The sequence below is a fragment of the Equus caballus genome, chromosome 14 (genome assembly GCF_041296265.1).
Source record: "Equus caballus isolate H_3958 breed thoroughbred chromosome 14, TB-T2T, whole genome shotgun sequence".
NCBI lineage: Eukaryota > Metazoa > Chordata > Mammalia > Perissodactyla > Equidae > Equus > Equus caballus.
The window spans coordinates 56,249,632-56,393,810 of NC_091697.1; the positions used below are offsets into that span (position 1 = coordinate 56,249,632).

Genomic DNA, 144,179 nt, shown 5'->3' on the forward strand with positions numbered 1-144,179 from the left:
CACTGAGCCTACACTTAAAATTTGTATACTTTTCCGTACGCATGTTACATGCAATAATAAATTTCCTTAAAATAAATTATTGGGTCCATGGCAACACTGTGTGCACAAATAAATAAATATAAAACAGTCATGTTAGGTGTAGAAAACGTGGGGAGAGAGTTTTAAAGTAGAAAATTCAAAACAGGTCACTTCCGACCAGCCAGAGTGAATTCCTCTGATGTTTTAGTATTTTTCCTTCCCACCTTTTCCCATGGATGATGTGTGCTTATTTTATGCATTTAGTGTTATTCTTGTATGTAAAATTATATGTACAACTTTTTTTCTTAATATTATGTTGTAAGGGTTTTCAAACGCATCCTTAATGACTCCTGAAGACTATCTCATGACTCTGTAACATGCCACCACATGGCAGGTCATCCTCTAACCTGGTGGTTCCCAACCGGGGTTGATTTTGCCCCTCCGTCGGGAGCACTTTGCAATGTCTGGAGACATCTTTGGTTGTCACAATTTGGGGGTGATGGTGGTGCTGACTGGCATCTAGTGGATAGAGGCCGGAGATGCTGCTAAACATCCTGCAATGCCCAGGACAGCCCCCGCAGCAAGGAATTATCTACCTCAAATGTCAACAGTGCTGAGGCTGAGAATCCCCAGATAATTATATCCTTATGGTCACACACACAGGCTACTTTCAGCTTTTCCTGTTATTAATAAATCAACAACAAACCTCCTAGATAAATTGTTCTGTGCCTCTCTGACTATCTCCTTAGCATCAGTTTCTGTGGGCAAACTCAATGTTATGGCCACTTTAAAAGCTTGATTCACACCGTTAGACTGTCTTCCAGAAAGTGGTCTTGGTTTACCCTTCCCGACCCCTGGCCCTTTCACCCTCTTCTCTGGTGAAAAGCTCTGGCCCCTCAGCATTTTAGGGACTTGTGGACCGCCCATCCCTAAAGACGCCCTTCTTTGCCTGGCCTCCCTCTCTCACTATGGCCCATCCTCTCATGCTTTCTCAGAGGAACTTCCTGAAAGAGCTGTCCACAACCCTCTCCCCGGACCCTCCTCCCTGTTCACCATTCAGGCTACAGCAGAAGGACTGCCCCCCACACCCTCCACTGAGACTGCCCCCAGAGCTACTATAAACCCCCCTTGAACAAAATGTCAAGGTTCTTCTTCAATGCTCAGTCCACCTGACCCCCAGCCACATCTGCCGTAGACAAGCACCCCCATTTCTCTCAAAAGGTTGCCACAGACTTCCATGCCCGCCACCCCTCAGGGCTGGTCTTCCCCAAGGCTTGAACCCCACTCTCTTCTCACCCAGGAACCAGAGATGATTCCAGCCCAGCCTGCCCTCCTGAACTCCAGACCCGTGTTTCCAACTGAGACAATGCAACATGGCCTCTCTCCCAAGCCAGGAGAGAGGAGTCTTCCATAGTTCACCTTCTCTGTGTGATCTTTCTACAGCAAAAGTCATAAATGCAATATGTGGACTTGATTTGAATCCTGATTCATACAGGTCAACCTTGAAACAACAACATCTTGGGGACAATCTGAGAAATTTGAATATGAACTTGGTATTAGATATTGAGAAACTTCTATTAATTATGTGAGATGTGGTAATGGTGGTGTAGTTGTGTAAAAACATGCTTGTTTGTAAAGGATTCACACTGCAGTTTTTAGAGGGGAATGGTTAGGACGTCTAGAGTTGTGTTAAAATATTTTAGCAAAGAAGAAATACAGTAATCAAATTTGGAAAAACATTAATAATTGTTCAGTTTAAGTATGGATTCATGGAGGCTTATTATACTCTTTTCTCACTTTTTATGAAATTTTTCATACATTCAAAAGACCCTGCAAATCTGACCACATTGCTCTCCTGCTCAGAATATTCTGGTATTCCCTACTGTCTAGAGGATCCAGTCCAGACCTGTAAATGCATTCATACCAGCCCAAGGGGCTAGGTCACTCTCCATTCTCCCGCCTCATCTCCCCCTACATCCATCGACAATCCTCTTCACTCTGCTTGGAAAGCATGGAGCCTAACCCTGTCCTTGCTGCCTACAAAAATGTGTTCATCTTTCAAGAGTCTTTTCAAAGTGTTCCCTCATTTCTGAACTCTTCCCTGAGTCCTCTCATCTCTGACCCCTCAAGCCAAGCCACTGGCCCTCCCTCTACACCCCTGCCCCACCTGCTGATCAACTATTTTATAGTTGGCAGTTTTCCTTTGTTCTCCACCTCCATCCCCCCATCCACCAAGGACAGAGCTCCCTGTGGCCACCAGCTGTGTCTCATTCACTCCCACTTCCCAAGGGACTGGTGCAGACCCAGCACCTGGTTGGGATTCAATAAAAATCAGTGGGATGAAAGAGTGACCCTCCTTCCTTCCTCCTCTTTCCCTTCTGAAGGTGAGCAATACTTACATTTGTGTTTCTAGGCTGAGCTTTTTCTATGCTTTTCTCTGGATGGGACATTATTAGAATAGTTTCTGAAAATGAGTCTTAGGGACTCAGAGTGGAAGTGTGAACCAATCTCAAGAATACCTGAGTGGCCAGGCAACAAAAGAACACAAACACGAGTTCTCAAACGTCTGCCCTGAGATGTTTTGTAATTGCTCAGGGTCATTCTCCATACTAGTAATTTGCTTACTACATGCAAGGAGAGACTTAATCAATAAGTAGAGTAAATTGTGTCGATCACTGGGAGGAGATATCAGACGTGGGATCCTGTACCACTGATAAAAGAAGCATCACCCACCCCTGGCACTGGGAATATTAGGCAGAAAGAAGACAGCATGACCAACTTCAAGAAGTGGTCAGAACCCAAAGTCACCTCCTGCCCCTGGCCTTTGCTGGACCCAGCAGAAGAACTTGGCTGTGGAAGTGCAGGCTGGAGAAGGAGGAAAGACAGGGCTCTGAATGCTGACATAGAGATGGATAGACGCCATGCAAGGCCCTGGATCTCAGGGCCACAGAGTTGGATGTCATATCCCTGCTAGTCCTCTGATCCCAAGACTGTCACATTTGGATGCAGCCTGGGTAGACCAGTGTGCCCATCTGACTCAGCCAACGCACAGAGGGACCTCCCTCCCTCTGTCCCAACATGCAGAGCATGAATGTCCTGCCTTCAGGACAAGCTCTGAAGAGCAGCAAGAACTTCTCATCTGTTTTCTTGTGTTTCACAAGAAAGAAAGTTGGCATAGCCTACATATGTCTGCGTTTCTAAAATGGGCCCTGGATTACCCACATCAGAGACACCTGGGAAGCCTGTTGAAAAGGCACATCAGCCCCAGCCTGGACTTACTGACTCAACAAATCTGGGAGCAGGTTCCAGGAATCTGCATTTCAGCAAGCTTTCTGGTAATTCTTTTTGTTTTTTAAATCACAGTAATATATATGGCATAAAATATGCCATTTTAACCATTCTTAAATGTACATTTCAGTGGCGGGCATTAATCACATTAGCACTGTTATACAATCCCCACCACTGTCTCCAGAACTTTTCCATCACCCCAAACAGGAGCCCTGTACCCATTAAGCAACAGTAACCCATTTCCTCCAGCTTCTGGTAGCCTCTAATCCACCTTCTGTCTCTACGAATTTACCTATTCTAGATGAGTGGAATCATACAGTGTGTGTCCTTCTGTTTCTGGCATATTTCACTTAGCATAAACTTTTTCAAGCTTCATCCACATGGTAGCACGCATCAGAGCTTCATTCCTTCTTATGGCTGAGTAATATTCCATTGTATGGATACACCACATTTTCTTACCCATTCTTCGGTTGTTAGACACTTGGATTTCTACCTTTCGGCTATTGTGAATAATTCTGCTGTGAACATTGGTGTACCAGTATCAGCTCAAGTCCCTGTTTTCAGTTTTTTGGTGTATACACCTAGGAGTGGGATGACTGGGTCATAGGATAACTCTATGTTTAACTTTTCGGGGAATGCCAAACTATTTTCCACAGTAGCCACACCATTTTGCCTTCCCACCAGCAATGAATGCACGAAGGTTTCATCCCCATCCTCACTAACGCTTGTCATTTTCCATGTTTTTTATTATAACCATCCTAAGTAGGTGTGAAGTGCTTTCTCATTGTGGTTTTCTCCAGGTAAAGTTGGAGAACTCTGCCATGCATAAAGGAGACAGAACACTCAACAGAGAGAGACAGGAACTCAGGGCAAAGGGAAGGGGGTTTGTGTTATTTTTTAAAGAATGAATTTTCTTCTTTTTGGTGACCAAACATTGGTTCTTAGTGCTAAGTTCAGTGGCCCATCAAGAGCATCTCTAGTCCTGAAGCACACTTGAAGAGTCTGGGAGTTGAAGGGCCAGCTGAGGTCTGAGCAGACTGGGCAGGTGAGCATGACTGAGCCGGTGGCAGAGGCACAGGGGTGGTGACGGTGGAGCCGGGAAGCCTACAGACAGGGGTCCTCTCTCATTAGGCTTTCGTCAGTGGAAGGGATTGAGTCTGAACCTCTCTCCAGGGGCCAAGGATTTTATGGGTTGGCTTTGTAGGACCACTTGGCCTTTTAGGAAGAGCCATAATGAGAACGCACAGTGGGAAAAGTGCCATGCAGCTTTTAGTGAAAAACCATGTGAGTCGAGGGTGGGGAGACTGACTTCTCTGCATTCTCACCAACGGTGTCTACAGGGCAACACTTGGTGGGCAAGCTATCAGGCTTCAGGGCCATCTTGACAGATGTCCAAGCAGAGGGGTTTCTTGTGTTCCAGGACTTGAGTGTGGGATGAGTGGAAATCTCTCTGGAGGCAGGCGATGCCCCTCAGGCCCCACCATCACCCTGATCAAGAAGCTGTGGGGCTTCTGACAGTGTGAGAAGGGTTGGGTGGGACCCAGAGTTGACCTGTAAAGGCTGCCCTCTCCCAAATGCCAAATCCTGCCAGAAGAAACACTCACTGCTTCAGGGGGAATTTTGCCTCTTCGGCTACACCAGGCCAATTAGCATAGCAGAGCTCTGTGGGTAAGCACACTCTCAATGGGACTTGTAAGAGCCACAGTCAAGAGATCAAATAACCCCCTTGCTCTCTGTGCAACAGGCCTGGACTCCATCAGAAGGACACACCCAGCCAGCCAAGACGTAACTTTGGTGCAGACAGCAGGGCAATGAGGCAAGCAATAAAAAGGCCTAATCTCTTAAGGCAACATGAATTGTTGGCGAGAACATAAGTGGAAAGCAACATTAGCCAAGGATCATTTTCCTCTTGTTATAGATGCCTGCTGACTGCTTGGAAAAACCAAAGTGGGAAAATAATCCTTCTAACACTGGTGGGCGGCAAGATGCAATTTACAAAACTGGTTTGCCCAAAATTTTAACAGCTAAACAGTTAGTCTTATTGCAATCATTAGTGACTACCATTGACTGAGTGCTTCTTCTTATATTAAATATTAAATATAGCTTGCCTAATCCTTGAAAAATTAGCAGTCTCATCATCCTGTGTCAATTGAGTTCAGTGCAAGAAACAGAAGTAATTCTAGATATTTGAGCAAAAGAGGATTTTTGTATTAGAAATCAAACGCTTACAAGATTATGGTAAGGGCCGGAGGAGCATGTGCAAGGGTGTGACAATGAGCTGTTGAATACAAGGACCCATCACAAGGCTGGGACATCAGGAAGCTGTTATAGCTGCCACCATAGCCACTGTCACAACTGCCTCTCCCACCCTGAAGCTAGTCACCATCTTTCTTGGCTGCCTAAAAACTCACCACAACCAAGCTTGCCAGCAACCTCAACAGGAGGAAGAAGGCCTTCCTCAGCTCCACCTTCCAAACCTCCCATAAGAACCATCAACTAGTGAAACTTCCTTGTCAAACAGGACTCCACTGCAAGGGAATCTGGGGAGTCTTCCATGCTCCCCTAGGGAACAGGGTGCAGTTAAGAACAAGCATGGCTCTTGTCCCCATTTTTTAGTTGCATCCAGAAAGGTTAAGACACTTGTACAGGGTCACACAGCTGGTGGGTAGTGGAGCCATTACTTGAGCCCAAGTTTGCAGGACTCTGAAGCCTGTTCTTACTCACTGCTTTCTAGGGAATTCAGGAGAAAAAGCACTTTACATATTCTAAGCATTTCTATTAATTATAATTACACTGGTGTCTATTATTAGACCTCAGATTAAATTGCCAAGAGATTACTCTGAACTTTACGGAGATAATGACTCTGGCAATTGTGAGAAATGAACTGTTCCAGTATCAGCAGAGAGAGGGTAAAGAAGGGAGTTGTGAAAGAAAATAAATGTGACCAGTCTGGACTTAACCGCAGAGCAAACCTGTTTCCTCCTAGATCCCCGTTCCAGGCTACAGGTTCTTGACTCCCTGCCTGGAGAGTTTTTGCGGCACCATTGTTGAAGGGGTAGCATGGAAGAGCAATACTCACAACTAACACTGGCACTTAGATGCCAGGCATCAAGCTAAGCGGATTACAAGGTTTAGCTCATTTCGTCTGCACAAGAACTTATAAGGTAGGTGACTTTCCTTTGAATTTCATGCATAAGGAGATTGAGTCCCAGAGAGTTTAAATGACTCACCCAAGTTCATACAACCAGCCTGTTAGGAAGTCAGAGTTGGCACCCAAGTCTGCCCAAGTCCGTATTCTGAAATTCTTAGCCCCTGGCTGTGCACATACCTCCCTGACCCTACAAGGTCTGGCAGCCCCTCACAGCACACCCAGAGCTGGATTAAGCCAAATAGACTGAATACTGAATAGACTGTGAATAGGCCAGCATAGCACTGGTGACCAACTCCCAGGACCCCAGGCTGGAGAACTCAGTGGAGATGGCTCCAGCAGGCCTGAGGACAACCTGGGGCTAGGGCATCTCCCTACACCAGGGATTCCTTCCAGGTCCATAATGCATGCCCCCCCACCACACCCCATCCTAAGGGATTTGATGCAAGTCCTAAAACCATGTTGTTCCAGCTTGAGAAACCTTAGTGGCTTGCTTATCCAAGCCTCCCATTGTACATATGGAGAAATAGAGATTCTAAGAGAGGAAGTAACCAGCCAAAGGTCGTTGAGATGGCTAAACCAAGGGGAGGCTGCCTCATCCTCTCTTCAACTTTGGAGCTAACATTTAATGGAGGAGGCATCATAGCCCAAATGAGGTACCAGCAACTCCGGGCCCCTAAAATACCCTCCCTCATTACCAAGAACTCCTCAACCCACACTTACCAGCTGGTATTTGAGATGGTGGTAATGTTCTATTTCTTGATCTGGGTGATAGTCACATGGCTATGTTGACCTTGTGAAAATTCATTGAGCTGATTACTTATGGGCTTTTGCGGGTGGGGGTTTGGGTACATTTTTCTTTATTATGTCAAGCTTCAATAAAAAGCTTACTTAAAAATAATGTCGGCTGATTGGACCTCCCCCAGGACCAGGAAAATATTCCATGTTTTAGTTAAAAAGTATCTTCCTTCTAGTCTTAAGAGGCCGAAAAAACTGTATCCAGTGCTACTCTCAACCCAGGGTTTGAGTAAACTGAGGAGATGAAAGAGCCAAGAAGGTTTGGGGGCTCTTTTGCAAAAGTCAAGACATTCCTTTTACTTTCCCTTCAGAAGGCAGACACACACACACACACACACACACACACACACACACGTAAATGAGACCTGTGGCAGAGACTTGATAGCTATTCACAACCTATTTACCTATCCCTCCTAGAATAGGTAAATAGGCTCCACTTCCCAGCCTCCCTTGCAGGTAGTTACAGCCATTTGACTGGATAATGGCCAATGGAATGCCCAAAGTAGACAGAAGTGATGGATACAAATTCCAAGTCTGGCCCATAACTCACCCCGCCTCCCCTGCCCCGCCCCATGTACAACCCTTGGTTACCTTTTCCTATCTGCTGGCCAATTGGAGAGTTCTCTGAGGCCATAGTAGAGAGCGGAGCCATAAAACCAACAGAGCCTGGTGTCCCTGTGACATCATGTGGAGGAGAACCATGTAGGAGAGTCATCTGACCAGGAAAACCTATGCTGGGACATTGCACAAGCAAGAAATAAACTTTACTGTGTAAAGTATTGACACACATAGCTTATTTGTTACAGCAGTTAGCCTACCCTGAATAGAACAAGAGCCATTTTGAAATTAGGCAAATCCTATCCTCCCAATCACCCCTACCTTCTCAACCTGGAGTCAGATCCAAAGGATTTTTAAAAATCTGAGAAGCCAAAGTGTCCTCTTGCCTGTTGCTTATTGACTCAATTCAGAAACAGTTGCAACAGGTACGCTTTGCCAGTCCCAGGTGAGTTAGGGCAAGAGATCAAAGGGGAAAGACTCATTGTTATAAGATGTGAGAGTTGGCTGTCATTTTCTAAAAAATTGTTCTGTCTTCTCCTGTGTTGGCAGAATTCAGAACAGCAACATTCTGGACCCATTCAATACACGGGCTAACAGTTCTGTACCACCAGAGGGCAATACTATATAATAGTTGATGCACATAATGATAACTTCAAATCACCATGAAACGGAGAAATGGGGCAACATTTATGGAAAGAGGCAGGAGGTAGACACCAGGATTGTGGCAAGGTCGCTAGGTGATGGGATGGGGGACAGTAAGGAAAGTGTCTTTAAGATGCATGCCCCCCACCTCCATTTCCCTTGCAATTGTTCGAAGGACTGACTCTGCCTGTATATTTTCTGCATGTGGAAAAATTCTCGAGCTGAAAGATTCAGCTTCTTGAGGCAAGGAAAAATTGTGCTAAAGCTACCTTCTATCGAAACATCCAAATGTATAGAGCTGTTAGAAAACAAAGATATTTAGAAAAAAAATTAAAAAGAGGTACACATCGGGAGAGAACGTCATTTTGTTTCCTGATGGGCCTGGGGCATGCAAGAGTCTGTAAGGAAACAGCAGTTTCTCTAGCAGATCCCTGTGGTTTCCTATTAAAACCCAGGGTTGTGAGTTCTGCTTCCTGGAATGGGGAGCTAGCTTTTTACCAGACCAAGCTTCTAGACAAAAATAGCTAGAAAAGAGGACAGAAATTTACCTTTTAAATTGTTTGCTGGCATTAAAAAGTAGCCAAGAATTTCTAGAAGCAAGACCTCAGAGAGAAGGGGAACCCAGGATTCTGAGCCCAATATTTGGCATCCCTTTTCTCCTTGATATATTTGCCAATATGAACTTTTTAGTTGAAAAGCTAATCAGAAAGTGGCAGCTGAGAAGCTGAGTAGACTTTTGACAGTCTCTTATCAGGTTGCAGGAACAAAAATTGGAGTTTGAGAACTGCCAGTCAAGAGAGGATGTGTGCACTTCCATGTATGTACATTTTACCTTAAAATAAAAGTGCTGTTAAAAATCATTATTATCAAGTTGGGGAGTTGTGGGGAGTATAGATGATGCAAGAATGGCAGGATTTGATCATTGTTGTAGCCAGGTGACAAATACTGTGGGAGTTAACTATACTCTCCTCTTTACTTGGTAAGTGTTTGAATTTCTCCATAACAGAATTTCTTGTTAGTGAAATACAGAAGTTTTTGAGACTTCTTTAAAGAATTAAAAAACAGAGAATTAATTGCCAGCAAGTCTGTATTAAAAGAAGCATTGTGGTAGTTTTTTCAGGAAAAATAAAAATGCTCCACATGGACACATAAATATGCAAGGGAGAATGAAGAGCTCCAGAAAGGGTAAATATGTGGGTAAGCACGGATTAATATAGCTGTACAGAATCATCCTAGTGACATTGTGGAGTTTAAAATATAAATAGAAGATTCATGACAATAATGAGAAGTTGAGGGAGGTAAAATATTCTAAGTTCTTAAAAGTATTGGGAAGACATGAAAAATGATTTCTTGGTAAAATGTCAAGGATACGTCTTGGAATATCTGTGGTAATTTGTTACAATAGTAACAGGAAACTAGTATAGTATCACTGATCGTTTTTGCTGAAACTGATCTTTGCTATGATGGTTGTGAAATGCTGCTTTTCCAACCCCACCACTCCCTCTACATTTGCTGGTTGCCATTCACCATTCTACCACAGCAAGAGAACTTCTTCCACCCACCTTTATAGACAAATATATTTTATATATATTATATATGAGTGTGTATATATATATATTTATATAAATGTCTTTATTCTCAGTATGGACTCAAGAATCCCTCAGATTTGACCGAAAGGAGCCTCTTCAAACTGTCTGCTTTATTCTTGTGACACACCCCTATCATTGTGTGTGTGTGTGTGTGTGTGTGTGTGTGTACTTCCCGACTTCCCGGCGTGACAAGATATCCCAGGCTCATCTTGCATTCTTCCTGCTCCAGCCCTAGAATCAGCCATTTCTCCAAGGAGCCTTGGTTCATTTTAGTGGGAAATGGTATTAGAAACCAAGATCTGGGTGCCAGATATGTTTATTGCTACAGGGGTGTCTTCTCGACCCTTTCACAGATAGAGCTAGCAAATATATGTATGTATACATACATAAACATACACACATGCATATATACATGTGTGTACACATATATAGGTATATATACATACACATTTGTGTATACCTATTTTATTTTATTATTGTTATTATTATTATTTTTTTTGCTGAGGAAGATTCTCCCTGAGCTAACATCTGTTGCCAGTCTTCCTCTATTTTGTATGTGGGTCACCGCTGCAGCACGGCCACTGGCAAGTGGTGCAGGTCCACGCCCGGGAACCGAACCCAGGCCACTGGAGCGGAGCATGCCAAACTTAAACACTAGGCCACTGGGCCAGCCCCTGCATATACCTATTTTAGAAATGAGTTCACACTAATGGCTCCAGTCCCAGTTAATCCCCACAGGGTTCTTTCTTGCCTTCCTGCATTCCATATTTATATGTCCCTTCTTCCTATAGCGAGAACTTTGGCTCCCAATAACATCAACACATTTACTCGTTTGCTAAAACCTATAATAGATGCAAAATTGTTTTAGAATTGACTTTCCCCTACACTACAGAATGCAAACTCCACAAAAATGGTTCAGGATTCCTTTGCAATTCTTCCCTGAATCCCTTTCTCATCACAAACAGAGAGTATCAAATCCTGTGTTCATAAATAAAGTGGATTACTTCTTTTCCCTCCTTCAGTAGGATTATGGTCTTCATTTGAAATATAATTGGATTCAGTGGTTTTAGTCTGATTTCAGCTTTAGGAATTTTCTCCCTGTCTATTCTTAGAGATGCAATTTTCGGTTTTGAATATATAGAATATTAGCATGCTTCCGTAAAGCCACATGTATGCAAAAAATATACTCAGAGAAATGTCACTGTCTCCCTTTCTTCCTGCCCCTCACACCTTATAGGTAACTATCTTCATTGTCTTCTGGTTTATCCCTTCTGTGTTTCTATTTGTAGAGATATATGTACGTTTTCTTATTCTCCCTTCTTTCTTACACAAAATGTAGCATACGATATATACCCATTTTCACTTTACTTTTTTCACTTAACAATATCTCCTGGAGATCATAATCAGTTCATGGAGATTTTTACCATTCATTTTTACAGCATATAGTGCTTACTGTGTGTTTGTATCATAGTCGATTCAACCAATCTCCTATGCTTAGATATTTAAGTATTTGCCAATATTTTGCAATTACAAATAATGAAGCAACAAATAATCTTGTGGGTAGGCATTTTCATATCATTGGGTACATTTTCAGGGTAAATTCTAAAATAAAAATTGCTTGGTTAAGGGTGAAGGCAGAGATAGCTGTGTTACATATTGTGAAATTCCCCTCCCAAGAGCCGTCACAGTTGGTCTTCCGACCAGTGATGTATGAGAGCCTGCTTCTACAGCTTTGCCAGCAGCCTGTAGTTTCAAGCTTTGGAGCTTTTGCCAGTCTGCTAAGTGAGAAAGGATAGCTAGGTGTCATTTTGTTTGCACTTGCCTTATGAGTGAAGTTGAACATCTTCATATTTTAAGCACCATTTTTATATCTTTTTGTTAATTGTTCCTATCTTTTGAGCATTTTTTCAATAGGACTTTAAATTTTTCCTATGGACTGAATTGTGTCCCCTCAAAGTTCATATTGAAGCCCTAACCTCCAAGGTGACTGTATTTGGAGATGGGGCCTTTAGGAGGTAATTAAGATTAAATGAGGTCCTAGGGATGGGGCCCTAATCCAACAGGATTGGTGTCCTTATAAGAAGAAACATGAAAATGCTCTCTCTCTCTTTCTCTCTCTTGTCCGTACGCATGCACGGAGGAAATGTCATGCGAGGACAAGTGGCCGTGTGCACTGGAAGACAGCTTTCACCAGAAACTGAACTGTGCCAGAACCTTGATCTCGGACTTCCCAGCCTGCAGAACTGTGAGAAAATTCTGTAATTCAAGCCACCCGGTCTATGGTATTCTGTTATGGCAGCCCAAGCAGATTAAGACAGGGACAAGGGCTTTTATCTGTGTCTATTTTGCCAATATTTTCTTCCACTTTGTCATTTGTCTTTTGACTTTCTTGTGGTGTTGTTTTTTTTTTTGCCCATGCAAAAGTTTTGTTTTGTTTTTAACGTAGTCAAAGGTGGGGTATCACAATAACCTTCTCAGATAATTGTGGCTATTGTTCTCTGATTCTACACCAAAACTTGACAAATGGTAATTTCTTAAGGGTTAGTAGTGATGGAGAATATTAAAATATATCACTGAACTTTTTATACTCTGTGAAATTAAATTCATTGCTTTATCTTGCACTTTGAATGGATTTTTTTAAAACCTACGCATGATGTTGTAGCATCATACATTAGTCATTTGGAAAATATTGGTCCACTAAGACATACTATCTTATATATCCCGGAAATATATAAGAGCTTGCCAAATGTTAACAGATTTTATTGTACAACTTCAAAGAATCATATCAGTTAATACCATCACCAATCTCATCAGAAAAGTTTTAAGTCTTGGGAAGCTGTCAAGCTCATGCAGGCAGAGACAAGCTTTCAAAAATTTTTAAATCTGCTTCATTAAAGACACTTTTAATTCTTAAGTGAAACTAGCTCTGTGTGTGTGTGTGTGTGTGTGTGGTGAAGAATCCCTTGACTATTAGCAGTTTGGGGCCACTTTTATGCTAAGGCACAAAGCTTTACCCCGCCAGGGCTTTTGTATTATCAGTTAACATGCAAATGTCAACGGAGTGAAAAAGGCATATGAGGCCTTACAATTATTATGAAAGTTGTTTTGACCCACGGACTCCATTAAAGGGTCTGGGGACCCACGGGAGTCCGTGGACCACACTTTGAGTACTGCCACTCTACAGGTAGCATAAATCCTTCAGATGTGTTTTCCATACAGCTCTAACCTCAGGGGAAAAAAATATTTAAATCTAGAGATCTCTCTAGGCCTAAGAAGAGGTAATACAGACCTCCCTCCCTCAGACATACACCCTAGCCTGGTTTTCCTTGGCTCCCTGTTATTCCTCATTAAGGGAAAATATTCACCTGTATTTCTCTTAGAGAAGGGCATTAACTACTTAACAAAGTCAGGAGGGGGTGGGGTTGTTGAAAACAAGGGAAAGTGTCAGATGTCTCCGCCAATTGCAGATCAAAGAGAGAGAAGTTATCTCTGAAGTAATCAAATAAGGAAGAAAGGCTGACGAATGCATCTGTTCCGTGGAAAAGAGCACATCTGTATGTGGGGGCAGAGGATGGTGGAGGAGAGGTTTGCCAGAGGCTTTCTTTCCTGGGATTCCCCTAGTCCCTCCAGCACACACACATTCCCCTTGGCTTGATGTGCGTTGATCAAAAGTCTAGGGACTAACTGGACACCCACTGCTTGCCCTTCCACAAACAAGGTCAAACTAAACCGAGGGAAACGGTGACACCCACTGTTGACCCTCAGATCATCAAAGGTCTTGGAGGACACTCAGGGTGGGGCAAAGAGGGGCTGGGGAAATGCAGGAATGCTCAGTCCTGCCCACTGGCTGGGTGGTACACTGTCCCAGCTTTTCTGGAGGGCCATCTGGCTACTTGTGTTAAAGCTTTTAAACTGTGGATCTTTGATCCAGCACTTCCACTTCTAAGAACTTATCCTCAACAGTCGGATATGCACAAAGAGGTATTTCTAAGGATATTCATCAGATCTTTATAATAGAGTTGGAAACAGCCTGAAAGAAAAACAACAACAATAAGGAACTGGTTAAACAAACAATGGTACAGCCCCGGGAATGTCTGGAATAGTGGTTCCCAAAGTGGGGTCTGCAGATGCCCTGAAGGTTTCTGAGACCCTTTCTGGGGGTCTACAAGGCCCAAACTTTCCAGAATAATGCTAAGATATTATTTAGCTTTCTCACTGTCTCGATCTTTGCACCAATGGTGCAAAAACAATAGTGGTAAAACTGCTAGTGACTTAGCACAGATCAGCGATGGCAACAAACTGTAGTAATAATCATTTTATTCGTTATTGCCAAGCACTTGCAGAAAAACCCCAACAATTTCACCTAAGAATGTCCTTGATGAAGCAGTAAAAAGTACTAATTTTATTGACTTTCGATGCTTCAGGACGATTTTTAACTGTTGTGTGTGACTGTGTAGGAAGTCTCTATGAAGTGTGTCTGCTGTCTGAAGCACTAGTGTGGCTGCCTTGAGGAAATGCACTTGTGTGTTTCAGTTGTGCACCGAGCTAGGTGTTTTTTACATGGAGCACCCTTTTGCCTTGAAACAATGACTGACGGCAGGGCTATCATAATCCTTCTGTGGGCCCTAGGCACTTTCGCCTTTGTGGGCCCCTTCCTCTATAAAAAGATATAAAAATTATATTTTATGACTGCATTGGTATAAAGACAAATATTGTTGTATATTAAAATATTTTATTTGACCTAAAAGAATTAACCTTCATTTTCTTCTTCTGATTTTAAAAGAAATTAAAACATTTTCACAGGCCCATAAAGTCGGGTGGGCCTCAGCACTGTTCCTCATGGAGAATTTGGGCCTGATTGACAGACAAGCTATGGTTGTTCAGACTTGGGTGTGTGCAGGGCTGAATTCTCTATAAGGTACAGTTTTAATATACCATGTTAGTATATTTACCTTTACACTAATGCAGTTGTTTTTTTTTAAGTGGAGGAAGGGGCCCATGAAGGCAAAAATGCCTAAGGTCCAGGAAGGTCATAATGCAGCCCTATGCACATAGTAGACATTTTCTTGAAAATGAATGAAATGAACCTGTCATTTCAAGGAAAATAACTGTGACATTATGTTGCCAATGATAAATTTGAATTTTCAAGCAAAAATTACAGCACTGGGAAACTTGTATCTGCCCCATGAGCTTGACAATTTCCTGATACTTAATAATCTTCTGATGATATCAGTGGTGATATTAAGAAACGTGATTTTCTGATGTTGTACAATGAAGGAGTGTTCACATTTGGAAGACTGGAAGATCTATACAACTCAGTGAACCACTATTTTCCAAACGACCAATGTGTGATTTTACCAAATCACGCATGCCTGACAGATCCATTCAGGATATAAGATAGATTAATGGATTTTTATGTTACCAAGTTCAAAAGTTTATTGATTGGTTTCAGATTCTACATTGTAATTAACCTTTAAGAAACTACTACTTCTTGAATTTTGATGTAGTATCAAAGAAGAACATCAAAATTATCTGAAAAGACTATTAAAATCCTCTATTTTTTGCCAAATACATATCTGTGTAAGGCTGGATTTTTTCATATACTTCAAACAAAACAACACATAGCAATTGATCGAATACAGGAGACATGACAAGTTAGCTATCTTCTATGAAACGAGACCTTAAAGAAATGTGCAAAATTGCAAAGCAATGCCACTCTTCTCACTAAATTTTTTTTTGTTCAGAGAATATAATTATTTTCCTACAAATACATTATTTATGTTAACACATAACAACGTCTTTAAAATGTAAAATTTATGAACAAAAATGTATACATTAGTAAATACTTAACATTTATCTGTTCTAATTTATAATGGAGCAAATATTGATAGCTATAACCCACACAAACAAAAACTCTTTGCACACCTCAATAATTTAAGAGGATAAAGGAGTTTTGAACCCAAATAGTCTGGGAACTGCTGCTGTAGCATAACTACCTGGTTAAATGTTCATAAAAGACCATTAAGTTTAAAAAACAGGTGACAAGCACTAAATGCAGTAGGAACCCCAATACGTTTAACATTAAGTAGATACGGTCGCAAAGGCTGGAAGGGGAGCACTGGTTCTCTTTTAGTGGTGTACTTAGGGTGATTTTTATTTTTTGCGTGTTTTTGTTTTCCAAGTTTTATGTAGTGAGCATGCATTTATTTTGCAATTGGAAAAAAAAGATATCTGATGAAGCCCCCTGAGCAAGATTGGGAAAGGGGGCAGGTGACCAGGAAGAAGAACAGGGCGCGCAAATTGCAGGAGAGAGAGAGGGTGGAGCCTTCTGAGAGAGGTGGAGACAGGGCCTCAGCGATGAAAAGCTCCAGGGGACCACATTCCTAGTGAGTTCTGTGAGAAGGGTACGGAGGGGGGTGGGGGGTGGAGTTGGACCAAGATCAGCTTATGGAGCAGCACAGACTAACCCAAGGACAGGGGTTCATGACTGAGTGGGGACAAAAAGACCCACTCTGAACTAGGGGGCATGGGGAAGATGGGTGCCAGGCGCAGAGGAAATCAAGCCCCCAGAAGGGCTCTCTTCAGGCCTAAACATGAGCGCTCAGGTCCCAGATGAACCTGGGTTTGAACCCCAGTGCCAGCCTACTTTCTATGAGATCTCAGGCAGATTTCCTGGCTTCCTTAATCTATGGTGTCCTCATCTGTAAAACGGGGATAGAAATGTCCCAGAAATAGCCTGCCTGCTGGGGCTGTTGTGAGGGTGAAATGATGGGATACATGTGATCCGGCACATGGCAAGTGTGCAATAAGATGGAGAGTAAAAGACGACCTTTTAAGCATTACCCACGTCGAAGTCACCAGGAAAATCAACTGAGTCAGAAACCAACGCTGGGATGGAGGTAAGTGAGTTAATTCTTGGCTTCCTAGGGCTGCAGACTGGGACCTATTAGACAATCATCCTCTGCACTTGGCCTTGGCCATCACTGAGGACCTGGGAAGAAGCCTCAGGTCTGTCCACCACCAGGGCACTGGCAGGCTGCAGGCACCTCCCCCTCTCCACACAGGCCTGGCCTTCCCCCCAGCCCACTGCTTCTCTCTTGTTAAAGTTTCCAGGTGTACTGCTTACGTTTTGGACCAGGGCCTGGACAGTCTGGCAACACACCGAGGTATCTCTCCCTGGGAAGGAGCCCGGCACTGGCCTGGCACACAGCAGGTGCACAGCAAGAGTTTGTTGAGTGAATAAATGAAGTCTGGCATCCTTCCGACTTGCTGTGGCCCACAGAAACTTCACCTGATGGCTGGCCCCTGCAGATGTGACAGACCTCCCCAAGGACCCAGGGAAGGACAGACCAATGAGGTGGGGTAGTCTCTGCACCCTCCCTGACACCCCTCTGCAGCTTCCCTGGGGGATCCGTATACATCACAATACTTTATTTTGGGACCCAAAGCATCATCATTTCTCCGGTTTCACCTCCTGTAAGTCTCTGCCCTTCATTCGTTCCACTCCATCCTCAGACTCACTATTCCTCTTTTTTTTATTGTGATGTTATTGACGTATAACACTGTGTAAGCTTAAGAGATGCAACATGTTGATTTGATACATTTATATATTGCAGTATGATTACCACCTTAGTGTTACTTAACACCTCTATCATATCACAGTTATCTTTTTTAAAATTTAATTTAATTTCTTATGAGGTAACATTGGTTTATAACACGGTATAAATTTTAGGTGTCCATCATTATATTTTGCCTTCTGTATTGACTACATAGTGCTCCCCACCAAAAGTCTAGTTGTCATCTGTCACCATACAAATGTGCCCCTATACACCTTTAGTGCCCACCAGCAGATGAATGGATAAAGATGTGGTACATATACTATATACACACAATGGAATACTACTCAGCTATAAAGAAAAATGAAGGACAAATATCATTTCCTTTTTGTGGTAAGAACACACTCATTATTTCTTGACAATTTTGGAGACACTTCTGCCTCAAGGCCTTTGCACTTGCTGTTCCTCATACTTAGAACGGTTCTCCCCCAGATATCCACGTGGTTTGCTCCCTCAATTCCTTCACGTCTTTGGTTAAATGTTACCTTCTCAGGGAGGCCTTCTCTAAAATTTGGAACCCCAGCCCATCTCACCTTCCCTATCCCCCTGTCCTGCCTTATTTTTCTCCACAGCATTTACACCATCGGACACACCTCTTTTGTCTATTGTCTGTCTTTCCCTACTTGACTGCAAAGCCCAGGAGATCAGGGATTTTTACCTGTTCTGTTCACGGCTTCATCTTGATCACCCAAATTGGTGCATGGCACAAAGTATAACCTCATTACTTAACTGAAATGAATGCATGAATGGCATGTACTGGGTACTGCTTTGCAAACTTTTAAAGTTTGGTGGGCGTAAAGCAGCATCTTGAGGGGAGGAGGTTACCACTGTTGCTATACGGGCAGCCTGAGGACGGAGGAGTCTTTGATGTCTTGCGTAATCTCCCCCCATCCCCTCCTGCAGCGGTACATTAAGCCTCACATCAACTCTGCCCTATGTGTATTGTTATCTAAATGTGCTCCACAGCTGGGTGGTGAGGTGGCTTCCCCTTTCACACTGGAGAGGAGGGAAGTAGAGGGGAGGTTCCTATTTACGTACCCAGAATGGACCACTAAGGCCTTCGGGCGAGAAACCAATTTAGGAATACGTAGACCGGCTTTGAGGCGGCCCTTCCTCTTTCTGCTTGTCTGCAGTTTTAAAAAATGTGCGTGATGATGAAGAATCACTGTTTATGTTAATAAATCCCCACTTGGGTCCAGTAGGGGACTTTTGCTGAATCCAAGTAGCTAACGGCTTCCATGCGCAAAGCACAGCCAGCCTTCTGAGGGTCACTATGAAGAGCCCCAGGGCAGCCGGATGTGCAGCAGTTGGTCGGGGGGCCATGTGGGATGGGGTTTGTATTTAGAGACAGCGGGAGGTTCTGAGGAACGCGGAGGTTTGCATCGGTTGGGGAAGGGAAAGTGCTTACTGGAAAGAGCAATTGTGCATCCCTCCTTGGATTAAAGGGAAGACCTCTAGGGATCAGGCAGCGAAAGTCCCGTGCTGAGGGCGAGGCACACAGTAGGCGCTTACTAAGTGTCACTGGAGACACAGGCTGGGACACGCGCTGGAGAAGCACCTCTGCCGGGGGCCCGACCCTTTCCAAGGACTTGGCTCAGGTCGCGCCCAGGGCTGGGGGTGGACCCTGCGTCCAGCGTCCGGGCGGGCTGCCAGACGCCCGGGCCTCGGGGAGACACGCCGACCGACGTGCGGGCGGCGGAGCGCGGAGGGCCCCGCGCGCGCGCGCAGCCGCGGGCTGGGGTCAAGGCCGGGGCGCCCCGGTGGCGCGGGAGGGGCGGCCGGACGCGCGGGGACGGGATGGGATGTGACGAGCGGCGCGCGGTGCATTGTGGGAATCCCGGGCCGCGGCGACTGGTTCCAGTTCACTCGGCAGCGGAGCCGGGCGGCGGGGGCGAGCGCGCGGCGCGCGGGCGGGAAGCGAGGAGGCGGGCGGGCGGGGAAGCGAGGAGGCGGGCGGGCGGGCCAGCGAGGAGCGCGGAGAGAAAAGGCGCGAGCGGCCAAGAGGGCACGGGCCGGACACCTTGCTGCTGCCGCTGCCGCCGAGCCGCCCCGTAAGTCCGCGCGGGCCCCTCGCCGCGCGCTCCGTCCCCGCCGCCCGGGGCCGGCCGCCGTGCTCTTCCGGCCGCGGGTGCCTGGGAGCGGCCGGGCCTGGCGCGCACCGGGCGGCGCGCGGCCGGGCTCGAGCTGCAGTGCTCGGTGCGGCCCGCGCCGGGGCCCCGCACACACGGCGCCCTCCCGAGGCCCTGCCCGGCCGCGCAGGATCCCTTTGGTTTTGTTCAAAAAGCAAACCCGGAAGCCAACTTCTCTTAGAACCGTGTCCTGCTGCCCGCTCCTGGGCGCTTTTGTGGGAAGGAGACAGTTCGGGCCCCTCCCCGGCGGCCCTTCCCGGGCGGCCGGGCCGGGCCGGGCCAGAGGCAGGGGGAGGCCTCGCGGCGCTGGCTGGCCAGCCTGGGCCTGGGCTCCCAGGAGCTGCTGAGCCCGGAGTTGCACTTGGTGAGGCGCCCGCCGGCCCGGCACAATACGTGGGGCCCGAGCCCCCGGTGGCAGGCGTGTAGGCGCCCGGCTTGGTATCTGCCGGGAGGGCAGTGGGGGGTTGGGGGTTACTCGCGGGACTGGAGCCAGGCAGGGGCGGGGAGGGGGCTGTCCAGGGCCTGGCTGGAGAAAGGCCACGGGAACCCCCGCTGCGCTCGCTCGCCTCCCGATCGGCCTTTTGTTTGCTTTGTGGTTGGGAGTTTTTTTAAGGTGACTCCGGAAGGCTGTAGGCTCCCTGGGTGGAGGAGGCCAGGAGGGAAGAGACTCGCTGGGGGTGGGGTGGAGTGGGGAGGCCGAGTGTGCAGGATGCTGCAGGCCCTGTCACCTGACAACAGGTGTGCCGGCTGGCGCGCCCTACCTCCGCTCCTGCAGAGGCCACAAATCACTCAAGGATCTTGTCAGTAGATTGCTTGGAAAGTTCTTTTAGACAAGGTGTTACGGAAAATATTGTTAAGTTTGAAAGTGAACGATTTCTGTGCAAACAGCTGAGACAAACCTTGAATTCAACAATTAACAATTACCAGAAAGCCCTTGTAAGATTTTAATGATCCAATAAACAGCATATAAGAATGGACAGTTAGAGGGGCACTCCTGCAAGTAGCTTCTCTTTTTCTTGCACCTTTGTGGTTTGAGGTTTTACCGTTAAAAAGGAGGGAAAGTGCTTTTGTTCCAAGGCGCCCAACTCCAGTGAACCCCCCCGGGGAATTTTGAACAGCTGTAGGTTTGAGTGGGAGACTTCAGTTGTAGGTTAGGGGGAATGCACCTACTGCAGGCCACCGTTAGGGTACTGGTCTGTTCTCAGGAGTTATTAGCTCTGAAATGGACACCTCATGCCCGCACTGGAATTAATACCCCTTGTACACAGCTAACTAAAGTTGGGCCACGGCATCTCAGTCTGGCACAAGACGCTCTCCAATGAGGATAAATATGTTTTAGAACCTTTTTTTTTCCTAAACCTTAAGACTTTAAATTCTTCCGCACTCTAGTTTTAAGAGGAAATTAGGAAATCTCTCCAGTCTCTTATTTTGTTTTAGTCTGTTACCATTGTTAATACTAATCCCTAGATAAAGGCAGTAAGGAGGAGGGAAGGGGTTAAAGTAAGTGAAAATTGTTTAGAATGAGGAAGGGATGGCTCACGTTTGGTTAAACTTTAAGAGTTATCTGGAACACCACACGTGACGCTGTAATACACAACCGCAAGTCACTGGGCTGGTCTGTACCAAATGTGCCAGGATCGGGGAGTGGTGCATCTCAGTCTGCCATTTCTTCTGGCCCTGCAGACAGCAGAACTCAGGGAGAGCCCTCATCCCTTCCCCATGCTGAGGCCGGGAGTACGTGTGTTCTGGGACCTGCCTCTAATACCTGCAGAGCTAATGCTGCCCCAAGTCATTTGAAGGAGACTTAGTTAAACAAACAAAAGCGCAAACTGAAACCCCAAGCTGACAAAACCCAACAAGAATCTATATGTGCTGTTCATCAAGATTGCAGCAGCGTCTCGTTCTCATTTGAGGGTGCCTTTGGATTTGTGTTGAGTTTTTCCCAGCCCCATTCTTGGCACATAGGGTGGGAAGGGGCAGGGGTGAGTGGGGCCCATACTTGTCCTATGGGTCCTCCCCAGGTTCTGTAGGTTTAGGAGGACATTGGGCCCCACCTCAGCTCTTAAGAGTGAGCCCAAGTGGGTCAGCTCTTCGTTCCAGAGTTGTATAGCTTGTTTGCTTGGATCAACCTGCCAAATTGGTGACTTGCAGTCTTTCGATAAATATTTCCTGAGAATCAACTCTGGGTCAGGCACTGGCAACAGAACCATGGTCAAGAAATGCCCAGTCCTTGTCCATGGGAAGCTGACGTGAGAAGGAGAAAACGGGCAAGTGGCCATCGTGAGGTCAGTGTAGGAGGTCAGAGTAGCTCCCATAGTGGCCCCCGGGATAGTATCCCAGCCAGGAGCAAGTCTTTACCTGGTAGGGAAAGGCCAAGTAGGAGTTGGCTGGGCAAAGGAGGGCAGGTGGGGACAAGTGTTTGAGGCCTGGGGAATCACATGTGCTGAGTCTTAGAACAATGAGAATAGAGGTCATAATGGGGGAACTGCCAGAGGCTCAGGATGGCTGCATCCTAGAGGTATCAGGTGAAGCTAGAGGGTCAAACAGGCCAGATCTCAGGGGATCCTGCTCAGAAACACACTGAGGGATTTACACTGCATCCTGAGAGCAGTAAGAGGCCTTTGAAGGCTCTGAGCAGGAGAATGATGTGGTCAGATATTCTTTAGTCTTTTGGGAACACTTCACCTATTCAATGACTATTGAATGGCTTCTAGATGCCAAGCCTGACCAGGCTCCTACCCCTTCTGAGGCTCCCATTTTGCCTTTTCCTTTGATGGTCTTCTGTTGGAGTGATTATGTTAGAGTTTGGTACAACCTTACACAGAGGAGGTGTGAAGGAACGTTTCCTTGTGAAACAGGCAGATGGTGCCTTGCTGTTGACTTATAGTGCTGGTTCCTTTAGTGCAGTTCAGGAAGCACTCCACGGAGTGGGTTTGCAGAGGTGAAATTTTAATCCCGGACCAGCTTCCTGCAAACTGTTTCCTGCTTGTGGTGAATAACACTGGTGTTTGGGTTTTGCTTTTTCCCACCACTGAAAACCTAACACATGAGGAAGATATGTCTGCTGGAACAAAATGTGCGGTTTAGGATTTATTTACTATCTCAATTTATCCTTCTCTCCGTTTGCAAGCCCTTGGTTCGCTGAGGGTGGACTGTAAGTTCCATAATCATCTGGCTCACTTTCTGGTGTAGTGTTTTATGAATGGAGAGAGATGTTTTTCCTGATTGGCTAGAGTATCAGAGCCAGCCTCTGTTCTGAGCCAATCAGAGTGCAGCTAGTGCAGCTCGGAGAGTGATAATTGTGTAGTATATCCACATGCCTCTGGGACATGACAGCAGTGACACCATTAATCATTTGGTATGATCGGAGTAAACAGAAGAGAATGCTGTAAACAGGATTAGTGTCCTATGCTTTAGAATTAAGTGTCTCAGGTTGGCCTTTAGGATTGGAGTTGATGGGAAGGTGACAAATGCATGTGGACACGTGGGTATTTATCCAGCTGCAGGGAGTGGATGGGGCAGCCCTCCCTCGGCAACAGCGACTTGAGCGCTGATAGCTCAGATTCCTCCACCCTTGAGTGCTGGAGACAGGGCTGTCTGACCAGCAGCTCCCTGGCAGCTCTGATCAATATTTCTTTCAGGATCGATATGCACACATTCATTGCTTTGTTAATAAAAAACTTCACACTTGACCATTCCACTGGTATTGTGAGTGTCCTACAGAGGTCAGTCTCTTACAGATGTGAGGAAGGTAAGTATTTTCCTCTGGTCTGAGTTACTGAGCTGACCTTGTGGCAAGCAGAGAAGTTGCTAGAGCTATAGAATTGTCAGGGAGTCAGAGGCCTCTGCATGGCTACCACCTCAGCTATCAGGTCAATTGCAGTGCTCCCTTCTTAGGAATTCCCAAGTCAGCTCCACAAGCTCTCTGAATTTTTAGGGTCTGGGCTCCCACAGTGATTGACCAGATATGTGTACATGAATGGTGCCAGAGAAGGTTCCTGACTGGTGTCTCACTTGCCCTATCTCTGAGTCCTGTGGCCTTTGGAAATGCTGCCCTCATCTTTGTCAGGAGAACTCATCCACTGTAAATGCCAACTAATCAGTCACCAGCCAGCCAGCATCTGAGAGCCCACCAGGTACCAGGCAGGGTGGTGGTTCATGGAGATACAGTGGTGAGCAGAGCCGACTGGTCCATCCCGTCAGGACAGACAAAGAAATACACAGTGATGATGAGTGCCCAGCGTGAGGAAGTTGGCTTTAGAAGGTTCATATAAATTGGATCTAGAGAGGCAGTCAGGTTGGAATTAAGGGCTGGAGCACTTTACATAAGATTGAGAAAAGCAATTGAACATATTAAAGAATGGTGGCAGGCTGGGGGACATTATAAGAAATCTTTAGCTTGGCTCAGGGGCCACAGCAGGAATGTTCACTGAGGAAACGGGGCAATTCAGCCTGGTGGAGCCCTGGTTGCAGTAAATAGGGAGAGATGGGCTGGAGGTCAGTGGGGCCTTGTGTGCAAAGCTAGAGTCTGGGCAAGGGGCTGCTTCAAACTGGACTGTGACTGGGCACCACAAGGCACAGTCACACACAGCAGAAATGCAGAGGAGGGAACTCTTTGATAGATCTTCATCACCAGAGAAGGTGTTGGAACCACTAGGTAGGATTGTCCCAGACAGAGGGCTGGAGAGAGTGTTCCAGACTGAGCAAGTGGCGTGTGCCAAAGGGAGGAGGTAAGAATGAAGGCGGTTTGCAAAGCAGTGAGGAGCCTGTTAGGGTGCCCTGTTGGGGAGGAGAAGAATGATGTGGTAGGTCAGTAGGATGGCCCTTTGCCCTCCTCACCTCTTTTGCCCCTCCTAGTAGTAGAGGGCTTATTGTTTTCATGTGCATTTTTATTCACAGGATCCTCACAGCCGGGCTTCTCATTAGTCCTGTGCTATGAGGACAGATCCCATTGTCCCAGTCACATCTCAGTTGTTGAGGGGGCTGTGGTCAGAGACGTGCTTCTTACTCAAGCCTGGCTCCTCTCTCTGTATAGCCCCTCTCCAACAGTGTGTCTCTGGGTAAGCTTTGGGTTTCTGCAAACAAGGTTCGTGTCTATTGTGACTGATTTATAGTTGGAGGAGTTGCAAAGATGAAAACCACACAGATCCCTTCTGGATCAACCACAGAATCTTCATTTCCTGGCCTGATAACAGTCAAAAAGGCAGCCAAGCTAATGTACAATGATGAACAGATGCCAAGGTTGCCTGAAGACCCATCACTGTCTTCAAAGCATGTGGGGCCCTCTACAGGGGAGAGGGCTTCTGGGTTTACTGAATGGGGTGCCCTCCTGGACAATGATTCTAAGAAGGAAGGACACAACTTTGTCAGTTTGACAGGATAGTATGGTAGTTCCCTCTTAGTGGACCCCCAGTGGGTGCCTGAAACTGTGGATAGTACTGAACCCTATATATGCTGTGTTTTTTCCTATACATACGTACCTATGATAAAGTTTAATTTATAAATTAGGCACAGTAAGAGATTAACAACAATAACTTCTCTTTGGCATATCCAAGTTGCCAGCATCACTAGTCTTATGCTTTGGGGCCATTATTAAGTAAACTAAGGGTTGTTTGAACACAAGCGCTGCAATACTGCGGTAGTAGATCTGATAACCCAGGTGGCTACTAAGTGACTAACGGGTGGGTAGCGTATACAGCGTGGATACTGTGGACAAAGGGATGATTCACATTCCAGGCGGGATGGTGCAAGATTTCATCATGCTACTCAGAATGGCGCACAATTTGAAACTTATGAATTGTTTATTTCTGGAATTTTCCATTTAATGTTTTTGGACCATGGTCCACCTCGGGTAACTGAAACCACAGAAAGCAAAGCCATGGATAAGGAGGAACTACTGTATAGCTGTTTCTCCTGTGAGCAATGTCAGTGCCCAGAAGAGAAGCTGATTGTGTAAGAAGCCACTTTTTCTATGATGTAGGACTGTGCATCTCTCCTAAGAGGCTGGATGCAGGGCATGGGTCAAACAGGGCAGCAGGCTTTGGCTGATCACTCAGACCCTGGCTTTAGGGTCAACTTTCAAGTTGGCTTGTCACGTGACAGAGACTGTTTCCTCTTTTCTTCTAAGCAAATGGCTAGAGGACGTTTCTCAACCTGTCTTGTAATTAGGTGTGGCCATGTGACCAAGTTCTAGTCGATGGATCATGGTCAGAAGTGATGTGCCCCACTTCCAGGCCTGGCCCCTGAAAACCTCCATGTGTTATCCTCCATGGCCTTTTCTCCTCTGTGGTAACCCTGGGAACTGTGCATTGAAGGGTGAGAGGAGTCTGGATCCATGAATCATCCTGCGGAGAAGCACCAGCCAATTATGGAAACCCTCTTTGGACTTTTCATGAATGAGAAATAACCTATAGGGGCTTATTTGTTACAGCAGTGAGTGCTACCCTCACCAATACAAATATCCCATATCAGTTCTTCTTCAAGAAGGTAGCCTTTTTTCATCTTATACTCATTGTTGTCATTTTTATTAATGTTACTGAGCCATCACTCAATGCGTGAGTGTCAGGGCCCTTACATACATGCTTTTATTTACATCTCCCACCAACTCTTTGAGGTCCATTCTGTCATCCTTGCCACTTGACAGATGAGAAAATAGGCTCGGGGGGTGAGATCATGTGTCCAAGGACACCTAGGCAGTAAGTGGCAGAGTCGTGACTTGAATCAGGTCAGTCTGACTTTAGAATTCAAGTTATTAACCACAATGTTCAATAGCCACTTCCATCACAGCCACTCTCTCTCCCCACATTGGTACCTTCCTGTAGCTGCCTCTATTTCCATAGACCTCTGAAGAGCTGGCTGGACCTGGCACATTCATGGGTTTATTTGGAGACTGCACAGTACAAGGTGATTTTCCAAATTATGTTTTTAAGATCACCACACATTACTGGATGTCATGAGGCTGCATGGCTTAGTCCGAATTCTTTCATAGTTGTGGCTTAGGGATCTATAGTTAGAAGTGCAGAGAAAACATGGAGAGGGGCAAGGAATAGAGGAGCCTGACTCAAAATGAGATGTGAGGATGTTCTTCTATCAGTAGAGTGGCAGTTGAGGATCCATGATGTTTAAGATCTTTCCTGGGACCTAAGGACCCCAGGAAGGATTTGTCTACAGTACCTCGCATCAAGTAGCTTGCAGTTCATTTGAGCTGGGGAGGCAGGCACACAGATGTGTGCTGGGATGTATGCTATGGGAACACAGAGCAGTGAGCAATTCTAGTCTGTGGTCAGGTCAGAGAAGAGGGGTAGTATGAGCATCAGTTCAGCAGTTTGGAAAGAGGACAGGCAGGAGAACCAGCGTGTGTAACGACATTCTGGACACAGCATTACACGTCAGGAAGTCAGGGGTGTCCTGGGACATCTGAGCCTGGGTAGGGGTGGCAGGAAGCAGTGCTGCGGAAGTCGTTGAAGGATGCTGTTTGTGGCTGGCTCGGTGCTGGGGAACCAGCAAAGTGGGCAACGATCCTCTGGTGTCCATGGAGAGAGACTGATGCTGGGGAGAATAGATGAGAAGTAGAGAGAGCTGAACCGAGGTAGGGAGGGTGAAGGAAGAGGCTTGAGAAGTCATGGGGGTGAGTTCAACTGAGCTTGGCTAATGATTGGGTGTCGTGGAGGTGGGCAGAGAAGTAGGGGCCAGGTTGACTCTTCTTGGTAGCTTGATGCATGATGTTACCACTGATGGCGCTGAGAAACCCAGAGGAGTTCAAGGTGCCCATGGGACTTACAAGTGGTCTCTTGCCACAGTCAGTCAGAACAGAGCTCTGGGGCTCAGCAGCCAGAGCTGCACTGGGTTAGAGACCTTGAAGTCACCAGCATGTTGAGGTAAAGACTCTTGGCTAGAGTTGGAGGGAAAGCACCAGGAGCATCACTTTTAAGGAATAAGCGTGTCTAGGACCCATCAGGTTCCTGCGTGCTAACGGCTCCTCTCTGGGGCAGAAATTCCCACAGTTGCAGCCCAAAAGATACATATCCAGACAGATCCACCCAGAGACAGAGCTGAAGTCTGTGCTCCAGGAAGAGTGCGGCTGAGCTGCATTAATCATCATGGGACTCTCCTGCTGAAAGAAGGGAAACATTCAGATCTAAAAGCTCTTAGTCCAAAGGCATTGGGTTGGTCTGTGAAACACATGTTATTGTGAAGCAAAAGACTGCTTGGAAACCCAGTGACAGCTTTCCCTGCAAACATATGTGCACACACATATACACGTACCATTCCCTGCTCAGAGTGAGCATGGGCACCTGTTTGCAGCTCATTACAGCAAGAAATGGAGCCAACTAATTGTTTCAGAAAAACTCAGAACCAGAGCTTGAGCCATTGCCTGTCAGCATGGCTGCCCCAGAGTGTCCAGGAATTCTGCTCTCTGCTGTTTTGGCCATTTCTCTGTCAGGCAGATGATTTGAGATGATCTTGGGGGTTGCACTGATGTTAGGTGTGGACCATGACATGTCCTGAATATGGGATTGGGCATGAGAGTAACAGACTGTTGGAGCGGGAGGGGCCCACACACCATGGAGCCTGACCTCAGTTTACCAGTAAATGGGAGACCTACCCATTTGGTTCAGAAGTCTGAGCGTGAATGTCCTCTGGGGAAGGCTTGCCTGGTGCCCCAGAACAAGCTGAGGCCTCTTCACAGCCCCTCTCCCACCACCCTGCACTAGCCTTTCATCATTGTCGTTTAAGTCACTGGAGGGTTATTTATTGTCTGTCGTCCCCATCAGCTCCAGAACAGAGACCACGTGTGTCTTGTGTACTGCTGTCTCCATTCCCCACCCTACTTCCTGAAGTGAGTGCGTGAATGACTTGAATGCTTCTAGCAAACATTTGAGACCTCACTGTGTCATGCCACACTAGGAATACAGTCAAGAGCAGCCCTCCGAGAGCTTGCTTGCAGTATGGTGGGAGACATGGAGTACGTGCACATCATTGCTGTGGTATGAAGCACATGGGAGCCCAGAGGATGGAGCAGCCAGATCTTAGCACCTGGGGAAGGGTTGGCAGAGGGCAGAAAGCAAGGTGAGGGATAAAGGAGGTCTTGGCAAAGGGGCACAGCCACCACAGAGGAGGGCATTTGTGGGGAACCACCGTGACTCCCTGTATCTGAGTTTACACCACAAGTGGCACAAGAATGGGTGTACCAGGCCTAGATTTCTAGGGCATTGTGTGACAGGCCAAGGGTCCTAACTTTATGTGGGAGTTGTGGCAGCTAGGGAAAACTTTAAGGCCAGGGCCATGGCGTATTCAGATTTGTGTGTACAAAGATAGCCATGCCTGTGGAGGGCAGGTGGATTAGAGGAGAGTGGGGCCAGAGGTGGGGGGACCTTTACAGGAGATGTTTGTGATTATTTTCTTAGGATAGTGATGACCTGGATCCAGTCACAGTCGGGGTTGAGAGGAGATGACCCCACAGGAGGTGTTGAAGAGGGGGCCTCCTCTGGACTGAGTGGCGTTTTGGACGGGGATTGGGAGAGCAACAGGGAAGGGAAACACTCCTCCCTGTTGTCTAGGGACAGGCCCGTGTAGCAGACTGTAAGTGTTCAGAGGGCCTCCTTTTCCAGCCTGGCTATCCGCTGAACTCCTCTGAGCTGCTTTTGCCTCTCACAGATAAAGGAGCGTAAGATAGAGATGCTCCTTTCATCAAAGAACCTAGGTGTCAGGTGTCGATACGTCTTCATTCTAGGGGCAGGTGACATAGTTTTCTTTTCTTTTATGAAGGCTTCAGCAGATTTATCAGCCTTGGTCTCAAGTGTATGAAAATGCAATTATTAAACAAGCATATAGAACGTAGCCAAGAAATCCCATTTTCTTTTACATCATGTGGCATAAAGGCAAGGCACTTAAAAGCAGTCATTGTCAGAGTAACATTTAAATGGAAGTGGTTGATAAAATTGATGTCATGCTATAAAATGTGAAAAGCTAGGCCATTCTCTTTTCCAGGGCCAAAGCGCTCCAGCGGAGTGCAAAAATGGGCTCAAAGGGCTCAGTGGCTGCAGGCAGTGGCATCTGCTGTCAGGACCTGTTTCTTCCAGGGGCCAGAATGTATGGGGAGAGGGAGGATACACTGTCCCCAGTGATCCTAACGGCTGTGCCTCTTGCCTCCACAGTGTGCTTACTGACTCACCTCCAGGGCCACCGCCATGTCGAGCCGGGGTGGGAAGAAGAAGTCCACCAAAACCTCCCGGTCTGCGAAGGCAGGAGTCATCTTCCCCGTGGGGCGGATGCTGCGGTACATCAAGAAGGGCCACCCCAAGTACAGGATTGGAGTGGGGGCGCCTGTGTACATGGCCGCCGTCCTGGAGTACCTGACGGGTGAGTGGACCTGAGTCACCGCGGACACCCCCACGGACACCACTGGCTCAGACTATGGCAATTCTGACAGCTTTCCAAGGACTTTTAGGGCCTTTTTGGTTTCCTTTACTTTGGAAACTTTTCAAACCTACAGAGAAGTTACAAGAATAGTACAATGAGCATTTTCACCTAGATTCACCAGTTGTTAACATTTTGCTCCATTTGCTGTATCTTCCCCCACCTTGTGTGTGTGTGTGTGTGTGTCTGTGTGCACGTGCATGTGTACATTTATTTTTGTCTATTACATATTATACAGTCCATTTTGAAATTTCCTCCATTGTCCCAATAATGTCCTTTATAATTTTGTTTGGTTTTCTTTCTTGATCCAGGATCCATTTCAGAAGCATACATTGCATTTGGCTGTCAGGGTTCTTTAGCCTTATTTAATCTAAAACAATTCCCCTGGCTTTGTTTTTTCTTTTTTTAATTTTTCATGACGTGCACATTTTTGAAGAGTCCAGGCCAGTTGTTTTGCAGAATGTCCTTCAGTCTAGTTTGGTCTTGTGCTTGGATTCAGGTTACACGTTTTTTGTAGGAGAATTGAATACGTGATGCATCATGTCCGGGGGCACCTGATGTGTGTTTGTCCTGTCTTTGGTGATAGTTTGATCACTGGATTAAGGTTGTGTCTGCAGATTTCTGCACATCCCAAGTCACAATCTTTCACCCAGTGGCTTTAGCATCCCTCGATCTTACCTGACTTTGTTATTACTACAGTGGTTATAAAATAGTGATTTTTCCATTTCTGTCATTCTTCTACATTTGTTAGTTGGCATTCTTCTGTAAAGAAGAGCTTTCCTTCTGATTTTCCCTTTTTATTTTTGGTACTATCAATGTTGGTTCACAGATTTCTTAATTTAGTGGGTTATGCATTATCATGGCATTACTCATTATAATGCTTAAATTCTCTCAAGTTTGACCTTTAAGCTGGTCCTTATGACCTTTTGCCATGTCTCCATCAATTTCTGTGCATTTCCTTGCTTTCTGACGTAGTGAGATAGTCTAATCTCACCCTGAATTTTCCCTGCTCCAGGCTTGCAATCAGGCATCTCTCTGGGAGGTCCTTGGTCCTTTGTACAGATATAATCTGATTGATCTTATTGGTGGCTCCACAGCAATTGTGGGAGGCCAGCTGGGTGGGGATGCCACCCCCATTTTTAGTGATGAGAAAACCAGCCTCAAAGCATAAAAGGATTTGCCTGGGGTCACATATAACCAGTAGGGACTTGAGAAGGGACCTACATCCTGCTGTCCCGTTGTAATGCTTTTACCACTTGCTGCTCCATATACGAGCAGGGTAGGTGGCAGGATGGGTACCCTTGATTCATGCAGCCACCTCTCCTAGAGCCAGAAAGGGGAGACTCTGCAAGACAGGGTACCTCTTCACAGTGATAGAATCAGGCAGCAGAAGAGCTGGGTCACTTCTTGTTCTCCCAAGTCTCTCAGTAAGGCAGGACCAAGGGTTCCCCATAAAGAACACAGTCAGGAGGGGTATAAAGTTTTTGTGTTCTGTCAAAAACATCTAGGCACAAAAAGTAATTGATATGTTAGAATTGCAAGACTTTTGTCCATATACTGGGGCTTTTGACCCTCTGCTTGTTAGAGACTCTTATAGATGGCACGCCTGGTAGCGTGAGCTAGGCATGATTCTTCTCACTTCATAGATGAGGAAACTGAGGCTCAGAATTTATGTGACACACCCAGCAAAGCCATGTATAGCATTGGCAGTCAGCCAGGGAAACCAGGGAAGAAGTCACTAGATAGGAATCAGAGGACATTTTCTAGGTCTGGCCTGGCAGTTTACATGCTGTGTGATCTAGAGTGAGTCATTTAACCTCCCTGGATCCTAATTTACTTACAACTAAAATGGAGACAACAGTTCCTGCTCCACCAACTCCAGGCTGCTGTGAGAGCCAAAGGGGCTTTCTTTGAGCATAATGGGAAAGCTGACATGATGTGCAAACTCAGGCAGTCCATGTTTCTTGGTTCCCAGATGCCATGATGCCCCTGTCATTGGGGTGTCCACAGACAGTCATTAGGTCAAGTACACTATCAATATCACTTCTTCCATCAAGCTTCCTCTTTTCAGTTTACAGGGTATGGGGTAGGAGTACCATTGCTCTATCGTGTCTGAGGCAGCTGCTCTCTGTGCCACGTGGAACATCTATATGTTTTTCTTGTCTGTGCCTGGCTGGCTCTGAAACTGAGCACAGTGCTCATGAGGTCGAGGTCAGCGGCCTGTTCTCATGGGAGCCAGAGACCTTGACTCTCTTTGCACCCACACCCATCATGCCTGTCCCCGGGTGTCATGGTGTGTGTGGCAGTGGTCACAAAGGGTGTGGGAATGATCAGGGCAGCCCATCACTAGAGCTGGAAAAGTAGCTCAAGGCAAGTCCTTACTCTGGCGTTGGCCACATTGACCCCTGTATATTAAAGAATAATATCTATTTTTAAGTTTTAACAAGTCCTTCCAGCAGAGCTATAGTTAGCTGAAACTGAGCCATTTCCTCTGGCCACATGCAGCGCTGAGTCTTCGGCATGACCATTGCCCAGTGCCTGCCCCCAGCATGGTGCCTGGCCTGCATGATGGGCACCTCGGGCGACCTTCTGAGCCATTGGTGCTATACTCAGTCACTGCTGTGGTCATTTGTGTCCTGTTGCCTGCTGGGATAGGAGCTGAGCTCTGAAGCATGTCCAGTGAAAACACTGTTCTGTTCCACTCCTCAGAGCAGTGCCACATATCCACACCGACTGCCCTCGGAGGGGGACCTGCCCCAAGCCCCTTGGGCTGGGATGTGGGAGCATGTGGATGTTTGAAGACCTAGGCATCTGCCCACTCAGAACTTTGGTTTTAGTCCCTGAGCTAGAAGAAAAGGTGAACAAGCTCTCTTTCTGCTCTGCTCTTGCTTTTGTTTCACTGAAGACCCTTTCCCGTTCATTCCACAAACTTGTTGAGCACCTGCTGTGTGCAAGGCACCATGCTAGGCTCTGTGTGAGAGCATAGGAATGATTAGGGCAGAAATGGTCTCTGCTCCGTGGAGCTCACGGTCTAGTATTAGAGAAAGAACCAGCCATGGTTACTGGCTATGATAAGTGCTGTGGAGGACATAGACAGACCAAAGGTGGCCTGGGCCACCAGGGGCCTGGAGATGAACTGGCTTGGGAAGACTTCTTTGAGGGGTGACATCAGCTGAGACCTGGAGAAGGAGAGCAGGGCAATCAGCCCTGTGAGAGCTGGAAGAGGGGCTCTGTCATCCACTCACTTGTGCTCGATGCACCTACTGGGTGCCACCCTCTTCCCAGAGCTTGGGGAAGATATGGAAAGAGGGAGAAGCCCAGGTACCAGCCCTCAAGCATCTTAGGGCCTAGTCAAAGATGTGGCCCAGACATCATGCTCTAACCCAAGTCTTCTGAGAATGAGATCACCCATTCAGCAGGTCCTCACTGAGAGCTACAGTGTCCCTGGCACTGGGATACAAGCCAGAACAAGACCTATGCCCACCCCAAAGAGCTTTATGTCCAAAGTCAGATACAGGCAAGAAAAAGGCAGTGGGTGATGCAGGACCACATGTACTGCAAGGTATCAGAAAACATTTTCTAGAGGATACTTGTTAACCAGTTAACCAGAGCTGCCCTGCTCGTCTAGTTGTCACTTGAAGGGCCCTGTGGGAGGATTGTTTTCCTCTCTGTGAGGCCCAGCCTCTTACAGGTGGCATACACAATTGCGGGCTTGGTGATGGGGGTGTGCCACATGATGTCCTTTTCAGATGGCTGGGCCAGACCTCCTGCCTTCAGAAGGCCCCAGTGGAGAGAGGAGGAGGTGTCTGGATGCTCAGGGGTTGCTAATGGGACTCCTGAGCTGTGGGCCCACCTGGGACTGGGTGGCTCTGGAGCAGGGAGCTGATATCTCCTTAGTGGCCAGCCCTGGGGACTACTTGGGATGCCGTGATATTCAGTGGAAATCAGGTAGGGGTAGTAGAGCTGGGTGGTTAAGAGTGTGGACCTTGGTGTCAGAGCTGCCATTTCTTAATTGTGGCCTTAGGCAAGTCACTTACATCTCCCAGCTGCAGCTTGATTATCTGTAAAATGGCGATAATAATAGCTGTCTCATAGGGTTATTACAAGGCTGAAATGAGAGGATGCGTGTGAAGTGCTTTTCCATGCCTGCGCAGTGTAAGTGCCCAAATGCTGTTAACATTAGGGGTAAGGCAAAGAGAGGACAGAGTCCCCACTCATCCTGCTCTGGCTGCTGAGGAGAGGAGGGGTTGCCCACTTCCCTTAGGGATGGTGATGGGAGCTGTCACTGTCCACTTATGTGTGTTGTCCTTCCAATTGGTTAAAACCCACTGGGCCTCACCAGGCACCTGCAGAATGTCTTGACAGCTTCAGGCCTACTCCCTCTGGTTTGTTTCAAACTGCTGCTTGACTCCTCCTCCTTAAGCCTGTATCACCCTCAATACTAGGATGCTCTGTTACCAAACTCTTCTGTGTGGTGTTGAAGGCCACTTCTGTCCTGAAGTGACCTTCAACTCATTGAAACCTTGAAGGATTCTCCAGTTAGCCACGAGCTGAGCATGCCCAGCCCTGGGTCTGTGTGAGGGCCCAGCCGAGGCCAGGCCAGCATAAGAGTGTCTGAACAGGCAGCAGCCCTGCAGGCCAGGGCCCATCAGAGCCCAGTTACGCATTCCCCTGTGAAGAGCATGCTTTCATGGGTGAGGGACCATGCAAGTAGTCCTCCTTAGGGTGGATGTGGGGAGGAGGTAGTGACCTTGCGTCTTGCTCTGAAATGTGAAGCTGGCATCTGTTTCTCCTCTTGGGTGCAGAGCCTAATCATCTGCTGAACTTAAAAGGAAAAGGAAACATCTGGAATAAGCTTGAGTCTGGCGACCAGACAGCTCCTTCCCCAAATCTCTGTGCGCCTGGCTCCACAGCCCTGCCCCACTCTTCTCAGAGCTCTTCCTGAGGAATGTGATGTTGTCTGTGTGTCTTCTCCGTGCCCCAGGACTGTCTGGGCCTTTCTCCATTCTCTACTTTGCCTTTGACCTTCCAGCCTAGGGGATTATAGCAGCCCTGCCTCTTGGGGTGCTTGAGGATTGGTGCTGCATCTCACGAAAGTCACCAGCTTTCACACAAAACTCTCAATAAGAGATAGATAAAAGTAAGTATCATTATGGGAAACTGGGGCTGTTCCTTTGAAGCATCATCTTTGCCCCCATAGCACTGTGGTTCTTTTTTCTTAAATTATATTGAAAGGGAACTTGACTTTAGTTCACCTCAGAAGGCCTCTGTGGAGTCTCTCCCCTGTGCCTACACAGCACTATGCAGGGCTGGAAGGGGTAGGAGATGTGAACTGAGGAACACGTGACAGGGCTTTTACCCCAGTGGAATTTCCATTGATGCTGGGGACACATAAGCCCACAGACCAGTAAGGGAATAGGGCAGATCTAAGGGGTAAGTTAGAAGGATCTGAGTCCCGCAGTGCGGGGAGAATGAGAAGTGTGTGGAAGAGCAAAGAGCAAGCACACTTGTGATTTGATGGTCCTAAGCCGTGGATCCAGGGCACTCTGGGTCAGCATTGCTCAAACGTGGTCAGCAGAACCGAGGTGTTTGGCAAAATTTAAGAGGTAATCCACCCCAAAAATAGGGCTCTATGGCTGACATTAGGAAATGACTAGATTCACATTCCCTTTTTTGAGATGGATATATGAATAACTTTGATGAGTTCCTCAGTAAAGGAACTTGTTCTAGTTTGGGAACCACTGAGAAACAGCTTTCTTTACTGGAGGACTTTTCAGAGCCTTTAACATACTGATGTCACTGTGGATCCCCAAGGGAAGGAACTGTACTATGTAGTGGTTCCCAAACTTTTATCACAAAAGCCTTTCAAGGGACCCCTAGAAACACCTTGCAGAATACAGTGTTGGGGACACTGTTGTGGGTTAAGCCTGTAAGAAATGGCACTATGAGGAGTGGTAAGTGAAGAAACAAAATCAAAAGCCACCATAAAGAATGAACTTCGGTTGGCTGATTGTGGCGTTGAGGCACAAAGCTTGACTAATCGGGAGGCCTAGGTCTTCCTCCCCATACGGGGCCCAAAACTTGGGAGGTGCTTCAGTATTTGCTAAGTGCCGTGGGAGTCTGGGAAGCCGTGCACTTACTCTGCCAAGCTCAGTTGCTCAGGCACTGGCTCGCGGGAGGCCCTCTACTCTCCAGGCCTGTGCTAGACACTGAGATACAAGACAGAAGTCCCTGCCCAAGGAACTTACTCTGACAGGAAGTGCCTTTGGCGCCATTTTACCCAACCCCTGACGGCACAGGCCTGGTTTCTGTTCATCAAACCCGAAAAGGCATGTGACGACATCGTTTTCTTTTTTTTTGGTTCAGAAAGCCTGTGACATAGCCAGATCACACACCTTATTGTACCAGCTAACCTCCTAAGACTTAAACCTGTTTGTAAAAATCAAATCCACGCTCAGAGGATTCCTGGACAGTAAGGAGGATGGAAAGCCCTGGCTGCCAGCTCTCAAGACTGAATGTTGACACCTTGTAATAAGTATAGACCCTCCCAAGGAGACCACTGTGGGATTTGGGTACCTAAGCTCGGGTCTCTTTAACAACCTAGTGTCACAGTATTGCATTTCCACCTCTCACAGGATAAGGCTGTGGTTAGAATTTTTTTCTGTCTTCTTTGGATCTAATCTAAAAATGATGAAGACATCATATGCAAATATGGATTTGCATATTCTTAGTCTCCAATCCTTCTCCATTTTCCCAAGCCCTGCCCCTCCCCATCCGCCATGTTTCGGACCTTGGTCTTCCCTCTCCTATCTCTTGGCAGTGACAGACCGCCACTCTCTGCTAATAGACCTGGCGTCCTCTCCTAGCAAGCGCTTCAGTCTGAAGCTGCCTGCAGCACTTCGCTAACCGTGGTGAAGTTACAGGGCCAGCTTCTGACTGGGGAATAAGCAGGGTCCCCTGGGTGACCTTATGGCCACTTTACAGCCTTGATGAGGCCCAGGCCTTGTGTCTGACTGTATCCTGTAATAAAACCTCAAGGAAAAGGGATAGTTGTTAAAAATACATTTTGCTGCCTGGTTTTGCCTAATAAAGTGATTGTCCTCATCCCAAGTTTCAGCTTGTTTGATTTCTGATCTGTAGCTCGGGTCAGATGTTGCATATCCCTGTGGTGTTAGACATTGGGCTGCACTCCATCCCCACCCCCATCTCCTGTAAGTGCAGTAGGGAGAGCCCTCTCCTGTCAGCAGCACATTCTGTTACACCGATACTCATTTCAGCAAACGTCCATCACACTTGGCGTTTCTGGCCTGGGAAAGAAAGGATTTGACCAGATTGGAAGACTAGGGTAGGCAGAGCCTACAGTTGGCTTTGTCACTTACCTGGCCTCTTTATCACTTTCCTATCCGGGACACCCAAGTGTGTCCTGAGCTCACACAGCTAAAAATAGGGCAGAAAGAAGAGGACAGTCAGCCTGGCTCCTTGATTCTCCGAGGCCCTCTGAATTCCTACGTCTCTTGCTTGTTTACGTGACCACCCCTACTTTAGACTGACTAACACTTCAGGCCAGGACCCAGCTAACTCTTGCTAGCACCTTCTTGGGCATTCATGCTGCCTTGGGGCTCTCGGCACCCCACCATGCTCATTGGTCTGTGAAGACCTTCACCAGCTTTATTTTCCTTTTAAAAAAAGCCAAAACCACACAAGAAAGGAAGGGCTAAGGATTTTAATGACCCAGAGGGTTACAACTAGGAAAAAGTTGGGAACACTGAAGTTGAAGCTCTAGTGTGCTGCATATTGAGTGTGTCCAGACGTGTTTTAAATGCATATTCCATTTTCTGGTTGTGTGAGTAATTTGTATTTGAAAATTTAAGAAGATAAAACTCACTCATAATCCTACTGCCCAGAGATAGCAGCTGGTACTGAATGCCTTTTGTGTGTATGTGTACATGCATAAGAGAGAGCTATATTTTAGTCTAATTATTTGCTTTGATTAATATCTGCTATTAAGGGTCTTCCTTGGTAGCCAATCACAGAAAATCATCACTATACATAATCTCACAAAGCAAATATTGGAGTAATTAGAGAAGTGCTCCCCACATATGCTACATCCTCTGCCCTCCTTCACTCTCCCAGGGGAGACAGATGATTCCATGGTGGATGAGCATTCAAGGAGTACTTGAAAAAGCACCAGTTTAGCACTAGGGGCCTTTGACATTTCCCTGAAGATGTGGCGTCAGATGGCCGGCCAGTTAGCAGCCCAGGTGGGTCAGACCTCAGGGCTTGAGGCTAGAACGTGGAAACCACCAATGGGTGGACTTCCCCAGTTCTTCCCTACCCCACCCAAGATGCGGAGGTGGCAGCACAGCTTGAGGACGCTCTTCTCCCAGGGGCACATGAATCTGCTGTTGAGCTCAAACACTGAGTTTTTAATCTATTCTTCATCTAGTCCTTCTAGAGACTCCATGAGGTTGTCCCGAAAGTGTAAATGTGACCTGGGCCCACTTCATGAAATGACGGCCAAATATCCCTGTCTCCCAGGGCCGGGGGTTGGACTACATCACTTAGAAACAGAGAAATGAAAGGCATCATTGCTTTCTTTTGCAAGTGTTTTCTCCCAGTCTGTGACTTGTCTTCATAGTCTCTTAACAGTGTCTTTCACAGAGCAGTTTTTAATTTTAATGAAGTCCAACTTATCAATTCTTTCATGTATTATGCCTTTGGTGCTGTATTTAAAAAGTCATCATAAACCCCAAGGTCATCTAGATTTTCTCCTATGTTATCTTCTAGGAGTTTTATAGTTTTGCGTTTTACATTTAGGTCTGTGGTCCATTTTGAGTTAATTTTTGTGAAGGCTGTAAGGTCTGTGTCTAGGTTCACATTTCTCCGTGTGAATGTCCAATTCTTCCAGCGCCATTTGTTGAAAACTTCTCTGCTTTCTTGAAGGTAAACTGTGTTGCCTAGGAATCCTCAATGGTCAAGGAGTCTCACTGTGGTTTGGTGATTTCCCTTTGAAGGGTAACATGCAACATTCATTTCTGCCATTGGGATCTAAAATACATGGACAAGATCCATATCAAGGGTTCTGTTTTGTCTTGGGCCACTGGAAAAGCACACAGCAGTACAAAACCTGTTTCTGGATTCAGGCAAGGAAAAAGGTGTGAGCAAAAATAAGTGTGGCTCTTTCATGTCATACCTTCCTTCTGGGATCACTTTACTTCTGATTGAAGTATATCCTTTAGAATTTCATATAGTGAGGTCTTTTGGTGGTAAACTTTCCCAGGCTCTGTTTCTGAACGTGTCTTTATCTCATCCATAAGGTTTTTAGCTGTTATTTCCTCACTGTCTCTATTCTAGTCTCTTTCTCGTTACAGGACACAAATTAAACATATGTCAGTGTTTCACTCTGTCTTCTATATCTGTTCATCTCATTCATATTTTCCATTTCTATCTCTCTCGACTAATTTCTGGATAATTACTTCTGATCTATTGTCTAGAACTATCTCCCAGTTTACTAATTCTCTCTTCAGCTGTATCTTACCTGCTATTTAATTCAGTCACTGAATTTTTAATTTCAGATTTGATACTTTTTATTTCTAGAAATTCTCTTTGGTTCTTTTTTGAATATGTCTGGTTGTTCTTTATACTCTTGTTTTCTCCATTTTCAAAGTTTTCTTTAAATATATTACACATAGTTATTATAAGTTTATCTCGGTAATTCTTTTTTCCCTTTACTAAAGAATAATTGACAAAAATAATTGTATATATTTAAAGTGTACAATGTGATGATTTGGTATACATTTAGGTTGTGAAATGATTACCAAGTTTATCTGAATAATCCTAATAGCTGAAGTCTTTATGAGTTACAAAGGAATTCACTCGTGCTTTTCTTAGTATTTTTATGGTTTAATTTTTTTACATTTTTATTTTGATCCATTTGGAATTTATCCTAATATATAGTGTGAGATAGGGATCAACTTAATTTTGTTCCAGACAGTTACCCAGTTACCTCAGCACAATTAATTGAATATTCTATCTTTTCCGTGGTGATTGGAGATCCTACCTTTACTATACATGAAATTTCTAGATATAATTAGGGTTATTTCTGGACTTTCTTTTCTGTTTCATTGGTCTGTCTGTCTAGTGATGTACTTTATAATATGTTTCTCATATCTGGTAGGTCTTTGTCTTGCTACTTTTGTGGAAAGTAATTATTTTCTGTGGTAAAATTCACATGTTCCCGAAGGACATACAGTGAGACATGCATTCCCTCCCTGCTCTTTTGCACACCTGGTTTTCCTCCTAGGAGACAGTCAATATTATTAGTTTCTTATATATGTTACATATCTTTTTAAAGATATTCTTCTTCTCCCTTTTTATTTCAAAATAAATCCAGAGAATGAAATGGCAAAAAATAGTAAAATCAGGATAATGGGCACATGTGATATGCAGAAACTGACATTTCTGTTTGAGCTAAAGTCTTGGTTGGGAGACTCTGAGCATCCTTGATTGGCCCCTGCACTCCCCCCATCATGCCCGGTCCCCTCAGCCAACTTTGAGTCCTGACGAGACTGTGAGGGGAGGTCTGCCTGGACCCTGGGCCATCATGGGCCTGCCCTACCCTGAGGTGACAGCTTTGTAGTTCGCACTGCCTGCCATGGATCCTGAGTGTTTGTTCTAATACATGAAACCAGGCCAGTGCCTTGGAGAATGTCCCTGCCCTTCCATCCTTCATCACTGCCTGAATGCTGCCGTGCTTGGTTCACTTGTTTAGCAATTCGTCTGTAATGACCTATTTGTGAATGAGTTACCAATCTCTGACCAGACGCCAGGTGCCGAGCTGGGTGCTGGGGATTGAAAGAATCATTGCTGATTTCAGCAGATTTGTATGGAGTGTCTCGGATGGCCAGGCCTATCAGAGGCCATATTAGTCCCCCCAGGGCTGGGACTGCATATTTGCCACCCCTGCCTCGTCATTATGTACTGAGGTCCCAGCACAAGGGCTGACATTCTGCATCTGCTCAGTAAATAATTTTTTATTGAAGGATAAGAAGACTCGTTGGAGGAATGATGAGTTTCAGGAGGAGGGAATCTTGGTAATGTCAGACGCTACCAGGAAATCGATGAGGATGAGAGCTGAACTAGAACCCTGGATTTTTAATGAAGCATAATTAGGATTAACATCAAGGCATAGTGGGCCAGACTACCTGAGGAGAGGCAAGAGGCAGGGCAACTGCTAGTGGCAAACAGGAGGTGTAGGCAGTGTTTCAGGGCTGATCTCTCACTTCTGCCACAAAAGCCACTGAGGATGTCTCAGCTATGCCTGGAAAAGCAGAGGAAGCCAGGAGCTGCCGATTGACTAAAATAACGGCATCCCAGGAGGGGTGCTAGATGTACCCCACAGTCCTCCTGTGGAGGACCATCAGGAATGGCTTCAAAGAATTGCTTACTTACTGTGAGGAGAAGGAAGTGGGTAAGAATTCTACAACTGTCTTCTCTCCCAATATCTTCCTGTTAAAATATCAGCAACTAATAAAACATATTTATAGTCCTCTTGCTCTCTTTCCCTGCCTGAGGGCCTCTATGTCTAGTCAACCCAGAGTAAAATATCATGAAAACAAAATGCCGCTCCTCAGAGCTATAAATAAGTTCTAGCAAGAAGACAAGCCCAAAGGGTATTAACCATGGTCAGCCTCCCTCCATCTCCCTGTCTGCCTCTTCCTGCCACCCCCTCCAGTTCTGGTTGCCAAGAAGATGACACAAACTCTCCTGGATGTGCCAGCTGCTCAGCCAGCCGGCAGCTCTCACCCTGGCTCCCACCTTCCCTCCCTCCCTCTCTTTCTTCATTTCCCACCCTGCCTTCTTCCTTTTTAGGCAAGTGCCTTCCATCTAATGGCTAGAAAATGTGTGTTCCCTGGTACTTCAGAGGTCTCAATGGCGCCTGCTGCTGAGCATCAATCTTGCGGGATTGATGTCACCCCCATAGGGCTATAGGAGACATTTGTAGAATGGCCTGTATAGGAGACATTTATAAATATTCTGCTTATAGAAGGAGGCTCATTCTTGCCAGAGCTCACTTTTCTTGCCTGCAGAACTTTGGAGACCATGCAGAAATCCAGGGCCTCTGGAAAAGGCTCATCTATCGGCTTCCCTTGCTGTCGATATCCTGATTGATGCTGCTTGTGGTCATTGGTGACTGAGGTCATCTTTGGTTAACATTTATCTGTTGCCTCTGTAAATCTGGATATTGACTGCTGAGAGTCAACATCAGTTGTCCATTCAGAAAATGAGCGTACTTAATTTGAGCAGCATTGCTTTTTTTCCCTCCCACCTCCACCCCAGGCCCGGGCAGTCTCTATTCCAGATTCAGACTGTGGTTTGTTGTAATGTTAGTTTGGGGGTATGGTGGGCAGTGCTGTGAGTGCTGGGTGGAGCAGTTTCAGTAATAAAACATTGGCCATATATTGAGCTCTTACTATGGGCCAGGCACTGGCTGAGAACTTTACGTTTGGTAACTCACTGAATCCTCAGACTACCTCTTTTGCTTAGGAGGAATTGAGGCTCAGAGAGTTTAAACTTCTCCAAGGTCACTCAGCACAGTAAACATCTCTAGCAGAGCATTTTCTGCAGGCTGTCACCTGGAGCTGAAAGCTTAACAGTTAAAAGAGAGAACTGGGACTTAGGATCACTCAGTCCACTTTGCATCTCCTTTGTCTGTGGTGGAAGACATCTCAGGAGGATGATATATGCTAAGTCCTCCAAGGCTGGCTCCTGTCCTTGATGGAGCTGCAGCCTGGCTGAGGAGGCAGACTTGGACTCCTGAGAGGGTCAGGCCCTGAGCAGTCACAGGTGATTGCCAAAGGGCACATGGTGTGGGTCTGCAAAGGCTGGAGACAGTCCTGTCCTGGCTTGGCCAAAGAGGACACGGCTCCTGCAAGGATGGGCCTCGAAGGACAAGTAGTCACTGAGACAGAGGAGGAAAGTCGAGGGCTTGCAGAAAGGAGATGGGTGTGAGCATGAGGGGAGTGATGCCTGTTGGAGTGATGTGTGCTGGGCTATAGGGAAGGGGCAGTCGGGTCAGTGTTGGGGGTGCTGGTTCTAGCAGCAGCAGGACAAATGAGGTCCTGGGGGAGAAGCTCTCAGATGGCCAGAGGTGGCTTGAGGGCTGCCGTGAGCAGCCAGAGTCCTCAGAGAGGGACGGCCATGCCTGGTTGGGTGTGGGGAGGTTGTATCACTCAGCGGCACTGAGGGTGGACTGGAGGGCCTGATGCTTTTTGCTTGATGTCCCCTCATTGTCCCCTTAGTGAAGGGGAGGTAGAATCCTGGGTGACAGAACTTAGGCAAATCCTTAGACAGGTGGCCCTCAGCATCAGGAACCCCCTTGGGCAGACAAAGCCAGGGCCAGGCTGCGAAAGGTGACCCCAGGCTTGGCAGTGTCTCTTGGGGGCCTGCGCTGTGACACACTCCTTGCTCTAAAAACCCTCAGTCACGAAAAGGACCTGAAAAGTCTTCATATGCTCAGAACTTTTGTGCGAGAAGCAGGATCAGCAGGCTGGAACAGATGTCAGGGCAGGAGGGTGCTTGTGACACGTTCTTGCGATGGCCAGTGGGGTGGCATAGAGCATAGTTGCCTCTTTTATGCTGGATTTTCATTTTTTTACATTTTGAAAAGATAAATTGTGCACAAGATAAATTCAGACAGCACAAAAGAGGGTAGAGCAAAATGTCTCCCTCTGATCCAGTCCCTGATTCCACTCCCAGGAGGCAGAGCCATGCCACATCTCTGTGAATACGTGTGTCAGTGCGGGTGACAGGCGTGGCATCCGCTCCCCACACAATGGCAGCCCACCAGGCACACTGCTCCGCTCCTCGTTCTCCCCTTGAGGAGTCCATCTGGGAAATGGCACCATGCCAGGCTCTTTAAATTAGTTTCCTCTTTACTCTCTTCAAATACTTTCATTTCAGTGGACGTCTCTGGTTGTTCACCCCTTCCCGAGATGAATTAAGAACAAACGGCTGTGGTTTTCCATATCAAAACAAAATACATATTAACCATTTCCTTGTAAATTAATTGAGTCCTTGGAAGAGAGTGACTGGGGGGATGGGGGCAGAGGGCCCTGCTTAGCTGTCAGCTGGGCCCTGGGTCAGAGCAGGTTTCTCTGGGCCTTCCCCAGGCACCTCGTGCTTCTGCCTTCCTTCCTGGGGCCTCAACTTGTGCAGCCTCAGCAGATGGCTTTGGTCCTGCCTCTGCCGGGGCAAACTCTGCTGAGGTCAGAAAAAGCCCCAGACCCCTTCCCAAGGTAGAGACCGCCTGTGGGGCCGCCCTGGGTGCTGCGTTCTCTCAAGGCAAGTCTGGCAGCACCGAGGTTAATCAGGTTCAAGTGCATTTTTCAAACATATGTAAACTGTTAAGTGTAACAGCAAAGAGTAAACTATCGGGGGAGGAAACACCAGGTTTTCTATATTGCTTTTCTCCTCCTCTTGGCGCTCACGCACATCCAGCTATCCAGCCAGCCAGTTATTTCGATGGAGGAAACTGAGGAAAAGAAACTATCGTTTTCTTCCCCTAGAAAACAAGCCTGCCATACTTTTTAAAAGATAACATGTGTAGTTGTAGCCTCGATAATAGTAGCTTACGTTTACCAAGTGTTCTAAGCATGTAACTTGGTAACTCATTAATCCTCACAAATGTAGAGATGACCTTGATTATCATCCCCCTTTGTAGAATGGGAAACCGAGGCTCAGGTCTGTGTTGACCTGCTACGTGCAGGAGCTGGGGTTCTCACCCAGGCTGTCTGACAACAGACCCCCAGCTCTACTGTCAGGGCCGTTCGTGGCTGCTGCCCTCCACTGAAGACAGACCGAGGAGGTGAGCTTTCACAGAGGTGCTGGAGACTTGGGGAAGGAAGCCGAAGGCTTTCCTGAAAGGGACGGCCTTCACACACTGGGCTGTGTTGGCTGATTAGATGAAGATGATGTTTGCCAAGAATCATATCATCTCCTTTTTGCTAATGTGTATAATGCAAAATTACTTATTTTTTATTTTGAAATATGCAAAACAATTAGCTTACTTTAGAAACTTGCAAATTAAGCCTTGTTTCTATCTTATTGGGAGACTTGGACCACATGCCACCTCCTGGACCCCTGGCTCATGGGCCCTTAGGAGGGGTCTGTAATGTGGGCTTAGCAGCAATGGTCGAGTTTGTGTCAGACTTGGAACATCTGCAGAAAAGCAACAGAATGGCTCATTCTTACAAAATGCCTTGTATTCTACACAGAAAATACTACCTTCAATTACTGCTGTAGGTTTATTTCTCTGTGGTGTCCCTGGCTCCTTTGAGACCCTGGGACAGGCAGGCTGAAGAGCTTTGCTGTGGCCCACGAGGGAGGCCCGGAGCTCCAGGATGATGGCTCAGCAGGCTGCAGACCCTGCCACTCATCTCCTGAAGAGGTGGGATGTGGGCCGATGGATTCTGGGCCGCTGAGGGAATTGGAGGAAACTGTGGTGCAGTCAGGATGCAGGAAACTCTTAGCAATCACTCTCCGATTGGGGTTGATTGGGTTAAGGCCTTCCGGAATGGTGTAAAACAGTTCTGAACTCAATGAACTGCTCATGGAAGCCTGATGAATTGAAAGAAATACAATAAACAGATTCCTTGTCATGTTGTTGGCTTTGTAGCAAATATGTTTTCTCCTTGGGATTACGTGAACGTTTGCTTTTCTTTGATTTCTGGTTGTTATTTTCAATATTTCTTTTGTTCGAGGAGATGCTTCAAACAGCTCTAGAGAAGCCCCGGACTTTTTCCTTTGCAAGGTTGTGTTTAGAGTTTGGCGCAGCCTCCACACATCACCTGTTAGCTGTTAGGAGGCTAATTCTGCAAACCATGACTTCATCTCCCTAAAGGAAGATAGACAGAATGCTTCAATACAACAGATATGGTTCAGTTCAAGACATTTGGGGGGAAAAAAAAGACTCTAAGCCTTTGGTCTCTGGGTGAACTTGGAAAGTAGACCTGTCAAAGGTATTCACATTCAGACAGCTGGTGTATAGCTGAAAAGGCTGCCAAATAATGTCGTTATTCAAGGCTGTGGGAATTTTGTCAAGTGGCCTTAAAACAATCACCTTCAATGAGGCTGGGAAACGTTGGGCCCAGGGGTGCCTCTGCAGCTCTTGCTGCTCTGAGGAGAGAATAAGGTCACATAGCTGGTCCAGGCCACTACAGACAGATGATGGAGCCAGCGGCTCACTACTTGCCAGAGACGCTTGGGTGTTTTGCAAATTAGATCTTAAAACAAACAAACAAAAAGATCTTAGAAAAAAAGGAAAAAGTTCATGAGCTGCCCAATGTTGCTCATCATTCATCTTGTCCGCTTTGCCAAGTTTATAGTTAGGGAACCTTCTCTCTGGCAATGACCCCAAGTGCTTTGGGCCCCAAACCAGTCCAGTGCTGGTCATTGGTAACAGAACTAGCCTGTGACTGGTCAGGAAGACTTGGCTTGAAGGGGAGGAGAACCCGGGAGGGGGTCTGTTTCTTCTCCTAACCACTATTCCCCAGTTTCCTCCGTGGTTTCTTATGGATTCCATTTGTTTGGGTTACAGCCCCCAGGGCTGTGGCTCCTGAAAACTCCCTCCAAGGGAGGATCTAAGCGTTGAGTTCTGGAAACCGTGGAGAAAAGGATTTGTGTCTGTAGATCTGGTGCTATCCTGGTTCTCTTTCTCAGACTCCCCTTTCTCTTAAACCAGCCAGAGGCAAAAAAAATTTAGAGATACACAAAACCTTCCAAAATACAAGATGAATCTAGTGCAGGAAACCCTCCCTTGTAGGAAGGTATGGGTTCCATTCAAGTTGAGGCAGAGCCGAGGCTGGCTCTGGCCTAACCCAGGAGGGAGCCCCCCTTGCTGGTGGGGGCGTGGGGTGCAGTGGCAGGAACCGATGGACAGCCCTGAGCCTACGACTCCGTGACTTTGCCCTTGCTATCATTTGCAAAGCCGAGGATCACTTACTAGGAAGAAAACTTACTCAGGAAATCTCCTTCCGCGGCGTGTGCCCTGCCCTAGTTCTGCAGTAATTGCTCCCTCTCTCCAACGTGCCCTGGAGAGCAGATGGGAACGCTTCCATCTTGTCGAGTTGCTGGCATTTTGCACCTCTCCTCTCCCCCTGCAGCGGGCAGCCCTCTCTTCGCCAGGAAAGCATTTTACGATTGCCGTCTCTAAAACTGGACTGAGGATGAAAGGGTGGGTATTACTGAACACTTGGCACGGGGGCAGTTCGTGCTCTGGGTTCCTGCTTTTGTTAGCAGTCAGAGCATCCTCCATCTTTCTTGGCTGCTGTAAACTGCCCCAGCCCTCGTCTGCTGCAGTGCAGGGGAGGGGCGGGGCATGGAACACACTTCTCAAAAGGTGTGTCTCTGAGGTGCTCTGTCTTGTGTGTTCCTTGACAGAGGAGTTGCTATGGTAACTATCCGTCTGGAAAACATGCAGGAGTAAACAGAAGATAAAGCTCTTGCTCAACTAGCTGGAGTGTGAATGTATGCCCCTCTTTGTTATCCCCGCTTGACACCACTTCCTCCCTCCCCACAGGGCTGAGGGCCCCCTCTCTGGGTAGTGGCTGGAGGGCTAGTTATCTTGGCCTGCGAAGATCAAAGGTGAGCTGGGGTTTTGCAGGAAGGAGTCCTGGATTCTCTGGCTCCTTGGTGAAGAAGACAGAGGAATGACACCCCTGCCCAGCTCTTTCCAAGGAGCCAAAACACTCCTCCACCGTCACCACACATATTCCCCTGGCCCCTCCGTCTGCCTCTTTGTCACTCCCAGGTGGATCCAGCCTGGCATTCTGGAATCCAGGCTGAATTAGCAGTAAGTGAGCACAGTCCTTGAGATTTCCCAAGTGGAGAAACTCAGGCTGTTGGAAGTTTCAGCCACAAAGTGAGAGAGCAGGGGAAAAAAAAAAAGCTTGTGGAAGTCAGGAATTCCTGGAGAATTGATCTTCAGATCTCTCAGCCATGAGTGCTACGTACAGGTCACTCCATTGCTTTTTTCCCTTGTGTTACATGCTGCCTGTCCCCCACCCAAATCAGGGGCCCAAACACACTCAGAGTTCTGGTGACCCCCTCCCCTCCCTCCAGGTCTTTGCATCCATCATCACCATCTTCCCTGTACAAAAAAAGTTAAAGCAGCACTGCCGAAAATAGAATGACCACATCCCTCCTCTCCTGCCCTCCCTCCCCCCCGCCAACGGCCACCGTGCCTTCTCATGGCGAGAGCCTTCCACCACCAATCTGGCAGGAAGAGGAAACAGGCCACCTCTTCTTTCCTGAGAAACTGTAATTGCAAACGATCTTCTTGCCAAAGGGCTGGGCTTAGAGCACCACTGTGGGGCTCTCTCTTTCTGATGAGGGCCGGGTAAAGCATCTTAGTACATTATGAGGAAAAGGTTATAATCCACCAGCCTCCTTCTGTATATTCTGGCTCTGCAGATACTGATGGCTCCGTGTTTCCCTGTGGCCTCAGAAAGTGGGGGAAGGCAGAAAAGGAGGGGGGCGGGGCGGAGGCCAGGAAGCCAGCCAAGTGGGCTACAGCTCCATGGTGCCAGCTGCCTCCCTCTGGCCTTCCTGCCACATGGGCTGCAGACTAGCAAAGCTGTGGCTGGCTCTCCTTCTTGTGCCCTTATTCCCAGTGTCTGTGCTCATATTGGGACCGACTCCTACTTCAGCTTCTTCACAGGCCGTGGGCAGGATGGTAGCATTGCATATGTGCTGCCTCCTCCATGAACAGAGGAGAATGAAGGCCAAGCTGGGCTGGCCAGGCAAACCTTTCTGCATTCATGGCACCAGGGGCCTATAGTAACTTGGGCATCCCGAGCACCTTTTTCTGCTTGGCCAAGATAGGTCCATCTCCGCTGGGTGTTGGGACTCACTGCCATGATCACTTATGGGGAAGCTTCATTGAAAGTGCTAGGTGGGCCATCTCCCCGACCCTTACTCGGCCATATGGGGAACAGTACTCTTGAGACTAATGGGGAGTGTGGGAAATGTTCTGATCATCTCCCTTTCCTCCTCTGGGCCTCAGTCTAGTGACTCTCCATGTGAAATTCAAGGTGAGGGACTCTGTAGCCTGGGAGCATCAAGCAGGTGCCTCTGGTCCCCGTGTATCATCAGTGCAGTGATTATTGAGTAAATGAATTCCTGCCTTGGATTTAGGGGAAGCTGCTGTTCCGGGCACCACTGATCTTTCCCTCCTGCCAATGTGAGGGTTGACGTGAGTCGCCAAGTTATGTTCCAGGTTCTCACACGGAGCACTTTTTGCATTGGGTTCAGCTGTTAGTACCTCTTAATGATGTATACCATCTAATATTATAAATTTTAAATACATGATTTTCATATAGCTAGAATTTATTCCCTAGTTATTTTATAATGATTCGGAGTTTTGACGTGGATGGAGACATCTACTGTTGACAACCTGGAATATTAGAAATTCTTTAGTCCCAAGAAGAGGTCAGACTTGAGTTGGGCCCAGAAGGGTGGGCTAGAAGGACATCACAGGCAGGGCCGTAGCATGGGCAGAATTGTACAAGTGAGGGTGGAAGACACATTTTGGGACAATCTTGTTTCTCGTTAAGCAAATGAGGTGCCGGTGAGGAGGTTGACAGTTACGAAGAGAACTGTGCCACCAGGAGGAAAAAACCTCTTGCCAAAGGGCACTTCCTAACTTCCCCCATCTTCAGTGCTGTGGAAGATCTGTTTTCTTGTCCAGTGAGAGCCTGCCCCAAAGGAAGGTAAATACACTGTAACTTAGCACCAACTGTGGAATGGGCTCATAGCCTTCTAGTTTTTATGTTTTATTTTGAAAAATGTCAAACATACTGAATGCTGAAAGAGGAACACTCTTCCATCATACACTAGATTTAGCACCTATTGACATTTCACTATATTTGCTTTACTCTGTAGACTTTCTCAGAAGTATCCGAAAGTGAATTGCAGACGTCAGGACACTTCACCCCTAAGTACTTCAGCATGTATCTAGATGTTCCCTATAGAGTGTAATGTCATTACACGCCCAAGACAATTAATAATTCCCTCGTGTCTGATCTCCAGTCTACAGTCAAATCTCCTCAGTTGTTTCTGGTATGACTTTCCTAGCTTTTTTAATATAATCAGGATTCCATCGAGGATTGACACATTGTATTTGGCTGTTATGTCTCTTTGGCTTCTTTTAATCTACTACACTCCTTCTCTTTTTTGTTTGTTTTTATGACATTGACTTTGTGAAGTCATATCCTTCTAGTTTTGAATCCAAATGTGCAGACATTGATCCCAACATTGCTCAACAGAGATTTACGAAGCACCCGTAATGTGCCACCTCCCCTGAAGTCCTATAAACCCATGCATGACCTGTTGTTCAAGGTGCACAGTTCACTGTGGGGGGACACGCTGCTGGCTCCACAGGGTTGGTCCTGGTGACGTGTGAAGTGCCAACTGCAGGCAGCCACACTCTGGGAAATGGGCTCAAATCTCAGCTCTACCGCTTCTTACTGAGGGAGCTTCAGGTCCCGTCTCCTCTCTAAGCTTCAGTGTCTTCATCTCCAAAACAAAGGACTGGACCGGGAGGCCTCCTTGTCCCATTCAGCTTTTCCAGTCAACACTTCTGACTTGGCTCAAAGCGTTGCCAGGCAGACCACCTGCAGCTTGGTCGTTCAGGGTAGCTGCTTCCTGAAGCCACTGTCTGCACCCATTCCCAGCACTGTGAACAGGGGACCAGGCAGACTGGAGGACGCGCACGGTCCTCTGATGCTGTCACATGACCATATGCTCTTCCTCTCTGCTCCCCACAGCGGAGATTCTGGAGCTGGCTGGCAACGCGGCGAGAGACAACAAGAAGGGACGGGTCACGCCCCGGCACATCCTGCTGGCCGTGGCCAATGACGAAGAGCTAAATCAGGTATGGGGCTCTCCTACGCCTCCCCAGACCCAAGACACTTGAGCAGACAGGCAGAGCTGTCCAGCTGTCTGTCCAGAGGGAGGTTGGTGATGGCTGGCTATCAAAGGTATGGACTGCATTTTGGACTATTGGCAGCTTCCCTGCCCCTGGCAGTTTTTCCTCAAGGCTTTAAGGGGGAGGTGGTGAATGAAACAAGGGATTTGTCTCTCCCTGGAGGAAAGATATTATCAAAATTCCACCCAAGTGAGGGACTCCGAGGACTTGCTCCTTGTGTAGTGAGGCTGGGTCCCATCAGCATCCTTGTAGATGCCACGCAGGAAGGAGCCCCACCAACGAAAAGCAGGAGCATGGGTTGGCAGGGCTGACTTTCGGAAGGTCAGAACAGGGTGGTCTTCCTCACTATGTGCTACTTTGATTTTCCTGCAAGCTGCTAAAAGGAGTCACCATAGCCAGTGGGGGGGTGCTACCAAATATCCACCCGGAGCTGCTAGCGAAGAAACGAGGATCTAAAGGGAAGTTGGAAGCTATCATCATGCCACCCCCAGCCAAAAAGGCCAAGTCTCCATCGCAGAAGAAGCCCGTGTCTAAGAAAGCAGGAGGCAAGAAAGGGGCCCGGAAATCCAAGGTATGTGATTTGGGGCATGTGGAGTGGGGCGGGGGGTACAGGTAGGTGGGGTGAGGAGGGGTCCCCTTCCTGCTGAGGGCTCATCCCACTGGTGGTGCAGGGAAGCCGGGGGAGGAGCGGATGGGAGCTGGTTACGAAGGGGCTAGTCTAGCTCGAGTGGCCAGAGTCTAGACACAATCGGGGGACTGGATTCCTGCGGGCAAGGGGAATGTGGGGAGGCTCCCCCCGTGCCTGGCCTTCCAGGGAGATGCCCACGCCTGTGGCAGGGGATCTGTGCATGCAGGAGTTTCCCTGTGCTAGGGACAGTGACCATCGAGTCCTGCCTGAGGTGCCAGCTGTCCGCTTGCCTCTGAAGCTCAGAACTGTCATTGGGTTGCCAGGGCTGCATGTCCTCCTCCGAGCATGTTCCAGCAGGGACGGTTCAGACAGTTTGCTTTTAAGAATGATTGCCTTATTAAGGAGGAAAACAGATGCATTCCTCAGGTACTTCCTGCCAGACCCAGCTTGGACTGAGGCTAGGTCCTAGGTGCTGCTGTTTTTGTAGTGAGCCAAACCCTCTCATTAGTGTGACCCAGCATCTTCTCGCATGGGGCAAGCCAACTAATCCGGAGCCGTGGTCCTCGTAGTGCGGGGGAGCAGCAGCCCGCCCTTGCGAGGTCCAGGCCTGGGGTGGTTGTACACACCTGTCTGAGCATCGACAGGAGGCTCCAAGGCAACTGGAACAGATGTCTGTGTTCCTCCTTTGCTGGGCCCTGCCTCTCAGCTGTTGTCACAGCCTCCAGGACCAGCAAACTAAGGACAGTGCAGTTAAAGCTCTGGCTTTAATACAGTGGAACCTTGAGGCTGCCCAGCCCTGCCTCGAGGCGCCCCCTCAGGAGTCGTCCTTCTCGCCTCCAGCCAGACTAGAGGAAATTACCTCTGGCAGAAAGAAGGTGACCTCCCTATTTTGTAAGACCCTCAGTATTAACTTCTCGGAACTCCTTGTGGCGTTTAATGATGCAATTTCAGGATGTTCTTCCTACCAGAGCCCAAACCCTCTTACCAGAGTGAGCGGTGAGGACACCTTCCCGGATGGAGTCCAGGAGCACTGAACATAGGCTCCTGCCGCCCTCCCAGCGTGTCCCCTCCTCTGAGCCGGTCCAAAGAGCAGCCCACTGCTGATCTGTGCCTCGGACAGACAAGTATTCACCCCAAGGGTGACCTCTAACCTCCCATCCATGCTGTTTGCAGGCCGCCTTTAGGTGAGGTAGAAGAGGCTGTATTTTTTGTTCTGGGTGTAGACAAACGCTTCCTTGAAAACAACAAAATCTAAACTCCTCTTGCCGACAGGCCACCACGCCACCCCACCCCACGCCACCCCACCCCACCCGGCTCAGAATCACTCCCAGCTCTCTGAGAGAGAAACCCGATATTGAAGAGTGTCCTGTAAGTTATTTCCAGAAGCTTGCACTCCACCTAGCTCACAAGTCCTGGAGGAGGCTCGGGGCCAGGCTGGGATTTCACAGAATGCTCCGTTACTCATTCTGCTAACTATAAAATTAGCAGATTGAACTGTTTCTTTTTCCCCTTTCAACATTTACAGTCGAGGGGAGGAGCAGAACAGGGAAGACAGGGGAAAAGTGACTGTGCAGCCCTTTTTATATGTTAAAAGAGAAGATGAAGATGCCAAATCCTTCATCTTCTGGTAATGGGCCCCAGGGAGCTGGCTGCCCAGAGAGCGGGGCCCTCGGTGCTCGGCGCTGGGAGCCAGCCGGGGCAGAACCGCGACGCTCAGCTGAGCCTCCTTCCAGCTGTGGCCAGAGCCCTGGCCCTCGTTCATGCAGGCCCACTGCTGGCTGGTGTTTGAGCAGCCCCTGCAGCAACCCTGGGCTGAACCCTGCTCCCCGTCACCCCTGTTCTTCTCCTAGTGGCTTTTGCCCCATGACTTTCTGAGCTTCCCAATTTACCAAACACTAAGAATGCTTTTTCTTTCTTTTTGGACTTGAAATACAAAGGTGGGCGTGTGTGTGTGTTTAGCTCCTAGTAGCTATATTTGGAACTCAGTGTTTCTAATAACCATATGCCAATAATCACTCGAACACTCGACTTTTCCCTTGATTACAAAAGCAGGAAGTCTGTTATGGTGGTCTGTTTTTCTTCCACACAATAAAACACATTGTCTGCTTACTGTACCAGTATTTGGCTAACATTAAACCCTGGGGGAAGCTGAAATTGGAACCGTGAACAGCTAATTTTCAAAACATTTGTTTAATGTAAATTGTGGTGTCAGCTCCCAGAAACAGCGGAGAGCCCTGCATCTCCAGGTTTAAGTGGAATGTTCTGAAAATAACCTTTCCAGAGACACGCAGAGAAACATGCTAAAGCACTTGTAGTGAAAGGGAGTTGGTATTTTTCAAGTGTCAACACTTGAATTCCAAATCATAATTTTTCCCCCAATTCTATGTAATTGGAAGGTTTTGAAAGTCTCCAGTTGCGACAGCTGAGTCAGCTATAGTGGAGACGGTTAGAGAAGGCAACAAAACCCCGGGGGGCTGTGAGTCTGGGGCCCTGGCAGTACCTTAGGGCTCCTCCTTCCTACCTGGGTGGCCTCAGGCAAGTCTGTGCCTCAGTTTACCGCCCCCCTCAGACAATGATGGAGTCCACACCAGCCTTTCAGTTCAATGACTCGGTGAATATTTGCATAATGTGTTTTTGACTAGGTGATACATGTGAGTTTGAACAGTAGAAAGAGTAAACCTTACTCCCGCCACAGTCCCCCCACTTCTCCCCAGAGCAGTCTCTCTAGTGAGTTTTTATGTATCCTTTCAGAAAGTCTGTGCACGTAAAAGCAGATAGATATGTAAAGCCTTGACCATCCTACCTGCCTTTAAAATGTATATATATAAAATGTTACCCACTGTTTGGCAGTGTTGCATAGTGGTTAAGGGTGCCAGCTCACCTGGCTCTGTATTCCAGTTCTGCCATTTCCTGGCTTTGTGACCTTGGGAAGTTGCTTAACTTCTCTGGTATCTCAGTTTCCTCATCTGTAAAATGGAGATATAACACGAAGTGGTTGGGAGGTTTGAAAGAGAATTCATGTAAAGTGCTTATAACGGTGGCACGAATGTTAGCTGCTGCTGTTACCACCTTGGCAGTTTTCCCATATCTCTGCGTGGAGAGCTGCTTTAGGATTTCATGGTGTGACTCCAGTCACTTACGTGGTATGCAAAAAACCACCGTAGCCAGTTCTCTATGAGTGGACTTCCGATTGCTCCCAGCATTCACTCTCACAAACAGGCCCCCAGTGACCGTCGTTGTATGGGCGTCTCTGTGCTCTTGTGCGAGTGTATCTGCAGGATAAAGTCCTCGAGGTGCACCTGCTGAGGTAGATAGTGTATTTTCAACTTTGGTACCTATTGCTCACATACAGAGCATTTTATCTCATTAAGAAATTTCAGAAGTTGCCTCATTCTTTTAACATCTAAGACGAAGTTGTTTAAAGAAGATGAATTCATTTGATTAATATTTATTGAGTCTACTTGTGCTCGTTACTGTTCTTGGTAGTGAGGGTACCACTACCCTCAGTGAACCAAGGGTGCCTGTCCTTCCTCCATGCTCAGGGAGCTTTGGTCAGGTGAGGGGAGGAGAGTCATCATAGAAGGTGGGGGGAGTAAGTGTTGTGACAGAATAAAGCAGAGCGGTGGCATTGGCAGTGTTATTTTACATGAGTGGTCAGTGACACTTGAATAGAGACCTGAGGGGTAAGGTGTCTGGGCATTCAAGTGCCTGGGAGAAGAGAGCTCCTGGCAGAGGGAGAGCAAGTGGACCCTGAGGTGGGAGCATGCCTGGCTCCTCCCAGAGAGAACTTACTAGGACTTGTATGTGGGGTCCCTAACATGCATGCCTTTGGCAGTTGAAGAAGCCAGGGGATGCTTCTCAAGATAAGGTTTTTCAAATGTGTAAAATAGCGAAGATTCAAAGGAAACTATTTATGCCTAAATCCCCCAGGTTATGACCCCTTGTCAGAAGGTTTATTAAGAGTCATAGGATAATCGTTAGGGGATCTCCAGGAAGATAGTTTTTGCCAAAAATGTGGATAAAAAATTATCTCACCTAGGATTTTTCAAACATAAACCCGCAACACCACCCCAACTGAACTCCACTCCTATAGGAAAGCCACCATCCTGGATCATGAAGATATGCTTGCTCCTCACTGCCTGGAAGGAAGCCCAAGATGATTTTGGTAGAGTGCCTTGTTCTTTTTTGAGAATAAATATTTAAACTGCAAATTGAGTGATTAATGTTCTGGTAAGGGATGCCAAAGAAAGGGATTGGTTCTTTTGAGAAGCTGCCATCCTTGCAAAATTTTGCTGGCTTTTTAATGAAATTTACAGCAGTTCAAACATCAGAGTGAAAGAGACTAGGCAGAGATAATCTTAGGTTGATGATTTCACATAAGTCTTATTGGACACTCAGTTCTACAGATTCTTAAATATGTCTCCCACTGACTCTGACCTTACAGGTTTTCAGCTGCTCAGAGCAAAGCTGGGTGTGTGTACAATACATGAGAGCTTTTGGATTTGTAGAACAATATAAAATTTTATAAAGTCAATTATGTTGGGGATTGACAAAGACTACTGCTTGCTAGCTTTTCTTCCCCAAGCCAGGATATGAAAAGAATCTACCACCTACTATCACTATTTCATAAAAGAAAGGGCATTTTAATACCGAAAAGTTAGGGATGGAAATAATCCCAGACTACAAGCTTTATGAAAAATTTAGGGCGCAGTTATTGTGACTTGAATGTAGTGACATCTCATAAGACACCTGTGCGGACCTAAAGCACCGCTGTCATGGGCTGGGAACCTTGGGAGAACAGGAAGGCATTATCTGCACAGTAGATGGACTGGAGAAGATGGAGAAGGAATGGCTTGTCTTACACAAGGTTTAACCACTTTCTCTCAGCTGCTCGTTTAATCAGGAGTCTCTCACCTTAGTCTCCTTTTCCCCAGTGAGGAATCTAAGGCTTAGGGAAGGTGAGCAATTTGCCCAAGGTTACGCAGCTAGTTCTGAACCAGGAAACAAATACAGAACTTCAGAGTTCAGCATAGTGTCACTTGTATGTCCTCTGACTATGGACCACTTCCCTTGGCAGAAGCTGCTCTGTTCTGATGGTAGAGGGCTGTAAAACCGCCCACTGCAGGGTGAGTGGGGCAATAGCTTAAAAAAAATTTTTTTTTTGAGGAAGATTAGCCCTGAACTAACATCTGCCACCAATCCTCTTTTTGCTGAGGAAGACTGGCCCTGAGCTAACACCTGTGCCTATCTTCCTCTACTTTATATGTGGGACGCCGGCCACAGCATGGCTTGACAAGCAGTGCCATGTCCACACCCGGGATCCAAACTGGCGAACCCTGGGCCACCAAAGCGGAATGTGCAAACTTAACTGCTGTGCCATCGGGCCAGCCCCCCAAATTTTTTTAATGTCACATTCTGGCCTCTCATTAAATTTACTTGTGCATTCACAATATATATTCTGCTTAGAATTTCCACCTCTCACCCTCTACAACATTCTTTTTTTCAATTTTGTTGATATAATTGACATACAGTACTGTATACATTTGTTATATGGCGTAATGATTTGACTTACATATATTGTGAAATAATTATCACGATAAGTTTAGTTAACATCCATCATCTCATATACATACAAAAAAAGAAAGAAAAAAGTTTTTTCCTTGTTACAAGAGCTCTTAGGATCTTCTCTCTTAACAACTTTCCTATATACCGTACAGTGGTGTTAACTCTATTGTCATGTTGTACATTACATCCCTCGTCCTTATTTATCTCATAACTGGAAGTTTGTGCCTTTTGACCAGCTTCCTCCAGTTCCTCTTCCCCAGCTCCTCTGCCTCTGGCAACCACAAGTCTGATTTCTTTTTAATATGAGTTTGGTTTTTCATGTTTTTTTAAGATTCCACATATAAGTGAGATCATACAGTATTTATCTTTCTCTGTCTGACTTATTTCCTTTAGCATAATGCCCTCAAGGTCCATCCATGTTGTTGCAAATGGCAGGATTTGCTTCCTTTTTATGGCCAAATAATATTCCATTATATATATTATAAATATTATGTTTTCTTTATCCATTCATCCATCGATGGACACTTAGATTGTTTCCATATGTTGGCTATTGTAAATAATCCTGCAGTGAACATGGGGGTACAAACATCTTTTTGGGTTAATGTTTTCATTTTCTTATGATAAATATCCAGAAGTGGAATTGCTAGATCATGTGGTAGTTCTACTTTTAATTTTTTTCCCTGCTTTTTTCTCCCCAAATCCCCCCAGTACATAGTTGTATATATTTTTTTTTTAGTTATGGGTCCTTCTAGTTGTGGCATGTGGGATGCTGCCTCAACATGGCCTAATGAGTGGCGCTGTGTCCTCGCCCAGGATCCAAACCCTGGGCCAAAGCAGAGCACGTGAACTCAGCCACTCGTCCACAGGGCCAGCCCCTATTTTTAATTTTTTGAGGAGCCTCCATACTGTTTTCATAGTGGCTGCACCAATTGACCTTCCCATCAACAGTGCACCAGGATTCCCTTTTCTCCACATCCTCAACAATGCTTGTTATTTCTTGTCTTTTTGATAATAGTCATTCTAACAGGTGTGAGGTGATACCTCATTGTGGTTTTGATTTGCATCTCCCTGATGATTAATGATGTTGAGCACCTTTTCATGTACCTGTTGGCCATTTGTATGTCGTCTTTGGAAAAATGCCTGTTGAGATTCTCTGCCCATTTTTCAATCAGATTGTCTTTTTGCTGTTGAGTTGTATGAGTTCTTTATATATTTTGGATATTAACACCTTATCAGATACATAATTCTCAAATATTTTCTCCTGTTCAGTACATTTCCTTTTCTTTTTGTTGATGGTTTCCTTTGCTGTGCAGAAGTTTTTTAGTTTAGTGTAGTCCGACTTATTTATTTTTGCTTTTGTTGCCTTTGCTTTGGTGTCAAATCCAAAAAAATCATCGCCAAGACTGATATCAAAGAGCTTACCATCTGTTTTCTGCTAGGAGTTTTATGGTTTCAGGACTTACGTTCATGTCTTCAATCCATTTTGGGTTAGTTTTTGTGTATGGTAGAAGATAGTCCAGTTTCATTCTTTTGCATGTGACTGTCCAGTTTTCCCAACGCCATTTGTTGAAGAGACTGTCCTTTCCCCATTGTATATTCTTGGCTCCTTTGTGGTAAATTGATTGATTGTATATGTGTGAGCTTATTTCTGGGTTCTCTATTCTGTTCCATTGGTCTATATGTCTGTTTTATGCCAATACCATACTGTTTTGATTACTGTAGCTTTGTACTATAATTTGAAGTCAGAGAGCATGATGCCTCCAGCTTAGTTCTTTCTCAAGATTAGTTTGTCTATTTGGAGTCTTTTGTTGTTCCATACAAATTTTAGGATTGTTTGTTCTATTTCTGTGAAAAATGCCATTGGAATTTTGATAGGGATTGCATTGAATCTGTAAATAGCTTTTGGTAGTATGGACATTTTAACGATGTTGATTCTTCTAATCTGTGAGCATGGAATATCTTTCCATTTATTTGTGTCTTCTTCAACTTCTTTCACTAATGTCTTATAGTTTTCAGTGTACAGGTCTTTTATCTCCTGAGTTAAATCTATTTCTAGGTATTTTATTATTTTTGATGCAGATGTAGGTGGGATTGTTTTCTTGATTTCTCTTTCTCATGGTTTGTTATTAGTGAATAGAAATTCAACAGATTTTTCTATACTGATTTTGTATCCTACAACTTTACTGAATTTGTCTATTAGCTCTAACAGTTTTTTTGGTGGACTCTTTAGGGTTTTCTATATATAGTATCATGTCATCTGCAAAATAGTAACAGTTTTACTTCCTCCTTTCTGATTGGATGCCTTTTATTTCTTTTTCTTGCCTAATTTCTCTGACTAGGATTGCCAATACTATGTTGAATAAAAGTGACAGTGGGCATCTTGTCTTGTTCCTGATCTTAGAGGAAAAGCTTTCAGCTTTTCACTGTTAAGTATGATGTTAGCTGTGGGCTTAGCATACCTGGCCTTTGTTATGTTGAGGTACATTCCCCCATACCCACTTTTTTGAGAGTTTTTATCATAAATGGATGTAGAATTTTGCCAAATGCCTTTTTTGCATCTGTTGAAATAACATTTGACTTTTATCCTTCATTCTGTTAATGTGGTATATCACATTGATTAATTTGAAGATGTTGAACCATCCTTGCACCCGTGGAATAAATTCTACTTGATCGTGGTGTATGATCTTTTCAAAGTATTGTTGAGTTTGGTTTGCTAATATATTGTTGAGGATTTTGCATCTATGTTGATCAGAGATATTGCCTGTAATTTTCTTTTTTTTGTGGTATCTTTGTCTGGTTTTGGTATCAGACTAATGCTGGCCTCATAAAATGAGTTTGGAAGCATTCCCTCCTCTTCTATATTTTGGAAAAGTTTGAGAAGGATTGGTATTCATTCTTCTTTAAGTGTTTTGTAGATTCACCAGTGAGGCCATCTGGTGCTGGACTTTTGTTGGGAGGTTTTTGATTACTGATTCAATCTCTTTACTAGTAATTAGTCTGTTTAGATTTTCTGTTTCTTCATGATTCAGTCTTGGTAGGTATATGTTTCTGTAAGTTTATCCATTTCTTCTAGGTTGTCCAATTTTTTGGCATATAATTGGTCATAGTAGTCTCTTATGATCGTTTGTATTTCTGTGGTATCAGTTGTAATGTCTCCTCTTTCATTTCTGATTTTATTCATTCGAGTCCTCTCTCTTTTTTTCTTGGTGAGCCTAGCTAAAGATTTGTCAATTTTTTCAATCTTTCCAAAGAACCATTCTTAGTTTCTTTGATCTTTTCTATTGTCTTTTTAGTCTTTATTTCGTTTATTTCTGCTCTGATCTTTATTTCCTTCCTTCTATTAATCTGGGCTTCATTCTTCTTTTTATAGTTCCTTGAGGTGTGAAGTTAGGTTATTTGAGAGAGTTCTTGGTTGATGTAGGCATTTATTGCTATAAACTTCCCTCTTAGAACTGCTTTTGACAAATCTCATAAGTTTTGGTATATTGTATTTCCATTGTCATTTGTTTCAAGGTATTTTTTAAATTTCTTTTTTGACTTCTTCTTTGGCCCATTGGTTGTTCAGTAGCATGTTGTTTAATTTCCACATACTTGTAAATTTTCCAGTTTTCTTCTTGTAATTGATTTCTAGTTTCATACCATTGTGTTTGGAGAAGATGCTTGATGTGATTTCAGTTTTCTTAAATTTATTAAGACATGTTTTGGGCCTAGCATATGTTCTATCCTGGAGAATGTTCCATGTGTACTTGAGAGGAATGTGTATTCTGCTGCTTTTGGATGGAATTTTCTGTATATCTCTTAAGGCCATCTGACATGTCATTTAAGGCCAATGTTTTCTTATGGATTTTTTTATCTGATGGTCTATCTATTGATGTACGTGGGGTATTAAAGTTCCCTACTATTACTGTATTGCTGTCTGTTTCTCACTTTAGGTCTGTTAATATTTGCTTTATGTATTTATGTGTTCCTATGTTGGGTGCATAAATTTTACAAATGTTATATCCTCTTGTTGGATTGACCCCTTTATCATTATGTAATGCCCTTCAATGTCTGTCATTGTGGTTTTTGTTTTAAAATCTATTTTATCTTAAGTATAGCTACATCAGCTTTCTTTTGGTTTCCGTTTCATGGAAAATCTTTTTCACCCCTTTGTTTCAGTCTGTATGTGTTCATACATCTGAAGTAAGTCTCTTATAGTCAGCATATGGATGGGTCTTATGTTTTTATCCATTCGGTCACTCTGTGTCTTTTGATTGGAGAATTTAGTCCATTTATATTTAATGTAGTTATTGATAGGTATCCACTTATTGCCATTTTGTAAATTATTTTCTGACTGTTTTGTAGTTCCTTTGTTCCTTTCCTCTTCTCTTACTCTCTTCCTTTGTGATTTGATGATTTTCTGTAATTGTATGCTTAGATTTCTTTCTCTTTACCTTTTATGTATCTACTATAGGCTTTTGCTTTGTGGTTACCATGAGACTTACATATAACAACTTATATTTCTAACTATTTTAAGTTTGAACACATTCTAAAGCTCTACATTTTTACTCTCCCTCCCCCACCCCAGTTTTATGTTTTTGATGTCACATTTTATATCTTTTTATGTTGTGTATTCCTAAACTAATTATTGTAGTTATAGTTATTTTTACTATTTGTCTTTCTACCCTTCATACTAGCTTTATAAGTGATTAATCCACCGCCTTTACTACATATTTACCTTTACCAGAGAGATTTATACTTTCATATGTTTTCTTGTTACTAATTAGTGCCCTTTTCAGCTTAAAGTCCCTTTGACATTTCTTGTAAGACCAGTTTAGTAGTGATGAACTCTTTTAGCTTTTGCTTAGCTGGAAAACTCTTTATTTCTCCTTCAATTCTGAAGGGCAACTTTGCCAGGTAGAATATTCTTGGTTGGCAGTTTTTGACTTAACAGCACTTCGACTATGTTGTGTCAGTCCCTTTTGGCCTGCAGAGTTTCTGCTGATACTCTTATGGGGGTTCCTTTGTATGAAACAAGTTGTTTTCTCTTGCTGTTTTTAAGAGTCTCACTTTGTCTTTAACTTTTGACATTTTAATTATAATGTGTCTTGGTGTGGATCTCTTTGGGTTCATCTTATTTGGAACTCTCTGGTCTTCCTGGCAGGATTTCCTTCTTTTTTATGGCTGAATAATATTCCTGTGTGTGTGTCTATCTCACAAATTCTTTATCCATTCATCTGCCGATGGACACTTAGGTTGTTTCCATGTCTTGGCTATTGTAAATAATGCTGCTATGAACATGGGGGTGCAGATATCACTTCATCATAGTATTTTCACTTCCTTCAGATATATTCCCAGAAATGGAATTTCTGAATTATATAGGAGTTCTATTTTAATTTTTCAAGGAACCTCCTTCCTGTTTTCCATAGTGGCTATACCAGTTTACAGTGTAGGGCAACATCTTTAATGGAGGAGGCCATAAGCAAGTGAATCATTGCTGAAAATTACCTGTATTAATTATCACCAGTTAAGCCTTAGACCTGCATAGGTGGCTGCTGACTTGTATCAGGGGCATAAGGAAGCTCTCAGGACTCCTCTTCCCAGTAAAACCAGCTCCTATTCCCGGATGCCTGAAATTTTATTAGTTAGGGCTTTCTAACCTCCTAAAATCCAAGTATCCTTGGGCAGAAGCACTAAATCCTTGTGTACGTATCAGCTGCATCCCATTCCCAAGCATTTACCAAGCATGTCCTGTATGCATGGTGTTCACTGGGTAGAGCAGTGGTTTTCAAACTTTTTTGCTTGCATACCTCCTAAAACAATTTTGAAAGTCTTTGTATCTCAATCATAAGTTCGAACATTTACGTGATTTTTCTCCTTGAACCCTTTATTTCTCTTTCACTTGCCTCACAAAATTTTATCCTAATGTAACACATTTTTATGCTTGTAGTATTTTATTGATCTCTGCAACAAAAAGAACATATATAAATTTAAATTTATTTTGAAAAAATTTCTTGTGATCATAAAAGCACTAAACGTTATGGATTCTACAGAATTGGATAGTTACCACATTTATTAATAGTACATAATTGATCAAATGACAAATACTTAACGAATTTTAATAAATATTAAGGCAAATGTAAAATTTTCTTGGAACTATATCTTGTAATGGGATGGATGAAGATAGACTTTTTCCAATTAACTCAAGTATCCTTAGATGAATGTTACTTATAGCTAAAATGAGATGGAGTTCAGCATCTTATGTTTTTATATCTATAAGTGTCTGGAAAATCTTGTTCACAAGAATCATTAAATGAGAATAGAAAGGATTTTGTTACAGCGACATCACTCTGAACTCTTTCCGAGTTGTGTGCCAACAATCACATAGTAATCTGTCATCAATTTATTTAAATAAATGTTTTATTTTAGAATCATTTTAGATTTACAGAAAAGTTACAAAGACAGTACAGAAAGTTCCCGACTATCCCCCACCCAGTTTCCCTGTTGTTATTATCTTCCATAACCATGGTACATGGTCACAACTAGGAAACCAGCACTGGTACACTACTATTAACTAAACTTCATCAATCTTATTCTTTAATGATCTATCAGCTGTTAACTCAATTTGGTATTTCTTCAGTTTTGTTGAAAGCACAGAATTAGAAACATCTGACTTGTGAAAGGATTTGTCATCCAGCCTTTCTTTCCCTCTCTTGTTTCCTGGAAAGTCTATCAAAAAAGGCTTTACTAAGACTTACCATGTAATTGTTGGTTATAACTGTTTCTCTTTCACTTGTCAAATCTGATACAAAGTATTAAGAAAACCAAAATAGTGATAATTTTATTATATCTTTGCTAATACCATATTTCTTGATAAAATGCTTCTTGTCTTATCATTTATATCAACACTTTGGAGCTTCAGATTTAGCTCACTTAATTTATGGAAAATGTTCCAGGTTAGCTATGTAACCTAAATACCAAAGCAGTCCTTATTGTGAAAGCACTCAGCAAAATTAGACTTTACTTTTCATTGTAAGTAAAATGTTACTGTGTTAATGAGTTTGAATCCTAAATGGGCAAATGGATAGCGCATAGGCCCTGCCCTGACTTTACGGTCCAGATTCATCCTGCAGGAAGGCGTGGCATCTGTAATATTTCTCACTTCTTACTTTCTTGATTTGTTCCCGCTCAACCATCCCTCAGGAGTGATGTAATGTTTGATAGTAATTGGGGGAAGGGAAAAGGTAAAGTGTCTAGACAAAAATTGCCTTTGGTCTCACTATTTACTCTACAATGTATTTGAATGCAGAAAATCCCCAAATGAGGAAAAATAGCCATTTCTAATACAAGCCTTGTCCTTAACAGAAATACGTATAAAAGACTAGGAAAGATATATGCATCCATGCTTCTGGGGTGGTGTACCACACTAATATTTGCTCTAGCAGGTGGGAGAGGGGTGGTCATGCAAGGAGACTCGACATGAAACCTTGACCACAGGTGTAGATAACTCTTAGAGCAGATCAATTTTAGGAAAATGACATGAAGATGTTGAGAATCTGGAAATTAATTAAACCTCTCTGTACAACATACCCCTTGGATGGCTCTTGGGAACCCCAGGTTACCCATACTTCAGTCTCAATGATGCATGAGGCTTGGGCATGACGCCCAGGGGCATGCTGAGATCCATGCCCACTACCAGGTGTGAGAGTCCCTGGGGGACAGATGGCTCACCAACTGCCACCATATGGATCCTTCTCCAAGCCTGGTTTTAAGGAAGGAGAGTTGGGGGTCTTACCTCCTGGCCTGGGGAGATTTAGAGGGTATGGTCCTTGGTCTGCGTTTTTGCTTTTTCAGAACTGATGATCTTGAACAGTTTGTTTTTCCCCCTTAAATTTGAATAGTGTACAGACATCTAGAATGTAAAGACCCTTAATTAGGAGACATTTACTTGGTCTAAATTTATGAAAATTGTTCTGTTCTAAATTATCACTGTAAAGTTTTGCCTTTAAGTAGCTAAGTTTTTTTAGATAAAAAGTGATGAAAATACAATTTAACACTCTTCATGGAACTCTTGGACTTCAAAATAAGCCTTTAGGCCCTTACTTTGAGAAATGCCAAGAACTCGTTGTGGTTTGGTTTCTGGTTTTCTCTTGGGTGTTATGGGTAAGGGCTGTGAGTCGCCTCCCTGTTAGAAAGCCCAGATTCCTGTGGTCTCTGTCTGTTGTGGGCCTTAGACTGACTCTTCTATTTGTGCAAGAAGAAGCAGGGAGAAGTCAGCAAGGCAGCCAGTGCCGACAGCACAACCGAGGGCACACCTGCTGACGGCTTCACGGTCCTCTCCACCAAGAGCCTCTTCCTCGGCCAGAAGGTAGGCAGATATGCAGCCTTGGTCTGCTTGTGGGCCCCTGGACAGATGGGGACAAGACTTGTCCCAGTGGCAAGAAGGCCTCACCGGTGTGGGTGGAGAGAGTGGGCGGCTGGGGCTTTAGGAGTGGCCTCATTGAGGGCAGTGGATGGAGAAGCTGCCGGGAGACTGGCAGGCTGGAAGAGGAGATAGGATAAAGAAGAGGGAAAAAGGCTTCCTTGGGGGGTTGGAACACCCTGGGGCTTAGTCTGTGGGAGGAGCTGCTTCTGTGGGATAACCTGGTCATCATATAGCACTGGCCAGAAAAACAGCCAGAAGTCCACACTGGGTCCTGGAAAAGGAATGATCAAGCAGGCAACTCACTTCTAGTGGGCACTGAAGGTAGAGCCCCTGATCAAGGGGGCTGGATTGTTTCTAGACTTCTACAACGGGTGCAGAGCCACCCGGGGACACCTCAAGCCAATTGTTGGTTTGTTTTGACCATGGACAATACATTTTCAGCTGCCCCAGTGATGCAACTTTGCCAGGACACCATGGTTTTGTAAAAGATGATTCACTTTTGTTGGAAATAAAAATGATGCAAAGCCCGTTAAGAACTGAGAATGAGAATTAATTAATAATTCTCTATTAACACCAAAAAAAAAAAGTGGAGAGAGAGAAAATTAAACTTTTCTTAGCATTTTTATCCTACATTAAAAAAATTAAAGGCATGAATTTGACCTTCCCTGTCAATTTTGTCTAGTTTGATTGTGGTTAACAACGTGGTTCTGAAGCTGCATCATTTTTAAAACCTCACGGTCAGTTTTCTTTTGCATCTCAGTGACCCCGTCCTGCTCACGTCACTGCAAGCGCTCCTCCCCCTCCCCTGTCGCTCATTGTGCTCAGGCTCATGACGCAGTTCCTGTGGTGGACTCTATGTTCCAGCAAATCTCCATTACAGTTTACATTTATAACCATTATCTGTATTCTGTATGCATTTTTCAAAGGGAAAAATAACCAGCACTAGTTGTCATCTTAAGGTCTGGGGTGTTTAAAAGTTTTTGTTTAAAATATTTTTTTATTTATTTAAAAAATTTCAACTCAACAGTGAAGGCAACCACCTGGGTCTACTTTCACACCCTTTAATGTGTCCTTTGGATAATATATTGAAAGTTAATGTGACCTGTCATCCAGATTGCTTTGGTTTGAACTAAAGTGTGAAAAACTCCTGCTATTTAGGACTATCTCCAGTGTGCTTTAGATCCCTGACATGGGTGATTAGTCAGGACTTGGGGCCTGTTAAACAAGTGGAATAGTTCAGCCCCTGGGGCCACACTCGCCCTCCTCCTTCCCCCTCCCTGCCTTTAGGTCCCCTGACCCTGGCCGCTCCCTTCCCTGTATTCTTGCTTCTCCTGCTGGCCACCCCAAAGCCAACCTCAAATCAGAACTCACAGCCCCTTGCTGGATGAACTCAAATATTTCCAAAATAGCAGCACTCAGCCGTACAAATATCCACAGACAAATGGAGATGCCCTTCTTGCACTTCTTGGTCTTGGGATCAGGGCCTTGTTTGGGCTCTGCTGCACGTGAGCCCTGGAAGGGAGGCAGCAAAGGCTGCAGACATCTTGCTAGCTCCTCTGCAACCAAGCAGTGCTGTCTTCTCCTCCGCTTTGGGTACCCCTGATCTCAGGCCTCAGGACCAGGTGCCATAGGCATAAAAGTACCAGGAAGTACAAATTCTGCTAATACTGACTGTACCCCACTCAGAGCTGGGGAGGTGGACTCCAAAAAGCTATAGAGAAGTATTGATGCTCTATAATAATTCACAGGGATGTCGTCTAATATTATTTAAGAAATAGAGGAACATGGAAGAAGTGGACTTGACGATGAAACTAATGTACTCTGTTCGATGTCTTGACTTTTGGAGGGAGAATCTGAAAGGAGTGGTTGAGCCGGAACCCATTGTAAAATGGTCAGCTGTAAGAGAAGGGGCTGAGTGCAGAACCACACAGACCCCCGCCTTCTTTGCCATGTCAAACAGTTAAGCGTTAGTGCTGAGAACAAACACCAAGCTCCCGTGAGACTGCCCTTTGAGTTAAATGTGCTTTCAGCTTAATGACCCAAGACTCACACATCCAGATGAGGTACCCTCAAATCCAGCACTGCAGACGCCCCTTAGCCGAGTAAACTGCCTCTCCCCAAATGTGGCCTCACAGAATAAAGCAGCATCTCAAGTAAGCCTGGGCAGGAGAATAGAAACAGGTGCCAGGGGCTGTCTGGAGCTCTGGCCCTGCAGCGTGAGATGGGGGAATGCTACAGTTCGGAGCACTATTTTGAAGCAGTGCTTTCTGGCCCTTATTGGCTGCTGCTGTCAGGTGAAAGTCATGGCATAGAGTGCAAAAGGGGCAAGAGTCGTAAAACTGACACACACAAATGTTTACACAAAGCACATTTTAAAGTGTTATGATTACAAACATTAATTCTGACTTGGACTTTAGGAAATATTTCAAAAAGGGTACTTTAGAATGATTACTAGATGGTACCCTGTGTTCTTCGAATCTTATTTTTCCATCGGTGACCATGAAACCTATGCTTTTATAGTGCAAGCAAGCTGAGGTGGAGACAGGTGATCCTGTGCTCGCTCCAGCCCTGGAAGGCATGGTTGCTAAGCTACTCGCAGGGGAAGCTGGCCCTGGGCTCAGCAGCCTGGGATCTAATTGTTGTTGATGATGTATTTCACATGCTGGAGTGTCAGGAGTAATCGCCCTCATTAGAAAAGAAATGTTTTCTTTTGTTTTTCAAAAGAAAACAGTGCTGTGAGTCTGAATCCACTAAATGTTTTTGCTTTGTGGTTCACAAGCCTCTTTTCAGAGATTTAAAAACCTCATGGTTTTATTTCCAAAAAAATACTTCCAAAGTGTATTTCTATAAACCTGTGTCAGTGGTAGTAAATGATTTAGGCTTCCTCAGTAGGGTCAGTGTTATTTGAAACTGTTGGAAAGGCAGCGTACGGAGGGTATGAGTCTACACCCTCCCAAATATCAAGATCACAGCCACAGCCCTGTGGGCCACTAAAGGCAGGGGTTGGGTAGCATGGGTTTTCTCCCTTGGATCCAAACACCCTACTCCCCTCCCAGAGGCTGGGAACTGTAAGGAGAGAGGGAGCTCTTGAAGCAGTAATGAAGAGGAGAGGGCCGTTACCTGCTCTCCACCCTATGGCTGAAGATTGGCTTCTGAGAAGTTTAGGAAACTGGCGAAGCCATGAAGAGTGGTGACTCGGTTCCTGAGCCTCCAGAAGTGCCCACATGAGTCCTTACCTTTGTGTGACACATTCTAGCCTGAAACCTACCAGATGCCACCACCAGGCTTGAGGTGGGGGATGCATGCAGGTGGGCAGCATAGCACAGATGAAGGAGCCCCTTCATCTCAGAGGCAAGGGCAGGAGCGGGCCCTAGACTGGGCCACAGAGAAACAGGGTTCTCCATGAGGAATTTAGAAACAATTCTATGAAAGACATGCCCTTTCCATCCTTCTTAGTTGAAGTGGACTTTGGAGACAGGAAAAGAGTTGCATTTTATGTGGCTAACACAGGAAAATAAGACCAGCCAGTCTTCTTCCTTCCTTGTCCATTATGAGGCATAAGAGACACCAAAATCTGACAATTACAGGCTAGACTCAACATGTCAGTCAGATAATCTTTAACAATCACTTTAATTTCCTAAAATTGAATTTCTGATCATATTATGTAAAAACAAAATAAGATTGTACTATGTCCTGTTGCCAAGTGGGTCATGTCAAGGCAGCCAGAGGCCTATCCAGTAGCTCCAAGCCACCAGCTCCTTCCCTGTCATTGGCGGGCCTCCTCCTGACCTGCCCTAAATGGTAGGTGCCAGCCTCCCTTCCAGGATGGCCGGTTGGCTCTGAGCCACCTCAGGTCCAAGCCAGGCCAAAGGCTCCATTCCTGAGCTCTGGTGTTTCCATTAGCCCTGCTTTAAGGGAAGGGGGTGTTCATTTCATCTCAGAGTTATGTAAGGATGTTTGACCTTCAGTTCCAACTCTATCTGGGTGCCAGCAGAAACCCAAGCACTGTCTTGGGCGTTCTGTGGCACTTGGGGCTAGCCGGCAACCTACTCTCTGCCTTCGAGGAGCTTCTCTAAGGAGTTCCATCGTCAGTAGAGAACAAGGGTTAGTGCAGGCATAACCACTTGAGGGAGGGCTCAAGTACTGTGGACATCAGAGCTACAGCAGAGCCAGCTGGGATTAACGTAATCGGGTCCCAGTGGGGGAAGGGAGCTTGAAGGACACTTGGCTAGGTCTCTTTCTCCCAGCTCCGCGGCCCAGTGGGATCCCCTTGTGCTCTATAACGGGCAGTACCCTTTGGTCACTCTCTCCAGTGGCCAACAGTCTTGACAGATATTTTAAACTCCCCATGCTGTGGTTCAAAACTTAATTTTCCATCTTTTTCAATGATGAGACAAAGAAGTAGTCACCTTATTCAAATTCTGAAATCATTAATGACCCTCCTCCCTCCCAGAAAATCAGACTAAACTTGAGAATTTTCACAGTTCCCCAGCAATCTGATTTCCCAGCCTGTAAGAACTCCTGCTGTGCCATATGCTTGACACAGCCACTGCCCTTCAGCTGAGAGGCCCAGTTGGATTGGATCCTGGGACCTCCCAGGACTGGGCATCATCCTGGCCCTACCAGGCCTATGCATATGTGTGTCCATAAACAGTGGGATCCTTTTCAGACATGTGCACACATGGCCCATTTGTGCCCTGTGCTCATGGGTTTTCTTCTCCTGTCCAGGGGAGCTGCCATCTTTGTTCATGATCCTCTCACAGTTAGCTTCTGCTCACTGGTTCAGCCTGCCCCAGCCAAGTTGATTACCCATTTGTCTTTCCAAAGTGCCCGAAGCAATTTGTGCTCTCCCATCCCCATCCCTCTGCCAAACAAACCTGCTCTATAGTCCAGACAATTTTTTAAAACATACTTATTTGTACATATTTAATAGCAGCAAAACTGTTTTGTGGCTCATCCCCTCCCCCTGAGGACTTCTGCTGAACCTGGTGCACAGCAGAGCGTAGTTGGAAAATCAAGGCTCAGCTGTGGGTGAGCGTGAACCAGCCCTTGGTTAGTTGGGAATTCTCAGTGCTGGTGGAAGTGGCTCCCTAAGGTACAGAATTCTGTGCTTTCAGGAATGGGGCTGCCTCTGCTCAGAGGGGAGGTGATGAGTCCAGAGTGAACTGGGAATTCTCCAAGGAGCTTGAGTTCTGTTTGCAGCCACTCCCTCGCTTCAGCAAAGCCGTGAAGCCCCATTTCCCGAGAGAGCCCATTCCTCTAGACAGAGGGGTGGTTCTCCCCAGGCCAAGGCAGAGACAGGCTACCGGGGTCTTCCCGGCTAGTTGAATTGGAGCCCATGGAAATAGCTGACTTTCCAATGAGGCATTTCGAGTACAAATCCAGAAGCATCTATACAATTGGGAAAAAAATAGTGTGAATTTTAAGGATTTGAACACATATGGTTTTTAAACAAACAAAAAAGGAATCTCAGATTCCTTAAAAGTATACTCATCCACACCATACCAAGTGTTTCTTTTCCTTTTTTCTCCTTTTCCTTCCTTGCCCAACAACCTCCTACCTCTTTGCACAGAGAGGGTTGTTGTGGGGTTTTTTGGTGGGAGCAGGGAGTTATGGGCTTAATCTGAGTTTTTATAAACTGTTTTCTAGAAGTAAAGTGCAATACTTAGAAGCTGTCAGAATCAAAGCCTTTACCTTGTCCTGAATGTTCACTTGCTTTACCCTGAGGCCCCGTAGTCTGTGCCCACTCACCCCTTCTCCCTGTGTGCGGCAGTGGGCACCCTGGCCCCGATGCTTGTCTCTCTTTTCTGCCTCTGTCCTGGCACCAGGGCCCTGGGCTTCTGAGGGCTTTGCCGTGAGATCACCCCAGTGGCTTACTTCAGCTTCAGGGATGTGGGTGGCCCCTGAATCACCCCGTTATGCTGGGAACCAAACCCTGGGACGGCCAAGTGGGGAAAACTTGTTCCTCTTCTCCCTTTGAGTCCTAATGAAGAGTGAGGGTCACTGCCCTGTGGCAGGGCCTAGCCAGAGCCCTTCCCTGGCCATGCAACCAAATTTATTTCCTTTCTCACAAAGGATGACTTTTAGTCCAGGCGGGTCCCTTTTTTGAGAATCTACTGACTGCTTCTGGGAATCAGAAATGCGGGTTTATATTTCTAATGCTTATAGAATGTCAGGTTTTTTGTTTGGTTTTGTTTTCAACAAAATGTTTGGCCCTAGAAATCCAGCAACTTGGAGCTCAGTTGCCAAGAGCCTCCCTGCCAAGTGTCTGCACCCGGCCCTCTCCTCGGAGGGAGTGCCCGGACAAAGGCTCCTGCCCTGCCAGGCCTGGCAGGCTGCAGCCAGGGCCCCCAGCCTGCATCACAGTCGGTCTTGGGCACCTGCTCTTCTGGGGGCTCCTTAGGCATTGCTCTTTGCTGCAGCTGTTAGGAATTTATGTCACTGAAGAATGAGCATCTTCATTGAAAGAGAGAGAAGGTGTGTGCTTTGCTGCAGGCACTTGTACCTAAGAACAGGATGGGGAAGAACAGGACCTAGGACAGTAGTCCTGGGCCAGCTAATTCCCCTGGCCCCTCTGACAGCTGAATCTAGAACTTAGGATTCCTCACAAACTGAGGGTTACTATGACAACAGGATAACAGTGGAGAGGGAGGACATTCAGTGGCTCTTCAGAAAGAGCCAGTTGCTTGGTACTCATGAAACTCACTCAAGGAAAATGCTCAACCCTCTGGGCCCCATAGTAACCTCACCAACAGAGTGAAAACAGTTTAAAAGACACATTGCTGTGCTAGAGAACTGCTATTTCTGTTCCTGGGTTTCACCAGACCTTCAGCATTACATGACTAATAGGCATATAAAATTAGATGTTACTAAGCAACAGACCATTCTAGCTCCTTGCCATCCCTGAGCGGGGCAGGAGAGCCAGCCAGCCAGTGGTCACTGTGATGGGCACAGCCATAGAGACACATGGCCTCTTGGAGGAGAATGGCAGAGATACTAAGGGTTTGCCCAAAACAAATCGGACTTCACCATTCTAGCCCTCAAAGAAGAGGAGAGTCACATAGACCACCTCACCCACCCAGCAATGAGTATTCTGATTCTGGGTCCTGACGGCTGCTTTACTTTGGCCCCTAGATCACAAGTTGCTTTAAAGGGAGGTGGATCCACCAGTCCAATCTGGCTTATGCCTCTTTTGTCCCAAGCATCACCCACCAGGTTCTGGACCCTTGGCCCAGCTTGCTTCCTTTCAGCATCCCGTGCGGCATTTGAGTCTTTTGTTTGAAATGGATTCATTTTAGCCAGCGACTCCCCATTCCCCTTCGTGCCCAGCAGACTTGGAGTGTCCACTGTCCTTCATCTGTATCCCAAGGCTCCCTTCTCTGTGACTCCCGGCTGTCCTGTTATTTCCCACCTCATGCTTTTCTTTTCAGCTGAACCTTATTCACAGTGAAATCAGTAATTTAGCCGGCTTTGAGGTGGAGGCCATAATCAATCCTACCAATGCTGACATTGACCTTAAAGATGACCTAGGTAATTGGGGATGGGGTTTGGCACTGCCAGCTGTCAGATGAAAAGTTATGGAATCCAGAATTTAGGCTTTTCATCTTCTCAAACTTCAGATGGTCAAGCCAAATTCCCAAATTCGGGATTAACGTTTGAGTATAGACATTGAATGTCTGCTTGCTCCAAGCCATTCCAAATGGAAACAATCTGATGTTTCATTAAGTGCGATGGGCTACTTTCCCCTTGATTGTAAATATATTGCCATCTAAATTCTCTTCCATAATGATCGTACTGACTGCTGGTTACTTGGGGGGGGATTTTTAAAAAATGTGTTTGTATTTTTTTTTAGAACTGAAAAATCTCAGGTAACTACAAAATGATAGTTTCTCCATTTAAGCCTTAATTAGAAGTGACACTCAAATGAAGCTTGAAAGCACTTAAAAAGGGAGAGAATTAAGTTGTATCAGTATACCATTAAGCTGTCTTTAATCTACCAGCAAATTGCTTTCCCCCAGATTTACCACACACTGTTGTTGTTTTTTTAACTTTTTCTGCAACTGAAAACAGCATATGACTGAGTGTCACCTTCTTGAATTATGTGGCTAGAGGATGATAGTAAACAGAAGGGCAGTCTCTCTTTCTGAGTGAGTTCCTATGGAGGAAAATTGCCCCAGAGCCATAGTGTCTCCGGGCTCAGGAGGGTTGATGGTTCAGGGCAAGCTGGGAGGTACCCCTCAGGTGTCCTGTTCTTTGGCTCCATTCTTGCATAAAGGACAGCTCAGGGGCACAATAAATGCTCCTGTCCTCTTAGCTGTGAGCCTTGCCAGGGGCAACAGGCTAGCAGATGCCCCCAAGGCAGACTCGTGCCTGGTGCTGACAGAGGTGTGTTTTGTGTGCCTTTGGCTCCCAGCTTTTGTAAAGAGGGCATATTTCCTGGGAGAAATGCTCATTCAGAACCCAGGCCCGACCCACACAAACTGGGTCCAAGAATGGGCTGAAGACATGGGACCTTGGACTCAAGAATGCCCTGTTCAACTGGTTTTCCAACTACCTTATATCTTCTTAAAAAAAAAAGGTCACAAGCTAGAAAAAGCAAGGATTCTATCCAAAGTACATTTTGTATGTAAAATACGTAAAAATAAAATTGACTAGGATAATAGGTAAGCCTGGAAAAATATATTTACACCTTGAGGGAAAAAAATAAAAGCTCTACTGTTTTCTCAGTTTTCAAAATGACGACTGTCACAAGAATAAAAAACCCCGAGCGTTGCCTGCTGCCGACAAAATGGAGAAACTTGTTGTTTTGGGTGGCCTGATAGTCTACATATTTTTAAAACAGATGCCATGTTTTAGTAGCCTTCTCAGTGGGTGCCAGTTTTATAGGCTTTGCCAAGTGAAATGGGGCATTCGTTGTTTTATTTCTTTTAACCTTTGGAAATGATCTCATGTGTGTGTTTCTCTTTTTTTGGACTTCTCATTCAAATGTTTAATTTAAACATGTCACATTTGATGTTCCTCCTCCTCCTCTCCTCACCCCCGTCCACGTGTGCGCACTTGGTGGACTGATTGCCCCTTTGGCTCGTGGGTTGGAATCGACCAGGTAGGCGGCCCTGCCCTCGGGGCGTTAGTGAATGTGCCTGTGCGCGGTCCCGGTCCAGCACAGTTGATGTCCATCTGTTTACCTGTTATAGTTGCAAGTTGTACAGGCTGACATTGCCTCCATCGACAGTGACGCTGTCGTTCACCCGACAAACACTGACTTCTACACCGGTGGTGAAGTAGGTAATGCCTAGCGGGTGCTGCCGAGTGTGTGTGTGCATGGTCAGTCGGCCGCCGCAGACAGCTTGATCCTTTGACAGCTACGCAGGCTGCATTCATTTCACACTTCCAGCTGTCCTGACCTTCCCAAGGTCTTCCGCCCCCGGGTTGTGAACTGAAGAAATACAGCTAGCTGTCAGCCAGGGTACAGCATGCAGCTCACAAATGGGCACAGTTCTGGTTTGGAAACTGGTTCAGCAACATCGTTTCTTCATTTGCTTCACGAAGCACAGCTGTGTTGGAGACTGGGTTCACACGTGATTTCAGCTGTAAGGGGGATGCAGCCAGATCGGCAGAGTGGTATCCAAGATCACTTCTGTGCCCCAGACGTACAGGAATGAATGCCTGTGCACAGGTCTCTGCCCCACACACCTCTCTCTCTGTGTCAGAAGCACACTCATTCCTGAAAATGGTCTTAAAGCCTCAGGTGCACACAGGACACTCGCAGAACACTCTCCCACCCTCAGGGGCTCTCAGACCTTAAGTGCATGACTGTCACCTCATCTGATGTGGTGTCCCCAGACCACACTTGAGAAACACTCTCCTAGACCTCGAAAGCTCCTTCCTCTCCCCGGGCAGCTGACATGCATCACCCTCACTTCGCTCCTGGAGCTAAATGGCTGAGGCTAGGGTGAGGCAGAGGAGCACCGAGGGTGCCGGGTGCCCAGCGCTGTGGCTGCGGACTTGCTGCACCAGCATCATCAGACAGTGCCCTACTTTAAAAATACACTGAGGCACTTATAGGACGAGGAGGCATCCAGGTGTGATGGCAAAAATGTCCACCTGGAGCTAGTTAGAAGGAGCTTGAATCCTGACCTTACCACTTACTGGTAATGGGGCCTGGGCAAGTCACTTAACTCCTTGATGCCTTGGTTTCCCTATCTGTAAAATAGTGGTAATAATGAGAATTACGTTAACAGATGGAAGGAAAGCACCTTGTTTTGTGCTTGGCTCATGACTGGTGCTTACTGTATGCTCTCACTCTGGTGTATGTAGGATTGTTATAGTAGTGCTGGTCCCGAGGGCAGCATTCTGAGTGTAGGCTCAAACACCAGCTTCCGAAGAGAATGGATACATTTCCAATAAGGGCAAAAGTTGAAGTCATCTTGAAGGAAGAGGCTATCAGGATTTTCATGAGTGTCCTGGACACCGGACGGCCACAGCCTAGCAAGCTATGGCTGTCCAGCTCTGTTTAGTGTCACTGGCAAAGCCTGCTGTTCACAGTCTGCCCCGGCCGCTGTGATTTGGGCTAATTGCTCTCTGGGGCATTTTGGATTTTGGACATGGATGGAAAGACAAACTGGATGGAAAGTCAGGATTCGCCAAATCTGCCAGGCCAAAATGAAATCAGGCTGTAGGCAATTAACATAAACTCCTCTTTCACAAGGTTTTGGAGGAGTTTAAGAGCTCCTAAGTCAGGCAACTTAAGAGAAAGATACTTCCTTTCTTAACCCAATGAAAACTTGATGGGAGGGAAGTACTTATTTGGAGGAAAATAAATAAATGAACAGCTAAGGGCTTATCTTTCAGCCAGGACTGACTAAGGCCTGGGTTCACCCTGCCATCCAGGACTTCTGGCGAAATGGAAATGATGCAACTTCCTGGGCAAAAGTATCTCTCCCAGGCCCGGGGAGAGGAGGAAGTTGGCCGAGCTGCCGTGGCCGTGGCCAGCGCCTGTTCAGCAGGATTAGCCACGCTCAGGAGTTAGAGCTGGAGGCTTTGAGACCGGTGGTGGCCAGTTGGGGGTGACAGGCAGAGCCAACTATGCCCCCCTCCACCCCGTGAATGGAACTGGTCTCCTTGGAATAATGACAATGCTCATGCTTTTCCCTCTGAGGTGCTTGCCCTCACCCTGCTGATATGCACAGGATAGGCACGGTTAGCATGGGTGACATGAAAGTGTAAGTAACCTGGGTCCGATGTTGCCCAAGGTCACATTGCACCTCACTCACTATCATAGCTGGAAAAAACCTCAGCAGGTCCCTGACTGGCCAAGGAGGAAAGACTGTGCCGGGACCAGAACCCAGGTCTTCAAAGCCCACCTCAGTGCTGCTTCTCAGTGATCAGTCCAAACCAGTACTGAACCCAGGTATCTTTTACAATACCAAAACAATGGTAAACTCGATTTGTACGTGGTCTCAATTGGTTCCAGCTCCCACTTTGATGTGTGAGAGGGGAAAAGAGGAAGCTAGGAGGTAATCACTCCATTTCTCATATTTGGTGTGAATTCCTGAGTCCCGAGACTGCTGGAAGAAGGAATGCGAGTGCAGGAATGCCTAGCCCCAGTGATTAACTTTTACCCATCAAAGTTCTTTCTAACAGTGAAATAGACCACAGGCTTAGCCTGACATTTGTCCAAGCCTAAATTTTCGCTTAGGCTGTTTTGAACACTGAATACTTATGCCTGCTTTCTGAGCATGAAATAATGTTCTTGTTCTCCTGGGAGTAACACATGTTTATGCTTGGGGGCAAATAAGCCAATTGCTTTATGATTAACCCTGAAGTTAAGCCTAAAAAACAAGAGTCTTATATTCAGAGTGTCAACAATACAGTTGAAATGGGCCTGTTTCTTGTTAAAAAGTACACGTGTATCTACATGAACATGTGCATACGTATGTGTGTGTAGGAGTCAAGTCCTGACTGGGTTGATTGCCTGCAATCTAGGATTCAATATTTAAGTTTGGGAAATGCATTGAGTGTATTGCAACTTGCAAATTTCACTTCTAATTAAAGCAAGATTTAATTATAAGTAAAAATTTTAAAGTAAACACTCTTCCTAAGATAAAACACCTTTAATAATAAATCACATTTTCTTTATATTTTAAAGGGGAGTTGGTAGTATCAATTAGTACAGTACTGATTTTGTTTTACCTTCCAAATTTCCCAGTTCTCCCCAAAGAGTAGATATGATAGAGAATGTGGACCTGAAATAGTCCTGCCTAGAGCATATGTTTCCCTCCCTCCAGCTTGAGGATGGGTTAGGAGGGGAGGCTAGACCAGGCACAGCTGGCCAGCAGCATCTGGGATCCCGCGGATTCAGACTTCAGGTTTATCCTCAGTTGCATGGATATTTCAAGTGAACCTATAATCGGGCCTCACTCAACTAGGTTATATCCTCAAAGTCTCCACTGCCTGGTGGGTGGAGTTGAGCCCTGAAGCCCATACCTGCTCCCTCAAGCCCATTCAGCTGCTGTCTCTGATGCTGAACTTTGTCAGAAACACGTAGCAGCCCCCATTGCTGCTGCAGCAGGTAAAAGTTGCTGGAGTGGATGTGTTTTCCCTCCTGACACCTCTGCCATTTGCAGCCTTCTTCACTGCTTTCTAAGACAAGTGAAGGCATGAGGGCAGTCTGGGCTAGTGAGGAGGAACCCTGGATCCCACCTGAAGGATCCCAAGTTAATCTCTCTCTGAACCCTGGGCCTTCTCTTAGATGGCTGAGACCTCCCTGTGAGTGACGGCCTGCTGGTCATGTTCATTCACACACCCCAGGCTTCCTACAGTGGAGCAGCTTCCTGGTCCATGCCTGCCATTAGCCCTGGTGCTGCTTGCTTGTGACAGTGCCCAGGCCGTCTGCTTTTCCTTCCAGACACTTCCTGGGGTTAGTTCACCCCTCCAGAACAAGCATGCAAATAAGGCAGGTTTCTCTAAGATAATCAGACCCAGTCACTACAGGGTGAATCCCAAGAGAATTTTGGCTGGTACATTCTAACGCACCCTGACTGACCCAAACTAGAATGTGCCAGGTGCACCTTGAATTTTCCAAGACAAATGGTGAATCTTAAGGGGAGTATTTTATCCTCTCGTGAGGAAAAGTACTTTAAAATGTGCAAAACTGAGGAATCAGGGCTTAAGGAAGACTGAGACCCCATTCTGGCTATTGTCCTTCATTGATTTCTGCTCACTGTCCCACAGGAGACATTTAACCCACAGACCCTACATAGGTGTGGGTAATCTTGTTTGGGGACTTGGTTTTCATAGCAGGAATTGATTACTTAGCAAGTACCCTAATTCAAGAAAAAGCGCTCCCTACCTCCCTTGGATTTCTTTTGAAAACTATGGTCCTGAACAGTTAGTCATCCTTCTTTCCAGCTTATATGTAATACAAGTTCATCTTTAAGCTCTGCTTCTGATGTTGGTCTCCTTTGCCTAAAATGATTCTGAACCATTAGTGTGATTAAGGAAATACTGTCTGAGGCCATTTTTTTTTTTTTGTATTCGCATATGATACCAAAGCTGCAAAACAGGAACTAAGCATGGTCATAATGCTGGTCCAAAGGTGGCCAAATCTGAATGCTTTCTCCTGGGCCTGCTGCCAAGAGGAGAGCTAGCTGTCTGATGGGAGCATGGTATGCTTCTTCTAAAACCTCCTTATTTGGGGCTTCTCCCCAGAGATAGGGAAGAAAATCCAGGGGAGGCATCAGCCTTGGAAGCCAGCACTATCTGGTTTCTCACGCTGATGAAAAGCATGCAAAACAGGCGTCTCCCATGTCCCTTGCATCTCTGGCACATCCAGGGTCACCCTGCGTCACTCCCAAAAGAGGGCCAGCAAAGACAGCTTGGTGAAGCAGCAGTGCTGGAGCTGTAACTGGCTGATGGTGAATCCCTTCTGAATTTCCCTTTTCTGACTCACTCATGGCTTAGTTCCTGTTTTGCAGCCATATGGAAATTTAGCTGGTCAGATCATTTAAAGTATGCAATCACCTGACATGCTAAGTGTCTATGTGTGCCCTGAGACACAAGAATGGCAATCTGACCTCGCCCTCTCCTTGTCTAGGAAACACGCTGGAGAAGAAAGGTGGCAAGGAGTTTGTGGAAGCTGTTCTGGAACTCCGGAAAAAGAACGGGCCCTTGGAAGTAGCTGGAGGTGAGATGGGGAAGCGCTTTGCTTACTGGGCATGGCACATCAGTGTTAGGGAAACCAGCTTATGAGACAGCTTAGGTTCAGAGGTCCGTGGCGCTGCAGACGCATCTCTCAGATGCAGGCAGAGGAAAGCCTATTAGCTTTACAACTAGACTTTTATCACATGCAGATTGTCAGGAGAGCTTATTGTGAAAACTGCCCATTTTTTTTTTATTACTTAAAATACCTTCTAAATGTTTGATGTCTAGACCTCAAATTTTAAGGAATTACAGAAGCCAAGTTTGGCAAATCTAAGAGCTGAGAATTGTAGACAGTGATACTGAGCCATCTGCAAAACTGCTGGTGAAAGATGCAAATTAATCATTTTCATTCAGCCATCTGTGTTTTTAATGGGAAAAATAAAAATACATATTTCTCCTTTGCCAATTACACCTTTCCTAATTCTAGGGGTAAGAAAATGACTTGGAATCTGCCATGGGGAGAATTATTGCTAAGAACCAGAGGCAGGGTACTTCTTACTGCTGCCAGCCTGGATTTTAGCATTTTAGGTGGTCAGTAGATGTGCAGGACACAGGGCTACCTGAGGGCCAGGGAGTCCCAGCAGTGGGTAAGGCTCAGCTCACCCCACCAGCTGTGTGAGGACCGGCCATTCCCATCCTCTCTTTGGGCTCTGATTTTCTGTTCATAGATGGTTCCCAAAGCCCATTCTGTCTTTCAAATCCTGTTTCTGTTTTCAGAATGAATCTTATTTAATGTGGGCACCAACAATTACCCTGTGACAGCCACACAAGCACTCCCTGAGGGTACACCAGTGACCCTCTCTCCCCAGGGACTACACATGACCCCCCTTCCTGGGCTAGTCATGGGGCCTGGTGGGGATCAGAGGGTGGTATTCCCTTTGTTGATCTGTGCCTTTGACCTCTGCTCTGCCAGTTCTCTTTTGCCTGTAGAGGGCATGGCATGGGTGGGGGGTGCTGGAGCAGTACAATTATCAAGCTCTTCCAGGTAGTTCCACCAAAGTCCCGCATTGAACAAAGAAGGGCACACACAGCATTAACTACCCAGCTAGGGGCTCCTGGCCTTTCTTCAGCCCTTTCCCAGCACCAATCTGTGCTAGCCCAGAGATCCTTCCCATTGGTGCTCTAGTTCAAGCCCATTGGTGACCCTCAGCATGAGGTGTGATGAGAGGCTGCCCTGGTGTTGCCATACACCAGACTCAGCTGGTAGAGCCTCAGCCACAGCTGGTGCGAACCCGTTAGATTTAGCGTGGCTAAAGATGTTTGCTTGTTTTAATAACAAAAGCACATTTTGTTCTTGATTTTAAGATCTATTTTAGAAAATGTTTTAAAAAGTCTAAAGAAGATAATAAAACATACCCTTGCTCCACTGTCCAAAGATGATCACTGTTAACATGTTTCTTTCCAGTCTTTTCCCAGGCATAGTTTAGCAGTGACTTCTTAATGCAGCCAGACCAGTGAATTAAACCCTCCAATCTCAGGTTTCTATAGGTCAATGCTTCAGCCTAGAGTTCTTGAGCCAGTCAGTGAGCAGAGCCAAGACTCAGACCCGTGACTCTTCATGCAGAGTTGTTTCTACTGCACCCTGAGATGTGGTCCACCAGACACTCCTTTCCATCATGTACTAGTGATGCGACCTTAACCACCCATACCCCTCGGATAGTGAAGACGGGGGTCCCTCACAAAATGGGCTTAGGAAATGCTTGAGCAAACAAACAGGTTTGGGTGTCTTTCTGTCTTAGGTGAATGTGTGGAGGTTTTAGTGTGCTCCTGAGTGGAACTATAGCCAGCACACTCCTCAAAACCACTGCACCCAGAACCCCCTGCTTTGTGTTGCCTCTTTGGGGACAGGAATCCTGGAACATGCTCTGGCCTGTTACATTTCCTGGTGGGTGGCAGACCCAAGGCCAGTGTCTTTATATCTGACAAGGGATAAAGGTTGAGAGTGACCTGGAGAAGTGGGTCTGTTGTAGAGATGTGCAGCTAAGTTCCATCCTTAAAAACAGTCGAATTCTTTCAGAACGAAACAGGATCAGTCAGTCAGGGATAAGAGGAGGGCAACAGAGATGCTAGTCCAGTTGTTTTCCTAATAGGTTTATTGTGGACTGTGTCTGGGAGATTTACAGCTACGTCATAATTATCTGCACGTGAATCCACTTGAGGACAGGGCGTTGGAGACCCCAAAAGGCAATTAATTTGAGACTACAAACATTCTAACACATTCGATCAAGTTCGATGGTTAAGGCTCTGCTTTCTGGGCAGGTAGAGAGAGGGCTCACTACAATCGGGACTAAAATTCCTGGTGGTGATGCATCCTAAGGCCAACTTTCCAAGGGTGGGTCTTGGCTTGGCGTCTCCTGGAGAATACTGATGAGCAGTTTCCAGCTCAAGCTTACTCTGGAATCACAACGCGGTGGGCAGCTGTGGCCCTCCCTGGACACAGGCCATTGGTGGGCCCAGGAAGATGCGCTCTGGCTGGAGAGTGGGTCTGTGGTTGGCATCTTGTGCCGTGTGCTTTGCAGAGGGACAGAACTCACTGTTCCTGTTTCATCCCCTCCAGCCGCTCTCAGCGCAGGCCATGGCCTGCCCGCCAAGTTTGTGATCCACTGTAACAGTCCGGTCTGGGGTGTTGACAAGTGTGAGGAACTTCTGGAAAAGACAGTGAAGAACTGCTTGGCCCTGGCGGATGATAAGAAGCTGAAGTCCATTGCTTTTCCATCCATTGGCAGCGGCAGGTAAGGGTTCCCGGCTCATTACTGCGTCAGCTGGGGATGTATTTCTCCACATGTTTGGCCCATGATTGTGGAGCTCTGCCTGAGTGCAAGGTCGACTGAGGCTGCTTTCAGGCACTTGCCTTCGTCAGGAGACCAGATGCACAAAATAGGGAAGGATGCAAACATTAGCCATGGTGGGGGACAGTTGAAGAGATGCAGTGAGACAAGAAGCCCGAGGACAATATAAAACTTCAGTTATGACAGCAGACGTCATCGCACAAGGAGACCTCAGGTGTCCAGGGACCATCAGAGACAGTGGCTCAGAGCGTGAGTCTTGAAGGACGCTAAGACTGAGAGGGTGGGGAGGACTGGGAGGTGTGACTGCAGGGATCCTAATGAAGGGGGTGCCCCTCCCAGAACCAGCCTGGAGCTGTTACAGTTCTGTCCCCCAAACCGCAGCATTCTTGGGGTAAAGCCCTCTGCCTCTTACCTTTGTATTCCCTGAGCATCCTCACCTCTCCAAAACCTGCTCACTCTCCCTTTGTGTCACTGCCCTGCTAATGAGGTGACGGGACCTGGTGGGCTGATTGGAGAATTATGTGACAGTGAAACAGGGCTGGGCCTCCCCCACCAGGCAGCCCTGAAATATCCCCAGGTAGACTCGCCGAGGCCCTGAGGAGCTGCATGACTGCTCCTGAGAGGGACACCATGGGAGAGTGAGGTCCTTGGACAGCTGCTGGGGCAGGCAGGACTCAGCAGCAACCCCCACCACCCCACCTCCCTGGCTGTGCACCCCCAGATGCCAGCACGTAGTCCACTGGGTCCTTGCCTGTCAGAGCAACACTGTACTCTGGCACTGGCTCGGGCCTGGTTGAATCCTGACTTGGCCACTACTCAGCTGAGTGATGGCACATCAGTTAACCCCACTCTGAGCCCAAACCCCTGCTCCATAAAATGGGCCTAATAGCGTCCCCAAGCGACATCTCAGGTTTCTCTGGAAATTAAAGGAGCTCTTAGAAGGGAGAGGGCTTTCCGAACTCTACACCGTGCTGAAGATGTGAGGGCCTGGCAGGGCAGCATTGCCTCTAAGGTCATGTCCCATCACCCATCATGTCACCAGGGTCCTCCCTGCCAAGAGTCTGAGTTGGAGGCCTCTGGAAGGCTTGCAGTCTGGTTTGGGCACTGAGGCAAAGGAAAACGGCCTTCAGAGGCTGCAGCTGTTGGCATCTTGGGCCTGAGAGGGGCCACACCCCAGGGCTCTGGATTGGCAGGTGGCTGCACCTGGGGCTTCCTCTCCAGACCATGAGCTGCCTTGGGTCTCTGCCATCGGTCCCTCCCAGACACAAGGCAGGCAGGGCTGTGCAGTGGCAGCGCAGGTTCCCAGCACACTGACTTGGTGTGATACCACAGGCTGCGCCCTCCTCGGGGAGGAGTAACCTCCGCAGACCACTCCTTGTATGTACAGAAAGCTGCTTTTTAAAGCACTTCCCTTCTTAACTGATGAGGATAGAATGTGGATTTTGCTATTTTCATCTTGGGTAGACCTCATAATTCTGTCTCCCTGAACACTGCCATCACTGAGGTCCCACGTCTCAAGTGACAGTGACAGAGCTAGCCCTGGGTGGGCTTCTTGTCACATCGCCCTGGGATGTCTCCTCAAGCAGAGCTTAGACCTCGTACCTAGGAGGCCTTGCCCACAGCCGCCCACTGCCACCATGCCCCAGGGCTTTCTGTGGGCCACGGAGGTCACGCACGACTGGCAGGACCCACCAGAGGATCTAATGTGGGGAAAGATCCTCCTCTGGAGCCTCTGTCACTGCCCACTTCCATCAACAGCAGAACGAGCATTCCCCAGCGGCCCCTCAGGGCTGTGGGCACCTCCCCTCCCCTCCCCAGCCTGGCCCTGCAGTTCTGGGCAGCCGTGGCTCCCATACCAGGTGCTCCTGTGAGCGAGGCCCCTCGGTCCTCGGTGCTGTTAGGGCAGGCTTTCTCCTTAGCCTTACTAGCAAAAGGAAGCCGGAATACCAAAACGGCCACATCCACATCCCGGTGTGTGCGGGGAGGGACTCTGAGCAGAAGACGAGCAGTCATGCGGGTTCACCGCCCTCGCGCATGCACCGCCCTCGCGCATGCACCGCCCTCGCGCATGCGCACACGCATGCTGCCCTGTACCCTCAGTCCACTTCGCCGCCGAAGTGCGGAGCCATCCAGAGCTGGCGTGGTCCCACCCACGTTGTTATGGAGTGCCGTCTACACTTCCAGTCACTATTGTGCTTCATTCTGGTCTCTTGCCAAGAGCATACGTTGAACGTCATTTTAAAACACTGTTTAAATGGATATTAAAAGAAAAGCTAACAGAGATAGAGCATCTAAAAGCCCTTTCAGTTGGCTCTCAGAGCCCCTGGCAAAGATGAGCATCCTTTGTGAGGTGGTTGGCAAGCACCCAGTGGACTGAACTTTCCGCAGAACTGTGGAGATGTGTAGCAGGTGCCAGGGCTGGTCCCAGAGTCTACTCAAGACCTTTTTTTCCCAAGTGCTTTTGGATCAGAGCCCAAGCGGCCAGCTTCCCACTTCCACTACCTTCACATCCCCCCACCTCCCACACAGTGGAAGGTCTGTTCTGTGGCACTGCACTGCTATGTGACCTTTAGTAAATGACTCAACGTCTCTGTCCCTGGCCTGCCTTATCAGCGAGTGGGGCTGTGGGGACTGCCCTTCTTCACACACGGTTCTGAGACTCAGTTAATTAGTGCTTCAGATGCACTTTGATCTACTCTGATGAAAGGTGCTTCCGAAGAGAGCAGCAACAGGAGCCTTTATTGGAGGTAATAATTTCACGCTCTTTCATATGGCTATTGGGGTATTTTTAAATGGAGCATAAAAGTAATTCTCTTAAAAGAGCATCTGTTATTACAAACTTATTTACATTTTTCATGGAGTAAAAAGTTTTAAAAAATAATCAATTGAAAGCTTTTAAGAGGGCAGAATGCCAAAGGCAAGCACATGTGCACAGCCACCCGGTCCCACATCTGTCAGGCAGACCTTGCCCCACAGAGCCGTGTAAACAGCTGCCCTCTCTTTCATGAGTAAGGAATGGGATTATCCCAGAGCCGGCCAGTAAATCACAGTGGGTTTTAGGAGGGGAAATAAAACAGCTTGTTTGTGGCATCCAGTGTCTCCGGCATAAAAGTCACATTGGAATTAAAACAATATAAATGCAAACATATCAGTAAAGAGCTGTGGGATCACTTTCTCTCAGCCAAGGCCCAGCGTCTCAGGCATGTGGAGGATGACCACAGCCCTCCACTCCCTCCCTCCCGCCCATCAGCCCCTCGGCCAGTCTCAGAGTGCACTGGAGGCAAGTGAGACCCCGGGAACCCACCTCTGGCATCTGGATATTGTGTCCTTGGGCGTTCTGGTCACAATATTTATGGACACCCCCACTCCCTCAGCTCTGTTTGACATTAGGGGCGACCCCTCTCTGGAGGGGCAGTACATAGGGAATAGCTAGTTTGGGGCTTTGATTAAACTCTCCTTAGATTTATGAGCTTAAAAGAAAAGCCAGTTTGTTTTTTTCAAGCTACGATTTGTGGGTATTTATTGAGTCCCAGGCACTGTACTAAATCCTTTATCTGCATCATCTCACAACAACCCCATGAGGTGAGCACTGTTGTCAAGTCCCCTCAAAGGTGAAGAAACAGAAGCTTAGTGGGGTGAATCCACTCACCTGAGGGCACCCAGCTTGTACTTGGCAGAGCCAGACTTTGATCAGAGGATCCTGGCTTCGGTGCTCATGACATTAGGCACATGGGACCCCTGCCTCCTCTCCCCGCTGGTCAATGCAGCCACCTCCTCGCATCCTGCTGGAGGACTGCCCACTGTCCGAGCGCTCTCTACGTGGGGGCATTTTAGGCAGCCTTGGAATTCCTGCCCTGCCCCAGCCGTCAGCCTTTCTGCCCCTCGGCATGGGCCTTAGAAGAGGAATAGAAAGGAGAGACACACGCTGAATTGGGGAGAATTATTGTTAACCCAAAACACGTGAGCCCTGGAGCGAGCGAAGGTGAGAGGCCACTTCGGGGTTGTCTGCCTGGCCCCTCTCCAGCTTTGCAGGGGGCACTGGGCCCATCGTTGCCCCTTCTGAATTTTAGCTGCTCTCTCTTGTAGCACACGGCTCTCAGCCCAGGACCCCGAGGGCCTGATCTTTACCTTTGGATGGAGTGGCCTCTGGCTGGGGCAGTTTCAGACAGGCGGTTACTCAAAGCCAGAGAGAACATGGGGAAATGGAAGGGCCGAGGAGCACAGTGTAAGGGAGACCTAATCTTAGCCGAAGGGTGTCCACATGGGGTGACAGACATTTTCCCTGTGTCACCCAAGCTTCCACGATATCCAGCCCTATCCATCTCCCAAACAGCTGAGACAATTAGGTGGACTGGCCCAGCAAGAAAACCAGAGTCTGTCCAGAATCTCCCTTTACTCCTACCCAGCCTTCAGAGGCGAGCTCCTAGTCTGTCTCCTCCAGAAAATTGCCCTGGACTCCCCAACCCTCAGGACACAGCCTCTCCTGTAGGAATCTCCAGGCTCCCTGAGCGGCCTGCTCAACACAGCTTTTGGCTGGATTCCTGGGTGCCTGCCTTGCCTGGCCCTGGAGGATGAGCTCACTGGGAGCAGGGACGCTTGGTGATGCCCCATACGAGGAGGAGACTCAGCAGGGCTGGGGGAACTAAAACCTCTTCTGTGATATGGCCCTTTGGACCCAGAATCCTTGCCATCCACGTGGGATGGTGGGCCAAGCAACCAATGTGGGCGGCCCCTAGCCACCACTGAGCAGGCTGACCCAAGAGGGCACCAAACAGATAGCCCATGGAGGTCCCCTTGCACCAGGCTAGGGAAACTGACGCTGTTCCAGACACAACTCGAGTGACTTCAGGGGAAGCTCAGACATCTCCTTAGTCTGCTTAAGGCAAGGTTAAAAAAAAAAGATACTTGGCTGCAGAGGAACTTAAGGCACACTCTGTGACCACAGCTCACAGCAGACTAGATCAGGGGCTGAGAGGGAATATGAGGGACACCCATCTTCTGGGGAAAGCAACATCCCTGCCGTCACCACCATTGTCCTCATCACCATGTGTACTGTTGAGGCACCTATTTTCCAGTCGAGGAAACTAATGCTTAGAGAGGTTAATAACCCTGCCCAAGGGCAGCGGGGATTCAAACCCAGATTTTGACTCTAGAGCAAAGGCCCTTGTCCTTTCTGGCTCTGTTGCCCCTTGGAGGAGGGGCTGTCTGGTCTTGTCTAGAAGGCAGGCACAGTGCAGCTGTGGGACAGAGTTACTGTCACAGAGGCAGCAGGCCTGAGATGGAGGAGGAAGGCACAAAGACTTGGCTAAGCAGGGATGGCTGTTCAGAGGGGCTGTGGTTACACACCCAACAAGGGAACCCAGCCAGCCGAGAAGCCGGACGATGAGTGAGGCGCCTTGGGCCATGGCTCTCCTGCAGCTGGTCGGCGCTGCACCAGGGAAGCCCTCCGTCGCCCTGCCACACCGCAGCGTGCCTACACTTAAGGCTGTCGGCCCTCCAAGGAGACTGGGTTACAGGCCCAGACGGCAGCTTTCTGGGGGCCTGATGCTGCGACATTGTCAGCACAGGGTAACTGCAATGACGATGGCAGTCACCCAGCCATAGCTGTCACGGGGCCTTGAGGGAGGGCAGTTTCCACTGTGGGAGCCTTTAGACCCTTGGAGACCACCCACTTTATAGAGAACACTTCTGATTGAGGACTCTGGACATTATCTTGTTCAGCACTCACAGCTTCCCCAGGTAACAGGCACTTTGATTACCTACCCCTCTTCCCTGGTTGGGGAAACAAGGCCCAGAGACAGGGCCCAGACTCCAGTCCTGTGCCGCTTTGGGGCCTGCACTCCTGCCCATGCTGCTGCTCTGCCCTGGGGAGAGCAGGGGCTACCTGGCCACTGCGTGCACCACAGCTGCCCCTCTCCTGAGGGTGCAGGGCTCTGCATGTAAAGCACTCTTGTGAGAGCATCTACCTATACGTTTCCTTTTGCTACAAACATTTCCAGCGGTGGCTACTAGAAAATATTTTGGAGCCCCACCTGAAAACATGAGGAAAGCTGTTACCGTTGCCATTCCTTCCTGGCAGCCTGCAGAGTGGCCAGTCCCATGGCTAGATTTCTTCTTTAGGCTGTGGCTGCCTAGGACAGAGGGATGGGTTTGTCAACAAGAGGATTTCCTGGAGACAATCAGATTCATATTCACCCAATAGCAACCCTGAAGGATGAGGCCAGCCCAGCCCGTGTTCCACCAACAGTAGTCTATGCAGGTGTGGGCCCTGCAGGTCTAAAACCCTTACCCCACCTGTCTCCCCCACTTGCAAGTTCTTAACCCTTGGGCCCCCTCTGTGAGCTCACATTATGAAGTCCACGCTGGCTGCATATAGAACAGTGCTTCTCAAAAGAGTGGTCCCCAGACCTACTGAATCAGACTCCCTGGGTGGAGCCCAGCAGCCTGCTTTTTGACAGGCCCTCCCTGGTCCTGATACAGGTTAAAACTGGGAACTATTGATGTAGAGGAACAGGAACGAACATCCCCTCGCTGGAAGTTCACACACTCCTTTCAAGGGTCTAAGACAGAGGACTGGAAAGCTGTGGGAGAAGGTCTGGGTCAGAAAGTGCTGGGCCCAGGAAGGAGGAACTGGCATGGTTTTGGTGCTCCAGGGAGGCCCTTGGGGTCAGCAAGGGCAGAGGGGCCAGGGTGTCTGCATCATACAACATCTCACCGGGGCCCAGGCAGACCAGCCGCAGGGAGGCCGAGGGCTGCTAACGAAGCCCTGCCAGGGGCTCCGGCTGGGCAAACACAGGAGGAGGTGAGCTGTGACCATCAGGCCAAACCACAGACTTCAGGGAGGTTCCATGGCCCTCACCTCAGCCCAGCTCACCTGTGCAGGTGCGAGGCAGAGACAGGCGGGCAGGAGAGCACCCTGCCTGGAGGATACAGGGGGAGCATGGTCTGGGGCTTCCAATGCAGAAAGCAGCTCTGAACAGCTCTGCTCAGTCCCTGCCCCGCCAGGTCCTGTCCACAGACCGAGCTCTGCCTGGTCCAGAAGCCCTCAGAGTTCCCTTGGCCCCAGTGCAGGCTTCTTCCAGCTGGCTGAGCTGCCTGTCCTGCTGCTGCTTCTGGAAGGTCCCCACTCCTGATGTCTGGCTACTCACTGCCTCCTCCTCAGGCTTTCCTCACTAAGGATGAAGTGAATGGTTGTAATCTGACGAGTCTGTTGGGTGGCCGCTGTATATACAGCAGGAAAAGAAACATTTGCTGTTTCTGAGACACTTAAAATCGGCCAATAGCCCAATGGCCCCGTGACCCCGTGCCTGCACAGCCCTCCCCAAAAACTGGCCCCGGTCCCTCTCTCAGGAGTGGGGCCAGGTAAAGACAGCCCCTACACCCCCACACACCGCATAGAGGGTGTGAGCTGGGATCCCAACGACACTCATTCCCCCAGGAACATGCTCATCGGACAGATGCTCCCCAAAATGGAAGGTCGAGTTTACTTCCTGAAGCACTTTCCAACATGTGTCTTGTTCTGGACAACCTATCTTCTGTGCTCCTCGACTCTTGTGAAGGTAGTCTAGGCAGCCGTGCCATGTGTGGTGAGAACAGTTTCTTTCCAGACTGAGCTTGCAGAGCTGAGAGAGAAGGGGTGTGAGGGGAATGACCCCATCTTTCCTCAGTCCCAGCAAAGCCCTTCTTCCTGCATTGTCCCCACCACCCTCCATGCCAGCCCACCTGTTGGTTGCCCTCTGGTTGCCCAGGGTCTCCTCAGGAGGAAGCTGTGCCTGTCTGATAGCACTGTCCTGGCTGGAATACTTCTGAGGCTCTTCATTCAGCCTCTGAATCATGGTCCTCCTTGGCAGTCTTGTGTGTGCCTGGCAGGTGTGCCATACGGCCAAGGAGGAGCCGTCTGTGTGTGAGCAAGTGGTCACACCCCACTATTGCCCACAGGCTCCTCTGCACAGGCTGGGAACATGCCCTGGGGTGACACCCCTTGTCCTTCAAGAATGAACTTCACTTCTGAAGCATCCAGAAGTTACGAGGGGTCCATCATCAGCCGAGTGAAACCCTGTTTGACCAAAAGCAAGTCACAAGAATGGTTTGCTCCTGTGGCGCTGAGATGCTCTGGGCGCTGATGACACTAGAACCAGTGTTGCTCTTGAAGGGAACCAGCTTGGTCATTCAACTCACAGGCACTTAGGAAGCGCGGCTAGGAGTGTTCTAAGAAATCCCACGCCTTACACATTTGAAAGCCGGCAGGTACCACATCTGAAAGAGAAGCCCAGCTGACACTGGGAGGTTGGCCCAGCACTTCAGATACCGATGGGTCCACAGGCTCGGGGCAGATTGAAGACTGTAATCTGCCAATGAACAAGAAATGCCCTTGAAAACTGGCCCCAAACTCTCACCCTCAGTGCGCTTCACTGGAAACGGGTCAGTAAGGGATTTGACTCCAGGGCCACTGGCTCCAAAGGCCACACTATTTCCAGCAGACTAGGCAAGCTGCCCCATTACTGCCACTGTCCTCATGGGCCACCTGGGTCCTGCACCTGCAGAGCTGACCAGGAACAGCCTCGGGCACACATGGAGTAAGGCCCACCAGTCTTTCTAGTCCTGATTTCAGATTCTTGTGTAAGCTCTGAGCCCCTACCTCCAAAATTGCCACATGACATTTACTATAGATGTTGTGTGTGAATTCACATCATTCGGGCTTGGGGACTTGGATGCTATCCCTTGAGATGAAAAGCCTGCTTGTTCTGGAGTTGTTCCCCTGCACCACGGCTCCCTGACATCCTGGCCTTTGGTGTGGTACACGTTGGTGTGTGCTGGGGGGTGGATTCCTGGCCAGCGGCCCCAAACCCACAAAATCTAAAGGCCTTGTGAAGGGCATAACCTTCCTGCTTTTGTGCACGGAAGCCAGTGCCTTCCTGGAGAAGCTCCAGCCGACCCCTGGGGCTGAGACCCAAGGCCCATGCTAGTCACAGTGATGTTGGGAAAAGAAACAGAGGAGGTCACACTGCCCTTGGGAGACTAATGCACACCACGCGCCTTGAAACTCAGATCTTGTCTGCTTGCTGGTTATGCCTTTCAGAAAACTTCCTGGCCTGCCTCCTTCCTCTGAGAGCACATGGAACATTCTCCTTCGGGTCACAGTTCTCCACCCACTTGTCCTTCCTCTGTGTGGTGGGCACTGGGTTTTCTCACGCCTGTGTATGAGCAGCTACAGGGCCTAATACCGCTAGGGGACACTGACCTGTCAGGCAGCAAGCTGCAGCACAGATGGCCTGGAGGGCGGGGGCGGGTGGGAGGTATGGGTGCCACGGCTGCTGTGGCCTCTCTAGTCGCTGAACACTTGTTCTCTCTCCCGCAGGAACGGTTTTCCGAAGCAGACGGCAGCTCAGCTGATCCTGAAGGCCATCTCCAGTTACTTTGTGTCAACTATGTCCTCTTCCATCAAAACGGTATATTTCGTGCTTTTTGACAGCGAGAGTATAGGCATCTACGTGCAGGAAATGGCCAAGCTGGACGCCAACTAGGCGGAGGATCTACAGAACGAGCCCACGCCATGTCCCCGCCTCCCGCTGAAAGAAAGAAAAGAAAAAAAAAATCCCCTTCACTCCTGTCGGGAGGCGGGAACCCTTTCTTTTTCAATTTTGCTCATCTAGGGAAAATAAGGTTTTGGTTTCCAGTTTAATTGTTTTTGACCTTCTAAAATGTTTTTACGTTAGCACTGATAGTTGGCATTACTGTTGTTAAGCACTGTGTTCCAGACCATGTCTGACTTTAGTGTAACCTAGGAGATTTTATAGTTTTATTTTAATGAACTCCTGCTTGACGCAGAGCAGTGGGGAGAGCAGTGTCCTCTGCGTGTGGCAGGATCCGGGAAGCCCATTTTGTAAGCGTGTGTCGTGGTGCTTTATTGTACACCCAGTGTCGTTCTTTTTACTATAATGTTCCTTTTTTTTTTTCTCAAGAAGAAAAATCATGAATTTGCAGCAGACTTAATTTTTGTTTACTTTTTGTGTTAATGTTGGATTTGGAAATGAAAGATTTAAAAGGCAGAACAGAATCTGTTGTCCTTAATTATATTTGCAATTTGGAATTTGTGTGAATTGATTTAGTAAAATGTTAAACTGTTGCTGTGACTGGTGTGTTTCAAGTTACTGTGCCCTGAGCCCTAAGTTGGCTGCTCTTGTCACAAGATGAGGGGCCTTGGGTGGAGGAGCCCCCCCCCCCGGGAAGCACCACAGTGGCCACTGCAGCCTTGGGGGAGGGGTATCCTCAGCCCCCAGTGGCTGGTAGAGGGAGGTCATGTGATGTCTCGCCTTTCCTCCTTGTGGCAAGGATGTTATACCAGCTCGTGGAAGAGGAAGCAGATACCCTGGACGCCATGTGGGTGGTGAGTGGCAGGCTGGTACTCAAGCCCAGGTCTTCAGCCTCTGAGTCCAGCTCTCTCTTGCCATCTGCCCCCTCCTGATGGTCTCTCTGGCTCATGGCTCTGGGCCACTCGCCAGAGGGAGCTGCAGAAACCTCGAGCCCTCTGCCAGGGCTGTGTTGGGCCTGTCATTCCTACAGGATGGGGTCACTGGTGCCAGGAGCTTTCTAAGGGCAAGGTGCCACCACCAAGGTTCCCAAGATGTGCTTCCAGCTTGTACACGCCTTCTCACAGCTGTGGGTGTGTAGGGACGTAGGTTATTTAGAAAGATCCCAGCTGAACCAGAGTACCTAAACTTTGTTCCCTAAACTCTGCTAGCAAAACACAGACGCCATTTGCTTCAAAATGTACTTTCACCTTTAATGTAAATTTGCCTAAAATGTAGAAAAGATTACTCTATCTCTTTAAAAAGAAACGTGCCTGCTTCTAAAGCTGACTTTAACCAGGAGGAAATATGCAGCGCACTGCATATCGTGAATGAATGTCAAGGATCATTTTTCCTTTCCACACTGTGCCTGAGGAAATCAAGTCCTACGCCTTCACACAACCAGTCTTTTCAGTGAAAGGCCGACTACTTCTAACTTAAACTTGAAAGATGATTTTTCCAAGTTTCTCCTAACTGTAAGGTGTTAAGACTTTTACATTTTTTCTAAGATCTTTACTGGGTCTAGATTACATAGTCCTACTTTTTGATTAGGGTTTGGCAAAAAGAGCGAAAGTTTATCATTGTCTTTTTAAAAAGATGCATCTCAAAATGATATCACTTTATAAATAATATCTGCAAACCGCTTGCTTGGACAAACCATGCTGTGCAGCCGTTCCCCCGAGAGCATGGCTTCTACAGGTGGAATCTGTAGCACGTAGGGTGCGAGGAGTCAACGGTGCCCTTGTTAGCTGGTGATGCTGGTTATTTGCTGTGTGCCAGCCACTGTGTTGAGTCCCTTCTGGGCATCATTTCATGTCATCCTTGCGATAACCCCATAGAGGGTCCTAGTATTAGAGCCGTTTAACAGCTGAGAACACTGAGGCTGGGAGAAGTTAAGTAACTTGCTTGTGATCACACTGCTAATAAGTGACAGCCAGATTCAAACACAGAGATGCTGACCACTGGGATCCAGGGCCCCTGATGGCACACTCTCATCAGCAACAAAAGAGTCCATGTGGGCTTGGTGGTTCTAAGTTGGAGACTGAAACACAGGGAAAGGAGGGTTAAATGGCTTCTGCGTGAATTGCATTTCCTTAACTTTGGAGAAGGAACACCGTAGAACAAATCCTGTATTTAGCAGAGATCATCCACTAGATGTCGCTAAAAGGATTGGGAAGTAAAGAGAGGAAAGCCAGCCAGTTTCTGCTCTTCCTTGTGCTTGCGTGAAAGAATAAATCGCGTTTGTCAGGATTTGCGTGAATTATTTACCATAATCACCTAAATGTTCCTAAACTTTTAATAATCCAAAGTGCATGATGCCCCTGAGGTGTGAGCTCATTGAAGAAATTCTTTTCAATGAAACCGAGGGAAAGAGAGCCAAGCAGCCGCCTAGGATTCCCATCGGGTCTAAACCACCCAGTTAGTTCTTAAAACTGGGATCAGAAATTGGCCTCTGATGTCAGCCTCGTGTTTACAGGGAAAAAAGAAAACAGCTCATTACTTTAAAAAAAATGGTGTAACTGCAAGGAACCGCTTGACCTGCACACGTCTCTATTCAAAAGACAAGTTTGCAGTTAGTAAATTGACCAAAAAATGAAATTATTCTGTGAGGGGAGAAACCTGAAGGTTCTGGAGAGTCGCGGTTGTCCCCAGCCCTCCCCTATTGCTATAAGCTGTGTCAGAGGCAGAGGTACAGTGAATGCCATGGAGCAGAGCCGCTCACGCCACTGTCACACTGCCGCGTGCCCGAGCCCCCTACACCCGACCTCGGGGCCATGCCACACTGTGATCTGACAGCAGCACTAGGCAGACAATGACACCCCACCCCTCACTTGTTTCTGCGGAGCAATCCTCGCCCTCAACAGCTGGGCTCTGCCCTGAATAATCCAGACGATTCCTGAGTGCTCCTCTGTGAGCCCCTTTAAATGACCTCTACGATCTAATACAGCGCCGTGGCTCCTCCTGGGACTAAACTGGTGATAATAACTCCTGTGTGTGTACGCATGCACACACACTCGTCCTCTACATCCATCGTTTCACCTACTGCTCATGGCGACCCTAGGAGGTCGGGAACACTATTCCGAATTTACACATGAGAAAACTGCGACACAGAGAGTTGAAGCATATCCCCTAAGGTCACACAGCTAGCAATGGTGGAGCTGGGATTTGAACCTAGTTGTCAGAGCTCTCCCCGCTTGCTCACCCTCGGAGCTGGCCTCTCCTTTGGGATGCACCCCCAAACTCTGCTCCAGTTAGGCAGGGCTTCTTGCCTATTCACTGACAGGTCCTGTGTGGCTGGCACTGGTGGCATAAACAGAACCTGTTGGATGTAGGCAAATAAAAACATGTATCTAAAGCAATCCAGTGGCCAGTGAGGATTTCCTGGGTACTTACTATGGATGGGGCCTCAGATCCGTGCCTCTTGCAAAGATAAGTGAGACATTGCCTCTGTCCAGCAGAGTAGGGGACCAGAGAAGTGCCTGTTCAATGGGCCGGAGCTCAGAGGGGAGCTTTGAACTCACTGGCTCACAGGGTTCGGTGGGGGGTTTCTTAGAACAGATAACCTGAAGCTGGACTCGGTAGGAAAGGTTGGAATCTTCAAGGCCAAAAAAGCAAGGTAATAGATGATAGATGACAAGATAGCACGCAGGCATCTCAGCCCCAGCTGGGAGAGATACCTGTGTCCCCCCTGCTGAGGGCCCAGGTCTGCACCCCACTGGTGCACCCCACACCAGCCCCATCCCCAGCAGGTGGAACTGTCCGCCCGTGGATTCGTTTATCTGGCAGAATTCCTCCCTCTCGTTCAGGGTCAGCTGCCTGTGTTTGGTCACGTCTACCATTAGCCCCAACAGAGAAATTGGCTTACACCAAGGCAAACAGGAAAAACCAAGATGGGCAGTAATTGCCCTCTCTTATCCGGTCATGCCCCTCCCGATCCCGGGGTCCACGGCTGTTCTGTTCTCCAGTCAGCCTTTCTTTCTCAGGAGGGTGCAAGACCGGACTGGGCCAGTCACTGTGGGAGGCAGGCAGTCCTCTCGTTTCCTGGTTTGTCGCTCAGGCTGCATCGTCAGTCCCCCGAGTGAGCAGTCCTGCTCTCATCAGACGCAGCAGTGGCTGGGGGGATGGCATGGCCGATTTATTCATCAGTGACTGCGATGTTTAATTTGCACGGTCCGGCGCCACCGGCCAACGTTATCTTGGGAGCTAGCCTTGGTGCCGCCTTTGAGCGATCCACCTGAAGGCTCCAGGGGTGGGAGGGGGGGGTCCCGGGCCCAGCCCTGGCTTAGAAGAAAGGGAAACGCTCAATGGCAAGGGGCGAGGCCAGTTTTCTTTGGCTTTTCTTCTATTTATAACCTAGACTGTTGTGTTTGCTTCTGGGGGCCCCGATATCAAAATAATATCAAATGACCCTCCTGACAGGCGAGGCAATAAAACTGCTCATTAATCCCGGCCCCATCACCGCCCCTCCATGCGCCTCTGCAAAGGTGTGTAAATAGATTGGCCTTTCCCTGACCCCAAAAACCAACCCAGCTGGGGCTGCCTTGTCAGACTCAGAGAGAGAAGGAGAGGGTCTCAGAAACACTCCGCAGAAGGCACTTTCCTCCTTGCTCCCCTTCTCCCACCAAAGCGACCCCCACTCCTCCCACACCCCTCCCCTCCATGCTCATGCATACACACACCCCTCCCACCCATGCTCACACACACACCCACTCATGTACTCCTAAGGAGACTCCAGAGCCCTCTGTGTCAGCAGCGTGCAGAGCGGAGGGACGTGCAGAGAAACACCCTCCTAATGAGCAAATCAGCCTAGACTGTCTCCTACAGAACAGCAGGAACTTCTCCTTGGAGAGGCCCTCCGTGGCCTGTGTGACCCTGGGAATGTGGCTCTTCTGCTAACAGCCCCATGAGAGTGCTGAGAGGGGGTGCCCAGACTGCCCTTCAGAGTCTGCTGGGGCCTGGCACCCCCCGGGGAGGGGGCACTGCTGATGTGCCCTAGAGCACCTGCCACCAGTCATGTGCTCACTGAGGAAGAGGCCTCAGATTGCCTGAAAACTGTCCCAGGGTCACAAGTTAAAGGCCACTGCTGTGGCCTCGGGTTTATGACCACACTTTACAGAGGGCAGAAAGCTCAGAGTCCCAGAATGATACCCTCCAGATCTTCTTGTGTCAAAGCCCAGAAACCAGAGCCACGATCACAGCACAGAAGAACTTGGTCCTAGTACACATGTAAGTTGGTCATATGTGCCTTGCTGGCAGGAGTCCCTTCTGCCTCTGAGCCCATGGGGCAGACGTCCTTGATCCCAACGACATGTGACATCATGCTACCCCCCCCCCCCAACTCCTCCCCTGTTCCAACATACAATCTTCCCATCGATTAGCCCAGCCTACTGGGCAAGAAACCAGCCTCCTCTGAGCCGGGCTGATGGCACAGCCCCTGCTGACTACTACGGCTTGCCCAAGTTGGGCCCAGGCTCGACCTTCTCGACATGTCCGCTGGTACACTCCATGCCCAGGCCGACTGGGAAACCTGATATTCCTGTCCCCTGAAACGACAAGGCTTCCTAAGCTTAGGAGAATAAATTAGAGTTGAGTTCAGAAAGGCTCAGCTGCAGTGGATGGGCAAATTGATTTGCTTCCCATCTGGGAGATTAAATTCCACCGCCCAAAAATGGCAGCGGGGTAATGAGCTGTCAGTCAAACGGCGCAGAGCCAGGCCGGGTGCGTAATTGAACCCCCGCAGCTCCTCATTAGGTCCCATGTAGGCTCCTGGCTATGGATTCCCACCTTGAGGCTGCCTCTGAACCCCAGGAGAGGATGCACTTGGCACATCCTCTGTAGGGAAATGCCACTTTGGGCAAGGGCTAGGCCAACTGCAAGGAACTTTCACTTAGCCAAAGTGGTTATGATATACTTGTCAACAGCCACTGACAGCCCTTCCAGGATTTAATTACGGTCAAATCCAAACAATGGGGAGGATGTTGACGCCTTCCATTGAGATGACTCCCAAGGGACTCGATTCCCAGAGGCCATCACCCTGAACCCTCCTGTGCCTCCTCATGTGTCCCCAGTCAGCTGAGGGCTTCTCAGAGGGAAGCACCCTGAAACCATCACCACACCCCACTCAGCCCTCTACAGCATGCAAGACACTTGCACGCACACTGCCTATCCTATCCTCACAACGCCTGGGCTGGTGGTGTGGGTGTCTCCATTTATAAACCAGATAAGGGAATGGGGCCCACGGAAGTCCAGGAGCTGCCTTCTGACGTCTACACGGGCCTGGGCAGCCTCTGCAGCCTCACTGTCACCTCTGCTTTCCCTCTGTGCTGACTCTGTTTCAGGCCACCCTTATCTTGCTTTCAGGCACACACTACTGCCGCTTTTATTTGTAATCCTGCTCAACTCCCAGGTCTCTGCTCTTAGACCTCCCTTCTGCCTCCTCCAGGAAGCCTTCCCTCACTCTGCTATCTGGGCTAGGTGCTCTCTATCAGTGTTTCCTGCACACCCACCAGTCACAGCACTGGGACTCCTAGACAGCTGTCATGCATTGACATGGCTGTCACCCCATGAGACAGTGAGCATCATCCATTCACACCAGTTCCCTGAGCCCTGTGGGCTGGTCCCTGTACTAGGCTCTGGGACACAGCAGTGAGCAAGCAGAGGAGACCCTACCCTCCTCCACCAGGCCAGGGACCACGGCCTTTGCACTCTGTGGCACCCTCAGTGCCTTGCCCAGAGGGCCTGGGGTAGGATGGGGCAGCGGCTGTAGGAATCACTGGTCAAGCAGAGCCTGCCACAACCTCAAAGGCCAGTCACCAGGCAGAGTGCCTGACTCAGAGAAGGCAGTGGGGAGACCGGGCAGCACATGGTTATTCCTGACACTCCAGCCCTGTAGAAGTCAGCTGGGTAACAGCCAACTGGATCTCTCACTTCTTGTGGGCGCATGGCAGCTTCAGAGTGAAGTCTGATGTTGACACCAGGCTCCAGCTCAGGACCCTCGTGTCACATTGCTAACCACAGCCTGGATCTCATGGCCTCTGGGACTGCTGCTTTCCCTGGCTCTTGATATGAAAAGGGAGTGGACATGGGACGTGGGACATGAGACATGGGCTAGATGCCAAATCTGTGGTATCAATAAACAAGGAAAACAGTGGAAAATGTTTGCAAGAGAAACCTATAGGTTATGGCAGCCAAGAGCCCATGCCAGCATGCCAGTGAGCCTGGGCGCACAAATTATCTCGGCAAATGTAGTGGTCATGGGGCGGCATCCTTGGTGGGCTACAAGCAGAACGTTCTGGTGACTCAAGCCTGAGTCAGGAAGCTTCTTCTCACAGCCCCAGCCCTGGGAAGGAGGATCAGGTCCTCCTGCCAGCTCAGTCCGAAGCCTGGGCCGCAGTCCCATTGGGCTCCTGCACCAGCAGAAAGAGGCCTGTGATCACGAGCAGAGGCAGAGGGGCCCTTGTGAGCCTCCAACGTGCCCCTGATGGGATGTGCGTCCAACCTCTGCCACCTGCCTGCCATGGCACAGGGGCAGGACAACGATGACGCAGGGCCCACGAGACCCCATCTGCCACCTCCATGCTTGGGTGGAAGAACGACAGTGACAACACAGCCAGAGAAGTGACCGTGCACTGAGAGGCGGCAGCGGGGTGAGTACCAGGTACACGAAGGAGTCGACACACATTCTCTCATTGAATCCTCCTAATGATCCCGCAAAGTAAACACTACTATCCCTGCTCTCTAGGTGAGGGAGCTTGGATCAGAGAGGTGAAGTGACCTGCTCAGGGCACACAGCAGGAAGCTGGCAGAGCCAGGATTCAAAGCCAGGAATGGGTAACTGAAGTCAATTCTTATTCATTCTGGTACACTGCTTCCCAAAGGCCTCAAAAGGTATATCGTCCCATTTTACAGATGAGAAAAAGTGAGGAGAGGGATCAGCACCTTATGCAAAGCCACAGAGCTAGTAAGTGGCAGGCCTTGGGCTTCCTCCTGGGCCTCCTGGGTAGAGACAGAGGAATCCAGTGAAGCCTAAGCTGACACAGGAACCAGCCCCAAGCTCGGCTCCTCCATGGGCTAGGGACCCGGCGGGGCCTTCCAGTAATTAGTGGGCTCTTGTTAAGACCCAGTCGCGCCGCTCTCGGGCCAGGACTGTTTGTGTTCCCATGCGGAGGCCCTCGCAGGAAGGCCAGGCGCACGTGCGCGGCCCCATAAATCCAGCCGGCGTCGCTCATTACAACGTTCCGCTTCACGACTCTGCCAGGCAGCCCGTGCGCTCGGCCGGCCGCGGCCTCCCTGCAGCCCGGCCCGGCCGCCCGCACCGCCCGAGCCTCAGACATGAGCTCATCCAGCACCGGCGTGTGAGGAAGTGGCCGGGCGGTGCTCTCGGCAGCAAGGGGACAATGTGCCTATTAAGGCTGTCAGCTGTCAGCCCCCCACCCAGACACCCTGCCCCACTGAGGCAGGACCACCCCACTCTGGGCCCTGCCCAACCTCCAGTTCATGTGGATGTGCCCCACGGGGGTGGCCTGTCCACTCCGAGAGTGGCCACAGGAAGTGGAAGCAAGGCAGGGAGGACTAGCGTGCTGGGAGAAGCGGGCTTGGAGACGTCCAGGCCCCGAGCTCCGTCCTGCCTCCTGGCGGACTGAGCAACTCCCTGTGGGATCTCGGGCAGGCCCCTTGACCCCTCTGAGCTCCATTCCCACAGCTATAAAATGGGGAGCCACTCCCCATCCGGCCAGGAAAGCCCTGCGCTGCAGCCTGGGCCCTTGAGCCTCTGTGATTTGGCATTCTGTCAGTACAAACCTGGCCGGTCCTTTATCTTTGTAGTCTGAGGAATTGCTAGGGGATGAGGAGCTAGGTGAGTCGCCCCTCCTCTTGAGGGCAGGGTCTCCTTGTCTAAAATAGAGCTGGCAGCACAGCGTCAGGGGCAAATGCTTAATAAACGTGAGCTATTTCTTTCTATTGCTATGATTCCCATGCATGTTAGAAGCCATATACCTCCCATGGCTAGCAGCCAAACTCTGGCTCTGGTCAGTGTTTGAGAGTAGCCAGCTCATCTCCACGTGGGCCAAGTGCAAGGGAACCTGGCCAGGTGGTTATCAACACCATGCGCACTCCAACCCAACCTTTCCTGTATGTGGCTGAGGATGCTGGAGTCATCGGCAAGCCCTTCTCCATCTGGTGCTCTCATAGCTCAGAGAGGAGCTGAAGGAATGTCCAGTTTGGAGGGAACCTTCTAGAACTGTGCTGTCCAATATGGTAGCCATTGACCATGGCTAGTAACCATGTGTGGCTATTTAAAGTTAAAGCAATTAAATAAAATTAAATTCAGTTCCTCGTTTTCACTAGCCACATTTTAAGTGCTCAGTAGCCACATGTGGCTACCATATTGGGTAACTCTTTTCTAGAATATCAGTCCATGGAGCCCTTCAGAGTGATGCCCCAAGCTTCCACACCATTTAATTTAGTGTACGGAGCAAAAACCACGGCCAGGGCATTTCAGCCAGCAAATGGTTCTTTGCTTCCAAGAGTGATCATGACAGCGATGGATAATCATGATGGGGAACAATATCCACGTAGTGAACGTTCCCATGTTCCAGGCGTTGCGCTGGATGCCTCACAGGCATTGTTACATTTAACTCTCCCCAAAATACTCTACACTTAGTGACATATCTCCATTTTATTCATGACAAAAATGGACTCCGGGAGACTAAGGAACTCAAGCAAGCTTGAGAGGCAAAGGCAGCTCTGACTTCAAAGCCACCCGGCCGCTCGGATGCAGAACGCGGCTGCCCTTCTCGTACTGGAGATTAGGAGAACCTGGGCTCTGACGAGATGTGCCCAGAGGGATGCGTGTTCTTCCCAAAAGGGATCTGTGCCCTTCCTGCCTTTCACTCAGCTTTGAACGCTTCCTCCTGTCAGGAAAGCTCAGACTTACGTGAGCCTGGCCTGAGGGTCACTCAAGGCCCTGGCTGCTGCTGGAATTCCATGCCCTGGACAGACCTGTGAAGGCCACTCCTGGCCACTGGGGCTTCTCTGGCCCCACCAACCACCCCTAGTTCCCACAGGGACCTGTTCACTGGGCCCACCCGGGCCAGGCACCATGGGAGGAGACAATGGATGGAGGCCTCAGCTGCGCTGCCCAACCCCTTCAGGAAGCATGGTCCTCTGCAGGGGTCTGGCCAGCGGGGCTCAAAGGGACACCAGGTGTCAGGTGGACACCCCAGTGTGTGTGCCTGTGAGCAGAAGCAGCCCACACATTTGTGCTCAAAGCCATAGCCTGGGCACACACTGAAGCACAGAGAGCAGGACAAGGTGACCGTGGCCAAGCCCTTGGAGTGATCCCCAGCTTCTTGCTTCACTCGTCCATCCATTAGCTGTTCACTGAACCAATGAATGCCAGGCACTGGACCCAGTGCCAGGTCACCTTCAACAGATCAGGTCCCTCTGGGCCACAAAACTCTTCTTCCGCTATCGGCAAACCCTCTCTCACTGTATCCTCATGACAACCCTGAGATGCTGGCAGGCAGGGCACGGACAGACCCCCAACTTGACAGATGGAGAAACAGCCTTGAGGAGCAAATGCAGTTTCCCAAAGCTGGCAAACTGCCTCCCAACACTCGCCCGCAGGGCTCATCACCTGCTCACCAAGTCTCTCTTACAAGGAACGGTTTACACGGACAAGGCGTGCTGTGGGCTCTGTGGCCCAAAGGCCATACAGGACACCAGAGGGACAGCTCCACCTGGGGAACTCCCATCTTCTCGCTCACCCCCATGGGCCATCCCAGGACCCAGGTCACCAGGGAGGCTTATTGCTGAGCTCACTTAGCCGGATACTGGGGACTTGGGACACTTCCTCTCCTACAGGTATCTGCTTGTTTAGAGACCCCGGGATCTCAGGCCCCACCACAGGCCCAGGGAAATATTCCAGGGCCAGGGTACTCTCTCGCTGTCACATCCCAGAGGGCCACACAAGCCAGCCAGCCTTCACCAGGGACTCACCAGAAACAGCCTGCAGGCCTCAGGCAGCCCCCGCCTCTGGCCCCTCTGCCCACTGGCACGAGTCTGCTGCAGCCATGCCCGCCAAGCCGGGGCCTCCAGGCTTCAAGCTGGAACAGATCCTCAATGCGCTCACACCACGGTGCTGAAGGCAGAGGGCTGGACTTCACCCTCCTCGAGGCCAGATCCTACGTTTGTCTCACTGAAGCCCTAGGACTCCAGTTTAAGAGCCTTTTTATAGACTCCTATAAAGGAGAAAGTGAACTTTTAACATGTTTGCACTCCGCTAAGTCAATACGCATAAAAGGGACAACAGCTGAGCTTCCTCCGCCCACATGTGGTCCAGCAGGGCTGGGGGGCAGCGTCAGTGTCATCCCAGCTCCCGTGGGTACCTGTGGCCGCTTCTTTTCACCTATGGGCCTGGAGCATGGCCCAATTAGCAGGCCCCTGTCCCCCAGCGCCGTGGGTGGGCACTAACGAAGCCGGAAAGCCCTCCGTGACTGGGCTCATAGGTGGCTCCTGCCCTCACTCAGCCAAGACGGCCCCCCAGACACTCAGTTTTCATGGGAAGATTTAGAGGAGGGGAAATGCGGAAGCTGTAAAGTTTTACTAGAAATTCTCCACCATCCTCCTTTGGCCCTGACACTCATGCTGCCCTTCATTTTTAAGAGAGCTTCCTTTCTGCTTTGCACTTACCCCTTAAATCTAAGCAACCCTGTGCCCGCCTCCAGGATCTGGGCTCCAACTCCGGAGATGCCTGCCTGCCCAGGAGGAAGAGGAAGAGACTGCTCGGGCATCCCAGAAGGCCTCCTCCTGCCCAGCCTCACCCTGGAACAATCCCCAAGGATGCCATCTGCCTGCCATCGGGCCAAGGTCATGGGAATCAAGGTTTCACGCCTGAGACCCAACACGCTCTTCAGGGTCAGGTTTGTAGACTTTGCAAACAGCTCTGTCACTCATTTTTATTGAACCTCTACTGTGTGCAAGGCCTCCTAGGCGCTTGGTGGGCATTATCTCAGTGGTTAAGAAAGTAGATATTTGGGTCCACTTCTGGGTTTGAGTCCCAGCTGTGCCACTTACTAGCTGTGACCTTGGGTGAGTCACCTAGCTTCTCTGAGTCTATAACTCCATCTATTAAATAGGAACACACACATCCACCATGAGGTTGCCATGAAGAATTAAATGACATGGTACGTGTGCCCGGCATACAGCAAGTACTCAATAAACGGTAGCTTAGAGCCCTAACAACTCTGTGAGGAAGATCCCATTTTCCCCTTTTTGAGAACACAGGAATTGAGAAGCTTAAATGACTTACCTAAGGTCACACAGGAGAGACAGACAGAAGAGGGTTTCAAACCCATTTTTCTCCGACACCAAGGGCCACCACCATAAACGCTACAGTGCAAACGCCCAGGCTGGGGAGCAAAACAGCCCCCAAAATCAGTGAGAAAAGCTCAGGGTCAAGAAACCTACCTAGAATTTTGTAATCAGCAAATCTACAAAGGAACTATTTTCATTTCAGCATTACGGTTTGTGTTGCTCCTTAGTTTGGTTGGCGATGGCAGAGAGGGGGCGGTTTTATAATGTTTTCAGTGCTTAGGGGAGTCAGTCTAGCGCATGGGGCCGGTTCAGTATCTGCTGTAGAAGGTCAAACCCTGACTCCACAGGCAGTTAACTAATCATGGTTCCTGAGAGCCAGGCCCTGCCGCATCCCAGCCCATGGAGGCCAGGCCAACAGAAGTCCTCTGGCTGCGCACCCAGGGAGGGGTGGGGCAGGGAGGGAGTGCAGGCAGGAGTCTAGACTGCCTGGCATCCCCCCAAAGAGCTGGTCTCCCTGCCATATCCTGGTCTGGAATTATCTGGAAAATTGATATCTCTTTGCAAATTCTGAGGACTGCCTGCCAGCCATCTTTATGGAATTCTTATTTTCTGGGAGAACTTTTTAGAATCAGTCATGAAATAGTTTCTCCTTCTTTCTGAATGGATCAAGAACTCCTCAGCACAAAGTCATGCAAAGCATGGGCCTGGGGTGATGTGCAAGCCTGCAATCAACCAATGGTACAAGTCAGAAGTGGATGGACCCGTGGGGAACATCTAAGTAGCAGATGGGGAAACTGAGGCCAGCTGCAGAGGGACGGCTCAACAGTCAGCTATTGGTCTTGTGTCAGTGCTGGGAAGGTCAGCATCATTGTCTCAGTCTGTCTGCCTTTCTGTCTTTGCCTCCCCCTCCTTTAGAACAGCCTTGAAATGCCCAAATCCCATGAGAATTGTCTGTACCAAATTCCTCTTTGGACAAAGAGCTGATTTGTTTTTCTAAGTTGTTCAAAGGTCTGGGGATGTTCGGATCAATCAGGTTCTCAGAGGAGGGAGCGAAGGCTGGCTGTTTATGGAAGATTCCCGCAGCCTTAAAAAAAGCAAAACACCAAAGCCGACCACCCCCAGCCTCCCTCCCCTTGTCCATCACCAGAGCCCGCCGGTTCCTCTCTGCAAAGCTGGTTGCCCATCGCGCGCTCTTCTTGAAGCCGCAGTGAAGAGGTTGGCTTAACGCTCGCTCTCTGACTACATCAAAGCCAAAGGTATTTCTGAAAAAAACTCGCAGACCCCGCCACTCTTTTGGCTTTCTATGCAGACCCCACAGTGACGTGAATTCTCCTGTGGCTCCCTGCCAGTGCTCGGAACCCCTCTGTTGGCCGCACTCAGCCTTCCCGGAGCTTCTGCTCTGTGGAGTGCAGACAGAGAGCCAGAAGTTGTTGAAGAAATGCAGCTGAACGAAGAGAAATTGTTGTCAACGAAGCTCACCGCCGTGACTCCGGGGGGAAAAAGGGTCTGAGTCATGACGGTTCCTCAGCGGCCTGATACCTCTTCCCTTTGCTCCTAATCTGCTGTTAGACGTGACTCTGAGGGAAGTGAATGCTGAGAGGATGGAGGATGCTCCAGAAGACACATCGGCACAAGCGTCAGCTAGTGGCAGGGGAAGAGACAGGCAACCTACAGAGGAGAACAGCGCCGGGGGCCCACTTCAGGTGTGACAGCAGGGGACAGCAGGAGGTAGGGCTCTGGGCTGGACCTAGGACAGGCCCTGTGCTCACTAGCTCATTCAGCCCAATGCAGGTCTCCGTGTCTGAGTTAGTGTCCCACTCCTGCTGTAACGAACCACCACAGACTTAGTGGCTCCAAACACAAGCTATCTTCCAGTTCTGGAGGTCAGAAGTCCAAAAGGAGTCTCCCTCTATGAAAAATCAAGGTGTCACCAGGTGCTCCTTCTGGGGGACAAGGGGACACTCGGTCTCCTTGCCTCTCCCAGCTTCAATAGGCAGCCTGCTTTGGCTCAGGCCCCTTCCTCCATCTGCCAAGCCACCCACGGAGCATCTTCTAACTTCCCTCTGCCTCTCTCTGACCTCTATTTCTGTCGTCACGTTTCCTTTTCTGACTCTGACATTCCTGTCACATGTAAGGTCCCTTGTGATTCCACTGGGCCCAACCGGATAATCCAGGACAACACCCCGTCTCAACATCCTTAACCTCATCGCATCTGCAAAGGCCCTTGTGCCGTGTGAGGGAACGTATTCACAGGTTCTGGGGATTTAGGATGTGGACATTGTTGGGGGCAGTGTTCTACCTACCACAGTGTCCCCATAGACCCTCGGGGCAAAAGTGCTCCTCACACCGCGAGAAACGGAGAAAGATGAACTGTCACCATCAGGAAAGTGCTGGCGGGATCTGTGTGTCACTAAGGGAAGGAAACCAGCAGATGAGGCGCTGCTCTCCCTACAAAGCGCTCATTCTCCCAGCGTCACCCGATGAATGTGACTGTGAGGGCATCTGCTGCCCAGGAGGCACACGGCCCCTCTCACGTGGCTGGGCGGGTCCCAGGGTCAGGCATGCCCTTCGCCCTCATGGTGATCAGGACCTGGGCCCTGCACAACTTAACGCGAATCTTCCCACACGAGGCTGCGTGCCCCCTCAAACCTTTTGGAGCACCACCTGAGAAAGCTCCAAATGCCAGTTCAGGCCACCAGATTTTTGAGTCAGTTCTCAATCCTGCAGATTCATAGTGGGACATGAAATATGGGCAATGCAGGCCCACAGAGGGCCCAGGGAGCAGCTCTGGGCAGCCCCCTGTATCAGCTGTACACTGCAGGGCCCACGGGACCCACACAGTGTGCTGGCCGAGAGCAGGGCTCTGGAGCCCATGTACCCGGCTTTGATGCTGACTTCTGCAGCTGGCTGAGCCCCCGGGCCCCAACACGGCCACAGCCACAGGCGCAGTGTAGCCTAGAGAATGAATATCTATCCTTTTACAAACATCGGTCTTGGTGGCTTTCTCCTAGTTCTCTCTGGAGTCGTAGAGTGCCTGTTTTCTCTCCAGATTCCCATTCCAGCAACCCAAGCTCCTCCACAGCCCTCATTTAGAAAAGGCCCTTGGAAACCCAAGTCATGTTTGGGTGCAGGTACATAACCCTAGCCTCCCTGGCCTGCCAGGAGGATGCAGTGGGGCAAGGCGGCGCAGACCAGCCCATCTGAGTCGGGAGCAGGGGCCTCACTTGCCAGGCTCCTCGAGGAAGCAGTGGGAAAGGGGCCCTCCCCCTCCAACCACCTGCTCACTCCACTTGGCCTTTCAGACACCTCCTCCCAGGGCTGGAGGGCCATTACCTCAGCAATACTGGCAACTTGGTTTCTACGCTGACACGTGGAATTATTGGGCTCTTTCTTCTGGGCTTTCCTCTTGTCACTCAGACCAGAGCCAACAGAACACAGCACCGTGGACTCCAGGGGCCCTTCAACATCAACAACGATGACAACAACAGACAGCATTTACTGATTGCTTACCACGTGTCGGACACTGTGCAAACGGCCCTGTAGCAACAACACAGAAACAGGTCGTATTATCACTCTCTCACAGGTGGGGAAACTGAGGATTTAAGAAGTGAAGGAACTTGCCCGAGGTCACATAGGCAAGGGACGGAGCTGAGTCTTGAATCAGGTCTGTCTGACCCCAGGGTCTACTCTCTAGATCACTGTGCTCCCCGTCCTGACCTGGTGTTTCCCCTCCTATCACAGAACTCCACCCAGAGGTCCCAGCGTCCAGGCTGCTGTGCCCAGGAAGCCTCTGTGAACCTAAAGCCAGCTCAGGGCACTGCGCGCAGCCGCTGAGCTCCCCGAGACCACTCCCTGCCCCTGGAGAGCACCCCGCCCCGGCTGGCCTGGGAAAGCGGAGGTGAACCCAGCACAGGGCCCTGTATGCCCTCAGGAGCAGCTTCCTTCTGCTCTGCCACTGACGTCTCCTGGAGCCTTACCTCTCAGTGATGGAGACATCCTGATGCAGAGGAACAGACAGCATGGGGGCTGGGGGCAGTGCCAGGGAGAAGAGAGGAAAGGCGACTTTCTCCATGGAAAAGGTGTAAGCAAACACTAGTAGGTTTGGGGAGAAGATTTAAGTCCAGACTTGTGTGATAAAGCTGCTGTGACCCTTGGAAATGAATCCTGATGTAGGGGGTAAAAAAAAAACACCCAAGGATCCTTGGTCTGGTGAGTCCTGGCTGGTGAGCATTTTGGGAGCAACTCAACAACATGGCAGCTAGTACCTCTACAGAGGTCTGGAGCACGGCCTGACGGTCAAGTCCCTGTGCCCACACACACCTCTCTCAACCTGACGCACCTACACTCCAGTCACCAGTGGTGCTAGATGCCAACTCTAAAGACAATGTGGCTGGGCAGCCCCGCCAGCCGCAACCACACCGCAGCCCTCTACCGTCACGCACAGTGCAGCATCTCCATGCCCCATTTAAAAGGTTTACTTCTCTGCTCCTTTGGAATATCTACAACCATCATGATAAAGGAGGAAGGGGAAAGCCCCCACTCGTTGATGCCCACCGTCAGCTTGCACACACATGCCAGAGACACAGCTGTGCAGAGCACTACAGGAAGGGTCACGCTGCTTCCCATGCAGCCTGGCCCAGCTGGCCAGGCCCACCCATGCCTTGTTCTCTGCAGAAGCACAGGACAGTGAAAAGGAGGTAGGCCTGGCTTTTCAGCCCAGCCACCTACTACATGTATGACCTCGGGTACATTACTTGCCATTTCTGAGCCTTTCAGAAGGTTGCTGTGAGGATTAAATACGATGATATGAGTAGATAGGCAAGACAGTGACACAGGATCTTGCACACAGCAGGTGCTCAATAAATGCATTGTCATGACTTCCTCTTCCACCTCCTTGTGTCTGTACGCCCTGTTGCTCTCTGACAAGAACCTTGTAAAGAGAAATCGGGCCTTTTCCTTCCTCTGGATGGCTCCTGGGCCGAATCCAGGGCTGTGCCTCTGAGGCCTCTTGAGGAACAGGGCCCACTGTGTGCCCAGGGAGGAATGAGACACGTGTGCTATGGAGGGGAGACCTCCTGCTCCTGGCAATGTGCCAGGCCACCCTCCCACAGTAAACACCAAGAAATGCTGGATAGACACAATCAGTATAAACTTAAATGCAAAGTTTAAGTGAGCGAAAGATGGGGGTGGGGAAGAAGAGGGGGAGGAGGAAGGGAGGGAACAGGTGTGGGAAATCTCTAGTGCTAGAAGCTGTAGCCGAGGGGGCCACAGCCATGTGAGCACTGAAGCCGTGGGCGGCCCCAGGGGCACCTGCCAATCCCAGAAACAAAATCTTTGGCCCACAAAAGGGAGGAGGTCTGGACTGAGACCACTGTAAGAGATAAATCTCCTCCCATCCAGCCACTGCACAAAGAGACCACCGGGAAACTTGGTGGTCTCCAGCCTCGGCTCTGAACGTGATAGACCCAGGAGGTGACCCGTGGGAGTTCACAGCCCCAGCCTGCCTTCATTCGGGTCTGGGTGTAAATTCACAATGGCTTCTTAGTCTGGGAAACTCCAAGCAGGTAAGTTAATTTAAAGTGATTTCAGGTAGGGGACATCACTGGGCACCCAGAAGAAGCGTTCACCAAATCTCTCTGGAGGGGTGAGTGCTCAACCCAGGCCTCTCAGGAACTTTGCAGATTACAATTAGCTAGATATGAACTCACCCTGAAAAATTACCAAATATCCAAGGAAAGAAGCCACCATGACTCAGAGTCAACAGAAACAATGGTCTTAAATTTGCAGATGTGAAATATACAATAAGATCCGCAAGCTTAAGCATAATGGAAAAATAAAATTTTAAAACTGGCCAGGCGTACTTGAAAAAGAATCAACTAGACTTTCTGGAAATAAAAAATGAAATTTAGAAGCCCAATGAACAGTTAAATACAGCTGATGGGAGAATTAGTTAACTGGAAAAGAACTAAAGAAACAACTCAGAAATTGGCACAGAGATAGAATGGGAGGGGGGAAATGAAAGGAATGTTTTTTAAAATAAGCTGATGCCCACCCTCTGTGCTGTGCCATGTGAGGGGCAGGCCCTGGGTAGCGGTTGCCCTCAGCCTGGAGCCCAGAACGGACAATGAGTTGAAGAGATCTGAACCTGACCCACGGCCTGGAGCAGAACAGAAGACCTGCAGACAGACCCCGGAGTAAAAGGTATTTTTGTTGTAAGCCACTGGAGTTATCAGGAATTATTACTGCTGCAAGAACTAACTAAAACAGAAATTGGTACCTAGAAGGGAGGAGCTATCACAACCCAAAATACGTGGCATTGGCTTTGGGACTGGGCAGCAGGTGGTCAGGAAACCTAAGAGGGCTGGAAATGGCCCCTGGGTCAAGTAGCAGTAAAACTGCTTCCATGAGCCTTGGAAAACTCAACGTGTACCTAACGTCTTTATGGCTTCCAGTGAGCAAGCGTCAGAAACGCTGACTCCTTGTGTGAGTTGGTGTTACTAGCTGCATTGCATAGGGCGCTACAAGAAAGAAATGAGCTCAGTGAAGAACTGGCCAGTTTGCAAGCAGAAGTGAGAGGATCCTGGAGTCCCTGGACTTGCAAAACTGTGAAACGGAACTGTTTTCTCATCAAATTGAGGGTGTGGCCGCTAAGAGGCAGTCCTAGGTCAAAGACCAGATCAAGGGCACAGAATAGAGATCAAGTCACAGATGCAGCCATCACACAGCACAGTAGTGAAAACTGATTGGATTAAGGCGTACCTGGTAGATTAAGGACAAAATCCGGTTTTCCTCCCATGGAAGCCTGATTAACTCAAAATACCTGTAATTAAGGGGAGAGAGAGAGAGAAGAGACAGAGACAGAGGGAGAGAGGAGGGGGAGGGAGGGGCAGGCCTCAAAAGAATTGTGGGTCTGGCTTTTAGCATATGGAATTGGAACTCAAAAGCATTTTTAAAGGTATTTAATAAAATATTAAAAATATAATAAAGTCAAATGCATTTTTAAACATGATTTTGAGAGTACTATACTGCCCAAAGCATTGATATAAAAATGTCTTTGCCCCCCCCTAAATTTCTACAGGCAGGGAGCAAGCTGAGAAAGTGACTCAGGCACTTGAAGAGGGCATATTTTCTAGCACTTACTGCAGAGGTAGGCAAGGAAGATAATAGAAAAGATAGGAACTCTCAGAGGGTGAAACCAGGAGCCATGGAGAATGGACCTGGATGCTGCTCCAAGAGAGCAGAACCGTGACCCAATCAAGGAAAACCACCGAACCCCACAATTAGAGGAGCTCACAGTATTTCCCAGAAGGAAGAATCCACTATGACCACTGTTTTGTGCCTCCCACTCTTCCCCTTTTCAAATGGGAATGATAATTGTGGTTACTTGGTCACTGCTCTTCAATTGCATGTAGTACACAGGGCTTTTGGGGGGTGGGGACACAAATACTCGTGTCTTTAGTTGACAGGCCTCTGAGTCAAGAGAACGGATGTAAATTACAAGACTCTGAGGCTGATGTGATGATTAGATGGACCTTTTGGACTGTCTTGGGGAGGGAGGAAGTGCATTTTGCTAGAGGCTTAAAGTGAATGTTTGTGACTAAGAGGACAGACTGTGGTAGACTGCATTATTGTTCAGCACGTAATCATCTTTCCTCAGCCCCTCCATGAGTGAAGCAGACTTCCCACCCACTATTTGGGGCTTAGCCATGTGACTGCCTTTGGTCAACAGAGTGTGAATGGACATGATGTATGACAACATTAAATGTACTTCTGTGGTTTGTTTTGGCCTCTCATATGCCAAAGAATTCACCCAGGTAATTGATGCCCCTTCTTCCTAGGTCCCGAAATCAGCGCCATGAGGATCAGACCTAAACCCAACCTTAGGCATGGAGTGGAGCCACCAGAGGCAACCCACAAATCTGTGAGCAAAAAGTAAGTTTCTAAGTACTTTCCTGCAAAGTTTAAGGAAAGATTGAGAACGTTTATTTAGTGTATATCTCTTTAGATTTCCTGAAGATAATAGAATGTGAGAGCGGAAATAAAGAGATAACAGCAGATGCTTTTCCAGAATTGGTAAAAGGTGTTAATCCCCAGATTTAGGAAGCCCAGTGAATACCAAGTAGGATAGATCAAAAGAAATTCACACTTAGACACATTGCAGTGAAACTATACAAGCCCAAAGACAAAGAAAAGATCTTACAAGTTGCCAGCAAGGACGCAATCTCTCCCCTGCCCTGCCTGAGCTCCATGCCTAGGGGTCTACACATGGGACAGATACTTACACCTTTATTGAGGAGAGTTGCCAGGCAGGTGGCTTTGCAGGTATCATGTTATCTGGAAGGAACCTTACAGGGCCTCTAATCTGGCCCCCTTGATAACAAATGAGAACACTGGGCTCCAAAAGGGAGAGAGGAAATATCTGCATATGTTGTCTCCTTCTCTTGGCAGATGTGAGACTTGAGGCCAGAGCACCACTTCCCAACGTGTGTTTCCTATCACAGAGGGCCAAATGTGCCTGGACCTGGTACAGGGGGGTACACAGAGAGCAGACACTTCCCAAATCCATGTGACAGGGCCTAGAAGAATCAGGGAGAGATCCAGACTGCTCTGATGCATGCGCCACATAAGCAGACCTCCTTGGCTCCTGATGGCTGTACCTTGGAAGAAACTGCCTTCTACATGGTGCAAGCTGGCTTCTGGGGCCTCTCCTGGCATAGCAAACCCCCGCTACCACTCCCAAGACAGCACTCAGCCCAAATCAAAACCAAGCCCTGCCAAGCAGGGCATGCCGGGCCCTATCAGAAAAGCCCCGGGCCGGCCAACTCATCCCTTTTGGAACGACCCTCTCAAAGTGGACACAGCATGATTTCCCTCATTCTTCGGCTGGCCAAGCTTGTCCTGAGGAGAGTGGCCAACATAAACACACATAAAAATGAGTTCAGAAACCTAATTTTCAGCTCCAGGATGACGATTTGTGGGTGGTTAACCAAACTTCCTGGGACGGCTTCCCAGTGCTCAGGGCCATCTGTCCTGCCCACGCCTCCAAGCCCAGAGTTGCCACTGGCAATGTGGTCTCCATAGATGACAGCTGTCTTAGGGATCTGCCCTCAGAAGTACCTTCCTCCCAGGCCCTGAGAGGGAAGGACAGACACAGCTACATGGTTCACAATGGCCCAGCCAACATGCAAATGGAGAGACTTGTGGAATGTGTGGACTGGCAAATGAAGAAATAGCATTTGTCTCTGAGCAAAAGGGTCTAGGCCTGGAGGGGTGACTGAGGCAGTTACTTGGCTCCTTAACAACCAAGGATTTGCTCGTTGTCATTAAAAGAATCATGTGGCTGGTGTTTCCCTGGATGGTAACCCTGGAGTCACCTCACAAATGGCTGCCAACAGACAATTCACCCTGCAGGTGGCCTTGGCCAATCTATTAACATTTGGCAACCTCTGGGCTCCAGTGGTGACCAGGGGGCACTCATTCTCACATTGACCTGTCACGCAAATCTGCTTTAAGAAAAGAAACCAGACGTAACCCCAAAGAAAAGGTGGTCACAACTTAGACCCAACCCTCAGGCAATCTTACTTCAGAATGTTTTAGGAGCCAGGAAGTAGGCCACGAGGTCTTTGAGCAGCCAAAAGAGTTGTCACAACTCCCACACATGAAAGCCCAAGCCCTTTCCTCACACAGAGAGTCCCTCAGAGCCAGCAATGCTGCCCCGAACGAGCTTGTTCCTATGGCAGCCTGGCCGCGTCAGACTGGAAGTCGCTGCAGGAGCTGCCAGTGAGGTCAGGCAGGACCACGCAAACGTGGAACATTAGTAACAGCAAAAAGTGATAGCTGCTAACCCACAGCAGAGACACACTGAGAGAAAGAAGGCAGAACCATAAAAACAGATGGAAAGAGACTTAGAGAAGCAGCCTGTGACCATGCAGGGCAGGGACGCACAGTACCACGTATCTGAGTAGGTTCTGAATTATAGCCTGGCACATCATCGCATGAAAATATATCTTTTTAACATGAAACAATTTTAATTAATTAATTTTGCTTGAATTAACTATTATTATAACGACTGTAGAACGGAGATTTTTCTAAGCCCACTACTCTTCTACACTGATCAGTGGGCATTCTACTGTGATGAGGAGATTTCTCTTCTTCCACATTTATTCAGTTATACCAGTGTAGACTCACGGATTGCTGTTTAATGGGTTTTAACCCACTACCACAATTATATATTTTGATGCTCAGATGTCCCAGAGTGTGCCAGTGGGAGCCCCTTCAAGCTGGCTTCCGTGTTCTTTTGCCATGTCTGCATCATTCTTTGATGACCTCCTTACTCTGGCAGAAGATGGTTCCAGCTCATCATGTACTTTCCTGCCCCAGCCCTGGAATCAGACATTTTTTGAAGGAATCCTGGTCCCCATTAATGGAAAATGGTACTAGAAACCACTGCCTGAGCAACTAGTTGTGCTATTTCCTACATAGGTGGCATTGTTTCTAGGCCCTCCCAGTGGAAAGAACTCAGCAATTTTTGTATATGCATATATATATGCATATATACATCACATTTACATGTATGCTAATTTCTAGATTTATCTATATTGATCCAGCATCTTAGACTGCTCTACCACACTACCTAGTCATATTTATCTATACTGAGAATGACACGTTTACACCTGTACCTCCAATTCCAGTCCAACAACACTGGGTTCGTCCTCACTTTCCCCTTTCCTGATCTGTGACCCTCTCCTCTTATAGCGGGAAAATCAGCCCCATTATCTTCAATCTATTTGCTTATCTGCTCGGTTCCCCTGTGTATAACAAAATTCTCGAATCCACTAGGCTGCCATGGCATTCAGCCACCTACGTCACATGGCCTTCAATCTGTGCCAGGCCATATTCCCCAGCAGTCCTGTGTAAATACTTTTTTTCTTTATTTCCAAATAGCTTTAGTGAATTCTAAATTATTTACCATAAAATTAACCCACCTAAAGGGTACAATTCAATGATTTTTTAGTAAATTCATAGAATTGTGTAGCCATCACCACAATTCAATTTTAGAACACTTCCATCACTCCAGCAAACTTCCCAGCATCCATTTGCAGCCCACCCCCATTCCCCATCCCCAGGCAACCACTGACCTGCTTTCCGTCTCTGTAGATTTGCCTCTACTGGAAATTTCAGATAAAGGAAATTATATATCTTTTGCATCTGACTTATTTCACTTAGCATAATGTTTTGAAGTTCATCCATGATGTAACATGCATCAGTAGCCCCTTTCTATTGCTGCATCATATTCCATTTTATGGATAGGTCATACTTCATCCATTAAATGTCCAGTCAAGGGACATTTGGTTTATTACCAGTTTGGTGCTACTCTGTAATAATGCTGTTATGAACACTCATGTACAAGTCTTTGTGTGGACATATTTTCATTTATCTTGGGTAGTGTGGTAGGCAGAATAATAGCTCCCAGAGGCGTCCAACTTACTAATCAGCTGACTTTAAGAAAATAAGATTATCCTGGATTATTTTATATTATGTCCATGTCCTCATCCCCAGAACCTGTGAAAATGTTATGTTACACAGCAAAAGGGGATTAAGATAGCAGACAGAATTAAGGTTGCTAATCAACTGAAATTAAGAAAGTGAGATGATCCTGGATTACCTGGGTAGGCCCACTGTACCCACAAGGATGCTTAAAGGTAGAAGAAGCAGAAGAGAAAGTCAGAGTGATGTGATATGAAAAGGACTCAACCCACTGCTGCTGGCTCTGAAGATGGGGAAAGGAGGCCATGAGCCAGGGAAAGAAGCTGGAACGTTTCTCCTGTGGAGCGTCCAGGAGGAATGAGCCTGCTGGACCCCCATTTTAGCCCTGTGAGATCCTGCTGGACCTCCAACCTCCCAAACTGTAAGATAATACATTTGTGTTGTCTCCAGCCACTAAGTGTATGGGAAGTTGTTACAGCAATGATAGGAAACCCACACAGGCAGATACTGAAAAGTGGATATCGGGTTGAATAGATTCGTTTACATTTAACTTTTTAAGAATCTGCCAAACTGTTTTTTAAAGTGGCTGTACCATTTTACCTTTTTACCAGAAATGTATGATTTTGGTCAGTTCCTAGAGTCCTGAAATGGTTGTTTTCAACAAGTTTGTCCAGTTTTATTTGGGGAGAAGGTTTGCCAAGCTTCTCACTCCACCACACTAACACCCAATGGCTTTTTGACTGAGTTATTGCAGAAGGAAGGAGGGAGAAGGGAGGAAGGGGGGAAAGGTCGAATATTTCTAATCGACTTACTGGCGATACCAGAGGACGATAGATTTCAGGGGCTCACAGTCCTCCCCCACTGCTTATTAGCTGTATGATTTGGGGCATGACATCTCCCTCCTCTGAGCTCCAGTTTCCTCACTATAAAGCAGAATAAATAATCAGATCTGCCTCCCAGGTTTGTGAGGAGGATTAAATAAGATAATAGAGGTAAAGTGTGTATTCAGTGTTGGCCTCTAATAGCTATCATTGTTGATAATGTTTATAATGGTCAGGTCAACAAGAAAAGGTTAAATTTTGTCTGCTCTGCTCTATTTAAGAAGATAGAAGGGTGTGTGATTAACTGTAAAACACACAAAGTGTGGGATCCTAGAAATGTAAACACTTGTCTCGGTTGGCATATTTTCCAAGTCACTCAGATTTCAGAAACCTAAAATTTAACTATAAAATTTTACAAACCATCTGTTGCCAGTGATTATCTATACACCACGATGTTCTTCCATCAATAACAACCCTACACATTTGTACAAAATTCCATACTTTTTAACTTCTTTTCAGTAGAGATTTTCATGTGGTCTTCAAAATAGCCCTGTGGGTAGACAGAATAGGAATGATCACATTTGACAGATTAAGGAAACTGAGGCCCAGAGCTGTCATGTGATTCCCTCCAGTCTCCCCACAAAGAAGGTGGTGGATCTGCTGCCGTTGCCTTTTCTGCAACGCACGCTGCTGGTTTCCACCCGTGGGCATGGTTCCCACTTCTCTTTCACTGACATCGTTCGCTCATGGACCGTGGAAACGATTAGAGTTCATCAAATCCAGAGATGCTAATAACACAGTCAACGTCCATGAACACATGCTGATTTCATTATAATTCTGCTCATCTTGCTGGGAGCAGCCATGCATGGCTTGGTGGAGATTCAAGACTCTATTACGGAGTTAAGTTGGTGTTTGTTCTGAGCCCAGTGGCATTTTTAATGCATTTGTGAAAATGGAAATGAGTCGAGGCACCCAAGGCCGATTACACAGGACAAGTCAAACACCCCCAAAACCCATAGCAAAGGCCTTGCCAGTGGATTCACAGCCCTGCCAATGGCTCCCCACGCGCATCCTCCCAAGGGTGAACCTTTCTGAAGGCCTTTCTCTCCACACAGCCCTTTCATACCTGCCATCTCAGACAAATCCTGACAATGGCCTCACGACATAAGTCCTATCATTCTCCCCGTTTCACAGAAGAGAAAGCAGAGGCTCAGAGAGGTTAACCAACTTGCCTAAGTCACATAGCTGGCAGATTGTGGGTCTAGGCCTCAAACTCAGGTCACTGAGACTCAAACCTCTGAGCTCCTCATGCCTCTCCCCAGGGTCCTTCACCATAGAGACCTCATCTTCTCACCTCCCTATGCTCCCTTGATCATATATACTCGGATCCAAAGAGCACAGTGTGCAAGCTGGAGAACTGTGGGGGATGGGGATGCATGTCAGCCCCGCCCCCCCACCCCCGCCCCTGCCCCGAGGCCATCTCTGAGCAGCTTCTGCCCTTCAAGTTTCATGTACAAGGTCAGTTTCCAATTTGAGGCCCTAAAAATAAAGAAAGCTTGGAGGTAGGGCCATTGGTACGGAGGAGCAATGCCTGAGGGTCTCATTGAACTTGTGTTTTCCTGTTATTATTTTTTTACTCTGTTTTGATTTTTGGTTTTGCTGCTCTAGGAAAAGCTAATCCATTAAATGAATGATGCTCTGTCCTCTTGACCCAAGTCTCTGACTTTGTGGGAGGGCATGGGGGAAAGATGTCGAGAACCAGAAACTGATGTACAGCCTGTTTCAAACCCAAAGTAGATGAATCAGGAAATGAGCCATGTACACCTGTCTGTCTCCTCATCTCTCTTTCTTTCTCTCACATACCCACGCACCCGCACACTCATACACACGTGATTAAAGTTCACATCACAGCCTCCAAAGGATGTTCCCTCAAGGTCCCTCTCCAGGCTCTGCTCCAAAATCCCAAGCAGGGCAGGCACACCCTTCTGGACACAGCAATATCTGCAGGTCCCCAGGATGCCAGTGAGGGCAGGACATGTCTCCCAATCATCTAGGAAAACTGGAGAGGAGCTGTACCTGGAGGTCCCTGTCCCTTGTGCCTTGGGCTGCTCCCCAAATTTCCCAGGGTTGGGAGGATTTCAGGAGGTGGAGAAGGGGAAAAAATGAGACTCAGCAATTCTACATTAGAACGAGGGTTATTCAGATTCATTCGTTCATCCCTCTATTTATTCACAGCCTACTCTGGCAGATGGCATGCTAGGAATTGGGGACTAGCAAAGGCATAGCACTTCATAACTTCCAAAATCATCTCACACACATTCTCGGGTGACTCACGTCATGCTCCTATTTGGCAGGGTAGATCTCATGCCCATTTTACAGATGAACAAACTGATGTTCAAAAGGGACTTGCCCAGGTCCCAGAGCAAAGAAGTAGCAAAACCGGGCTGGGGACCCAGAGTGAGGTGTGTAGGTAGACTTCCTTGCCTGTCCGTCCCCTCAGCACTGGGACAGCCCTTCTTTCACCAACCTATCCCTGCCCCAAGTTCCCAGGATAACCCCAAGGACAGGCCTGGATTTGGGTCCCAGCTCTAAAACTTTCTAGCTGGGGAGGGGGGTGGGGAGGGTGGCGCTTCCTGTGCCTAACTGTCCTTGTCTTTAAAGTGGGCACAACAAGAGAGGCTGGCCCATGAGATGGCTGCAGGAACCGAGCCAGATAAAGCATGAGCCGTGCTCCTCGTGGTCCTGGCACAGAGAGTGCTCCACGCACGACAGCCACTCCTACTAGGATGGTGCCTTGGTGCCCTGCCTGGGCACAAGACAGGGGCTCAGGACCCTCGCTTGGACTGAGCAGACCTCCGGTCAGTCAACTGATTTCTTCCCTGCCCTGGCCCCCCAGGAAGAGAGCAGGGCCTGGAGGGAGGGTGAGGCTGGTCCGGCCGGGCTCTGGGCCCGCCTCGTGGCCGGGCACTCCCGGTCCTCGCCTTTGTCTGCACCCCTGTAACTGAGAGGCCTGTCTAGACTGAGCGGCTACCAGAAGTAATCCCAGGAAAATCTCCCTGAAACCTGATCCTTGCCCTTATCGAGGGGCAGGCAGATTAGCCTGATTGATTGAACAATTGACGGATGCCGGGGGCCTTAACACGATCTCCCTGTGTCTCTCATGCACAAGGGGCTCTGGGCAGGCGCAAGGCCCGCCTCACAGAGGAACCTGTCCTGCGGGGTCAGCTGGCCAGTTGGCCTCCTCCCAGCCTCCTGGGGGAGGGGGCTGGGAGGACCCACTTCCACCAGGGCCATAATAGTAATCCACAACCAGTTCCAGTCCTTAGGGTCTGCTGTCCATGACTGAGGGTCCCGGCTGGGGCTCACGTGCCCGATTGTGTCTGTTATTATCATCAGCAGCAGCATTGCCCCTATGTCACAGGTGGGGGCACTGAGCCTAAGCAACTGGCTCAGGCTCACACAGGAGGAGGTGGCAGGGTCAGGAGCCAGCTCCGGGCTGTTTGACACTGAGGCCTGAGCTCTTACCCACACTCCAGTCCTGCCCCTTGGCACCTACAGTTGTGGTCAGCAAGCCACAGGCCCCAGTCATTGTTCCAGATGACCTTCCAATATCCTTCTGTGAAGAAGTCAGACCTGTGGGCCTCTCCAACGTGACCGCTAGTGTGGAAATGCTCTGTGAGCAGCGACGTACACTCATGAGCCAGCGTCATCACCAAAGGTGTCACTCTCTTTTGTTTTTATCTGAAGCATCAGGCTTGGAAACCAACTATAAACAAAGCAATGCTGCCCCAAGCTGCCTCCACCAAGAGCCTTCCAGGGTGTGATATGCAGAGGGTAGGACCACCAGGGCCACAGAGGGCCCTCGGGTGGAGAAGAGAAGGGCCATCCGGGCCATGATCTGCCGGGAGATGGGTGCAGAGAAACATGGTTGGTACATTCTGCCATCCCTGTGCTCGGGGAGAGCTGGGGAGAGAGGACAGACAGACCACCCTAGCCCGATGTCCCACGCCGCACACATGTGGGGCCTGTTCTGTGGCCATGGTCAGAGCAAGGCCAGCCAGCAGAGCAGCCTGGGGCACGAGCGTGCAAGTGAGCCAAGTCTGACTTCTACCCTACCTCTGCCACTCACCTGTGTGACCTTGGGACAGTCACCTGCCCTGTCTGAGCCGCATCAGCTCCATTTTAGAAATGAGAACATCAGCCCCCCACCTCTGTCCTGCTCCGAGGGTTGTTAGGAATGAAATGAACCAATCCATGTCCTACATGTAGGTTAGGCATGGCAGGAGACTTGCCGCCACCCAGAAACTCTTATTAAAACTCAGAATTGATGTAACCCGTAACGATATGTTACCGTCTGACAGCAATGAGGCAGCATAGCCAGGTTCTATCCTCTCCTGTGGAGCAACTGCTGATGCTAAGGATTCAAGAGAGATGCATATTCGGGCAGCCCCTTCATCACTGCCCACAGCCCAGGGGTGGCAGGGTCTCTCTCCCCTAGACACATCCACCTGCGTGGCAGAAGGGCTGCTGTGCTGGGGCCTCGTGCTCCAGATGAGGAAACTGAGGTCCAGCGATGTTTCCCCTTCAGACTCAGTGGAAAGGTTCTGCGGAAGCATCATCAACTCATTAACTAGAGTGGGTAACACTGATCCCCTGTTAATACCTCTTGGAGAGTTTTTTTTGTGACTTGAATACCGAGCTGGGATCCTAATTCATTTCAGCAAGTAGCATCCAGTGCATTTCTGTGTCCTGATCTCAAATTGGATAATCCCTGCCCCTCCAGCTTCCCGTTAACCAGGGAACACCTGCGCTCCCAGGGCCCCCTCGCCTGCCCTCCCACTGCACCCCTGTGTGGGTCTAATGTCTGTCCCTGGCCACCCTCATATCTCACCCCAGCATCTCCTGTGTTGGTCCAGAGCCAGCCAGACCCAGCCAGACCCACAGCCCAGGATGAGGCCCCATTCAACTTTCTGGACGGAGGCCCCTCGGGTCATCTTTTTCTGCCTACCTAAGCCCACCCACCCGGAGGGCAGTGCCTTCATCTCAAATCACTGGCCCATTTCTTCCTGTGACTTTATTACTAGGCAGGGAATGACCACTTAGCCCAGCCCTTCCTTGGGGATGGGGCTCGTGCCATTTGGGGGAGGGGTCTAGGAGAGTCCTGAGACCATGAAGCCCCTTGGGCACTAAGAACAAAGGTGCAAAAAGGCAGGTTTTCCCGTGTGAATCAGGGTAACAAGCATCAGCAGAAAGCCCACCACATGCCAGTTCTCGTGCAGGTATTGGAGTGGAAAGACAAACAACATACACCTCTTACCTCTGGAGCCCCATCTGACCAAGGCCAGCATGTCGGGGGGCCAGAAGGAGCTGGCAGATGAGCTGTGACTTGGGGTGAAGGGGTGCCTCCCTACAGGAGGGGCCTCGGAGAGCTGCTTCGAGAGATGGGCAGGAGGCCTGGGCTCAGGCATTCTAGAGGATGGCAAGGTGTGAAGGAGGGAGGCCCATGGTGGAAACAGCCCAGCTCAGTGGGACTCCTGGGGGAGGGGTAAGTAGAACTTGGATCACTGTGTGAACTATGCACTGTGGGAAAATGGAAGCCACTGATGACTGCAGAGCCGGCCTGAGATCTAGACAGACCCCTCTGGTGGCAGAGTAGCAGGTAGATGGGGGTTGGCGGGGGGAAAGAAAGAGGAGAACAGTAAGGGGACTCTTGCAATCATCCAGGTGAGAGAGGGCTCCAGGGCCCACACTCTTCACCATTTATAAACTGTGTGACCTTGGGTAGATTACTTAACCTTTCTGAGCTTTAGTCTCTTCCTCAGTCAATGGAGACTGTAACAGCAGGGCTGTATGTGGATTCAACCTGATAATGCATGAAAAGCATTTAGCACAACGCCTGGCACACAGTAAATGCTCAATAAATGTTTGCTTAGCAAAACAAAAAGGCGAAAGCTGACTTCTAGGGTCCTCTCCCTCCCCCAGTCTCCCCAGTCAATAAAAGCAGCCCTTTTATCTAAATCCCTGGGACCAAAGGGAAACCAAACACAGCAGCTGCAGCTCTGCCTCCCAAGACCCCAGCCCCGCCCTCCGGGCTTCTCCCGGTGGGGCCCAGCACTGCCTGCCACTGAAGCCAAGGAAAGAATGCTGGCGATGACCTGGCCATGAACCTTCCCCCAGCCTCCAAACACGCACAAAAGCATTTCTTCTGCCTCAGCAAGGCAAGTACACCCCAGCCCAGCGCACCCTGCCCATGGGAGCCCACGGAACCCAGGTGACCCATGCAGAATTACACACCTGCCTGGTCCTGCTGCCTATTAACACGGCAGGGGCCGCAGGAGAAAAGGGAAAGAAAAATTTGTTCTTAATATTCATGACTCTTATGGTATTATGGTGCACAGGGCTGAGTTCCTGCATAAAGAGGAGAAATTCAATCCAGTGTAAAATGGGCTTGGTAGAGAAGCGGGTAACACAAGCTCTCAAAACCCTGAGAACTTTGGGTTGGTCTTTTCACAAGAAAATTGCAGGATCTTCCAGGTGGGCCGAGATGCTGAGAAGCACACATTCTGCAAAATGAGGGGGGAAACAGATCAGCCCAGACTCTCAAGGACTTCAGAGACAAGTCCTGCTAGCTGCTGTGAGATGGTGATGTGTTGTGGGCTGCCCCTGGCGTGGTCCTCCGTACCCACGTGCCATGGGAACATGCAGGCAACTTGCTCCAGGCACATGCAGGCAAGATGGCATTTCAGATGTGATAAATGTGAGACTGTTTCCTTAGCTATCTTTGGATCATAATTTATTTTCTGTATTGAGTTGTGGCAGTAAGATCTTGGGTTTGGGGGTCAGTAAGATCTCAGGTTTGAATCCTATTTCACAATTTAAAGGCCACACTGCTTACCCAAGCTGACCCTCAGCCACAGGTGAAAGACGGAGATGATGGGAGCTGCCTGAGACGCCTGTTGTGAAGGTAAATTAACGAAGAGGATGCTCATTAAGTACTGAGCCCCATGCCTGGAGCATCACTGGTACTCCATGAGTATCTGTCCCCTCCCCTCAGCAGCCGTGTCCACTTCCGCCCATAGCATATCTACATGACCAGCCCCGAAGTGGGCCAGTGGGTCAATTATCTAGATAAAGTAAAATAATTTTTCAAATGACTGTCACTAGATAATTGAAATAACAAGGGGTTTTTTTCCCATGGAAATTATCTAAATGTCCTCAAGTTTCTTGTGTGTGCAGTAGACACAAAATGATAAACAACAGACTTAGTGTTCCTGGATGAAAAGCCAGCCCTTGGTCACACATCCAGAAGTTGGAAGGACAACCTTGCCTCTGCAGAAAGCAAGATGAGTTCTTAGAACTAAAACCGCAATTCTCTGTCCCACAATAATTGCTCCGTACAGGGAATCACATCAAAGAGAACCCCTGGGAAGGTACATAATTCGTGTTAAAATGGTAGCAATGAAAAGTCCTTATAATGGATGTGACTTTACCTTCTAACTATGCCTTTAAAAGAAAGCGTTTTAATTTTTTCTCCTATTTTTAAGCTAGAATGCCTAAAATCAGGCTGGAGGATGGGAATGTAATCGGAATATCTAAATTAGGTACTGATTTTAGGAACTGGGTAAAACTTCCTCTTGGCTGAAGGTCTTGGCTAGCATCTTTTTTTCAGCACAATCTACATAAAGTAAAATGCACCTATTCTGAGTATACAGGTTGTTGAATTTTGACAAATACATACACACACATATATATGTATATACACACACGTATACATGTCACGACCACCACAGTCAAGATCTAGAATATTTCCATCACCCCTAAAACTTCCCTCGTACCCCTTCGCTGTCAGTTCCCCTCATCTCCAGCCAGCGATGACTGTGATTTCAATCACAGAGTCTTGTTTGTTTTAAAATTTCATGTAAATGGAATCAGGCAAGATGTGCCCTTCTTTGGCTCAGCATAATGTTTCTCAGATTCATCCACGACGTTGTGTATGTCAGAGACTTGTTTTTTATTGCTGAGTAGTATTTTATTCTATGAATGTACCACAATTTGCTTATCCATTCACTTACTGATGAGCCTTTGAGTTGTTTCTAGTTTGGGGCTCTTATGAATGAAACTGCTACTAATATTTATATAAAAGTCTTTTGATGGACATATGTTTTCATTTCTCTTGAATAAATAGCTAGGAATGGAATACAGTAAAGTGTGGATTTAACTTTAAAAGAAACTGCCAACCTGTTTCCCAGAGAGGCTGTACAATTTTACACTTCAACCAACAACACAGGAGAGTTACTGTTACTCCACAACCTCACTAGCGCTTGGAAATGTCAGCTTTTTTTTTTTTTCTGCATGTGAAATATTTTCTTACTTGCAGATTTATTGAGATATAAATTACAGTCAATAACATTCACCTATGTTAAGGATACAGTTTGATTAACTCTGATAATTATATATGGTCATGTACTACAACCACAGTCGAGATACAGAACATTTCCATCACCCAGAGTTCCCCTCGAGCCCCGTGTGCAGTCGATTCCCATCCCCCGAACCTTGAGCCTCAGGCACACTGATCTGCTCTCTGTAACTATCATTTTCCCTTTCCCGGAATTGCACACCAATAGCATTAGCCTCTCTGGGAAACAGGTTGGCAGTTTCTTTGTTTACCCATTCACCAGTAGATGGTTATTAGATTGTTTCACATTTTGGGCTATTACGAATAGTGCTTCTAAGAATGTTTATGTACAAGTCTTTTTTTTCCAAATTTTTTCATTATTCTTGGGTAAATAACAAGGAGTTTAATTGCTGGGCTACATGGCAAGCATATGTTTAACTTTGTAAAACACAGCCCAACTCTTTTCCAAAGTGTCTGTATAATTTTGCATCCCCATGCAGAGCAATGTATGAGCATCCTACTTGCTCCCCATCTTTGCCCATACACGACATTGTCAATCATGAAAATTTAGCCATTCTAGCCATGAGTTATCTCATTGAATGTCCCTGCTAAATAAATATGTTGAACATACAATCATGTGCTTATTGTCTGTTCATATATGGTCTTGTGCAAAGTGCCTATTCAAAATATCTCACCTGTTTTAACACTAGATTTCTTGTCTTTTTGAGTTGTGAAGTTCTTCACGTATTCTGGCTAAAAGTTCTTCGTCAGATATCTGGATTGTGAATATTTTCTCCAAGCCTGTTACGTGCCTTCCATTTTATTAACTGTGTCTTTTGATAAGTAAGAGGTTTTAATTTTTATTGAATCCAATTTATAAATTTTTATGACTGGTGATTTTTTGTATCCAAAGAAATCTTAGCCTATCCTAGTACGGGGTAGATTTTCTCCTTAGCCTTTACATTTAAGCCCATGGTCCATTCTAAGTTAATTTGTGTGTAGATGTAAGATAGTGGGTCCAGGTGCCCTCTCTTTTCCATGTAACTATCCAGTTGTTCCAACACCAATTGTTGAAGACAATATCCTTTATCCACTGAATTATCTTGGAAACTTGGTTGAAAATTAATTGATCATCTATGTGGGTCTGTTTTCGGACTCCCTGTTCTGTTCTTTTGATTTATATGTCTGTCTCTACGTCAGTAGCACACTAGAGATTGCTGTACTTTATAGTAAGTTTTGAAATCAGGCAGTTTGAATTCTCCAACTTTTTCTTTTTCAAGATTGCTTTGGATATTCTAGGGCCTTTGTGTTTCCACACAAATTTTAGAATCAACTTGTCAATTTCCACAAAAATGATGTGCTGTGACGGATTTGGACTGCATTGCTTGGGGAGAATTGACATCTTCACTACATGGAGTGTTCCACATCATGAATATGGCGTATCTCTCAATTTACTTAAGCCTCTTTAAATTTTCTCAGTAATGTTTTGTAGTTTTCAGTGTAGAGGTCTTATGTACATTCTGTTAAACTTTCCCTTAATGTATTTTATGATTTTCATGCTATTATGAGAGAAAATGTCTCTTGAATTTTATTTTCTAATTATTTTCTGCTATAGAAAAAATTGATCTTTGTAAATTGACCTTGCATCCTTTGAATTTGCTAAATTCATTTATTAGTTCTAGTTGCTTTTTCAAAATTCCTAGGATTTTCTACATACATGATCACATTATTCACAAATAAAGACAATTTTAATTCCTCCATCCCCATCTGTATGCCTCGCTTCTCTTACTTGACTTATGGCACTGGCTAGGATCTCCAGGTCAATGTTGAATAGAAGTGATGAGAGTGGACAACATTATCTTGTTTCTAATCTTAGCAGGAAAGTGTTTCATTTGTCACCATTAGGTGTAAACCGGTAAGCTATAGGTTTTCGGTAGATGTCCTTTATCAGGTTGAGGAAATCCCTTCTCTAAGTCACTGAGAGCTTTCACTCTGATGATGGGTGTTGAGTTTTGGCAATGCTTTTTCTATGTCTTTGAGATAATCAAATGGTTTTTCTCCTTTCTTTTGTTAAAACGGTATTCCTCTCTTTATTCTGTTGGTTTTCAAATATTAAATTAACTTTGCATTTCTAAAATAAATCCTACTCAGTCATGATGTGGTATTCTTTTTTACACACCTGGATTTGATTTGATAAAGTTATATGAAGGATTTCTGTCTCTTTAATATGCCTCATTATTCTTGTGTCCATGACAGCAATTGATCCATACTTTTCTTATGTCTTCGTCAGGTTTTGTTATCAGGACGATGCTGTCCTCATAAACGGACTGAGAAGTATTTCTTCTTCTTCTATTTTCTGAATGAGTTAGTACAAGATTCTTACTATTTATTCCTTAAGTGTTTGATAGAATTCAACAATGAAACCATCTAGGCCTGGGGTTTTCTTTGTGTGTGAATTTTTAAATTCAATTATTTTGGCATGTAGGGGGTTAGTCAGGTTTGGGAATGGGTTTTTAGATGCAGCACCAGAAGCACAATTCATGAAAGGAAAACTTGATAAGTTGAATTTTATTAAAATTTAAAACTTCTGCTCTGTCAAAAATACTGTCAAGAGAATAAAAAGATAAGCCTGATTGGGAGAAAATATTTGCAAAATACATATCTGATTAAGTCTTTATATCCGAAATATACAAAGAAGTTAAAACTCAACAATAAGAAAACAAAAAACCCAATTTTTAAGATAGGTAAAAGATCTGTATCAACAAAGTGAAAAAATAACCTAGAGAATGGGAAATAATATTTGCAAACCATCTATCTGATAAGGAGTTAATATCCAAAATATATAAAGAACTCATACAACTCAATAGCAAAAAATTAAGTAATCTAATTTAAAATGGGTAGAAGACCTGAATAGACATTTTTCCAAAGAAGATATATGAATGGCCAATAGGTATATGAAGAAACACTCAACATCATTAATCATTAGGGAAAAGCAAATTAAAGCCATGATATATCAACTCACACCTGTTAGAATGGCTATCATCAAAAAGACAAGAGATACATGCTGGTGTGGCTGTGGAGAAAAGGGAACCCTTGTGCACTATTGATAACATTGTAAATTGGTGCAGCCACTATGGAAAACAGTATGGAAGTTCCTCAAAAAATAAAAATAGGACTAACATATAATCCAGCAATATCACTCCTGGGAATATATGCAGAGGAAATGAAAACACTAACTTGAAAAGATATCTGCACCCCATGTTAACAGCAGCATTGTTTACAGTAGCCAAGACATAGAAACAACCTAAGTGTCCATTGACAGATGAATGGATAAAGAAGTTGTGCTGTATATACACGATGGAATATTATTCAGCCATAAAAAGTGAGGAAATCCTACCATTTGCAACAACATGGATGGACCCTGAGGGCATTATGCTAAGTGAAACACTTCAGACAGAGAAAGACAAATACTGTATGATCTCACTTATATGTGAAATCTAAAAAACAACAAACAAAAAGACCCACTCATAGAAAAAGAATTGGATGAAGTGGTCAATTGGTACAAACTTCCAGTTATAAGATAAATAAGTACTAAGAATGGAAAGTCAACACGATCATAGTTAACACTGCTGTATGATATATTGGAAAGTTGTTAGGAGAGTAGATCCCAAGAGTTCTCATTACAAGGAAAAATTTTTTCTTTTCTTTTTATTTTATCTATATGAGATGATGGATGTTAACTAAACCTATTGTGGTACTCATCTCACAATATATGTAAATCATGCTGTATACCTTAAACACATACAGTGATGTATGTCAATTATTTCTGAATAAAACTGGCAAAAAAAAAGAATATCTTCTCCCCCCAAACTAATTAATTAAAGAGAATTATATTTCAAGATTTAAATATTGCCCCATTGTAGTAACAGATCTGTGCAGTATTGTTCCTGATTGAAACACCTTCTAAATTTAATTTTTTTAAAAAGGGAAAAATTTAAAGAAGACAAATTTTAACAATATTAAAATGTGGGGAAATGATAAGCTATAAAAATACGTGACCACAAAGATGACACATAGACTGAATGAAAATGTTAATCACTTGTTTAAAAAAGAAAAAGCATTAAAAATAAGGTGGAATACACTTTGAAAAAAAAAATCGATAAAAGATCTGAATGGACACCTCACCAAAGAAGATATACAGGCAGCCAGTAAGCATACGAAAAGATGCTCAACATCCTATGTCGTTAGAAGTATACTTTACCACACACTTCAGTACTCACATTCCAGCACACTCCTGTTTCACGTATAAATACACGAAACAAAACTTTCATAAAACCATACTCTGACTAATGTTATGTACTATGAGGTATTCATACTTTTTAAGAAGGCAGAAAAAATGTGACACACGTGATTTGGTCTAGAAATGTGTTTTGTTTTAGAGTTTGCTGCCTAAGAAAGTAAACTCGTGTTATCTCAAGAATTCACTTCAGTGGAACACCTCATTCCCTAAAATTATTGTTTATAGTTATCATGATGATGATCGTGATGATATTAATGAAAAGAAATGCCTAGTTCATGCAACCCACTAGTCACATATACGATTAGTTCAAATTCTTCAAAGTCTACAAAGTACATATAAATAACCTCCATTTTACAGATGTGGAAACTAAGTGTCTTAATCTGCTCAGGCTGCCATAAAAAAAATACCATAGACCAGGGGGACTTAAACAACAGAAATTTATTTTCTCACAGTTTTAGAAGCTGGAAAGTCCAAGATCAGGGTGCCAACATAGTTGGGTTCTGGTGAGAGCTTTCCTCTTGGCTTGTAGTCAGCCACCTTATCACGGTGTCCTCATATGGGAAGTTGGTGGAAGGAAAGCGAGAGAGAGAAGAAGACAGAGAGAGAGAGAGAGATACAAGCTCTCTGGTGGCTCTACTTATAAGGCTAATGCCATCAGAGAGCCCCACCATGACCTCATCTAAACCTAATTATCTCCCAAAGGCCTCATCTCCTAATACCATCAGATTGGAGGCTAGGGCTTCAACATAGGACTATGGCGGGGCATACAATTCAGCACACAGCACTAGGGTTCAGAGAAGTTAATCTGATCCATTAAGTGATAGAGGCCAGGCTAAACCCTTGCCCTCATGAGTTGAAATCTCACGTTCTCGGTAGACAATATCTCCCACCAATAAAGCTGGGATTTGAGACAGCCTCCCCATTTGAGCTTCTGCTTTGACTAATGCAGTGCATGCACTGAGGAAAGCCAACGCGAGCAATCAAAACCTTGAAACACCAAAGAAGCAGTTTCAAGAAAGAGCAATGTCTGTGTCCACACTGTATCCCAGTGCTCTCACGGGAAAGTCCATGAGGGGAGAGACGGCAGAGATCCAGGACGGCAATATGGACGGACTGGGGCAGAAGGGATAAAGCCAGTATCCAGATGGCCTGGAGCCTCCTTTCTGGTAGTCAGGGGCCACCCTGGCCTTGTTCCCACTGGGGCCTAGACGCCCAGGCCTGTCTTTTGGATACTCAGCAAAGAGTGGCCTCTCATAAGGATGTGGGGCTTTTTGATGTGGCCTCCAAAAAGAAATCAGCCAACTCTTACTGTCTACCTATCACCAGGAAATAAGGTTTTTAAAAAGTTAATCACATCCTCCTCATTCCCACCCCAACCCAGAGCCTCTTCCAACTAGAACCTCATATTCAGGGGATGGGAGTGGAGTCAAGGACATTCACTGCTCACACCATTAGGTAATAAAACAAACATTGTAAGCTGAAATTTTTACATATTTTTAAATGTTTCTCTTTAGACCATGTCAAAATGTCCCAGTGTCAAAACAGCCAAGTCAACATGTCATGCTTCTGAACGGTATTATTGAATCAGCCATGTCCAAATGCCCAGCGAAATACTTCCCTGGGTGTTAACACTAATCCACAGCCTGTGCTTCTGGACTGGGGGCAAGGTCACCACCCAGGAAACATGTGCATCAGAGGGGTCTTGCTGTGAACCTGCCTGTGCCTGAGACGGTGGGAGGCGGGGTGGGAAGGAGGGAGGAGGGCTTGGTAGCTCCCCGGAGGGGTGCTCTGGAAGGCGGCTGGAGTCACAGACTAACAGGAACCTGCCTCTGCCTAGCCTCAGGGCGGACTCAGCGGACAGGGAGAGAGCGCTGCACTGGGCCTGGGGCTTAGACCCATCCCAGCCACTGATTGCCCGGCCTCAGTCTTCTCTGCAGTAAAATTAAGATAGTAATCTTTACCCTGCCCATCTATTAAGTGGGACAATGCGTGTAAAGGGCTTGCGACATAGCATGCTCTCCATGAATGACAGCTGTCAGGATCATCACCACCATCACCATCTTCACCTTCTCCCTCCTCCTGCTCCTCCTCCCTCTGCCTCTTCTCTTTCTTCTCCTTCTCCTTCCAGGGATATTGTAGACAGTCAAGGAGATCATGGATAGGAAAGTGCCTTAAAAGCTGCTGTATACACAGCAAATGACTTATGTTAACTTACTGTAATTTTGCCCTTACCTAGAAATCAGTGAACACAGGTTATCTATTCTTCAGCTACAGGTGCCACAAGAATGGACCCAGGACGACCTTTCAGTCAGTCTTGAGATTAAAAAAGCCCATTTTCCCCAGTGATCTCTGATTTTATTCCAGGCCCCTCTTTCTAAGGAAAGCCTCAGCTGTTACACATAACTGCTCTGCCTGGAATAGTTACAACCAGGCAGTGCTGCCAGTGGGTGTCTGTCCAGTATTGGAGCACTTCCGTTTCTGGATGTAAGCAGGAGGTATGTGCATGACTGGGATGGTCAGAGAAGTCAAGCCTAATTGGGGCTTATTTTAATTCTCATCACTAATGCTAGGGAAAGTTGACTGGCACCCACACAGTGAAGAATGTGCCATTTAATACTCCACATCTAGATGGAGAGCATCTACTGAGCCCTTACTAGTCTTGCTTTTAATAAATTACATTTTATTCCCACACTCATATTTTTATTGTCCACCAGCCACCATTGGAATATAATCTGCATGAAGACAGGAATTTTTTGCCTGCTTTTTTCATTACTATATGCCCAGTGCCTAGAATAATGCCTGGCACATGGCAGATCCTAAATAATTGTTAAATGAATTAACAGCCTTCAAGTCAGGCATTTTCATTTAAGACTGCATAGATGTGGAAATTCAGGCTCAGAGAAGTAAAGCAGCCCTTCAAAGGCCAAACAGCTAGTCGGTGGCAGAGGCTAGACTTGTACTTGGTCTTCCTGGCTCGATCTGTCCCAGAAAACAACGAGATCTATGCCAATTAATTTCTAAGGCCCTGACACAAACAGATCAAAGCAACAGTCTACTTATGAGATGAGAACCAATCTTGCACAAATCTAGGTGGCAAGGATGTACTTGCTTATTGTATAGAAACGGGATCTTCCTCCCTACCTGCCTGCGTTTCCTGAGTCTGCATGAACCACACAGGTGTCTGGGCCCAAATGTGAGCTGGGAAATGTAGAAACTACAGGCTAAGGCACTGAAGTAAAAACCAGTTTAACTCCAGCTCCAACGAAGATGGAGTAAGCCTACTGCAGCCTATCCCACTGATGGCAACTAAAAATGCCGCACAGAATTCCGAAAGCAGCTACCTCAAGGATCCTGAAAAGTAAATGACAGCAAGTGGAAGGCGAGGGAAGTCAGAACTCAAAGTACAGTCAGGAGGCAGGTAATAAGTTATATGTTCCTATTTTTTCTCCCTTTATCTCGCAGCCTTAATCCAAGGGTGAGTCAAACTGGAAACACAGAGTGGTTTCAGGAAGCAGAAACTCCAAGAAACGCCCCTTTTGGACCAATGTAGCCTCTACAAGCCAGAGAGTGTGGAGGAGTCCCCATTGTTGTTAGCCTCCTTTTTCTTTTCTGGCCCTGAGTCAGAGCCAGCTTCAGGGCAAGAAGTGCACTACCAGAGCAGTGGTGGCAGTAAAGACACCAAAAACTCCTGACAAAAACCTGTCCCTTTGGGAAACAGGAATCCCATTGTGCAAAGAGTACTATTTTTCCCTCTCATCTCTATAGCCACTTCACTCTTTTCTAGGGGCCCAGTCAAGCAAAACTGTGCAACAGTGTCAGCAAACACTGAGAGAACCCCAGCTTTCTAGCCAGGGGACCAGGACAGACAGCCCCTGGGTGCTGGAGAGCGTGGAGGAAACCCTATGGAGGAAAGATCAGGAAAGGTGATCCCTAATTGCGTATGTAAACCAACAAAACCCCAGCTCACTCCCCAGGCTGCATACGTGCAGAACATACTCAAATGGCACAGAAAAGGCTGCCCACAGGAGGTGAGACAGAACTTGTCATTTGTACCTAATCAGGCTGATGGCCTGCTAAAACAAACCATCAACATTCTCCAGAATATGTTAACATGACCCAGAGTCTCACAACTTCATATACAGAATGCCCTGGGTACAATACAAAATTACTCAGCATCCCAAGAACTAGGAAAATCTGACCAGTTCCCAAGGGAAAAGACAATCAACAGATGCTGACACCAAGATGAATCAAATTATCAAAGTCTTTAAAGTAGCTAGATATTCATTCTCCATGAGGTAAAGATAAATATTCTTGAAACGTATGGAAAACTAGACATGCTCAGCAAAGAAATAGAAATTATGAAAAAGGATCAGATGGAAATTTTAGAACTGATAAATTCAATATCTGAAAATTTAAAAACCACTGGACTTGGGGCTGCCTTGGTGGTGTAGTGGTTAAGTTTGTGTGCTCTGCTTCAGCGGCCTAGGGCCCATGGGTTTGGATCCTGGGCATGGACCTACACACTGCTCATCAGCCATGCTGTGGCAGCGTCCCACATAAAAAATAGAGGAAGATTGGCACAGATGTTAGCTCAGGGCCAATCTTCCTCAAGCAAAAAGAGGAAGATTGGCTACAGTTGTTAGCTCAGGGCCAATCTTCCTCACCCAAAAAAAAAAAAAACCCCACTTGACACATTCAATAATTAGATGGAGATGGCAGAAAAAAGGGTCTGGTGAACTTAAATACAGATCAGTAAAAATTATTCAAACTAAAGAACAGAGGTAAAATTATTGAGGGAAAAAATGAACAGAGCTTTAGGAAACTGTATACCAATTTTAAAAGGTCTAACACTCAGGTCACTGGGGTCACTGAGAAAGAAAGAAAGATTAGCACAGAAAAAAATGTTTGAAGAAACGATATCAAATTTGGCAAATTTGGTAAAACAAACAAACATACATTTCTAGAATAAAGAAGTCAAAAAGATCCAAAACAGAGTAAATGCAAAGAACAGCACACCAACACATCAAAATCAAACTGCCAGACACAAAACACAAAGAAAAATAAAACTTTGAAGCAGCTAGAGAAAACAGCGTATCATGGACAGGAGAACAACTACTTAGAACAGGCTGATTTTATATCATGGAGGTTGGACAGAGGGAAACGACGTCATCAAAGTGCTGAAAGAAAAGAAGTGCCAGCCCAGGATTCTTTTTCTAGTGAAACTATCCTTCAGAAATGAAAGCAAAATAATGACGTTCTCAAGTGAAGGAACCTAAGAGAATTTGTCACCAGCAAAACTGCTCTAAAATAAAAGTTAAAGGAAGTTATCAAGGCAAAAGGCAATGATCTCAGAGGGAAATTTGGATCTTCAGGAATGAAGGAAGAGAAACAGGAAGGGTAAATATAATAGACTATTATTTTCCTAAAAATACACACGACTGTTAAGAAAAAATGACAATATACAGAACCCTGGGAGAAGGACTCAATGTATGTATGCATAACACCTATGACAGCTATAACATAAAGAGGGGAGGCTAAAGGGATCTTTATGGTTGTAAGTCTTCTATATTTTACTTGAAATAGTAAAACGTTAACTCCAAATAGACTGAAAAGTTAGGTATGTGTAGTGTAATCTCTAGAACAATCACGAAAAAATACCCAGAAATATAATCAAAAAACCAACAGATAAATGAAAATGGAATACTAAAAACTCTTCAATTAATTCAAAAGAAGTCATGAAACGAGATACAGAGGAATCAAAAAGAGAAGAGATAAGCAGAAAAACAATAAAGTGGTCAACCTAAATATAAATATTAATAATTACATTAAAGGCAAGGGTCTAAATACAACAATGAAAAGATAGACATTATCAGATTGGATTTTAAAAAATAGTCCCAATATATGCTGCATTCAAGAAACCTACCTTAAATAAAAAGACATGCATAGGTTAAAAGTAAAAGAATGGAAAATATATATCACTAATTGAAAGACAGCTACAGTGGCTACGTTCATGTCAGACAGTGGACTTGACACCAAGGAAAATTACTAGGGATAAAGAGGCAGATTATATGATGATTTAAGGGTCAATTCATCAGAAAAACGGTAATCCTCACTGCATGTGTACCTAACAACAGAGCTCCAAAATATACGAAGTAAATCCAACAGGAGCAAAAACTTGAAAGGGGCAAAGATAAATACACAATTATAATTGGAGACCTTATATTGGGAGAGTTTAACACTCTTCTCTCAGTACTTGATCGAACAAGTAGGCAGAAAATGAGCAGGGATGCAGAGGACTGGAAGAACACCACAAAAAAAAAATTTGGCCTAAATGGCATTTATAGAACATGTCACTCAAAAACAGTAGAATAAAAACTATTTTCAAGAGATCTGGACAATCTCTAAATATGTGGATATGAAGCAATGCACTTATAAATAACTCATAGGTTTTTACAGAGGAAGTCTCAAGGAAAATTAGAAAATATTTTGAAATGAATGCACACGAAAGTCAAATATTTAAAAATTTGTAGACACACCTAAAACAGTACATAGAGGAAAACTTATAGCATTAGATTCTTACAGTAGAAAAGAAGAAAGTTCTCAAATCAATTATCTTTGCTTCTATTTTAAGAAAACAGAAATAAAGAGAAAATTAAAGCAAACAGAAAGAATAGTAAAGACCAAAAATCACTGAGGTTGAAAACAAGAAAATTAGAGAAAAATTAGTGGATCCAAAAGTCAGTTTCTTGAAAATATGAATAAATTTTTTTAACCACTTGACCAAGAAAGAAAGATGTAAAATAGCATTATCAAGAAGGAAAGAGAGAATATCACTATAGAGTCTTTAGATATTAATGGACAATAAACAAATACTACAAAAAACTCTGTTTCTATAAATTAAATAACATAGATTAAATGATCCAGTTCCTTGAAAGACATTCATCCAAGAAAAAGTAAATAACTTGAATAGTCCTTTATCTATCACAGAAATTGAATTCATGATTAAAACCTTCCAAACGAATAAAACTCCAGGCCCAAACAGCTTCACTTCCTTAAATGTTCACCAAACATTTAAGGAAAAGATAATACCAAATCTCCACAATCTTATCCAGAAAACAAAAAAGGATGAAATCCTTCTTAACTTATTTCTGGAGGCTAGCATGGCCCCAATATTTAAGCCAGAGAAATACATCACAAGGAAAGAAACTATAGAACAATATCCCTGATAAACACACATGCAAAAATCCTCGACAAAATACTAGCAAGTCAAATCCAGCAATACAGAAAAAGAATAAAACATCACAACCAAGTGGTGTTATCCTAGGAATGCAAGGCTGGATCAACTTTGAAAGTCAACCAATATGATGAATTGTATTAGCAGATTAAAGAAGTAAAACCACGGAATCATCTCAATACATGCAGAAAAAGCATTTGACAAAACTCAGAATCCATTCATGATAAAAACTCTCATCAAACTCTTATAATAATTAGCAACAAATTTCCTTCACTTAATAAAGGGCATTGGCAAAACCATACCACCAATAACATTCTCAATAGTGAAAGACTCAGTGCATTTCTCTCAAGATTGGGGACAAGGCAAGGATGTTCTGTCTTACCACTTCTATTCAACATCATATTGAAAGTCCTACCCAGTGCAGTAAGTCAAGAAAAAGAGATAAAAGTCATGCAGATTAGAAAGTAAGAAATAAAGCCATCTCTATTAGCAGATGGCATGACTGTCTATACAATGAATTTTTTAAAAACCTACAAAAAGGCTCATACAACTAAATAAGTTTAACAAAGTTGTGAGATACAAGATCAATATAAAAAGTCAACTGTATTGCTCTATATTAGCAATGAACAATTGGAATTCAACATTAATAAAGCAGTGCCATTCAAAATAGCACCAAAAAATGAAATACTTAGGTGTAAATCTAACAAAACATGTACAGGATCTGTAGATGAAAGCTATGATGAAAGAAATGAAAGACCTAAACAAATACAGAAATATACCATGTTTATGGGTTGGAAGACTCAATATTATTCAAATGCTAATTCTCTCCAAGATGCTCTAGCTACACGAAAAGCATGGTCCGTTAAAACAAAAATGGATGAATTTGACTTTTTCAAAGGTAAAAAGTTTTGCTCTATGAAACATACTATTAAGAGAATTAAAAGACAAGCCATGGACTGGGAAAGAATATTTGCAAATTACGTTTCTAATAAAGGACTTGTTTCCAGAAAAAATAAAGTACCCTCAAAACTCAACAATAAGAAAACAAACAACCCAATTGAAAATGGGCAAAAAACCTAAACAGACACTTGACCAAAGATATACACATGGCAAATAAGCATACAAAAAGATGCTCCACATCATTCATCATTAGACAAACACAAATTAAAACCACAATGAGATCACTACACACTTATTAGAATGCCTAAAAAAAATTTTAAATGACAGTATCAACTGCTGATAAAAGTGCAAAACAATGGGAACTCACATGTATTGCTGGTAGAAATGCAAAAACGATACAGCCAGTGAGGAAAACAGTTTGTTAACTTTTGATAAAGTTAAACATAGAGCTACCATAAGACTCAATGATCCCAGTCTCAGGTATTTACCCATGAGAAATAAAAACTACATTCACACAAAAACTTGTACTCGAATATTTATAAAACATCTTTACTTATAATCACCAAAATCTGAGAAACACCCAGATGCTTTTGTGTGTGTGTGTGTGAGGAAGATTGGCCCTGAGCTAATGTCTGTTGCCAATCTTCCTCTTTTTGCTTGAGGAAGATGGTCCCTGAGTTAACATCTGTGCCCATCTTCCTCTGCTTTATATGGGATGCTGCCACAGCACAGCTTGATGAGCGGTGTGTAGGTCCACACCTGGGATCCAAACCTGCAAACCCTGGGCCACCGAAGCAGAGTGCAGGAACTTAACCACTGTGTCACTGGAAAAGCCCCCACCAGATGCTCTGAAAGCATAGAAGAGAGAAACACCATTCCAATGGTACAACCAGAACATGGAATACTGCTCTGCAATAAAAAGGAACTAACTATTGATTCATAAAACATGGATGAATCTTAAATGCATTTGGCTAAATGAAAGAAGCCAGACCCAAAAAGCTACATGGTGTATGGTTCTTTTTTACCACATTTTGAAAAAGGCAAATAAACGGAAAACCCGTGGTTGCCAAGGACAGTGGATGAGGAAGCACTCCCCCTCAGCACAGGAGAATTTGGGGGCTGATAGAACTGTTCTGCAGCATGACTGTGGTGCTGAAGACACGACTCTGCATCTGTCAAATTCTTAGAACTGCACACTACAAAGAGCGAATTTTACTGCACGCAACTTTATATAAAATAAACCAGAATGTGGTGAGGACCCAAGATGGAATACAAACTGTGACAAATGAACGGAAGTGTAATACCAAAAATAGCACAGGCACACTGAAGGGGATGGGGAAGAAAAGAGCTAACCCAAGACGGTTTAAAAAACCACACTTTGACCAGATACTGTAAAGCTACAAAGAATTGTACTCAAATACTATATTGTAGTTAGTAAATTTCTCACAGAGGGATGGGTTAGCAATTTTGAAGCAACTTTGTGTGTATACTAGAGTTGAACAAATAGATATATTGTAAATAATGAAAATTAGGTTTCTAACCATCTGAAAAAGCAGTTACAAATAAGCAAATTGGGAAGGCCAGAATGAACACTGTGGCATCAGGTTGGAATTAGAGGTATCAATATGAACAAATAGTTTTTAAAATGTATTAACTTAGACAGATACAAAAATAAATATAATGAGTGTATGCACGGGTCAGTATACATAAATATATTTCTAAGTTCTGTGCCCTAGAAACAATGACATCCCACTAAATGAGGTCATTTACTACCCAGATCCTATCTTCTAAATATTATTCTTCAATTAAAAACAAAAACAACCACCACCACAACCAGGGATCCTTGGATAAGGGGTTAATTCCAACGCTGGAGCAAAGAAAATACAAGAGGAACCTCGAGCATCTTGGGTGCCAGAAAGTAAAGAAGTACTCAAAAAAGGATGAGGACGTGTGAAAAGGGCACAGGAACCAACTTCGAAGACTTCCCAACGGCTGGAGCTGGAATAACTTGAGCAACAAAATGCATAATAACATCATAACCTACAGCATAAAATAAATACACACGGGGCAATACCGATTAGACAGATAGGGAGATAGATAAGTAATTGGGGGGAAAGGGACAGCTCTTCTTTACAGAAGAATTCCTATTAATACAAGCAGAAGGAATAGGGAAATAGAAAATCACCATTAGAACACCACAGTAGTTGTTGCAGACGAGATCCATTGATGGATGCTAAAATTAGCGAAAGAAAGTTTGAGGAGAAATGGAATATTTGCATAGTCTCAAAGTATTTCTTCCAAGATATTTATCAGGGAAAACAGTAATTTTCAATACAGAATCCTGGCAGACACTGCCTGAAGTAGGTGATCATTGTTAACTCCACCAGCAATAAGACATCGATATTACGTGTCCCCGATGGGATAACTGAGAAGGGCACATCATTTCTGGGGTATCGTTGTAAAAAATGCACAACCTCAACATAATCATGAGAAAGCATTAGGTCCAGATTGAGGGACCGTCTGCAAAATAACTCTTCAAAAGTGTCAAGACCATGAAAGACAATAAAGAGGAGGAACAGTTACAGATTGGTAGAGACTAAGGAGACATGACAATTAAGTGCAATGTGGGAATTTGGCTTGGCTCCTGGAACAGAAAAAGGACATTAGTAGAAATACTGGTGAAATCGGAATAAATTCTAGTTTAATTAACAGTACTCTATCAATGTTAATTTCTTAGTTTAATAATTGTACTACAGTTATGCAAGATGTTTGTTAACACTAAGGGAAGCTGGGTGAAGATATAAACTATCTGTACTCATTGGACAACTTTTCTGTAAGTCTCAAGTTATTACAAAATAAAAAGTTTTAAAATGTATTTAAAATTTGCCTTTGTTTAAGGCAAAAAAATATATTTTCGGGGGCCATGACATGTGTAGAAGTAAAATATAATTTAAAAACAGCATAAGGGATAGGCAGGAGTCAAGGGGACTAACTGACGTAAAGCTCTTATGTTGTAAATGAAGCGGCGTGCAGTTATTTAAAGATAGACTGCAACAAGTTAAAGATGCACATTTTAAAACTTAAGGCAACCACTCAAAATGAAAACCACAGTAAAATGAAGGTGTACCTACAAAGCCATGAGTGGAGACAAAACAGAGTCATTTAAAACACTCAATTGCTCCAGAAAGGCAGGCACGATGCTTTTAAAAAGGTATAAAGACATCGAAACAAACAGAGAGAGACATAGATGGTACATTTAAACCCATCCCAACCACATCTATAATAATGTTTAATCTAATTCTAAACAGTCCAATTAAGAGACACAGACCCTCAATCTAGACAAAATAACAAAACACAACCATATATTCTCCACAAGAAACCCACTTGAAAATAAGACACAAATATATTAAAAGTAAGAACATACAAAAGATATATCAAACAAACCCTAATCATGAGAAAACTGAAGTAGCTTTATAAACCAGAGACAAAGTAAACTTTAGGATAAAGAATAATGCCAGATAAAGAGGGACATTTCATAATGATAAAGCCACCAATTTGTTAAAAAACGTAATCCTAAATAAGGATGCACAAAGAACAGAACCTCAAAATACATGACATTAGAAAATATTTTTAACTTAATGAAAATAGAAACATCTCAATTTGCATAATAGTGCTTAAGTCATGTTTAAAGGGAAATTTATAGCTTCAAATGCTTATATTAGAAAAGAAGAATGGTCTAAAATAAAGACTGAAGCTTCTACCTTTGGAAGCTAAAAAAAGTAAGAGTAAAATAAACCCAAAATAATTAAAAGGAAGAAGATAATAAATATAGTCATGTGCAGCATAACAACGTTTTGGTCAATGATGGACTGCATATATGATGGTGGTCCCATAAGATTAGTTCCATATAGCCTAGATGTGTAGTAGGCTATACCATCCAGGTTTGGGTGGGTACACTCTATGACGTTCACACAGTGATGAAATCACCTAATGATACGTTTCTAAGAGCTTATTCTGGTTGTTAAGTGACACATGACTACATAAGAACAGAGATCAATGAAATAGAAAATGAATAAACAACAGAGGAAAATCAATGAAATCTACAGTGGCTAATCTAAAACATCAAAGTTAGACTAGTTAGACTTTTAAGGAGAAAGAGGAAAGGCATAAATTCGTCGATAGCAGGAATAACAGAGAGATCATCACTACAGGTCCTACGGATATTAAAACAAGACTAAAGAAATATTATAAACAACTATGGGCCAATAAATTTGGCAATTACAAAGAAATGGAGAAGTTGCTTCAAAGATACTAATTACCAGAACTGCCTAAGAAAAAAAATAGAAAATCTGAAAAGCCCTATATTTTTTATTTTATTTTTTAAATTAACATAGAGTAAAATAGACTTTTTTGATCTATAGTATCTTATATCCTTTGGGAACACTGAATTCATAATTTAAAATATTCCCAACATTTCAGGCCCAGAGGGCTTTATTGGTGAATCTAATGAACAGTTAAGAAAAAAAAATACCAATCCTACATTAGTCTTTCAGAAACAGAAAAGGAGGGAAACATTTCCAGTTGTTTGGAAGCCAGTATTATTACCTTAATACAAAAAGCAGACCATGTCAATACAAGAAAACTACAAACTACAAAACATCATTGCAAGAAATTAAAGAAGAGCTAAATAAATGTAAAGACATCCCACAGTCACGAATTGGAAGATTTAACGTTGTAAAGATGGGAATATACCCTAAATTAATCTATAGATTCAACACAGTCCCTACCAAAATTCCAGCTGCCTCTTTGCAGAAACTGACAAGCTGGTTCTAAAATTCATATGGAAATGCAAGGAACTAAGAAGAAACAAAACAATCTCTTTTTTCCCCCTGGCAAGATTTGCCCTGAGCTAACATCTGTTGCCAATCTTCCTCTCTCTCTTTTTCATCTCCCCAAAGCCCCAGTACATAGCTGTATATTCTAGTTGGAAGTCCTTCTAGTTCTTCTATGTGAGCCACTGCCACAGCATGGCTACTGACAGACAAGTGATGTGGTTCCACGCTCAGGAACCGAAACCAGGCTGCCAAAGCGGAGCACGCTGAACTTTAACCACTAGGCTGTCAGGGCTGGCTCAAAACCATCTTGAAAAAGAATATCAAAGTTAGAAGATTCACACTTCTCAATTTCAAAACTTACTACAAAGCTACAGTAATCAAGAAAGTATGGTACTGGCATAATAATAAACATATAAACCAATGGACTAGAACTGACAGTCCATAAAAATACCCACATATCTATGGCCAATTTGATTTTTGACAAGGAATGTCAAGACAATTCAATAGAAGAAAGAGTAGCTTTTTCAACAAATGATGCTGGGACAAAAGGATATCAACAGGCAAAAGAATTAATTTGGATCCCTACTTCATACTGTTTACAAAAATTAACGTGAAATGGATTAAAAAAAACAAACCTAAACATTAAGAGCAAAAACTCTTAAGCCCTTAGAAGAAAGCTTAGGCATGAATCTTCATGACCTTGGATTAGGCAATGGTTTCTCAGATATGACTCCAATGGAAAAAAAAAAGAAAAATAGATAAACTAGACATCATGAAAATTAAAAACTTTTATGCTTCAAACGGCACCATCCAGAAACTGAAAAGACAGAATGGGAGGAAATTTTTGCAAATTATATATCTGATCAGGGGTTTTATCTATAATATACACACACACAAAAAAAAACTATTACAACTCAATAATAAAAAGACAAATAACCCAATTTTTAAAAAGTGGACTAAGGAGCTGAGTAGACAGTTCTCCAGAGAAGATATGCATTCAAATGTCAATAAGCACATGAAAAGATGCTCCACATCATTATCCATCAGAGAAATGCAAATCAAAACCATAATAAGATGTCATACTCAGTAGGATGGCAATAACAAAAAAGCCAGACAATAGCAGATGTTGGTGAAGATATGGAGAAATTGGAACCCTCATACATTTCTGGTGGGAAAGTAAAATGGTGCAGCCACTGTGGGAAATAGTTTGGCAGTTCCTCAAAAAGTTAAATATAGACTTACCATATGACCCAGAAATTTCCCTCCTAAGTACTTCCCTAGAAGAACTGAAAATATATGTCCATATCAAAACTTGTACACAAATGTTCATAGCAGCATTATTCACAATAACCAAAAAGTGACAACAATCTAAATGTCCACAACTTATGAACAGACAAAATGTGGCATCTCTATAACATGGACTATTATTCAGCCATAAAAAGGAATGAAGTACTGTTACATGCTACAACACGGATGAATCTTAACAATAGCATGCTAAATAAAAGAAGCCGACACAAAAGGCCACACATTGTATGACTCCATTT

General features: G+C 46.5%; 1 protein-coding gene and 1 long non-coding RNA gene across 8 annotated transcripts; one reads left to right on the plus strand and one right to left on the minus strand.

The window, feature by feature from the left end:
* Nucleotides 1-19,406: 19,406 nt before the first annotated feature.
* MACROH2A1 (macroH2A.1 histone) lies at nt 19,407-92,905 on the plus strand. Of its 7 annotated transcripts, none has more exons than XM_023617666.2 (9): nt 19,407-19,708; nt 29,944-30,148; nt 51,031-51,137; nt 51,565-51,762; nt 65,624-65,731; nt 73,219-73,318; nt 79,884-79,973; nt 82,548-82,722; nt 92,138-92,905. In XM_023617666.2, the coding sequence occupies exons 2-9, from the start codon at nt 29,977-29,979 to the stop codon at nt 92,301-92,303; spliced, it is 1,116 nt and encodes a 371-aa protein (XP_023473434.1). In that variant the 5' UTR covers nt 19,407-19,708; nt 29,944-29,976; the 3' UTR covers nt 92,304-92,905. The 7 variants fall into 7 exon arrangements, with proteins under 7 accessions (XP_023473434.1, XP_023473436.1, XP_023473435.1 ...); XM_023617668.2 differs by lacking the exon at nt 73,219-73,318 and adding an exon at nt 74,983-75,073 and having other exon boundaries at nt 19,457-19,708; XM_023617667.2 differs by lacking the exon at nt 73,219-73,318 and adding an exon at nt 74,983-75,073 and having other exon boundaries at nt 19,483-19,708; nt 65,621-65,731.
* On the minus strand, nt 82,722-92,348 carry LOC138917483 (uncharacterized). Its single transcript, XR_011425572.1, has 4 exons — nt 92,021-92,348; nt 90,502-91,127; nt 88,812-88,910; nt 82,722-86,672 (listed from the first exon to the last, which is right to left on the minus strand). It is a non-coding gene; the product is annotated as an uncharacterized lncRNA (long non-coding RNA).
* Nucleotides 92,906-144,179: the final 51,274 nt, after the last annotated feature.

Coding starts and splice junctions, on each gene's coding strand:
- MACROH2A1 (XM_023617663.2), top strand. CDS start 29,977: ATGTCGAGCCGGGGTGGGAAGAAGAAGTCCACCAAAACCTCCCGGTCT. Junction 73,319..79,883: donor TGACCTTAAAGATGACCTAG/GTAATTGGGGAT, acceptor CTCCTTGTCTAG/GAAACACGCTGGAGAAGAAA. Junction 82,723..92,137: donor CCATCCATTGGCAGCGGCAG/GTAAGGGTTCCC, acceptor TCTCTCCCGCAG/GAACGGTTTTCCGAAGCAGA.